This window comes from Cetorhinus maximus, chromosome 15 (assembly GCF_964194155.1).
Source record: "Cetorhinus maximus chromosome 15, sCetMax3.hap1.1, whole genome shotgun sequence".
NCBI lineage: Eukaryota > Metazoa > Chordata > Chondrichthyes > Lamniformes > Cetorhinidae > Cetorhinus > Cetorhinus maximus.
Genome location: NC_135893.1, coordinates 74,058,846 through 74,203,024, shown reverse-complemented (window position 1 = coordinate 74,203,024; position 144,179 = coordinate 74,058,846). Strand labels below are relative to the sequence as shown.

At 42.1% G+C, this 144,179-nt stretch overlaps 3 protein-coding genes and 2 pseudogenes across 3 annotated transcripts; 2 read left to right on the top strand and 3 right to left on the bottom strand.

Annotated features, from left to right (window-relative positions):
- The first annotated feature begins 45,999 nt into the window (after positions 1–45,999).
- On the top strand, positions 46,000–105,531 carry meiob (meiosis specific with OB-fold). Its single transcript, XM_078558655.1, has 13 exons — positions 46,000–46,068; positions 47,948–48,005; positions 54,900–55,031; positions 56,435–56,507; positions 64,531–64,726; positions 69,221–69,321; positions 70,378–70,430; positions 70,540–70,635; positions 73,440–73,532; positions 81,161–81,314; positions 82,295–82,484; positions 93,104–93,190; positions 103,643–105,531. The coding sequence occupies exons 1-13, from the start codon at positions 46,000–46,002 to the stop codon at positions 103,751–103,753; spliced, it is 1,413 nt and encodes a 470-aa protein (XP_078414781.1). The 3' UTR covers positions 103,754–105,531.
- LOC144691122 (heat shock protein HSP 90-beta pseudogene) lies at positions 93,495–95,688 on the bottom strand (annotated as a pseudogene).
- LOC144691121 (heat shock protein HSP 90-alpha A2-like) lies at positions 97,020–98,611 on the bottom strand (annotated as a pseudogene).
- A 3,416-nt stretch (positions 105,532–108,947) lies between the features above and the next one.
- fahd1 (fumarylacetoacetate hydrolase domain containing 1) lies at positions 108,948–110,646 on the bottom strand. Its single transcript, XM_078558659.1, has one exon. The coding sequence runs from the start codon at positions 110,522–110,524 to the stop codon at positions 109,865–109,867; it is 660 nt and encodes a 219-aa protein (XP_078414785.1). The 5' UTR covers positions 110,525–110,646; the 3' UTR covers positions 108,948–109,864.
- Positions 110,647–110,679: 33 nt separating this feature from the next.
- Positions 110,680–139,989, top strand: hagh (hydroxyacylglutathione hydrolase). Its single transcript, XM_078558658.1, has 9 exons — positions 110,680–110,843; positions 112,862–113,028; positions 114,281–114,345; positions 116,164–116,281; positions 117,080–117,188; positions 126,217–126,320; positions 127,683–127,784; positions 135,971–136,050; positions 137,495–139,989. The coding sequence occupies exons 1-9, from the start codon at positions 110,780–110,782 to the stop codon at positions 137,592–137,594; spliced, it is 909 nt and encodes a 302-aa protein (XP_078414784.1). The 5' UTR covers positions 110,680–110,779; the 3' UTR covers positions 137,595–139,989.
- Positions 139,990–144,179: the final 4,190 nt, after the last annotated feature.

The window sequence follows — 144,179 nt, the reverse complement described above, 5'->3', positions numbered from 1 at the left end:
TTAACAATAGCTGATCAGGGTCTGAGGAGTTGGTGAGATCAAGTGTCTTACTGTGCATATTGCATCTGTTTCATCAAATCAGCACCTAAATATTCACCATCGAATGTGAGGTCTTCAGTCAATTCCATTCACTTCACAAATAGATCAGATAACATTCTTGCCTGAAAAAAGTGAATATATTCAATCACTACTGCAATTTTGCAGTCAAAATGTTCAATTAGAGAGAATGATAGACATTAGACAATGGCTGAATCTATCATTAAGGCCTCAATAATTGATAAAGCATGAAATGATCTTACTGGGATGATAGCAGCCATGTATTTAAAAGACAAAGCTCCTGTAATACTGCACTACAGGAAAAGTAATCTTTGTGATATCTTTGTGAAAAATAGCTAAAGCATCAGTCAAAGAGTAATGATAGTTTCTTTTACATTTTTTCAAATGAACAACATTCCTGGAATACACTAGAAAAGGCAACATTTTAAAATACTTAAAAGTTCATTTATTTGTCAATGATGAAAAAGGCACGATTTTCATAAAAAAGATACATTTTCTTGTCAAAGTTGAGACCCTTTTCCTTTGATGAAGGAGTTAACTCCTTGTTGGCGTACAATTCTAATCTTCAAAATTTTATTTAAACGATCACTCACCAAGGCTCCTAAGGCAGCACCTTCAAACCTACAACCGCTACCATCTAGAAGGACAGGGGCAGCAGATACATGGGAATACCACCACCTGGAAGTTTCCCTTCAAGCCACTCAACCACCCGACTTGGAAATATATTGCTATTCCTTCACTGTCACTGGGTCAAAACCCTTGAACTCCCTCCCCACCAGCACTGTGGGTGTACCTGCACCACAAGGACTGCAGCAGTTCAAGAAGGCAGCTCACCACCACCTTCTCAAGGGCAATTAGGGATGGGCAATAAATGCTGGCCTAGACATCGACACCCACACCCGTAAATGAATTTTTAAAAATGCAAGTTTCAGAAGGTGAGTAGCAGTAGGTTATTTGATTGCGAGTCAAATCAAATCCTGTCCTTACACACATTTTTATAGTGGGTTTGCTGAAAAACAGTTAGAAGCAGGAACCCCTCATGATATTCTATTTCCTAACTCAAGCGCACTGAGGCTAATTGTAGAAGCCTAATACCAATCTGGCTGGGATTAACTAACTCAATACAGATTGAAGATCGAAACCAGGACCTTTTTGATCTGTAGGGCTCAATTACTTACTGTGCAGACTTGCTGAGCTATCTGAATTTTAAAAAAAATAAATCCTCAAAACTGGTTCTGTGTCACAAGCTTATTTTGTGTTGTTTGCTATTTTATTCATATTTTTTAGTGCTTTAATAGAAAATATATGTGCACATGTTACTCATTTACTACCAAAGAAATTACTTGGCATAATCTTCACTGAAGTTACTAGTTTTAGAAAGGTTGCACAATTATTCAGTAATGCAGAGTGGCCATGGCTGTGGCAAGTGACATTATTGTGGCAGTGTACAGTAATGGATTGAAGTTCGTTTTAGAGATACATTAACTGCAGACTTAATGATGGTATTGCATGCAGAGAAACAAAGGCAAAGAAGTTCATGGGCTGCAGTGCAATTGCTTGCAACAAACAATGCTATATGCTGATTGCTGGATGCATGTCAGAAGTAGCACCAGGCGTACCTGAAATGAGGCGCTAACCTGGTAAAGCTGGTAAACACAGGATTACATGCATACCAAAAAGCAGAGGCAGCATGTTGTAGACAGAGCTAAGCGATTCCATAATCAATGGATCAGATCACAGCTCTATAGTCCTCCCACATCCAGATGTGAATGGTGGTGGATGGAAGGATGAGGCTCCATGAACATCCCCCACAAAAGACATGGCTAAAGCATTCACAACCATCCTCGCCCAGAAGTGCCTAGTGTGGATGCTGCACCTTGGCCTCCTCCAAGTTCCACACCATTACAGAGGTTAGTCTTCAACTAATTCCATTCACTCCACATGATATCAAGAAATGCTGTACACACTGGATACAGCAAAGACCATGGGCCGTGACAACATCCCAGCAGTAGTAAAGACTTGAGTTCCATAACTAATCATGCCATTGGCAAAGCTATTCCAGTACATGTATAATACAGGCAACTACCCACTTCAAAGTGGAAAATTTCCCAGGAATGGCTTGTCCACAAAAAGTGAATCTAATCTCACCAATTACCACCCCATCAACCTACTCTCAATCATCAGCAAAATAACAAAATGTTATAACTGTGTTAACTCACAAATAGCCTGCTCACCAATGCTCAGTTTGGGCTCCATTCCTCTTTCAGTTCCAGAAGTCATTACAGCTTTAGTCCAAATATGGATATAAGAGCTTAATTCCGGAGATGTGGTGAGAAAGACTGTCTTTCATGTCAAGGCAGCATTATGGTACAATAACATAATGGTTATTTTAATGGACTAGTAATCAGAGGCCTGGCTATAGAGACATGGGGCTGGATTTTACACTCCCACACCAGTGGATTTGAAGGTGAGGAAGCATGTAAAATCCAATGGGTGGCCTTCCCACCACCTACCTGCCAGCCTCAAGTTGTCTGAAATTTTACAGAGGTGTCGGACAGCCAATGATGTGACTACACAGCTGCCAGCCAATCTGATTGTCCGGCATCTCTCTAAGGCAGATCTTCCTCCTGAGTGTTATGAGACAGTAATTTGGTAAAGCTCAATTATTTAAAAATCCCAATCGGTTACTTTAAACAACTGTCATAAGTTATATTTTTAAGTGGTATGTTTGAGATGCAACTCTAAATTCAGGAATCAGACCACCAGGAAACATTTTATTAATTTACACAAGTTAAACATATACACATGGCTACAAATTACTACTATCATAACTTTTACCAAATTCCTAAACGAATCTCCATTAAGGCAACAGCAACTCATAGATTTTTAAGCAGACACCAGGCAAAGCATTTTCACCTTACAAATTCAAAATGAGGTTCCTTTCACTTTGGTTCCTCGCAGACACAGTGGTAGGCTTACAGGCTTTGATGTTACATTGCCTCTGCCCTGCACATACAAAACTGCTATCCTTATACCTAGCACAGCTCATTGAATGTAAATTCTCATTGTATCATCAGCCTCTTCTAACAATAAAACCCCTTTCATATTACCAATTTTACTAGTAATATAAACATATTGCTTGGTCTCTGCTAGCTATGTGCCAGATTTCACCCCACTTCTTCAATGCTCTATTCAAATATGCAAATGCACTCTATCTCTCTTACATCTCAAAACTAGTACACGTCAAAGCACCCAGACTAGCTGACTTTAATCCAATCAAGACACACCCACAGACTAAACCTCTATTTTAAAAGAAAAATATTTTCCAATAATATTACATACATTAATAGCTTCATGATACTGAGATAGAGGCTGAAGTCTCACCTTCAAGCAATTAATGATGTCCCATCATTAGATTGCTGTGGGGCAGCCAACAGAATTGTGGGCAGGCTGCCCACCAATACTTTTTTGCGGGGGTTGCGGGGAATTGCGGCACCCCATAAATTCCAGCCCATTCAAACCCCACCAAGCAACTGGGGGAATTTAAATTCAGATAATTAAATAAAACTAGTATCAGTGATGGCGACCATGCCAGTCTCACTAATGTCCTTCAGGAAAGGAAATCTGCTGTCCTTGCCCAGTGTCATGCTCAGTAAAGGCACGTCCTATTCATAACTTTTAAAATATAAACTTTATTTAGTGTGGAATTTTCTGGAACTGGCTTTCTTTTTAAAAATGGACACCTAACTTGGTCTGTAGATTCAAAGTGCCACACTCTCAAAAGGACAAAAGGGCACGTTCCAGACTGGAGATGTTACTACCCAGCTTCTGAAACCATCAAAAAGCTGTTTACTGTCCATGTAGACCACATCAAATGCATTACCCTCCATAACAGTAGCTTGGTCTCTATGTAACCCCAGACCCACAGGAATGTGGTTAACTCTTAACTGCTCTCTAAAATAGCCTAGCAAGCCACTCAATTGTACCAAAATTGCTATAAAAATGTATAATAAGAATAAAACTAGACAGATCACTTGGCCTTAACCTAGGCAGTCGATTCACAATTCCTGATAATGTCCTGTTTCACCATCAGGACCAACGCACCAAAAGCAGGGACATAGTCGGGAGAGAGTGGTCTTTGGAGTCCTGAATAATGACTCCAGACCCCATGAATCTCATGACTTCAGGTCAAATATGGACAAAGAAGCCTCCTGCTAATTATCACCTACCACCCTATCTCAGCTGATGAATCAGCACTACTCCAGGTTGAAAACCACTTGGAAGAACTGAAGGTAGAAATGTATTCTGGCTGGGGGGACTTCAATGTCTATTACCAAGAGTGGCTGGATGGTACCAGCTGGTCGAATCCTGAAGAACATAGCTGCGAGACTGAGCCTGCAGCAGATGGTGAGAGAACCAAAATGAGGGCAAAATCTGCTTGATCTCATACCTGTCCCAGATGCATCTGCCTATGACAGTGTTGGTAGGGGTGACCATTGCATAGCCCTTGTGGAGATGAAACTCCACCTTCGCACTGAGGACACATTCTATAGTGTGTGGCATTATCACTGTGCTAAATAAGTAGATTTAGAACAATATTAGCATTACCTAGCAGATCAAAACGGGGCATCCATGAAGAGCTGAGGGCCATCAGCAGCAGCAAGATTGTAATCTCCTAGCCTGACATTCCCTCACTTTACCATTATCATGAAACCAAGGGACCAACCCTGACTCAGTGAGGAGTGTCAAACAGCATTCCAGGAACAGTACAAAGCATACCTATAAATGAGGTACCAGTTAGAGTGCAGCTACAGCAAAGGACTACATGCACGCTAAACAGCAAAAGCGGTATATCATACACAGAGCTGAGCCATCCCACAATCAATCAATCAGATTTAAGCTATGTAGTCCTGCCACATCCAGTCATGAATCATGGTGACCAATTAAACAACTAAGAGAAGGAGGAGGGCCCATGAACCTCAGTGATTGCAGAGTCCATTCAGGACAAAGCAGCCCATTTGATTGGCACCCATCTACCAACTTAAACACTCACTCACTCCACCACTGGCGCACAGCAGCAGCAGTGTGCACCATATACAAGATGCACTGCAGTGATTCGCCAAACCTGTGTCCTCTGCCACCAAGGATAGCAGGCATATGTAGACACCACCACCTTCAAGTACCCCTCCAAGTTACACACCATCCTAATTTGGAAATATGTTCCTTCATCATTGCTGGGTTAAAATCCTCTCACACCCTACTTAACAGCACTGGGGAGTACTTTCATCACACAGACTGCAGCATCTCAAGGAGATGACACACCACTGTCTTCTCAAGGGAAATTAGGTAGGGCAATAAATGCTGGCTTTGCCAGTGATATCCCCCAAAAAGTGACACATTTGTTACAGCCTCTCTAGAGAACCAAAGACTTGTTCTGTACTGTTCCTCAGAAAACTGTAGGTAAGTTCTGAGCATTAGGAAATTAAAGCTTCCTTGGAACATGCTCCTTCCATTTTCTGTCCCTCCAGCTCCAGCTCTGTTTGCTCCTTTCTCTTTCCTGCTCGTTATTCTTCAGAGTGTGATTTCTAGAAGGACCCCACCAAGAACCAACTGCAAAGTCAGATGCCCCTTAATAGTTCAGAACCCAAAGCAACAACTAAAAGCACTTTTACATTTAATGTCACAAAAACACACAAGCTAATGAACATCCCCAAATGCCATATACTTCATTACCTGAAAGCAGCTGAGGATCCCTTTAAATAGCATTCAAAACGGTCACTTTTAAACTGGTACCATCCACACGGTTCAAGTTACATCATTATTTAAGTTTATTCATGAGGCTCCCATTTGTTTTAGGCAGGAGTTCCAGCCACTATAATTAGTGCCCCCAAGGAAATATGACCAGTCTGAAAGAGTCACAAAGTGGCAGGTCAAACAGCCATTTTGTCTTCTAGCCATGAACACCCCGTTTTTGATCATAAATGGAGCAGTAAAGAGATGGAAATTGCTCCTCTTGGCTTAGACTTGTCACAAAGTATCACAACTGAAACTCTAATTTATCGGCTATGTTGAACATATGCACTTTGTTGTCAATACCAAATCGGGAATAAGTTTGAATTATGTATATATAATAATCTGATTTAAATAGTTTCAAAATTGATTCATTATGGTCCAACATATTTATAACCTGGAGGAGCTCCAAATTAGTTAAATTACATTTTCAGCTTGAAAACATAGATATTTTCTGTTACATTGAACCTGCACGATTATTATCTTCTATAAATATCATAATCTGATTATAGCAAAGTAAAAGTCATGCAGAAAATGTCTCAGTTCACAGAATCTGGGTAAATAAATTAAAGAATTGTGTATTACATTTTTGCTGCTGTTATTTTCTGGTGTAATCTTCAAATTGATTCAACCTTCTTTCCATGCCTGCAGGGTTCCATAATGCAGACCTGCTTTTGATCATGATTTGATGCAAATCACAGATCTCATATAAACAGGGTTTAAATGACAGCAGTAAAGCTCAGACCAAAGGTACTTATGTTCCTGGTTACCTGACCATCAAACATATGACACTGAAGCTATGGTGACATTGTGCTATGATGCACAAACAGTGCTTTTGTTGTTCTACTTGGTACTAGTACATGACTTGCTGCCCTTGAGGAGAGGTAAAATGAAATGAGATTCAGGTTACAGCAAAGTATTAGCCAAGAGTGAGAAAAGGTGATTAAAAAACCTAAATAGAGGCAATGGCTCCTGGTAACTTTACCTGCAACAGATGTTTAACATTTCAATGGGAATTTTGTAATGTTGAGGATGCAGTGAGAATTTTGGTCATGAATGTTTGATTGACAGAATCAAGTCACCAAATTTACTCATTTCCTTTCAGATGCATAATTATGGAGTGGAACAATACATAGGCCCTATTCACTGTTATTCTTGTTTCCATAAAACTTCAGAACAAATCAGGTAAATAAGTCACAAAGTAGTCAGTTACATGAAGTTGGAAGCAGTAATAAGAGAAGCATTTGAGAGCCTCAGCAGAGATAGCCTGATTATGAAGTAAGGTCAGGGCAAAGCTTAATTCCTTTGGGGCTTTATTCAGCAACACCAGTTTTAATAGGGGATTTTTAAATTCCCAAACCTTCATGATGGCATCCATGGAAGCCTGCTTTTCTCTTTCCAGAATCATTTCATTCCAGCTGTGATCTAGAAGGGATTAGACAAGGTTCGTATTTGACACCATCTTAAGAAGGATTTGCTGAGATAAGATTTGATATTCTTTGATTTTATTCAATTTCTGATTCTAACATTCCCTAAAGAAATGCTGTTTGTCTCCCCTACTATTCAAGGATGCAGACAACGACATGAAGAAGCAAGTTTCTAATTTCAGATTGTAGTTGTTGCAATCAGGTGAGAGACAGAATTCTGTCTTCCCAAATCTAATGCAAGCATGAGATAAGATGCTTAGCAAAATGTAACCATATATCAAAAATACCCAATTAGTTACATTATAAAGTTATACTATTGATAACAAGTCTAACAGCAAAAGTCATTGCAGAGAAACTAACTTTAAGGAACCAGCTTTAAGGATGTGTTCAAAACTCACACCTGATGAAATTGGGCCTCAGGCCTTATCTCCATAATTCTGCAAGGTGCAAATGCCAATTGATCATCTCTCGCAATTCACTGGTCTGGCATTTCCAAATATCTGTCAGCTCAGGCAGCAAGTAACTTCAGCCCCATCAGTTTAATATCTGTTGTGGGGAAGGTACTGGCATCTATCAGGGATGGAGGAGGGCAGTTTTGAACCCTCTCACCCCCACAAAGATTGGGAGATGGTAGGGCATTAAATTGATAAAAATCTAAAACACAAACCTAACCCACCATAAGCACACCTATTTTTCTTTTAACTGTAGTGGATTTGGGTAGCCGTAAGTAACCCCTTTAGGGAGAATGATTACAATATTTAGGTTAGCCTGCTTTAATGAGATTTTCACCACACTTTGAATTTAATGCCTCCTGCACAAGTTCAAAAAACTCTGTATTAAATTGGAGGCGAGGTTGAGCAGCATTTCACCACAGGTAAACCATGGTAGGACTCCTCTGTACCTCCCCAAGACCTTGACATCCTTTCTAAAGTGTGATATCCAAAATTGTACACAGGACTCTAGTTGAGGTCTAACCAGTGATTTGTAAAGGTTTAGCATGATTTCCTAGTTTTTGTATACAATGCTCCTTTTACAAGGCTAAGTATGCCATACACTTTCTTAACCACCCTTTTAACTTGCTCGACAACATTCAAAGATTTATGAATGTTCACCAAAGGTCCTTTTACTCTGGCTTCCTTCTCAAAAGAGTACATACTGTTCTTCACGTGGGCAGCGCATCGGCCAGTAGTGGAGGTGATCCCTATGCTGGAATGGAAAGAGGTAGAGGCTAAAATGTTAAGTAACATTGCCTGCTACTGACAGTATTAACTCAATTGAAGTTGCACCATATTCATAGCAGCATATAATAATACAGCACAGAAGGAGGCCAGTCAGAATATTGTAGCTGTGTCAGTTCTTTGAAAGAGCTATCCAATTAGTCTCACTCCTGTAATTCTTCAAATTTTTCCTTTTCCTATATAAATCAGTTCTTTTTGACAAGTTCATGAACCAGAACCCGTAGACATTGGCAGGTAGATGCACCAAGGTCAGCAAGTATACTTAGTGGTGTCATGATGAGCATGGCTAATCTGACTGCTGCCTGCTGATCTCTCTGGCATCCCTCTATTCATCCTGCACCACTAATGCATGAACTATCATGGGGAGTTTTCATCGCATCCACTGTCATTAAGGTAATAGGGACTTGCCAAATGGCATCCAGCTAGATGCAATGGCACACCTTGAGATGGAAGAAACATTATTGTGGAAATCACTTTACACAGGTAGGATCTTCCTATTCTGCAGAATTCATGGGAAGAATTTCTGTAAAGTCAGTGGGTTGGATTGTCCTCCATGATCCCAGCTAAAATGTAACAGGATGGCAATGAGGTCTACTGTTACCTCACTGCCCTAACCTGTATTTTATCCTGCCTGCCCCAACCTAGACCATCAATAGGTCCTCTTTTTCTGTCTATAACATGCAAATACTTGGGTGGATGCAAGTAGAGAGGTGTAGGTAGATTCTAATAATCTGAATGATTTTCCTAATATCTTGGCCAGTGATTGTCACTTCCTGGGACTGCTGTGTGGAAAATGGCAGTGAACCGCAGGAAATGGCACTACTATCCACGCTGGAGAAAGAGAGCATTGTAAAAGACTCAAGCCTACACCTAACTTTCTGTGTAGGTCTGTGACCCTGCTGAAATTTTAAACTTGAGATAGATTTTTGCTAGCCTGAAATTTCCATAATTTTCCACTACTGTCCTGTCTAATTTCAAGTGGAATTTTGGAGCAATGACATAAACCAAAATATATTGTTTAAAAGGTGGTTAGACGCTGTTCTCTCATCTCTTGCATGTAGGATTGAATCCAGCTCAGTATGAAGAGAGGGAATCCTCCTATCTGCTAGCTATAAGTGCAAATTGACTTGGACAGTTAGCCATTGGTGTATTATCAATTGCCAATCGCAAAGGCCACAGGGATAGCTTCTGGGAAGCAAAACAAATCCAAATTTATGCTGTACAAGGTGCTCTTCAAAAGTTGGGATTAAGGCACATTATTGGGAAAAAGTATGAGTTTTACTCTGCAGCTGGGAGCATTTAATACTGGCACTGGGTGACAAATTTTGAAACAAGAATGTTCCATAATGAACATAACATTGACTCAAAATGCTTTGTACAGCAATCCAATGTTCAAAAGCAAAGTGCTTTTAGCACATAATACAAAACAATGGATGGCTGGGGAATGAAGTGCAGATGTGTGTTGGTGCTTTTGGGCCTTTTGTATGCACGTATGTATATATAATTATGGTAGATAGACACAGACTGGCCCAACACCAACTTGTGAATCCACCCACACTTATAATACTTCACCCTTAATTGAGCTTGTAAAACATTTTCAAATGGGCATTAATATGCATTGCACAACTATAATTGATATGATCTAAAGTTAAAATGTTTTCTAAATATATTTTTGAAAATAAACCAAAAATCTAACAATCACATCTTAAGTTTCCTATATAATGTTATTGCATGTCAAAAACTTCTTACAAAAAAACTGCAACTAAAACAGAGATTTCATTCCTGGTTTCTTAATGTTTAATTTACAAGTGTTTCTCATAAATCCGGTATTATAAATACTTCATCATGCAAGAAATCTCAGAGGCAAATAAAAATAATAATTATTGACCAGAATGAGAATTAAATTGCGTTCGGCGCCCTAATGGCTATAAAAAGATCAAGGTGAAGAATCACACATTGTAACATCAATACTCTCAAATAAATTATTTTTTTATTATTATTCGCTACAAGCTTATATTAATGTTCAGTGGAGGTTTATGCTATTTTTTTTCCTTGCTGTCACTGGTTCTCGATGCAGCTATCCTCACACGCAGAAATAAAGTATCACCCAGGGAAACACACAGTCACTAAATAGGAATCTGAAGGCAGTCAATTTTGAGATTTGTGAAGGGTTTTGGAGTTTATTAGATTTAGTAAGGTTACAGCTGCAAATATTTTATAATGCACAAAGCAGTAAATGTTTCTTTGATGCATGTAGATGGTGAATTTTTAAAAAACCTTTACAAAGAAAACCCAATCAAGTATTTCAAAATATTGATCTAAATTTAATATTATATTCTGCAGCCTAAATTGGTAAGTTTAAGTTTATTGCAACAGGATAATGCTAATTTAGCATATAAATGTACATTGAAAAATCAATATGTGCTCTTACTGCAGTTTGATCATATTCATTTTTATCAACAGCTTACAATTACATAGCACCTTTAACAGAGTAAAATATCCCAAAGCATTTCAAGATATGCATATATTTTAATTTCATATCTATTTTCCTTCTGTTCAACTCCCACGCCCAAAGGCCATGCATTACCCTATATTTACTGTCAACGGAGGACAGAGTACTTATGTTGTAACAGATCTCTTGTGCCATTACTCACAGTAAGTTGGATGATGTGTTTTTTTATGACAGGAACATTAAATTATGTACCACAGATACATTATTCTGTTGCTAAGGGGAAGCTGGGCCTGTCCCATTAAGGCTTCAAAATCTCATTAATGTAAACAGCCAGAGGTCAATTATAGTTAATTCTTGTTCATGAGGCAAGTTTGTAGAAAGGCAGTTACATTGCAGGTCAAAAGACACCAGCATGAAATGGCTGTCCTTCTTTCTCTTTTTAACTGCTTTTACCACTTCAAAGGATGATCCCATACACACGAACACACATATGCATATGGATCTCCCATGGTGTTTCTCATGGTACATTTAAAATGGAGTATGGGGAATGAGCCAGATCCAATCAGTAACGGTTTAAGGTCCGGCCTTGGAGGAGAGGAGAAGGCTGCAATAAGTGCAGAAGCAAGACTTTGAATACATTATAGATGTGATGCAGTGAATAGCCTCAAGTTGTCTGTATAAATAGTGCTTTGTGAGCATCAAGCTACAATGCTGCATAAATATCACCTTTTTATTAATTTTCCACTTTCTTCTTTTTTTCTCCTATAGGCATTTGCTCATGTTGGAAAACAGTGCCACAAGCATCTCAACCAAATAATCATTCTTCAATTATGAGCCTTGATAGGGAATGCCAGTACATTATCCAATTGTGCAGTAGTGCAGCACAACCAAGGCCCAGTTTTGTTCTAACATGACGTCTGCAAATGTACATTTTGCAGTGCAGGTCGCTATTGCAATGATCAAAAGCGAGAATCCTGGCAGATTTTTTTCCCCTTCCTAGTTCAAGGTCACTGCAACCAAGTATGGTGCCACTACTACTGACTGACCTGAGATCAGCTAACTCGGTGCAAAATAGGGAACAAATACAGGACCTTACTGCTCATCCAATAGACCTTTAGGAAAAGCATCAACTCCTCTTTTAAAATTCTTTTTTTAAATTAGGGGAACTAAGTTCCAGGAGCATGCAAGAAAAGTTGCAAGAACTGTCTGGCTGTGAAATTGCATGGGGGCTCTTACTATCTCCACCTGTAACTTCAATGGGAGACAGTTGGAATTCTCAGATAAATAGCTTATAGCTGAGAATGGGGGCTCCGCCGTTGGAGTTATGGCAGGAAACTGGGAGGGCCCCATGGCATTTTGAGTCCCATAACTCTAAACAGGCCCAGGACACTCTCAGATTTTCTTACGTGAATATAATTCCCTTACCATAAGAGCAAGTCATTATACACAATTTCTCTCCCTCCAATGAAATAAGATTTCAGTCTCTGCAAAGCATCCCATGCAGTAACTCAGCTAAAACCTAAGCAAATTCAACTCACTTGGTAGCAAATTTATTTGTGAGCCACAGACACACAAGGAATACCATGCAGCTTTTTTGATCCTCTCAGGAAATTGAGCTTGTGAAGACTAACAAAGGCCAACTGTCTCATGACAAATGAACTGAGAACCTGCATTCAGTGCTGTACCTGATAATCATTATTAATTCTTTTGCAATAGCCATGTTTATGACATAGCTTATCTCTAAGTGTGACCCTTAGCATAGTTGGGAGTTAAAACCAGTTTACTTAAAGTTTAACTTATAAACATCCATTAGTACCTTATTGGATTTAGCCAGCTTAACAGCTCCTTCAACTTGTGTACTGTCAATGAAGCCAAGGTTTGATAACAAGGTGATGACAAGTGTTACAATGCAGATACAATAATCTCACAGTCAACACATTTTCTTAACAAAATTACCAGATCCTTCAAATAACTGTTCAGATTGTTAAATCTTTAGGATCAAATTTTCAATCCTTTGCCAAATACAAATTAAGTATATTAGCAATTAAAATATTTCTGTAATTGACTGAAATTTTGTCCACTAAACATTTTGGTAGGGGGTTATGTCTTCTCTAAATGTTGGGGAGTATAGAGAATTAAAGAAAAAAGGATTGCCCTTTTTTAATATTAATACAAAAGCAAAATAGTGCAGATGCTGGAAATTTGAAATAAAAACAATAAAATGCTGGAAATACTCAGCAGGTCAGGCTGCATCTGTGGAGTGATCCCCCACTATTGATCATCAAGCCACTGTCACTAACCTCATCTCCTCTGGAGACCTTACCTTCACAGCCTCCACCCCAGAACAGCCCACTTCTACCTCCTTCCCAAAATCCACAAAGAGGACTGCTTTGGTCGACCCATTGCTTCAGCCTGTTCCTACCTCACTGAACTTATTTCTTCCTATATCTCCACTCTATTTTTTTCTCTCCTTGTCCAGTCTCTTCCTACCTACATCTCAGACCCTTTCAATGGACACCTTGAAGTCACTTTGCATCTTCCCCACAACACCCATTCCCCCCAGCTTTGTTTTATCCATGAACTTCGAAATTTTACATGTGGTCTCCACTGTCCTGACAGTGGACCATAGCCTGAATTACTTATGGTTATATTGAACTTTTTAAAGGAAGATGTGTTTTTTAAAAAGGACATATAAGCAAATGCTGGCTGAGACTGTAAAGTAAGCACTTGCTGGAAAATTCCTATTGGATTACACATGACCAACTAGTCCAGAGAGAACAGAATGTCACACCTGAAAAAAATGTCAAGGCCTCATTCAGGCAGAGACACTTCAAAGGAAAAGATGCAATGCAAAACAACTGATTACCATCTCAGCAGAAACCATCTCTTGTTGTGTTATATCCCAGACTGTGGACATGAACTGAGTTGAAAGAAAGCAGTTTCTGGGCGAAAGATATGTTTGTTTTTCCCTTCCAGGAATACACAAGAAAAAGACCAACTACAACCCTAGTTCTGTGTGCTAGTTTTTGGTGTTCTGTTCTGGTGCTAGTGTATGCTGCAAAGGTCACACCTGAAGAACATCAACTAGGCATCCCTGCGCTTGCTGGTAAAAAGTCTCTCTCCAATAGCTGGAAGCAAGTCAGAAGTCAGCAAAACCGCAGTCAAAAAGGAAACAGGACAGCTCCTTTCACCTAACCAGCAGAACCAAGAATCTCCAAACCAACTGCTCGCCTGCCAAAGCCAGCTCTATCGGAATCATCCAACTGAATGGCTGCAATATTTCACCATTTACTCCTCATGGACCAGCCAAAGATTGATTAGTATTTTTGGACTCACTTCTCAGTTCTAATCTCTGTATATGTGTGTTGCATTTTTATTGGTTTTTCTCATGTTTTAGTAACTCAAAAACTCACTCTTTCTTTAACTCAAAAAGCCTGGTTAACTTTAACAACATAAATACATCTGGACTGGGAAAAGGTATCCACGAGGGAAGGGGTCCTTTTTAAATTAACCTTGTTGCGACCAACCGAGGGGGTTGAATAGAGAAGGGGAGCCAGCTCATTCCTCCTCACCCAGGAGCATAGCAATTTGGGGTACCTTGTCCGGGATTGTAACAAATTGGGGGGACCTCACCCGGTGATCGGTTGTAGCACAACATCCAAATTATTGATATATATTGTGAACGCCTGGGGCCTAAATACTGATCCTTGTGGTACCCCATTAGTGACAGTTTGCCAACACTTCCATTGTTAGCCATGGTTGACTGACTTCTCTTTTTCGATTTTTGTGCCTCGAAGGAATGCTAAATGCCTGTAAACCATGAAATAATTCTTTAAGTACTATCCATTGCCTGTGCAATGTCATATCTTTTAATGTATTGCACCTCGGCCAATTTGCCCCTCATTTCTTCCTTTGTTCGAAGTTAACATCCTGGCTTCAGGTTGAACTACCTGACTTTCAAACATAATATTAAGTTTTATCATATTATGGTCACTCACCCCTAAATGTTCTTTTACAAGATTATTAATTAGCCCTTTCTCGTTACATAATACTAGATGTAAAATATCCTGTTCTCTTCTCAGTTCCTCAACATACTGCTCTAGAAAACCATTCCTAACGCACTGCAGAAACTCATCTTCCACAGTATTAGCGGTCATTAGATTTACCCAGTCTATATGCAGATTGAAGTTGCCCATGATTACTCTATTACCCATGCTACATGCTTCTCTAATCTCCTGATTAATACCATGCCCCACACTACCACTACTGTTTGGTGGCTTATAAGCAACTCCTACCAATGTTTACTGCCCCTTGCTGTTTCTTAGCTCCACCCAAACAGATTCCACATTTGGTTTTCCCGATCAGAAATCCTCCCTTACTAATGTACTGATCCCATCCCTTATTATCAGCGCAACACCACATCCTTTTCCTTTTTGCCTGTCCTTCCTAATGTCAAATATCCTTGAATATTCATTTTTCAGTCTGAGTCACCCTTTAGCCATGTTTCTGTAAAGGCAATTAGATCATACCTATTTTTGTGCCTTTAAATCATCCAACATGTTGCAAATGCTGCGTGCAATCAGTTGAGTGCCCTTAACTTTGTCTTTTTAACATTATTCCCCACTCTAAGCCTAGTTGATGCTTGCCTTCATTTCATATGCCTTCTAATTTTGCTTGCTACTTTTCTATATGTAAGCCATGTTTATTCCCTAAGAGGCGTTAGTAAATCAGATCGGTTTTTACGGCAATTGACAATGGTTTGATGGTCACTATTACTGAGACTAGCTTTTTAATTCCAGGTTTATTGATTGAATTTAAAATCCACCAGCTGCCATGGTGGGATTCAAACCCATATCCCAAGGGCATTAGTTTGACTCTCTGGATTGCTAGTCCGATGACATTATTACTATGCCACCGCCTCCTCCCAACGTATTACATTTCTATTTTTCCTCAGTTCTGGTGAAAGGTATCAGCCTGAAATATTGGGCTGAATTTTTCTGTCGGCAGGCAGGGGGCGGGCCCCGCTCATCGACGCATAAAATGACGCGGGATGATGTCGGGGGGAACCCCTGACGTCATCCCGCCCCATTTAAATTTTCAGGAAGGCGGGCCCACAGCAAAATCAGCTGCGGGCCTGCCGACCTGTCAATGGCCAATTGAGGACATTGACAGGATCATTGAAACAATTAAAGGACCTGCCCATCCAACCTTAAGGTTGGCGGGCAGGCCAGGAGCCCCGGCAGGCAATAGAAAAAACATGAAACATCATCCACCTGCAGGATAAGGTTTCATGTAGGGATTTAAAAAGTTTAATAAAGTTTTAGTGTAATTTATGAATATGTCCCATGTCCCATGTGACATTGTCACATGAGGGGGACATGTTAAGGACTTTTATTTTCTATTTTTAACATTTTTAAAACTGTCAGCGATCTCCCTGAGGCAGCACTTAGCCTCAGGGAGATGTGCACTCTTACATGCGCATGCGCATAGTGCTTCCCAGCAGACATCATGCTGGGCGGGCCTTAATTAGCCCGCCCACGTAAAATGGCGGCGGGGCCCGTTTCTCTGGCGGGGATCGGCTCCCCGCCCACCGGAGATTGGGTCGGGCCCACCCGCCCGGTAGGCAGAAAATTCTGCCCATTAACTCTGTTTCTCTCTGCAGATCTAACATGGTGAATTTTTCCAATATTTTCTGTTTTTGTTTTACCACCTTTTAAGATCTAATGTTTTTGAAATTAGGCTTGTTGTTTCAGATATCTTTCAAATTCAAGGCCTAGAGACTGGGATGGGTAAAAACAAGCCACAATTCAACAAAGTGATGTCTTGCTGGCCATCACAGAACCCTACCACCCTAAATCCCAACTAGAATTAAACAGGTGAGCTGCCTCCCTATGCAGCTTGGAAATCAGGACCTGTCAAGATCTAGCCAGCTTTGACACTGTGCTGTGTCATAGAGTGGCATGATGGATTCATCCCCACCATCCCTCAGAACTCTAAGTAAATGCATCGTTGATGGTCAGCGAGCAGTCGAGGATAGAGGTAGAGTTAAGGTGGGGAATGGAGGTGGTCAGAAGCTGACAGGCAGGCTTTAGTCTTGACAATATTAAGAAGAAAGGCAATTAGATCATACCCAGAAGAAAGTTCCGGCTCATTCATGATGCATTGTCAGATAAGCATTTAGACAGGACAGCATTGATTGTGGAATCAAAAATGGTAGCAGAGACGTAGAGATGGGTGTTGTCGGCCTATGAATGATGTCAAGAGTGGAAGCATTTTAGGCAAGTGAGCAAGATGACGAAAGCTTTCAGCAGTCTTTCCAAACCACACCTGTTTTGCTTACCTGCTTTCAGTCATCAGAAGGTTATGCACTCAAAGTGAAGCAAGGTCCTGATATGAATGATAATGTCGCGTCCCATTAATGCCACTGGGACATGCACAACATTTTAACTGAGGACCTGTTTATAGCTTACACTATCTTGAGCCCACCAATAAAATCTGGGCAGAACTAAGAACCCAGGCCCAGGTGAACCTATAATGTTTTAGATAAAGATTCCTTATGGTCTACAGAAAGCAAGGGTGCTTCACATAGCCACAGAAGGATACCGAGGGTCCTCTGTGTTCCAGCTTTGCCCCAGCTCTGATTGCAGACTTGCCAATGCCCTTAATCCCTATTACTTTGCCAGGATGGATCTGTGGGTTCCTGGTGATGGCCTGTCGCCTGTACAAGTGTTGACATTGGCTGGCCTTGGACAGGGATTAGAGTCAGGACATGCAGTTGAGGCAGGGAGTTAAAATCTCCTGGGGGACAATACAGTTCACAGCCGTCTTTGGTCCCTAAACCTAATTTCTGCCATGGGTTAAAGTAAGCCCTTAATTACAGGTGTCAGACAAGTTTTCTTGAATAGCTTACCCTATTTAACCTAAATTAATCCAATTATCTTCTGAATTTACACAGAGATGTATAATTGAGATGTTTGAGAACTAGAACAGCAGGCCAAAAAGGGATCAAAAAAGAGGGAGATGAGAAAAAAATGTAGGGTTGACTATAATTATTAACACATACACCTAACAATGACAATGCGCTCCTAAACTTTCCATAAACAGTTTAGTAAAGCACAAAAATAATGAATTAAAATGGCATCACAGCATAACATACACATTGCAAAATGTCTGTTCATTCAACGCATATTTTATTTTACTGAACTAAAATAGTTTAAATTAGTCAATATATAAGAGTTCATATGTGGAGGGATTCAACAGGTCAAATCCCCACATTCCCTTCTAAATGCAAAAATGGAGATCACTGGCTGGAAGGCATGAAAGTTTGGAGAGAGGAATATGCTCCAGGCTTGCATAATTAAGTCTTATATCTTATCTGTAAACTTATGTTACAGCTACGCAAACCAATGTCTGGTCCACTGCAAATGCGTCACTTATTATTTGTGCATCAAAAACATGTCTAAAGGGTGCATTATACACCCTTTTCTTTGTATTGCAGATATGCCCTCATAACACAAAGCAGCACCATAGCATGCAGCAGCATGAGTGAAGGATTTGTTGGCCTAAGGACATGTTATTTGAATGTGCCAAGTGCCTACTTGATAATGTTTCTGCCTCTCAAACTTTGTGGGCCCTTTGGGGAAGTTACTTGGATTTCATATAGTGACAAGAGATATTTTGAAGGTTAAACCCTAACTCTGAGGAGGCAGCCTGTCAACTTGTTGCCACCATAGAATAAATAGGGAATCCAGGACTTGAGTAAATAACCTTAGCTGATGCTTGAGTGCCCAGCTCTGGGATTTGGCTGCATTGTATGTTGGATGAGATGTGAAATCAAGGTCCATTCTGCCTACTTATGTGGAGGTCAAAGGTCGAAATGCCAGAAATTTCTGGCCCCGTTGGAGTCGGGTGTCATGGGAGATACAATATGACGAGAAAGCCAAAAATCAGTTTTACGATGCCGTGAAATCATTTTGCGATCGTCCACTCCACCCATCAATGGGAGGCTGCATTTCCCGCTGCAGCACGTCGGGAACCTCATTTTAATATATTTGCATCTAATTATGAGCCCGGCTCACCGGAATCATTCCACTACGTCAAATATACCACCCACGTCGACACGACTTCAGAACGGCATGCTTCACGACTGCCTTTAAAAGGCGTACGCGTGGTGTCCTGAACTTTGAGGAGAACTCGGAAGTGAGTGCACACAATCTTGCACAGTGCTCGCGGGCATTGCCTGTAGGAATCAAGAAAGAGGTGCCACACATTCACTGGGGGCACAGGCAAATCGCTTTTTCCCAGCTGGCTTTCAGTGCGGTGCCGGGGCAAAGGCTCCGGTGCGGGTTAGGTCAGGGGGGGTGTGGGTAAAGACAGCACAGACTGAAGGGAATGCTCAAGCACCGGCTGAGGGGGGTGGGGGGGCCGGGGGTGGGAGTGAGGGAAGCAGCCACGCACTCGGAAAAGCTTTTCAAAAGTAAGCATTCTTCCGCAGCTGAGACTGTTCAGCTGCAGCTTCATTAACATGCTTGGAGTGGGGCCTCTGAAGCTTTTCTGCCCACTCAAGCAATGCTAAAGCATGAAAGTGCCACCAAATGCTTCAGAACTTTTCACCCCTCGGGTGAAGCCCACAAATTAATGTGCATTTTAGTGGGCAGCAGAACAATTGGCCGACAGGGCAAGTTGTAGGTGCCATTGCACAGTCACTGGTGGAGGCACTCACAGCCCCTTGCTTTAGGGTTTGGACCACTGTCCATTATGGTTCAAGCTAACCTACACTGCAAGGCTGTGCTGTTAGGAGAACACTTGTGCCTGACCTGAGAGCACAGCATGCAGTCCAGTGGCCGAAGCTGCTGCCAATTGGTCAAGTGGAGTGGGGCAGAGGTGGGTGGGGTTTCGGACAGCCAATGAGCGGACTACACACTGGCCATCAAGTGATAGCCAGCACTCTTCTGCATGTATGAAGTGCCTTCAGACCTAACCAAGAGAGGTTCTTAGTACACCTATGTTAACCCAGGCGTCTCTCTCTCTATGATCCCGCAGGAGGAGAACTCAGGATAATGGGGCGTGGTGATTTAATGGTATGCCTCATGCCTTACAGAGACCAGAGAAGTAGAAGAAGAGCGGCGGAGGTACCTGGCTCAGCAAAGGGTGGAGCACCTCCCTCAAGATGAAAGGTTGGCGTGAAGGGCCTGTTGTGCACGCAGCTGAAGATCCACAGCGAGCATTTGCTCATGGGCACCTCACTAGACCCACGGTCTATAGACTGTGCCTGTCATTCCTGCAGATGACTGAGAATCAGTGTCACCAAAGATTGCGCATGTCTAGAGAACTGGTCGGTCACATTTGCCCCTGCTGCAGGATTTGGCGCCACAGTGACATGGAGTGCATCCACTACCAGTGGCCATGAAAGTGACCGTGGCACTCAATTTTTACACCAGTAGCTCCTTCCAGGGCTCCACAGGTGACCTGCCTCCCCGCACAAGTCTATCCAGGAGGTCATGGGCCATCTTCACGGAGGAACAGAACTTTGTGCATTTCGCCTGGGATCAGGAAAGCCAGAAAGCAAGAGCATTGGGATTTGCACAGAGCAGATCTCAGGTTTTCCATAGATTCAGGGTGCCATCGACTGCACTCATGTGGCACTTAGATATCCATGGCAACAAGCAGTCAGCTACGTCAACCGCATGGGCTTCCAGTAGCTGAGTGTTCTGCTGATGTGCGACCAAAGCAAATGCATGCTACAGGTTTGTACACAATTCCCATGTAGTGTCTACGACTCCTACATTCTTAACAGGTCTCAGATCCCTGATATCTTCCAAGGTCCAGAGAGGTTGCAGGGTTGGCTCCTCAGGGACAAAGGCTACCCACAGAGGACATGGCTGATGACGCTCTTGCGGCAGCCTCAGACTGCAGCTGAGTGATGGTATAACAAGGCTCATGCCACAATCCGGACTTTGGTGGGGCAAACGATAGGCATTTTGAAAATGAGGTTCTGGTGCCTCAACAGTTCCAGTGGAGCACTTTAATATAGTCTCCAGAGGGTGTCGCACATCATCGTAGCTTGCTATACATTTCACAAACTGGAGATGCAACAGTGCGGCGGACCTGGTTGAGGAGTGATGGAGGAGCTACACTTACCCTCCGATGAGGAGGACGTCAAAGGGGATGACGATGGTGAGGTCCTCGAAGGCAAGGATGCCAGTGATGAGGCCATTGTATTAGTCAGATGAGGCAGGCACACTCAGGAGGCCCTCATAGCCGCAAGATTCATGGAGGATGGTGACGAAGTGCAGTGAGGGTAGTCCTGACATCCTCACCTTGCATCTATGAACATTTGACTCCTGTGTGGCTGATGGCAGCGCACATACCCTCAGTGCACAGGCTCATGTCATGGAGATGCAGCGGAGGCCCTATTAGTCACTAGATTACAGGAGGATGATGACGACATGCAGTCAGGATACTCCATAAATCTTCACATTGCCTATGTGAATGTCTTTTTCCTGTCGGACTGAGGGCAGCTCACTTGCACTCTGTGATCAGGATCATATCATGGAGATGCAGCCATGAAACTTTAAAATGCACCTGATCCTTTATCAGCCTTCAGCACCACACCCCTTCAGGAGCACAGCATCACTGGTCACAGATGCTGAAAAGATGGTGGGGAGGGGTGGGGGGCAGCCCCACCCCAAAGGTTGAGAGCACAGACGGAATGATGGAATTCTGTGACACCTGCCCACGACATTCCGGCAGCAATGACAAGCACCATCAAGGTGCAGGCATTACTAATGGGTCCGGTGAGTGTGAAGCCTGACCATCATTTTGGTCTGAAGGTTACCCACTGCACAGGGAAGAAGCCCTGGACTGAGACACCAGCCTTTATGCAGAAACCAAGGTTTCACATCTGAGTTACACAAACACTGCTCATCATAACAAGGAGCCATAGGCAAGGAAACATTCTCGGGAGTTTGTTTACAATAGTGAACATTATAAGACCATAAGACGTAAGAGCAGAAGTAGACCACTCTGCGCATCGAGTCTGCTGCACCATTCAATGAGATCATGGCTGATCTGATAATCCTCAACTCCACTTTCCTGCCTTTTCCCCATAACCTTTGATTCCCTTACCAATTAAAAATCTGTCTATCTCAGCCTTGAATTCTCTTAACGACCCAACCTCTACAGCCCTCCGTGGTAAAGAATTCCACAGATTAACCACCCTCTGAGAGAAGAAATTCCTCCTCATCTCTGCCTTAAATGGGCGACTCCTTACTCTGAGATTATGCCCTCTGGTCCTAGACTGTCCCACAAGGGAAAACAACCTCTCAGCATCTACCCTATTGAGACCCCTAAAAGTCTTATATGTTTCAATAAGGTCGCCTCTCATTCTTCTATACTCCAATGAGCACAGGCTCAACCTACTCAACCTCTCCTCATAAGAAAATCCCTCCATAGCCAGAATCAATCTAGTGAACCTGCTCTGGACTGCCTCCAATGCCAGTACATCTTTCCTTAAATAAGGGGACCAAAACTTTTCACAGTATTCTAGGTGTGGTCTAACTAGCGACTTGCATAGTTTTAGCAAGACTTCCCTATTTTTATAGTCCATTCCCTTTGAAATAAAGGCCAACGTTTGCCTTCCCTATTACCTGTTGAACTTGTATGCTAGCTTTTTGGGATTCATGCACGAGGACCCCCAAATCCCTCTGTGCTGCAGTCTTTCTCCATTTAAATAATATTCAGCTCTTCTATTCTTCCTGCCAAAGTGCATTACCTCACATTTTCCCACATTATATCCCATCTGCCAAGTTTTTGCCCACTCACTTAACCTGTCTATATCCCTCTGTAGGCTCTTTGTGTCATCCTCACCACTTGCCTTCCCACCTACTTTTGTGTCATCTGCAAACTTGACGATAGTACATTCATTTCCCTCATCCAAGATATTAATATATATTATAAATAATTGTGGCCCCAGCACTGATCCCTGTGGCACTCCACTAGTTACAAGTTGCCATCCTGAAAATGCCCGTGTACAAGTGCACGTATGTATGTACAAGTGATTAATGCCCATGCCCAGGCTGTGCCACTACATCTTCTAAAGAGGATTCATACGGACTTGAAATGTTAACTCTGTTTCTCTCTCCACAGATGCTGCCAGACCTGCTGAGTTTTTCCAGCACTTTCTGTTTTTATTACATCTTCTTAACCTTCCTAACCGTCTTGGTGCTCCCCAAAATCCACAGTGGAGGTGGAGGCAGCCTGATGACTGCTACACCCTGTCTGTGATGACCTTGGCCGGCATCCTTTGGAGGGGCAAGACCTGGAGGGCCCCGGCTTGCTTTCGAGGTCCTGCAGTGTGGAGGTGGCACTCTCCTCAGTCTGTGGAGCTGGAGCTGCGGGGTGACAGGAAGAGGGGATTCAGATGGGTGGGACACTCCCAAAGTCACCTGGGTGGATGGCCCTGGGGTGTGCACCTGAAGATCCTCCTCCCTAGGGGTGTCTGAGGGCCCCTGGCTGCCTCCCTGAGGAGAAAGGGAAGCTGGAGTGAGATTGAGCTGCCCCACACCCTTCTCACGTTGACACTGTTAGAGGCCAACTATGGTGTGACTGATGGAGTTCAGACCGCACAGCAGTGCATGACCGATATACTGGACAAAGGTCTCCATGAGAGCCGCCATCTTACCAGTGTTGACTTCAGTGCATTGGTATGCTGGCATTATTACATTAGACTGAAGGTGGACAGACTCCTCCATCGTGCCTTGCAATCTGAGGAGTGCAGCAGACATCCCTGCCTAATGTTCCTGAGCTTGCTTTTGCAGCTCCAGCAACTGAGGCATGACCAAGTCCAGAGGCTCCTCATCTGACTCGGACTCAGAAAATTTCTGGCCTCCAGCAGGGCTCCAGGTCTCCCTGGGTGACCCCAGTAGGGTCACTATATTTGGGGGCAGCATGTTTCCTCCCTTTGGCAGCCATGACTTTGTAGCAGCTTCCAATCCCTTAGAGAGTGCTAGCTCTGTGCAGGGGTACCCTTTAAATATGGCACCTGGATTACTGAAGGCATGTGGCGATGGTGGGGTAGGCCAATCAGAGGCCAGTGATCCGGCATGTTTCCCAAGAATGTATTATTAATGAGACAGGGCGCACCGGGAATGTGACGATATGGCGTAAAAACCCACCATTGTGACCAGCTGGTAAAACATCCTTTTTCCCACCCGCTACCGCACTTTGTGCAAATCTGGGATGATTCCACCCAAAATTTCTCCTAGTTTACTGGCCAATATTCCTCCTCAACTAATATCACTAAAACACAGACTAATTTGTCATTTACCTAATTTTTGCTTGATGGGTTTGGCTAGCACAGGATAATTGCCCTATTTTCTCATGTAATAGTAGAAAATGGATTTCGAAAATAATTAAACGCAATCACATTTTTCCATGATAAATGCAGCTATTAATTATTGTATTTTTAATCCTTTAAGATATGGTATCATGGTTACTCTCTGAAAACTATGTACTCAGGCGCATAAGTGTTTTAGCATTGGTTGCATACAATTTGAATATTCATAGTGGTGCGCTTTGCTGTTGATGTCACAGGATGTTGCACTGATGCATGTATGCCACTTCAGTCTGGTTGATCAAGCTGTGCAAATAGAGCGTGCAACATCTTTTTGCATCAATCTCTCCTGTTGCTGTTGAAGCCTGCAACAGAATTCACCGACATGATCAACTAATCATGATCTAGACAATACAATAATGAGCAAACTTGCTGATCTTGCCAAGTATCCAGCCACTATCTGGAATGAGTGTGTGCCAAGTAAAAATTGAGTGCCATCACCATTTTATTTTGCTGTTGTAATAAATGGCACGATTATTCGATGGCTTTTTAAATGAAATGTAGCCTTCTCATTAATTGCTGCTCAGCACAGTCAAACTGGCTCTATCATTTGTGATACATGTTACCATGATTAATAATGGGTCCTTATGGTGGTCCTCCTCTGAAATGAGACCTGGTTGGCATTCTTCTGCTGTTCTTTTTCCTTGTCCAGTTTTGTGCAACTTGGTAATACATCAATATCGCTGTTGAGCCGCTCTTTCAATGTCTCTTTCTGTGCTGCATGTAGAACCTCTACAAGCTTTTCCTCCTGGTTTATAGCAGCCATGATTAACATGATATGAACTTGAATACAAATGTGAGCAAATTTACCAATTATTCTTCAATTGATATTTAAGTCAAAATACATTATGTTGGATCTGTGTTAAAATGCTGTGTTAAAATAAAAACTGTTTAATCTTAGGAGAAATTTTAAAAACATGGCCAAAATTGAGTAATTGCTCTGTTAAATTAGTAAATAAAATTATTATTCAAAGCAAATGGCACAGATATATCTAATACACAGAGAAATTTCAATCCCATGAGTTTTACCCCTACCATGTCCTTTATTTATGCTTGAATGTTAAGAAAACCAGGAATGGAAAGATTTGTTGATTAAAAAGTCTGTTTGAAATGCAGCTGTAGAATTTTTATAGCATTTTCCAGCAGTCATGTTCTAAACCATGGAGGAATGTTTTGGACTGCTAGAATCCTAACTAAAATCATTTTAAAAGGTTTTACCAAACCAAATCAAAAAGATTTCTGTAAGCAGTTAAAAATATGCTACATTGTTTTGAAAATCTTGAAACACAGGTTCTAGTTTTTAATATACTAAAACAATTCTGACAATCCTCAGAATGCTTTATAACAGTTAGTTATTGCAATGTATTCCAGAATGCCTACCTTGGTGAAGGCTTCGAAGTTTTTAGATTCCTGTCAGTTTAACATATTGAAACTAACTCAACTAATTTCTGAATTTGGAGTATCTACTAACAACACCATGAATATATGAAAGTTTTGAAACACCCAAAAGGAGTTAATTTCTGTTATATTTAGGTTTGAACTATATATTCACCTAATGGTATCCATAATTCTAGCTACATCCTTATCTTTGTATTTCTGTTCTTTCAAATATTGAGTGCAGTCACAACAGCAACATGTATTTACACTGCCTTTACTTAATAAAATGTCCCAAGGCACATCATAGGAGTATCATAAACCAAAATTTGACACTGAGACATATTAGAACATACATCTAAAGGCTTAGTCGAAGAAGTAGGTTTTAAGGAGCATTTTAAAGGAGGAATGAGAGGTAGACAGGTTTAGGGAGGACCAGAGGTTAGGATCTTGGCAGTTGAAGACATGGCTACCAATGTTGGAGCATTTAAAATTGATGATGCTCAAAAGGCCAGAATTGGAGGAGGGTGGATATTTCGAACAGTTGTGGGACTGGAGGAGATTAGAGATAGGAGGGCCAAGGCCATGGTGGGTACTTGAAAACAAGGATGAGAATTTTAAAATCAAGGTGTTGCTTAACCAGGAACCAAAGGTCAGTGAGAATAGGGGTCATGGTTGAATGGAACTTGGTGTGAGTTAGGACTGACCGCAGCTTTTTGGATGACCTCGAGTTTACAGAGGATAGAACATAGGAGGTTGGCCAGGAGTATGTTGGAAAAGTCAAATCCAGAGGTAAAAAGCCATAAATCACAGTTTCAGCTGTAGGTGAGCTCAAGCAGAAGCAGAGTTGGGCAATGTTAGGGAAGTGGAAACAGGCAGTCTTAATGATGCAGAGATATATGGTTGGAAGCTCATCCCCAGGTCAAGTACGGCCAAGGTTGTGAACAGTCTGATTTAGCCTCAGACAGTTGTAAATGAGAGGGAATAAGTTGGTAGCTAGGGAACGTAGTTTTCAGTGGGAACCAAAAGTAATGGCTTCAGTCTTCCCAATTATTTTAGGACTAATGTTAAGCCACTTTGAAACCTTCTTCCTAATTTAGATATGCAGGAGGCAATACATTAAGGAGGAACTTGAGATGGATCCAATCGACCAGGACTTTCTGGTCCCACCCATGACGAGAATTATTGTGGGCTGGATGGAAAATTTGATGGGCCAGCAAAAGGCCCATTGACTTTGGGTGGAAATCCCGGCCATACTCTACTATGCATTTTATGAATTCCAATTGAAGTCCAGTCCAGCATTCCTAGTCTGTTGGTCAAATTGCAGCTAGGAGGCTGGAACTGTTCATTGTCCTTTCAGGCCATTATAATAGTTAACATCAATTTATGAATTCATTACAAGCAATTAACTTAGAATTATGTTAGAAATTTCAGTTTCATCATTTTGAAATTTAATTACCAAGGTATCTATAATATTAAACAGTCTAAAATAATATAGCCTTGGCAAAAATTTGATTTCGGCTGGGCTGAGATATGCACTAAATATTCCTGGACAGGAAATTTTCAGGAGAGATACAGAAAGACACAGAGAGAGCTGTCCTTACTATTTAAGAACATAACAGTGCTCAAATAAATGAAAAGGAAAGGATTTACATTTATATAGCACTCTAAAGCAATTAAGTACACTTTAGAATTGCACCTATTATAATGCAAGCAATTTTCATGCATTCTACAAATAGCGATGAGACATACAGCCAGATAATGGCTGCCGGCGTCGGGCGTGTTCGCTGGCGTGACAGGCAATATGGCGCAATCGGTTTCGCGACCACGTGAAACCAGTTTGCGATCGTTCACTCAGCCCGCCCATGGCCTTTTGACTCACAGGTGAGATTGTTCACACCAAGCCATAGCTGACATGATGGCCAAGATAAACTGCCTGGTTTGAACTAAAAAAATAATCTTTTTCATATTGGGAGCATATTGAAGACCACTAAATAGCAGAAGAGAGATTGAGATTTGTGGGTAATTTAGAGAGGCTTGCAGTAGTAATAGAGTTAAGAAGGGAACTTCATTGTAATACATCAGCAAATCATTAAAAAGCCAGCCCGCTGGACTCATTCCCCATCCCCACCACCCCTATTGTCAGTGGGGTGTGTGTGGAGACACATGTTGATCTGTGCAAGTGGCCTTAAGATAGTGAGGGCTGAGGAGGCAGTCTCCAGAGGAGATGGGGCCAGGTGGACACGTGAGGGGATGTGTGTGAGAAAGGATGGTGATGTTCCTTGAGCTGGCAGTGAGATGCCAGTGAATGTGTGATGGGCTTGAGCGTGTGAGTTTAGAGCGATGAGATGATTGCCATACCCTAGCTGCACGGATGAGATCATTCATCCTCTATCTGCAGTGGATAGCCAAATTGGGTAGCTTATTGGCACTGGCCACTGCTGCCACACTGGATTGGTGACGCCGCTGCCTGTCCTGACGCTAGAGCGAAGGTAGAGGACATCACAACAGGCCTCCACGGCATCCAGTGACGCGTCATTAAACCTGGGGCCTGCAGTTTTTTTGCCTTTTGTGGACAGCTTCCCTGCAGTAGTCATGAGCTGGAAGCACTGATATGTGTACACGCAGCTAGACTTTAAATATGGTGCCCGGCATGATGAAGCGGCGAGGTGATGGTGTGGTAGGCAAATGAGAGTCCGTCTGCCATGGAAATGGCATGTTTCCCAGGAATGCATAAGTAATGCGGCAGGTTTGGATGATAAGGCGTGAAAGCCCGCCATCGCAGCCAGCGGGTAAAACATCGTTTTACCCGCCTGCTATCGCACTTAGTGCAAATCTGGGTTGATTCCGCCCAATATGTTTTAATGATGTTAGATAAGAGATAAATATTGGGAAGGGCACTGGGAGAACTCCCCTGCTCTTCTTCAAATAATGCCATGGAATATTTTATGTTCACTTTGAGAGAGCAGATTAGACCTTGGTTGACCATCTCATCTGGAAGATGGCAGTTCCAACCATGAAGCACTCCCTCAGTAATGTGCCGAAGTGTCAGTCCAGATTAAGTTCTCAAATCTCTGGAATAGAATTTGGGCCCATGGCTTTTAACTCACAGGTGAGATTGTTCACACCGAGCCATAGCTGACATGATGGCCAAGATAAACTGCCTGGTTTGAACTAAAAAAATAATCTTTTTCATATTGGGAGCATATTGAAGACCACTAAATAGTGGAAGAGGGATTGAGATTTTTTTAGGCAATTTAGAGAGGTTTGCAATAGTAATAGAGTTAGAATAATTGATGATTTAACATTTCCTTAGGTAGACTTGGATAAGAAAAACTTTTGTGCTCAAAATGAGGATTCTTAGCATGCATTCAGGATGCAGAAGTTGGTACAAGCATAGGGAAAGCAGCTACCACCTTTGGCCAACTCATGAAATGCACATGGAATAATATCAAACTAATTCTTAGGACTAAGCTGACGGTTTATAAGGCCTGTGTTCCCAGCACCTCACTGTATGGCTGCAAAATATGGACAACTTACAGCTTTCAAGGAAAGAAGCTCAACGATTTCCATCTTCGCTGTCTGTGGCATATTATGATTATATCCTGTCAGGACAAAAATTACAAATGCGGCAGTCCTCTCAAAGGCAGATTTCCTAAGTTTATTAGGCCTCTTCAAACAGAGTGGCTTTATTGACTCGGGCATATCTGCATGATGGAACATTGTCGCATACCGTTCTGTATCATGAGGTAGCTGGAGTCAGACAGCCAGTAGGACACTCAAAGCTTCACCTCGAGGATGCCTGCAAGCATGACATGAAGGCCTTAGACATAAATATTTTGTGCCTTGGAGTCACCAACTGATTAGAGGAAAATGGCAACATCTCCTGTGTACTGGCAGGAACCACCACGATGGCCAGTGGCTTGGCAACAGATGCCAATGCTGAAAACAACAACCCACAGCATTACTTGGTAGATTCATGTGCAGCACTTGTGGCAGAACCTACCTTGCAAGGATTGGCCCCCTTCAGCCATCAGCAAAGGCATGCCATGTTAAGACACCCCATCTGAAATGGATTGTTTGCTGTATGTTCATCATCTTTCATAGATGGAAGGATGACAAAATAGCACACATCTAGGACTGTATGTCCAACAAGGAAGGATGCACTGCTAGATTTGGTTCTAGACAATTATTCTGGGGAAGTATGTGAACGGAAGGTTGCAGAACAGTTTAGAAATATCACCATGTGAAATTGAATACAGAAAAAGAGTTGAAGATGAAAATGCTGCACTGGGAGTACCTAATTTCAGTTAGATCAAAGAGGACCTAGCCCAGATTAACTGATTGGAAAAATATTGATGCATCAAAGCAGTGCAGTGGTGGGAGATATTTTAGTATGAGATGAAACAGGTATAGGTTAAAGACGTTTTGGCTAGGAGGAAGGGGTGCAAAGGTTGCGGTTCCAGGTATAAATAACAGATCAGAGAAAACGTTAGGTTTCAAGAAGGGGCATATGATAAAGCCTTTTTTTTAAACCAATTTTTATATTTTTAGAAGAAAAGTATATGGGAAGCAGATAAGTGAAGTATAACCTGGTCTGGCAAAGGCATAGAGCTCGTGCTTTTTTATCACTGAAGACGTAAAGGAACAGTCAAAAAGGGATGGAGCCACAAAGAAAGGGGGACGTATCTTATACTTGGAAGTGAAGGAATGACAGAACTGTTTAATAAGTATTTTGATTCAGTTTTTGACTAAGAATGTAAAGGTAGTATCTAAGGAATAGAAAGTAAAGTTTATTGGTCTTTTTGTATCAGAATACAGTTTGGTGCATTATTAACAAAACATAAGTATAAATATGGCAGACATTTTTACTTTACATTTTTATACTTTAAACTTTATTATTTATGGAGACAATGGTGTTTTAATATCTTCTGATCTCTTCAGTGCCAATCTTAAGTAGTCATCTGCAAATGAAATAAATACTAATCATTTGCCAACCTAGAAACTGAAAATTCTGACACAGATCATTTGATAGGTAAGAGTTACAACAGACTGACATAATAAATATGATAGCAATGGTGATATTAATTTTCATTGGACTAACTACTGCAATGAAAGATGTTGTAATATTAGGTTACTTGACGTAACTATTACTCAACCAGTATGAGCATTTGCAACACTGGTGACATTAAGGCTGTAACCTTCACCTGAGCAGGATCAAAATCTTGTCATTGCTGTTATAGTTTAATTATTATTGATTTACATCGTAGGCATGATAAAGATGGATGGGTAATGGTCCTTTGGTATACTGCAATAAAACGGCTCAATATTCATTTTCTTGAGAAGTTGAATGACACTACAGCAATAAACAAATCAACTGAAGATTATTTCTTACTATTTGAACAATAAACAAAGGATTGACCTACATTAAGTAAAGATACATTGAAGGATCAATAAAGGAAAAACAAAGATAAGATAAGCAAAGTGTGATTGGTAAAGTGTAATCTCGAGCGATATTGCACAAGATCAGTAATAGTCAAACTCTTTGAAACTGTCGAGCAGTACAACTTGCACCAAAATTATAACTTTAACAGAATTACAATTGAAGTAAATGAATACAGAAACTGAGGATTTTGTCCTCTGGATGAAATGTTTAGAGAAAGAGATTTACAGAAAATTATACATCCAGAAATGTGTAGAAATCATATTTATATTAAAAGGAATCCTCAACATGTCACTTGGATTATCTCTTATAATAAATTCTTGGTATTGCACTGAATATTGCATTTTTTTCACAATTACTTTTCAGTAAACAGAATATTTTATTTTATGTACGTACACATTAACCATACATGAACGTGGTGTATAATTAAAATCATTTTAATTGTCCCACTTAACAGTATTTTCTATTCGTCTCTATTTTCTACCTCCTCTCATGAAGATGGTAATTCATGAGATATAGTTCTACAGGCATTGCATTACTTCTCCAAATGCCCATTCTTCCTGCCTGAGCTGAGAAGGAATACCAGCAGGCAATTCAACTGTGGGGACAATCATAGCTGAGCTCTTCCAATTATCCTAGGCCAAGAGTAACTCGGTAGTACCATCACTGATTGAGCCCTGAAGGACATAGCAGCCAGACATGAGGGAAAAATTTACTTGACCTTGTTCTCACTAATGTATCTGCCTCAGATGCATCAGTCCATGACAGTATCAGTAGCATTGACCAATGCACAGTCCTTGTGGAGTCCCAACTTCACACTGATGACACACTCCATCATGTGAGAATCTACTAGCAAGCTAAATATGTTAGATCTACAGCTCAAACTGGGCATCCATGAACCCCTGTGGGCCATCAGCAGCAGCAGAATTTTATTCCACTACAATCTGTAACCTCATAGCTCAGCATATCCTTTACTGTATCATTACCATCAAGCCAGGGGTCCAACCCTGGTTCAAGGAGGTGCGTAGGAGAACATATCTGCAGCAGCACTAGGCATTCTTAAAAATGAGGTGCCAACCTGGTGAAGTTACAACAGAGGGCTACATTCATGCTGAACAGCAGAAGTAACATGCTGTAGACAGAGCTAAGTGATCCCACAACCAACGGATCAGATCAAAGATCTGCAGTCCTGCCACATCCAGTCATGAATGATGGTGGACAATTAAATAACTAATGAGAGCAGGAGGCTCCATGAACATTCCCATCCTCGATGATGGTGGAGTCCAGCATGTCATGTAGATGATCAAGCACAACCTCCTCCTGAGACGCCAGTCAATTCAATTCACTCCACGTGATATCAAGAAATGGTTGCGAGTACTGGAATAGCAAAGGCAATGAGCCTCGACAACATCCTGGCTGTACTGCTAAAGACCTGCATTCCAGAACTAGCTGCACTTCTAGACAAGCTATTGCGTTGTAGCTGTTGCAGCTACAAAACAGGCATCTATCCAACAAAATGGAAAACTGCCCACTATGTTCTATTCATAAAAAGCAAGCCACTCCAAGCAGGTCAGCTATCAGTCTACTCTCAATCATCAAACTGATGGAAGGGGCCATCAATAGAGCCACCAATACCCAGGTTAGCAATGCTCAGTTTGAGTTCCATCAGGACATTTCCTCTTCACACCCTGTTACAGTCTTGACCCAAACATGAAAGGAGCTGAATTCCAGAAGTGAGGTGGGAGTGGCTGCCCTCAACATAAAGGTAGAATTTAAAATCATTCAAAATCACAGAAACTTACACACAGGAGGTAGCCATTCAGCCCATTATGTCTGTGCCAGCCAAAAGAGAGCTATTCAGCCTTCCACCTCTTGGTCCACAGTCCTGTAAGCCACAGGACTTCAGGTGCCTATCCAAGCACTTTAAAGTTCAATGAAGGTTTCTTCCTCCACCACTCGCTGGTGAAAATAAGTTTGTCCTCAACTAATCCTTCTACTAATTTTTTAAAAATCCATGCTACCTTTCTGCTAAGGGAAATAGGTTCTTCCTATCCACTTCAAGCATCTCATAATTTTCTACACCTCAGTTAAATCTCCCCTCAGCCTCCACAGTTCCAAAGAAAACAACCCCAGTCTTTCCACCTTTCCTCATAGCTAAAATTTTCATTCCTGACAACATGCTTATAAATCTCCTCTGTCCCTTCACTACTGTGATTACATCTGTCAACTATATGCTGTATTCTAGCTGGGGCCTAACTAGTGTTATACAGGTCTAACATAACCTCCCTGCTCTTATATTCTGCACCTTGGCTAATAAGTATTCCAAATACCTTATTAACCACCTTATCTACCTATCCTGCTACCTCCAGGTGAACATGCACTCTGTTCCTCTACACCTCTCAACATTCTATTAGTTACAGTATATTCCATTGCCATATTTGTTCTCCCTAAATGTAATTCAAATGTCATTCAATCTTTTCTCTGGATTGAATTTCATTTTTCACATTTCTGCCCACCTGGCCAATTTATTGATACATTCTGGTAGTCTACAGCTTTCTTCCTTTTTGACTTGAGTGTGGCATCAAAAAGTTCTAGTAAGACTGAAGTCATGCAAGATCAGCGGAAAACTCTCCTGGTGGGAGTCATAACTAGAAATAGGATGACAGTTGTGATTGTTTGAGGTCAATCATTTCTGACCTAGGTCATCTCAGCAGGAGTTCTTTAGTGTCGTTGGCCAAACCATGTTCAGGTGCTTCATTAATGACCCTCCCTCCAATATAAGGTCAGAAGTGAGGATGGTCACTGATGATTGCACAGCATTCAGTTCCATTCATAACTCCTCAGATATGAAGTCACCCATGCCCACACAGAGCAAAGCCTAGAAAAATTCTAGGCTTGGACTGATAAGTGGCAAATAGCATTCGTGCTTACAAATGCCAGGCAATGGCCATTTCCATTGCAGTCCCAAATTCTACCCTGAATTTCCACGGATTTTCACGTTAATTAGTAATTTTTTTATGTGGAATTTTGTCAATGCTCTTTTTGAAGTTAAAATAAACAATATTGGAGAGGCTATTATTGTCTATTATAGTCTAACCAGGGCCTTGTCCATTTAAATTTGACATCTTATTACCTGTATTTATTGTTCTGGCTCTTTTGATAAATTTCACAAAAGGGAAAGATTGCATGGCTATGGCGAAAGAGCTCAGAATGGAACTAATTAGACAGATTTTTCAAAGAGCTAGCACAGGCATGATGGGTGGATTGGCCTCTTTCTGTGCTATGTGTGTTCAGCTGACCTGCTGCTGAAACCCTCTTCCCAACATATTACCTCTAGGCTTGATAATTCCTACACCCTCCTGGCCAGCCTCACGCATTCTACCCTCCATAAACCTGAGATAGTCCAAAACTCTTCAGTCCATGTCCCAACTCACACCAAATCCTGATCACCCATTACCCCTGTGCAAACTGACCTACACTAGCTTCTGGTTAAGCAACGCCTTGATTTAAAAACTCTCTTCCTTGTTTCAAATTCCTCCATGGCCTCACTCCTCCCTATCCCTACAACCTCCTACAGCCCTCCAAGGTCTTAGTGCTCCTCCAATTCCTGAACTACCCTAATTTTAATTGCTTGAGTATTGGCAGCCATGCCTTCACTGCTAAGGCCCTAAGCCCTTAAGCTCCCTCCCTAAACCTTTCCATCTAATTTATTTCCTTTAAGATGTTACTTAAAACTTTCCTCTTTAACCAATCTTTTAGACATCTGTTCCAATGTCTCCTTGTGGCTCAGTACGAAATTTTGTTTGGTATCGCTGCTGTGAAGTGCCTTAGAATGTTTAACTGTGTTAACTACAAAGAGGGTTGTTTCAAACATGATGTCTGTAAAATTTGCAGTGTTCCTCAGTTATCATTTTACTCTATCCCTTGTCTCTGCTGAACTGTGCTTGGTTTAAGGAGGGTCTGGAATCTGACATCTCTCAACATTTTCCAGTGGAATAATTACTCTGTTGGACCAGAGTGAATTTAAACATAAATTAATTAGCCTTGGTGAAGTAACTGAAATTGGCAATATCAATATTGATAAGAGACATGGATTCACTCCGCAGCTCTGGTCTATTTCAATGAACTGCTTTCATTCTTCTCATTTAGATTAAGCAGCAGAGACTGTGATTTGGAAATTTCTTCACAGTCTCTATTTACTCTCTTTCAAAACTCAACTGATGGTTTCAACAATGGCCTTGATCTATCATTCTGACAGTTGAAGAGTATAGCATCTCGTTATTTCAACTGTCAGATTTACCTGCAACAATTCCCAAGGGACTCATCCACAGACTTTGAATTGTCTATTTCCATTCACCTGTCTTGGCACCTGGTCTTCAATCCATTGCCGATTTCACTACATCAACTTCATATACCTTCATTTAAATTTACATTTTTTTTATTCACGTTAGGTCCTCTCTACTCCCCATGCATTTCAGTCTTTGCTATTTTGATCTAATTTGTAACCTTACCACCTACATAACCCAATTTTTCCCGTATCCTTCCATGCACCTTTGGCTGCTGTACTGGACTCAAACCCATCACTTCTATTTCACCTCTTCTCTCCCCTCTCCCCTTTTCATTTTAGCCCTCCCCACTATCATTCCTCCTTTTTTTGCCTCTACCCTCTGGTAATCCACTTTCAGTCTCCAATTCTTCAGTATTCATCGTCTCTCCTGCTCTGATGCTGCCATCTTAGGCTTGACTCCTTCTTAAATAACCCTGGAGTCTCCCTTTGTGCTCTCTTGGCATTGTTAAGAAGACCCATTAAGGCACAAGTTGCTGCCTCCTCATGAGCAGCAACACCTATTCTGTTCCTGCCTACTGGGGGCTAATCTTGCAACCTCCTCTCTGTCCCTTTCATCACTTCCAGCTCTGATTCTGTGAATACTTCCCGTAGAATGGCTGGCACTGCTTCCCTCCACATCTCTCTCCAAAATATTCATTTATATTAATTTGCTAATGAAGTCCTTATCATCCATGATCTTATTGCGGATGATCACACTGACATTATGGCCTTGACAGAGACAGTTGAGGGGAGATGATATCTTTCCCCTTGCTGAAGCTTCCCCACCTGGATATCCCTTCCACCACTTATCCTGTTTAAAATTTCATAACAGTGGTGTAGCCCTCATCCTTAAATCACACCTTGGTTTTCCCCCCAACCAGTCTTTTGTTTTGCAAGTTCTCCTCATTCAACCATCCCACCTTTTTCCACTCATCACACCTCATTTAAAATACTTGTTCTGTAGCACCCAACAAATATACCAAACATCTCACTGAGATATCTTCTGTTTTTTCTTCCTACCTCTGCACTGAGCAACTTCATTCTTTGTGATTTCAACTTCTTCTTGCTTTCTGTCCCTCTTTTCCTTCCTAAATTTCTCCCTTCATATAAATTCTCCTACCAACAGCAATCCGCTTTATCTTGTCATCACAAGTGGCTCCCCAACCCCTAGCATTAGTATGATAAAACAATCTCCAATCATTTCCTTCTATTTTTTTCTACCTACATTTCCTTCCCGAGGACAGTTCTTTCTGTAATAAAAAATAAAAATAGAAAACACTAGAAAAACTCAGCAGGTCTGGCAGCATCTTTGGAGAGAGAAACAGAGTTAACATTTCAAATCTATATGACTTCTTCAGAGCTTCTCCAGTTCTTGCTGGCCAGGATTTTATGTGTCTCCCCCACCCACCATCCCCCACCCCCACCTCCATCCCCCCCACCCCCACCTCTGCCTCCATTCCCCCCCCATCCACACCCCCTACCCCCACCCTACCACCCCGCCTACCCCACTCCTGCCTACCTCCACAACCCTCACCTCCAGTAATGAGGAGCTCATGGGCTATTTTGTTCAGTTGTTTCCCTCTCTTCCCCTATCCCACCTAGCCTAATTTCTTACCTTCTTACCCTAACCCTTTACGCATTTTTCTAGCTTCTTTCCCATCTCCACTCATGTCCTCTCCAAGCTCATCTGGCTGATGAAATCCACCTCTTGCTTACTAGGCCTATTCCTCCTAAACTGCTAACCACTTAACTTCCCTTTCTGGCTTCTTTATTAACTGATATTATTAATGGTCTGTCTCCTCAGGTACTGTCCCTCTCTCCTTCAACTCTGCCATCACCATGCCTGTCCTCAAAAAAAAGCCCTAGACCCCTCTGCTATTGCAAGCTGACACCTCATCTCCAACCTCCCTGTCACCTCCCAAATCCCTGTCCATTTTTCTCAGAATTTCTTGTTTGAAATCCTTCAATCGGCTCTCTGCACCCATCATTATAATGAAGCAGCTCTTACTAAAGTCATAAATTACATCTTAGTTTCCTCTTGTGAGTGAGTCCAGAACTAGGGGGCACTGTTTTAAGATTAGGGGTCGCCCTTTTAGGACAGAGGTGAGGTGAGATTTTTTCTCTCAGAGGGTAGTGCGACTTTGGAATTCTCTGCCTCAGAGGGTGGTGGAGGCGTGGTCATTGAATATTTTTAAGGTAGAGGTAGGTAGATTCTTGTTAGGCAAGGGAATCAAGGGTTATTGGGGTTATATGGGAATGTGGAAATCGAAACACAAGATCAGCCATGATCTTATCGAATAGTGGAGCAGGCTTGAGGGGCCTAATGGTCTACTCCTGTTCCTATTTCTTATGTTCTTATGAATGTTACTTGCCACTTGTCATTCAAGCCTGGATATTGTCCAGGTCTTGTTGCATTTGGACATGGACTGCTTCAGTATCTGAGGAGTCGCAAATGGTGCCAAATATTGTGCAATCAGCAGCGAACATCCCAACTTCTGATCTTCTGGTGGAAGGGAGGTCATTCATGAAGCAACTGAAGATAGTTGGGCATAGGACACTACCCTGAGGGACTCTTGCAGGAATGTCCTAGAGCTGAAATGATTGACCTCCAACAACCACATCCTTTGTACTAGGTATGACTCCAACCAGTGGAGGGTTTTCCCCCTGATTCCCATTGACTCCAGTTTTGCTAGGGCTCCTTGATGCCACAATTGGTCAAATGCTGCCCTGATGTCAACAGCAGTCACTCTCACCTCACCTCTGCAGTTCAGCTCTTTTGTCCATGTTTGAACCAAGGCTGTAATAAGTTATTGTGTTGGTAGTAGATCGGTTAATTTTATTCTAATTCATTCATGGGATGTGGGTATCAGTGGCTAGGTTAGCATTTATTTCCCTTTCCTAATTGCCCTGGAGAAGGTGGTGGTGAGCTGAATGGCACGTCTTCTTCAAAATGTTGTTTGATGATAAGGAAAGCTGCTGGGACGGCTATTATGCTGATCAGTGACTCAACATTGAAACTGACCATTGTATCTGATGAGCTGATTGTGGTTTGCTGTATCTACTTAATGATATATTTAGAGTTAATGATATGGATTTCCTGTTAGCGGTGGGAGTATCCTGGATAGGTGCAGAGTTGTCTTGTATGTTGGGGAACCTTTCGTGGACACAATAGGTCTCAGTGGAACATCTGATTCGTGGATCTGCGATTGTCTGAATGAAATCAGATAGGAAGAAGTGGTATGACGTTTATACTACTTGACGAGAATTTTTTTTCTCTCAGTGGGTTGTGAAACTTAAGAATTCTCTTCCTCAAAAGGCGATTGAGGCAGGGTCCTTGGATATCTTTAAGGTAGTTAGATTCTTGATAAGCAAAAGGGTGAAAGGTTATCGGGGATAGGCAGGAAAGTGAAGTTGAGGTTAAAATCAGATCAGTCATGGTCTTATTGAATGGCGGTGCAGGGTCAAGGGGCCGAGTGGTCTACTCCTGCTCCTAATTTGTATGTTTATTATGCAAAGGCTTGGATAGAATATTATCACTGTTTAGTGACAGTAACTTGTTATTGATTTTCCTGTCAATAGCTGGGGTGGGGTCTCTAGGGAGTTTTTTGTAGGTATTCTTTTAACAATTGCTAATAACAACAACATTTCAGGTCAATGATGTTTCAATAGAACTGTTCTGCTGCATCATCATTTCTCTCCACTGACATTACAAGATTTACTAGCCAGGATTTTACAGCCCCTCCCGCCCGGCGGGATTACGGTCCCACCAACCTGAATGGAGATTTATATGTCTTGCCGCATCCAACGAGGGGTGGGGCTGTAAAATCCTGGCCACTAAGTATTTGCAAATTTTGTGCTTTTATTCTTTCATATCTACCCTATGGTAGTCCGAGAATCATCTGCAGCTTCTCTTCCTGTTCTTGCACAGTTGCCCCTGGTGTCCACAAGAATTAATGCTTGGCTTCCTCTTTTTTTCTCATCTACATACTGCCCCCCAAGACATCATCCCAAACCACAGCATTATTTTCCACAATTATGTGGATGATACCCAGCTCTACCTCACCTCCACTACCCTTGATCCCAAACTGTCTCAAAATTGTCTGAATGCTTGCCTGACATCCAGCAGAAATTTTCTCAGATTATACATTGGGAAGACAGAAACCATTGTCTTCATTCCAGTCACAAGCTCCCTTGCCAATCCCATCCCTTTCCCTGGGCAATTGTCTGAAGCTGAGCCAGACTGTTTGCAAACTTCGTGTTATATTTGACTCCAAGATGAGCTACCTACCATACATATACACCATAATTTAGATTGCTCAACTCCACCCTTGCATCAGCTTATCTACTGCTGAAGTCATTATCAGACTTTTGGCTGGCCTCTGCATACACTCCAAATACTTGAGGTAATTCAAAACTCTTTTGCCCATATCCTAACTCACACCAAGACCAGAATTTTTCAAATCTCTCCAAGGCCTGGCTTCTCCCTATCTCTGTAATCTCCTCCAGACTTACAGCACCCCACACCCAACCCCAACCCGACCTCTGCACTCCATCGGCTCTGGCTCTTGAACATTCTTAATTTTAATTGTTCCTACCATTGTTGGCCATGTCTTCAGCTATCTAGGCCCTAAACTCTGGCATTCCTTCACTAAACCCTTTAAAAAGTACCTGGATGAGCACTTGGCACGTCATAACATTCAAGGCTATGGGCCGAGTGCTGGTAAATGGGATTAGATAGGTAGGTCAGGTGTTTCTCACATGTCGGTGCAGACTCGATGGGCTGAAGGGCCTCTTCTGCACTGTGTGATTCTGTGATTCTGTAAACATCTCCACCTTTCTTTTATCCCTTAAGACACACCCTATTTCTTTCCCATGTTACATTGGGTCACCACAATGCAAGTCCAACATCTTTCTTATCAACCATCATTTTGACAAGCTTTCAGTCATCTGGAGTAATATCAAATTATATGGCTCTTGTTATCGTGGCCAGATTTTTAAAAGTCAAACCTGGAACATACTGAAAAGGCCTTGGAAAAGCGGGGCTCTATGATCATTGACATGTTGGATGACCAATGGCAGGAATCTGGGGGAGGAGCAGTTGAAGTTAAGAGGTCATGTGATTACATCTCTTGGAATATGTCCAGCCAGAGTTGATTACTCCTTTGAGACACTTAATTATTGAAGACAGCAGTTACAAATCACAGACTTTTGTTTCAATGTCATTTCTGCCTCATTTTCTTTTAAAAAAAAGAACCAAGGTTGGTCACAAGATCCCAGCCAAGATCCTCTATTCTACCCTAGCTTTACTGTGCAATGCACAATGGTAAGACCAATTTCCATTTAAAAGCCTCATTTATTTTAATTTGCACACTGGGTTCTAACAGTAGACATTTTCAGCCATTAGCAGGATATGGTTCAGAGGGACCAGGGCACGCGTTAAGAAACTGGAAGGAGCGAGTGGCAATGATGAAAAGAAAACTGAGCATGTGGGAGCAACGTTCCCTCTACATTGCAGGTAAGAACCTGGTAATCAGGTGTGAGGCACTCTCGATGTTGCTGTACAGGTCTGGCCCATTCCCCACTCCTGCGCAGTGGCGATCATCCGAGCCATCTTTCGCTTTATCTGGAGGACAAAAGTGGATCGTGTTCACAGGGACACAATGTACAAACTTCTTGGTAAAGGAGGAAAAAATGTGCCCAACATCGCCCTCATCCTGATGGCCACCTTTGTGTATGGCTGCATCAAGCTGTGCATAGACCCTCAGTACGCAAATACCAAGTGTCACTACGTGCTGAGGTTCTACCTGTCCCCAGTGTTACGAAGGATGGGTCTGACCATGCTGCCGTGGAACGCTCCAAGTAGTTGGATCACCTGTCCCTCGTGGAAAAATTTATGTAGAGAAACACCTTTGACCACAAGTACATCAAGCAGTGGTCCGCACGTAACATCCTAGAGGCCCTGCGGGAAAAGGAGATGGTGGATCCTGTGGGATGGTTCCCTGAGCAAACTGTCAGTCATTTGGCAGAATACCTCATCACCAGAACTTTCCAACAAGCACCAAGATGTAGCTTGGCTGGTGGTGAGAAAGGCCCTCTCCGTCAGATCCTTCCTACACGCTAGGAGTCTCGCCTCTGCACATTGCCCTTGAGGTGGCTGTGGTGGGGAAGAGACCGTTGTTCACCTCCTCGTGGAGTGTGCCTTTGCAAAGGAGGTCTGGAGAGAGAAACTTTTGTTGAGGTTCATCCCGAGCAGTTCTGTGACACAGGACTCTGTGCTCTACAGGCTGTTCCCAGGGACACATACCGAGACAAACATCAACTGCAGCTGGAGGACCATTAGCTCAGTGAAAGGTGCTCTTTGGTCTGCCCGAAACTTGTTGGTCTTCCAGTGCAAAGAGTTGTCCCCGACCGAGTGTTGCAGACTGGCACATTCCAAGGTCCAGGACTATGTGCTGAAGGATGCACTAAAGTTTGGGCAGCTGCCACAAAGGCGCAATGGGAAAAAGTCACTGTCTGAGACCTTTCTGCCATAGTGCACCAAGGGCTGGGAATGGTTTAGACCCCTTGGGTTGTATGACTCACATTGAATGTATGCAGTGAATATTACGTGTATCACAATTGTATTGAAGCACCTCAGAATGCAACATGATCTATGCCGATAACTTGAATACTATTGCACTGTCTGACTGACTGTAATGACCATGTTGAAATGTCTGTAATGTTCATTGATTGTATTGAAGCACCTCATGATCTATGTGGAAAACTGGAATACGATTACACTTTTTGTGATGGCCATTTTGAAATGTTTTGTAATGTTCAAATGATCTTATGAATAAAGTATATTTTTCCAAAAGAAATTCAGCCAGTAGCTAAATTTTAAACTAGCGAACGTCTCTCAAGTGTGTGCGATTTTGTTTGCACTCAGAACTGCAAGTAAAAAGCAAACAATCTTTCAATAGGAAGTTTGGTTAAACATGCCACAGCTCAACTGAACTTGCCTGGCCACCTTCCTCAGCGTTGATTGGTGGGTAACCGATGGACACCGTCTGACTACCTCGCAAGTGCAGCTTGTGGTTGGCGGACATTGCTGTCAATCTTCTTTCCTCACCCAGAAGCCAATTCCCTTCCAGCTTCCAGTGCCGGCTAGGAGGATTTCTGTGCGTGGGGTAGCGTCCCAGCACAATCTCTTGAAAGGCACTGCAATTCCCATGGCGTAATGCAGCGAATGAGGATTGGTTTGGGTTTGCCAACAGTAAATGGAACGTGAGGGGAGCTGAAAACTGGGACATTTGAGTAGTTTGGAGAAAACGATTGGGATATCGGGGCTTTTAGTGAAAACCCAGGATTGTCCCAAGATCAAAAACAAAAATCGCGGAAAAACTCAGCAGGTCTGACAGCATCTGTGCAGAGAAAGACAGAGTTAACGTTTCGAGATGGTATGACTTCTTCAGAACAGGATTGTCCCAGGATGTCTGGTCACCCAAGGCTGCGTGTCAAGTTCTGTCCTATCATGCACCTGCAAAGCACCTTGGGGTGTTTTATTAAGTTAAAGTTGCTGTATAAATACAATTTGTTGTTGTATTAGCCAACGATTTAATTTGCATATTATACCTTCCAGAGGAAATGTTTTCGGTCAGTCCTCAGCCACCCCATGTCCAGGTGAGGCACTCATCTGTCCACGTGCTCAACAGCCACTGCTCGAACTTCCGGTGACGTCACCCCGGGCGAGTCTGCCAGTCAACTTGTTGCATGAAAGACTAAACGGGTGCGATTCAGGTATATTTATTTTTCTTTACGGCCATAAGAAGGAAAACGAAACTGCCAAACATCAATGTTAAGCGATAATAGGTGACCTGAAACCATGAACCGTCCGATATTCAGAATGTGGGAAACGAGGCAAGACCATCTCGAGCGTCGTGTGGTGCGGCTGCAGAGCATGCTCCAGGGCGCGCGGCTCCTTCAAACCGCCACCACGCGCCCCGACAGTCAAAGACTAGAGCCCAAACTGCCCCTTCACCCGGCCCCCCAAACCCCCCTCCCACCTTTTCACACCTCCCTCCCGTCAGCCCTTCACACCTCCCTCCCGTCAGTCTTTCATAACCCCCGCTCCCGTCAGCCCTTCGTCGTCCCCGCCTCCTGTCAGACCTTCGTCCCCCCCACTCCCGTCACCCCTTCCTGCCCACCCCCCCCCCCCCCCCCCCCCCCGCCTTCCCAAGCTGTCCCAGTACAGCTGCAACACTGGCATCTAGCCGGCAATGTACAAAATTACTGAGGTATGTCCTGTACACTAAAATCAGGACAAATCCAACCCAGCCAATTACCACCCCTTCAGTCTACCCTTGACCATCAAGAAAGTGATGGAAGGGGTCATCAATGGTGCTATCAAGCTCAGTTTGGGTTCCACCATGGTCACTCAGCTGCTGACCTCATTACAGCCTTGGTTCAAACATGGACAAAAGAGCTGAACTCAAGAGGTCGGGTGAGAATGACTGACTTTGAGATCAAGGCAGCATTTGACTGAGTATGGCACCAAGGAGCCCTAGCAAAACTGGAGCCAATGTGAATCAGGGGGAAAACTTTTTGCTGGTTGGGGTCATACCTAGCACAAAAGGAGATGGTTATGGTTGTTGGAGGTCAGTCATCTCAGCTCCAGGACTTCACTGCAGGAGTTCCTCAGGGTAGTGTCCTCGGCCCAACCATCTTCAGCTGCTTCATCAATTTGCGATTCCTCAGATACAGTCCATGTCCAAATGCAGCAAGACCTGGACAATATCCAGGCTTGGGCTGACAAGTGGCAAGTAACATTCGTGCAACACCAGTGTCAGGCAATGACCATCTCCAACAAGAGAGAATCTAACCATCGCCCCATGACATTCGATGGCATTACCATCACTAAATCCCCATATCAACATCCTGGGGAGTTACCATTGACCAGAAACTGAACTGGACTGCCTACATAAATATTATGACTGCAAGAACAGGTCAGAAGCTAGGAATCCTGCAACGAGTAACTCGCCTCTTGACTCCCCAAAGCCTGTCCATCATCTACAAGGCACAAGTCAGGAGTGCAATGGAATACTCTCCTGGATGAGTGCAGCTCCAACAACACTCAAGAAGCTTAACACCATCTAGGACAAAGCAGCCTGCTTGATTGGCACCCCTTCCACAAACATTCATTCCCTCCACCACTGACGTACAGTGGTGCCACACTGTGTGGCGGTACACCGTGTGTATTGTCTACAAGATGCACTGCAGGAACTGACCAAGGCTCCTTAAGAGAGCACCTTCCACATCCATGAACACTACCATCTAGAAGGACAAGGGTAGCAGATACATGGGAACCTCACCACTTGGAGGTTCCCCTCCAAGCAACTCACCATCCTGACTTGGAAATATATTGCCGCTCCTTCACTGTTACTGAGTCAAAATCCTGGAACTCCCTTCCTAACTCCCTTCCTAACACCACTTTGGTTGTACCTACACCACATGGACTGCAGCGGTTCATGAAAGCAGCTCATCGTCACCTTCTCAAGTGCAATTAAGGATGGGCAATAAATGCTGACCTAGCCAGCAAAGCCCACATCTCATGAATTAATTTTTAAAAAACTTACACACCCACTCATTCCCTCACCCCCTCTCACCCCTACCACTCCTCTCCCTCGACCCCTTCCTCCCCATATGCCACCACCCCTTTCCTCCCCCCATCCCCCCACACCCCCTTCTCCCCTGGATCTGTTTGGATTTTTAATAAACAACTGTGTGGTTTTGAATTTATATTATCTCACGTAGTTTTTTGTTATTTCTAGCTCATGAACTTGACCCCCTCTTTCTTTTGGGTAAGGGTACATTACTGAGGAATTATTCCCAGACCCTAATAATATCCAGGATGGCATAATCTGGTGGAAAAAGGATATCCGGTGGATGGTTCTTCCCTCTTGGGGGTGCAGGGTGAACGCTTTCCTTTGAGGAGAGATAGATCAGTCCTTCCCACCCATTTAGTGGCTTTATTATCTGTCTTTCTCAAAATAAACTTGAGGGGAATCATCTCAGATTGTCCCAATAAGGGCTTTAGGATTAAACTTCACCACAATGTCGTTGCCGTACCTTAAACACAAGATAAATTGTGGCATCCCAAGGAACATCTTTTGGGAGTGGATTTTATTTGCCATTTCCATTTTGACACATGAAATGGAAAACATTGTTTCTGTGGCAGTTGTAGGACGGTGAGCTTTCTTTTTGTATGAATAGGATATTACAGACAGAAGAAACATTAGCAACAAGCTCCCAATGAAGAAGTAATTAAATTGAATTTGATTTCTGGAGAAAAAAGATGAATTGGCTAGACACTGATGGCATTCGCAAATGCACAGTTGAGCTTCCATATTTGAAATTGTTTCATAAGTGAAAACTTATGGGGAAAGTCTTAATTAACTGAATTAAATTTGTTGAAAATGTTTGGAATCTGAACTTTTTTTTTAAATTACAGGATATGATGATGATGGCTTTCAGTTCCTCTGGCCAGAACTTGGTTCCAATTTCTGATCTTCATCCAAACTCAGCACGTCCTGTAGGTGCTAATTGCATTCAAAGAGGATCTTAAACAAAGTTAGATCTTAAATATTTGCTTGATATGATTTGTTTATCAGTTTTGCAAAGATTTGTCAGAGGTTTTTTTTTTAAGCTTGATCCAAATCTGTCCCCATTTCCTGCTTCTGGTACCAAGAGGGAGCTGTAGAATTTCATAACTTTAGATCACTTTTATTGTGGAACGCTCATCACAAACTGGGAACAATAATGAAAGAGAAGAAACAAACTGCAATTTTTCTCCACTATTGGATGCTCTCTGCTACTTACAATCTCCAACTCTCCCATATTCTAGCCAGAATGTGTACACATATGTTTGCAAGTTAGAATTTCATCTTGTAGAAAAGGACGAGTTGTCTCTTTGCCTTATATTAAAACATAAGTCACTTTCCTGTGGCATTGTTCATGGAGTCAAGTCTTCAGATGAAGCAGGAATAAAGGCAAGGATGATTGGACCAGGGCATGCTTTTATAATGTAGCCCTCATTTTCATCACACATTCTCTCATTTTTACATTTGCAGTTTTTATTCTTATGTTTACATTTTTGTGGAAACTGGTTTTGAATTCTTGCTTCTATTGAAAGGATGTTGTAATTACAGCTTGGATAAGTTTATGTAAGCAGTTTCCATCCTAAATGTAGCTACAGGAATTTCTAGTGGGAAAAGTTGACAGGAAGTATATTGACCTCAAAGGAATGGAAAATTGGACAGAATGTATACCATGTGGCTGATCCACAAGCATCTTTTTTCCACCTGCAACCAAAGTGAAAATTACCCCAAGATTTTTAACATTATGCAAATAATGTGCTTCTATGACAGTATTTAGATGTTCAGTTATACACCATCAATCTGAGACTGGTATCTACAGAGTGATATACACCTAACAAAGCTAGAATCATGCTGTTGGTTAAGACTCTTTGCCAGGAGAAACCTTGCTGCATCTGTCCCTTGAACTGGTGACCTGAGCTCTGCTTCCTCAGAGATTATTTTAAATATTTGAAGAATGGGTAGTAATGGGTCTGCTTGCTCATAATATTAAAAAGACTTTGGTACTAAATTTTAAAGAATCCCAGGAGACCCAAGGGACCAGGGTTCATATTGATTTGAACATATACTCCATCCAGGTGTCAAAGCCAAATAATACAAGATGGCCTTCTGAAGGTGGGTTTAGCACTGTTTAACTTTAATGCATTTGAGTGCCAGATCAGGATCTGAAACAAGTTATATTGTCAGTTGGGCACTCAGACTGCTTATCCCTGGCACACAAGTGACTGCAATAATGGAACCTGCTAGCAATATATTGGTGTCAGGAGATCCAGAATGGAAACAGGACAGTTTTCCTTAGAGAAAAGAAGGCTGAGAGGAGATTTGATAGAAGTGTTCAAAATCACGAGTGGTCTGGTCAGAATAGATAGGGAGAAACTTTTCCCACTCGTGAAAGGATCAAGTTCGAATGAGAGGGCACAGATTTAAATTAATTGGTCAAAGAAGCAAAGGCAACATGAGGAAAACTTTTTCACACAGCAAGTGGTTAAGATCTGGAATGCAGTGCCTGAGAGTGTGGTGGAGGCAGGTTCAATCAAAGCATTCAAAAGGGAATTAGACTGTTATCTGAAAAGGAAGAATGTGCAGGGTTATGGGAGAAGGCGGGAGAATGGCACTAAGTGAATTGCTCATTCGGAGAGCCGGTTCAGACTCAATAGCTGAATAGCCCCCTGCGCTGCAACAGTTCTGTAATTCTGTGAAACCCACCATTCTTCGAACATACTGCACCGCTAGTCCATATAATGGTTTAACTAACATTCATAGCAAACATTGGATACTTCTATCATTATTCTCATTATGTTATTTTATCCATTTCAGAGTGTAGCTGGAGTAGTGATTGGAAAAATTGATGCTAAAGGATTTCCTGACCGAAAAAGTTAAGTATGCTTATGTTCTTAAAAAAAATTGTATAGAATCACTTCTTGGTTAATTGACAATTTTCCAGTATTTATTTGTAGAATTGCAAAATTCTGGATGTTAAGATTAACCTTGATTCAATATTATATGCACAAGTACTGTCTATGATACTGAAACTGAGAGTTCATTCAGGAGACTGATACTGGATTCAGTGAATGAAAGTGCAAACTACTCCTGTAATGGCAATTTAATAAATACATGCCTTTCTTTGTATGGAGCATATAATGTCCTTGTAAAATATAATAACAAAAAATAAACATTAGCCCTGACCTTTGTGTTCATTAAATTGACAGACAGACTAATTTAATCAGCTTTTACCTTTATGCAGCATTTAATTGGGGTGTCTGTTTATGCATGACATATTACTAAATCTAACATTGGTAGCCTCATTGTGTCTGTGTTTGAATTGTTTATTTTTAAATCACACTTCTTAATGACCCTCTTGTAACTTTAGTTTCAAATTACTGCTGGATGCAGCAATTATGGAAGGTAACTCAATTGAAGAGAAATAAGAATATATTTATATATTTCAAGTAATTCATTCATATCCAGTCTCTGAATTATTGTTCAAGGGGCAGGATATGTGTTATGCTGCCCCCAGTTTTTTCAGTTGACCTTTGGCCTGTTTTGGGGCTAGCTTTAGTGATGTGGCTCTTGTATTTGGGAAGTTGGGGTCTGGTCTAGTGCTGACCTATCTACATTTCCATTGGCCAGGATTTCCCCTCGGCAATTTGGGGGCGGGGCCCGCTCGCCGAGGGGAAAATGACGTCAGGAGGAACCCCCGACGTCATCCCGGTCCCTTTAAATATTCACGAAGGCGGGTGGACAGCGAAATCGGCTGTCCACCTGCCCACCTGTCAATGGCCAATTAAGGCCATTGACAGGCTAATTAACCTTATTAAACACCCTGCCCGGCCAACCTTAAGGCTGGCGGACAGGCCAGGAGCCCCAGCGGCTGCAGATTATTAATGAAACTTCATCCACTGGAGGGATGAAGTTTCATGTCCGTTTTTCAAAAATTTAATAAATTTTATGTGTTTATTATTAACTTGTCCCATCTCATGTGACATTTTCACATGAGGGGGACATGTTAACAAGTTTAATATTTGTCTATTTTTAGAGTTTACTTACCTCTCACGAATCTCCCTGAGACAGGACTTTGCCTCAGGGAGCAGTGCGCGAAAGAGTACACTTTGACAGATGGGGATTCCCTCCACCACCCGCACAGGAAGCGCATAGCGCTTCCTATCGGGCAGGCCGCTGGGCAGGTCTTAATTGGTCTGCCCACTCAAAATGGCGGCAGGCCCCGTTTTGGCGGCAGGGTTCGGCTGCCCGCCCGCCGCCGAGCCGGTGGGGCCGGCCTGCCTAGCGAGGTAAGAATTCTGCCCATTGTTGCATTTTGCCTGTTTTCTTTTGATTTTATTCTCGGTGTAAGTGATGTCACCTTGTTTACTCCAAATATTTATTCCTCCTTGCAGCCCTTGATAATAATGGACAATTTCCCTAATGCTGTTTCCATGACTTTCTATCCTGGTCTAAACAATCCTGCCAATACAGCTGTTAACTTGGTCATTCTTAGGGCTCATGCAATAACAGCTCTTGTTTTGTTAGCTTGGTTCTGTGCCCTCTGATTCAGAGTGTTGTGAGTTCATCTAGCACACTGTAATGTGTTCAAGGTCTCTTCTTGCTATTTCTTTGATGGGGGCTACATTATATGACTAGTGGCAGCCTCAATCTATTTCCTTAGTGAGGACCCACGATGCAACACCGGCAAATTGTCAGTACTCATGATGGATGAGGAAAATGGAACAGCTCACATTGGTAGAGTAGGGAGTAATCTCGAAAGGTTGGGGTTAAGGCATCTTGTTAGAGCAGAGTAGAGGGAGCTTTGCTCATTATGGTTATCTGTTTGTGCTACACCTGACGTAGCAGTGTACAGTAAATGCTTTTATGTTGAAAAACTGCAGCCAACACTAAATGCGTGGTCTTTCATTGTGCACTGGTTCAGCAATATAAATTTGCTGACTTAGCTTGTTGTGCCAGAAGCAGAGACCCATTTTGAAAATACTTCAATAATTAACATGTAGAACTATATTCAAAAGTTTCTTCAGAATTAGCCCGTATAAAAATGGACAGCTTCTCTGTCTTAATTGAAACAATTCTACCACTAGTACAATATGTTTAGGTAAATGTAAGTATAACATTCAAATTATAAAATGCTGCTCATTATTTTCCTATATGTGCAATTGGCTCCAAAAATCTCTATTAAAGCTCTTGAAATAAATATATTTTGTTTAAAGCTGGATTGGTTGGTTGCCATTTAAAGACTCACTGGTTTATTCTTTGGAGTAATATGACATGTTTACTAATTTTCTCTGCTGAAGCTCCCCCTTAGTGCCTATTGACACTGTGTTAAGTTCCTCTAATTGCTCATCACTTGTTATATTTTAGTTTGAACAGCACACAAACCAATCTGATAAACAGAACTTGTGCTGCACTGCAGCACCGATGTTACAAACTCCCATGGCACTGAGTTATATTAACTGAAAAGAGAAAAGAAATTAAGGGAGAACCTTCCAATTCAAAACACTTCCCTCTCCTGTCTAAGTAAAACGTGTTTGAAATTATATTCTCTTAGAGACAATCTTATATTTATTTCTCTTTTAAACCATATGGATTATCATCATTTTCAGTCTTCTGTCTGTGCAAGCAGCTTTTCTACCTTTGTCAGCAATATGTGCATCTACAATGGCCATCACAGGGCAGGATCTGGGTCAATTCAGAATGCAAATAGACAGGCAATTAAAGTAATAAATGTTGCTGAACGTTAAGGGAATGTCATTCTCAGCAGTCTTGTGCATCCCCTAGTGGATATTTCAGAGAAGCATTGCCAGAGGTCTGGGAGCAGATCAGCCTGGGGCAACCAAAGGATTTTAAAACAAATCAACGAAACTCAATTTCAAATAATATTTTTAAAAGTAATCAGCTACTGTAAATATTAGAAATTAATACTTTATTTCAATTAACATAATTTGAGGATTTTTATGGGAGTATTCCTATTGCAGCGTTGAGCATTAAATGTGTTTCTACAACAGAAAATATAAACGTACTTAGGGAGCAAAATTACTAAACAATGACCCTATGACACATTCATTATTGTGTCACAGCTTTATAATACACAATGCTAAAAATTTACAGAAACTGTAGGGCTTACACAAAATGGAAAGCTAACATATTTTGAGAAATTATAGCAAATGTGAGAAAATGGTTACACTGCAGATTAATAGCTATTAATCTGCAGTGTAACCATTTCCTTCACATTTGCTATAATTTCTCAAAATATGTTAGCTTTCCATTTTCTGTAAGCCCTACAGTTTCTGTAAATTTTTAGCATTGCGTATTCTGGTTTCTATTGATTCCAGTATTACAACAAAATAATCTGTTGACATCAGTTTAAGAAATTCAAAATACTATTTATTTTAGTTTATTAACATTTAGGTCATTTAGTTTTATTTGTTTTCAAAAATAAAAACTACGAACAGAATTTAGTTAAAATACATTTTCTGTCATCATAACTGAGGCTCTATTACGATAATAGACCTGTTGATTGTGAACCTCGCCCTGACTTTTCCTTACTGTGGTTAGCTCATAGTCAATAAAGGAGTGCTTACCTGGGTAATTTAAAACCCTCTTTATAAATTTGCAAAAACAAGGTTTGACTGTATGGAACAAATATATCATTGTGCTGATGTCATTGCTCATGTTAAGTCTGAGGGTCTGCTATTTTGTAGTGACAGAAGCATTATACCATGTAAACCATCTAAACTCAGCCATAGAGCTTTAGTATGCAAGTGATGCTTGTCTGTGCACTCACTCAGAAACTGGGCTCCAGATCATTGTCGACTCCTCCGAAGTATATGAGAAAATAGGCTTTCACTAAAACACCTGGAAGCTAAAGTCCTCTTCCAAACAGCTCCCACAGCAAAGTACCTCCCCCCATCATTTAAGATCAACAGCAAGTTCCTGGAAAATGTGGACCATTTTCTGTATCTTGGGAGCCTCCTCTTGACGAAGGCAGACATGGATGACAAAATTTATCATCGCCTCTAATGTGTCAACTCAGTCTTCGGCGAACTGAGGAAAAGAACCCGAGGCTAAGATCATGGTTTACCAGGCAGCAATGATCCCTAAACGTTTCAGAGACTTAGATGACCTACAGCAGGTACCTCAAAGCACTGGAGAAGTACTACCAGCTGTGCCTTCACAAGACCCTACAAATCTGATGGCAAGAAATGTGGTCCAACAGCAGCAACCTCTCCCAAGCCAACTTTCCCAGCATTAATGTGCCAATCCCTCAAAAGCAGTTCCTCTGGGCAGTATATATCGTTCGTATGGCTAATACCAGACTCCTGAAGCAACTGCTTTACTTGGAACTCAGTCACAGGAGCTAACTCCCAGGAAGACAGCAAAAACAATTTAGAGATCAAACATACCCAGCGACTCATGGCAAACCCTGGTTTGTGATCAGCCTGGAGAAGGCTCATTCAGGAAGGCATTGAATACATTGAGAGACTTCATCGGGAAAATGCAGAGGTGAAGTTGAGACATCAGAGGGAGCGCACAAACCTCTGAACAACTCAGCCACCCAACCCTTCAAGCACCACCTGCCCCATACGTGACAGAGTCTACAAATCGTGCATTGCACTTATCAGCCATTCCAGAACCCATCGAACCAGCGTGGAAGCATGTCATCCCCGATCCCGAAGGACTGCCTAAGAAGAAGAAGACCATATAATGCAAAATGTATTATTCTGCAAACATTAGCCTGATGTCCATTATAGGCCACAAGGTTAACTTGCTGTAAATAGGCACATTCTGATAATATTTGTTAAGGTGTTTAAAATCATGAATGGATAAGATAGAGAAAATAGAAATATCCAGGGCCAGATTTTCAGTGCAGGGTCAGGAACCCAGCGCTCAAATGAATTCCGGGTCCCGACTGTGTGGCTGAGCTGCTTCCCACTCACAATACAATCTTCAAAATCAAATTGCTTAATTGGTCAGGAAGCAAACTTGGCACCCAATTAGAGGCGCCAAAACTGGCACCAGCAGTTGCAGGTGGCAGCCATGTTGGGGGCTGCTGCTGCCTTGCTAGTTTGAGCAGGGAGCTCCTCGACAGGCCAGGATGCCGAATGAAGTGAACAGTGGCCTTGCGCAAGAAGGTAAGACCAGTGCTCATGGTGACTCTAGTTGGCTCCATAGGTTCCCCTCAAATCCATTTCCAAAGAAATTTATGTGCCCTGCAGCAGACCCAACAACTGTGCACTAACTAATGTGCACAAAACTGTTTGGGCTCGCTGGAAAAAAATTTGAAAATTTCATTCCGTTCCCCTTAAGTTGTTATGGAGCTTAAGGGATCATTAACTGGAGGTGAGCACCTTCTTGTTCTCTTCCCATTACCAGTCCATTGAAAATTTGGAACTGTCCCAGAGGTATCGGGATGCCAACACAAGTCCTGGGATCACGATTTTCAAAGCTGCGCTGCATCAGGTCCCGACCCTTTGTAAATCCCATCCCTAATGTTCGAGGATCTAGCTATAAGATTATGGGCACAATTTTGCTCTTGGTGGGCGGGCGGGCCCCACCGGCTCGGTGGCAGGCGGGCAGCCAAACTCCTCCGCCAAAATGGGGTCCGCCGCCATTTTGAGTGGGTGGGCCAATTAAGGCCCACCCAGCGGCCTGCCCGACAGGAAACACTATGTGCTTCCTGCGCGGGGGGTGGGGAGGGGGAGGGATTCCCCATCTGTCAAAGTGCCCTCTTTCGCGCATGCGCGGGAAAGAGCGCACTGCTCCCTGAGACCAAGTGCAGTCTCAGGGAGATTACTGACAGGTTAAAAAAAAACTCCAAAAATAGAAAAATATTAAAATTATTAGCATGTCCCCCTCGTGACAATGTCACACGAGATGGGACACGTTAATAAGAAACACATAAACTTTATGAAACTTTTTAAAAACGGACATGAAATCTCATCCCACCAGTGGATGAAGTTTCATGTATTATCAGGAGCCCACTGGGGCTCCTGGCTTGCCCGCCAGCCTTGAGGTTGGATGGGCAGGGTCTTTAACAATCTTAATTAGCCTGTCAATGGCCGTAATTGGCCATTGACAGGTCGGCGGGCGGACAGCTGATTTCGCTGTCCGCCCGCCTTCCTGAAAATTTAAAGGGACCGGGATGACGTCAGGGGTTCCTCCCAACGTCATCCCACGTCATTTTCCCGTTGGCGAGTGGGCCCCGCCCTCAAATCGCTGACGGGGAAATCCTGGCCTATGTGTATAAATTTCGGACAGAATGAAGAAACCTTTTTTTACACAGAATATTGAGACTGTAGAATACACTCCAAGTTAGTGATAGAAGCAGAGATCATTTCAACATTTCAGAACAGTCAAGGTAGATGGTTGAACCAAAGGTGGGGAAAGGGAATATCATAACAGGGTGGGCATATGGGATTAGGATTACTGCTCCTGTGAAGAATAAACACCAACGTGGACTGGTTGCATTGAATGTGTTGTATATGTGTTGTAATTATTATTTAATCAGGATAATTAACAGTTAATGGGGAAGCTTTTCTCTAGAAGAACTGGTGCTTGTAAATCCCAGGGTCCTTCCGAAGGTCAGGAGAAACCCAGCAGCAGATAGTTACTTTCTCTTTATTCTTTTTAATAAATTGTAAGACCAAAGTTTTAAATTTATAATTCAGATGTACATTAGATTTTTACTGATAGCAATATTAAAAAATATTATTTTAGAAGTACAAATACATACAATTTGTTAACTTTTTGTTTACTTCCTTAGACATTGGAACAGAAAGATACACTTTTACTTTCACAATTCGAGATTGTCCAATTTACTTCATCAATGTAGTTTCCTGGGGGAGAGAAGAATACGTAAGGGGACTTTCTAACAGTTTCAGAATTGGGGATTGTGGTACGTTTTAAGAAACTGATCTTTTATTTAAAAAGACTTCAAAAACAGAAATATTTCCTAAGAAATGTACTTTTCGTGTGTATTCAATGTCACGTAATATTTTGGAGAAAATGTGCGTCATTGAAAAAATTTGTTAACTGCATGCATATTCATTTTTGATAAATTGGCTCATTCCAAGCAAATATTTTGCTTAAAAATCTGTCTTACTCAACTCTGTGAACTTTTTGTTAATTAGGTGATTATAAATGCTGATGATTTTTTAGGTTTATATTATCTGACCCTTCTCTCCCCCCACCACTGCGCCCCCACCTTAAACCAGCATATATTTCACCCCTCTCCTAACTTTACTCAGTTCTGCTGAAGGGTCATGAGGACTCGAAACGTCAACTCTTTTCTTCTCCGCCGATGCTGCCAGACCTGCTGAGTTTTTCCAGGTAATTCTGTTTTTGTTTTGGATTTCCAGCATCCACAGTAGTTTTTTATTTTTATCACTGATGTAAAGTCTCCTGGTCAGAAAAGATGGGCTTGGATGACTTAGCCTGTGGGTTTGTCTGAAGCCCGTTATCTCCTGTTGAGCAGGGATTAGCAACATTTAAACTCTTGGATGCTAATCTCAGGAAATAGAATCGTGCAAAATAATTTAATTGATGCAGTGCACTGTTTGCAGGATGCAAACCAGATAGACTTGTTTGAATTCTATCATATTTACAAAGCTTTTATCCTCTTCTATATCCTTATGTTCATGTAACAAGTTTCTTTTGCTGAGCTTAAGTAAAGAAAATTTAATTCCCAGACACCATATTAAGTGATGATTATTAGAGCATTTCTTAAATTTTTTGTCAAGCTGGTTGCTTATGTAGTCTGAAACATTTCTGCTTCATTTATTAAGAAAATCTATCTTTGGAATAGAAAACATAGTCTCCTATAAAAGGAATCTAATATGGCAGCTCTTTCTGAGACTTGATTTAAAATTATGGAATGAATAGATTGAAATATCAACTTTCTGTTATCTTAAATGTGTGGACAGGATATTAGACTTAATTTAGAAGAGGGGTACTGCAAAAAATGTCTTGAATTGTTTTCACAATATTCCTATTCTGGGAAGTTAAATGTGTATCATGTTTTAACTGCTCTCTTTATTGCTAATTTACGTTTATTTTACTCCTCTTTAATTCTTAGAGATTTTTCAGTTGTATTAACACAACTTTGTTCTTGTATCTGCTATTAGTAAACTTGAGTTTACTACTTGGATGTCTTCAAACAATCCGGATTGACCTACAGCAGGATTTATTTTTCCTCCTCATTTGTTTGATTGCATTTCCCTAGCTTATTATAGTGGTACAGATTCTCAAAAATTTTGCTTCTATGTACTTACCGATAACTTGAAAAATATTTTTTGCTAGTTGTAATTGAAAATCCACTAGTACAGGCCAAAGATACAGAAAAGGAAGAAAGATTCAGTCCATCTACTTCAAGGTATATTCAAAGTCATATCTTCACTATGTAGTTATCATATTAATGCTTGAAGCCTTCTGGTATAATTGAAATTGCTAAATTATTAGTGTCTTAATAGATACAGTTTCTGTTTAAATATAGCTAAACTACATCTGTTACCTTGTCCTCAGCGTACATGGCCGGGTAAGAGATAGGTGCAGGCAGTGATTGAAGGTGGTGGGAGGGACCCAAAAGCCTATAAGAAGACCACAGTTTTGATTGTACATTGGGATGCCCCTTCTTGAATTCACTCTGGCGTGTCAACTCCACAGTGCTGCCTGAAGTGCAAATTCTACATATAATATGCCAGACCTACATTCATTCTTCATGACACATAGCCTTATAAATTATGAAAATTTGAAGACCGGAGCTTGTAAAATGAATTGGCCACCACTGAAAAGTGCAGGTCAAAAAAATTGGTTTTCTTGAAAACTGAATTCTTTTAAAGAGGTGCCTAAGGTAGTCAACAGAGTGTCGATGGATGTTCTTACAGAAGGCATTTAATTAAGCTCCTCATAAGCCACTGTTAGCTAAAGTTGAGGTATGAAATTGAATGCAAATTATTGACCTGGTTAGGAAATTGACTGAGCAGCAGGAGACAGAGAATAAGGACAATGGGCAGGTGCTTTAATTGGCAAGATGTGACTAATGGTGTCCCACAAGGATTTGTGTTGGGACCTCAGTTATTCATCATATTTATTAGTGATGTCAATGATGGGATAGAAAGCCACATATCCAAATTTTCAGATGACATAAACTTAGGACAGTGCATTGTAAGCAGTGTAGATTGTCTACACTGCATAGGAGTATAAAATTACAAAGAGATTGATAGCTTAAGCAAATGGGCAAAATTGTGGCAAATTGATTTCAGTGTAGGCAAAGGTGAGGTCATTCTCTTTGGACCTCAGAACGATAGAACACGGTACCTTCCAAATGGTGAAAAGCTAGAAGTAGTGAAGCCCAAAGAAACTTGACTTGAGGGTCCATGTGCATGAGTCATTAAAATGTAATGGAAAAGTACAGAAAATAATCAAAAAGACTATTGAAATGCTAGCCTTTATATCTAGAAGACTAAAATAGAAAGGAGTAGAAGTTATGCTTCAGCTATACAAAGTCTTGATTAGACCACTCTTGGAGTACTATGAGCAGTTCTAAGCACCATTCCTTAGGAAGGATATATTGGCCTTGGAAGAAGTGCGGAATAGATTTATCAGAATGATACTTGGACTTTAAGGGTTAAATTATACACAAGAAATAGGAGCAGGAGTGGACCATACAGCTCGTTTGAGCCTGCTCCATCATTCAGTACGATCATGGCTGATCTTAGGTTTCAACTCCACTTTCCCGCCCACTCCCCATACCCCCTTTATTCCCTCTGAGAGGCCAAATATCTGTCTATCGCAGCCTTAAATGTAGTCAACAGTGGAGCATCCATAACCCTCTGGGGTAGGAATTCCAAAGATTCACAACCCTTTGAGTGAAGTAATTTCTCCTCATCTCAGTCCTAAATAATAGGCCCCTTATCCTGAGACTGCATTGCTGTGTTTTACATTCCCTTATCAGCGGAAGCAATATCTCAGCATCTACCCTATCAAGACCCTTCAGAATCTCGTATGTTTCAATGAGATCACCTCTCATTCTCAAACTCCAGACAATATAAGCCCAATTTACTCAACATCTCATCATAGGCCAACCCCCTTGTCCCAGGGACCAATTTAGTGAACCTTAATTTGTGTACAGTCTCCAACTGAAGTATACCCTTCCTTAAATATGGACCAAAACTACACACAGTATTTGAGGTGTGGTCTCACCAAAGCCCTGTACAATTGTAGCAAGATGTCCTGTACTCCAATCCCCTTGCAATAAAAGCCAACATGTGATTTGCTTTCCTAATTGCTTGTTGTACCAGAATGCTAACTTCTCGCATTCCTCATACAAGCCCTCCCAAGTATCTCTGAATATCAACATTTACAAATTTCATACCTTTCAAAAAATTCGGCTTTTCTATTTGTATGATCAAAGTGAATAACTTCATATTTCCCCACATTATATGCCATCTTGTTGCCCACTCTCTTAACTTGTCACTTCGTCTCTTACCTTTCCACTTAGCTTTGTACCTAGCTCTTTATGACGAGAAATTACACAAACTAGGGTTGTATTCTCTGAAATTTAGAAAGTTTAAGAGGTGATTTGATTGAAATTTTCAAGATATTAAGGGGAATAATGGGGTAGATAGAGAGAAACTGTTTCCACTGATTGAGAGTCTGGGACCAGGGAGCATAGTCTAAAACTTAGAGCCATGCTTATCAGGAGAGAAATTAGGAAATATTTCTACACGCAAAGGGTAGTGGAAGTTTGGAACTCTGCCACAAATAGAACTTTCTGAATAAGTGTGAAAGTATTGGAAAGGGTATATGTTTCTGGAGATATATATATATATATATATATATATGGATATATGTCTTATATGGACTACCAAAAGGCATTTGCTAAAGCTGTGCTAAAGAGACTGTTGGTTAAAGTTGAAGGCCCTAGAATTGGAAGCAAGTCATTGACCTGGCCAGAAAATTGACTAAACAGCAGGAGACTGAAAGTAGGGGTAATGGGCAGGTACTCTAATTGAAAGGATGTAACTAGGGATGTCACAAATTAAGAGTTGTCAACTTTAAATCTGAGACTGATAGATTTTTGTTAACCAAAGATATTAAGGGATATGGGGCACAGGTGGTCACAGATCAGCCATTATCTCATTGACTGGTGGAACAAGCTCGAAAGGCTAAATGGCCTACTGTCATCCCTATAGGTGAAAGTACTGTCCTCAGGGTTGAGACATTATTGAACTGGGTATAGCATCAAGTAACACTTGCAAAGCTGAGGTCATGGGGTCAACCTTAAGTAGCTGGAATCATACTTAATAAACAAGACGATGGCCATGCTTAAGAGGTCAATCATCTCTGCAGTCCCCAGCCCATCCATCTGCAGCTGTTTCATCAATGACCTTCCATCCATCACAAGGTTCGATTTGCTGACAATGTTGTACTTGTCCACCAAAAACTTCAATAATGAAGGAACCCATGGCAACATACTGCAAGACTTGAATAACACCCAGACTTGTGCTACAAGTGGTAACTTGTCAGCTGTACCTCAATTCAAGTATAATATCTGCACAGGATTGCAAGTTTTTCCCATTAGTCTTCATGTGACTGAACAGGCCAATTCTTGACCTGAATATCTTTGGGTATATGGGGCAGGACATCTCATGAGGCAGTAGGATCCAGAGCACAGGATTTGCTTCATTTTCTTTCCTTCTTTGCTGCCAGTCTGCCTCATCATTAATACATTGGAACTCAAAGTGTGATGCAGCTTGAAGGACATGGCTAATGTGAACAATTGGTAGCAAGCCACCCCTAGTCATGAACGTCAATGCTGCCATACTTCAAAGAGAGGAAGTCTTTGAAACACTTTCTTTGTCCTCTCCTGGAACATTGGCCGTTTGAGAGTTGAAAAAACCAGACCTGATGGGGGAGACAGTTTTCGGCAATCCAGACACAATGTCCAATCCATTGAAGTTAATTTTGCTGGAGTTCTGCCTGAATGTTTGTGGAACTGGCTTCAAGAAGATACTAGCACTTGCTCGACATCTTCCCAATGAATCCAATTGTGGCAGAGCTTTTGCTGATGGAATTTCTCAAGCACTTTTATATGTCACTGCTACACAGTCCAGGAGTCCAGATCTCACTGCTGTACAGGAGTGTTGTGATGACAACTGCTCTGTACACTAGGACTTTTGTTGATTTGTGGAGGTCTTTGTTGTCAAACATTCGCTGCAGTAGTTTGTAGAAGTCTGAGCTGACCCAGTGTTGGATCTCCATCAATGGTGGTTTTTTGAGAAAGGTGGCTGCCAAGGTGCGGGAAGTGCTTAACATATTCCAGAAACTCTCCATCAACATATGTGGGAGGTGGAATATTTGGCTCACCAAGTTTTGTTCCGGCAGCATTCAAGGACAAGCCAAGTTTCATGTGTGCAGAATTGAAAAGATTGAGAGTGGCCTGCAAATCTGGTGCAGAGTGGGCAATGACACTGCAGTCATCCGCAAACTAGATCATGAATATCGATGGTGGTCAGTTTAGTTTTGGCACAGAGGTTGGAGTTTTCCATCCAGACAGTATTTAATACTGATGCCAAAAGGTAATTGATCTTTGATGAGATGAATAGCCACTGTCAGGTACATTGTAAGTAGTATGCCGGCTATCATACAATCTTGCTTGACCCTGGTCTGGATTTTGAAGGTGTGTGTTTCAGATCTCCCTCGCAAGACGGTTGCACTCATATCATCATGAAGCAATCGCAAGATTGTGATGAAGTTTCTTGGACATCCAAAACTTTGGAAGACATTCCACAGAGCTTTGTGATTTTATGAGTCAAATGCTTTGGTTCTTTGTGAATTGCCACCTTGATATGGTGGAGAGGCTTGGAACCCCTTTATTTAACACTGATCAGGCGGAAAACTATCCACTTGCCTGCATATAGTTTTTCTGTCTAAACCTCTAATGGAGGATCCTGCATAACTCCCTCAGCGCAGGAATCCTCACAGAGCGCAGCAAAGAGAATCTGCACAGAAGCCACACACAACTTTTACAGCAGTAGCTGCTGTATTCTGCTGCTGTAAGCGTTTAAAGATCCCCAAGCTTTTTGGTGTGTTAGTGAATGGGTGAGTAAGTAATGTGTAAGTGGGTAGGTGGGCGAGGTAAGTGGGTAATTGGGTAGGATGGCAGGTGGGTTGGAGAGTCAGAGGGGTAGTCAAGAGGTCAAGAGAGTAGTTGGGGATGGTGGGAATAAGTGTGAGTGATGGGGGCGGGGGTTTGGGGTAGTCAGGTATATAGTTACCCAGGAGATAGGCTAGGATTTTTCTGTCTAATATTTCTTAGGTAAGTAAGCCGAAACTGACCAAAGTCTCCAACTCTAACGCAAAGTCGGAGACTTTTTCGGGGGGTCCTGGGGAGCAGGGAAATTGCTCATCAGAAGTTTAAAATTCCTTGACAATTCCCATGGAGTCAGCATGTCAGGTCTTCGTGGGGTCCCGACGTGCATCTTGGGCCATACATCCCTGTCTCCAATGATCCGGAGATTGGAAGATCTGGGCCTACATGTCTGGAGTGCCTCCCAATCTCCTGAGGGAAGAGGAGCTCTCTCTTGTCCAACTCCTGCACCAAGGCCCCCATCATGACACCAGAGAACCTTGGGGCACGTGCTCTTGGCTGTGGAGCCATTTCAGAAGCTTCCTCCTGGAGGCTTCCACTCTTAAAGCAGTTGCAAGCCCTGCAGCAGTCAGAATGCATCTCGGCTTCAAGAGTTAAAAGTCTGGCTTTAAGTGGTGCTACTCGCATGAACTTGGGCCCCCTGCTGAGGCATAGAGCTACTCAGCAGCACATTCAGCACTCAGCTGCACACTGCAAACATAATTAGCAGACAGCATGAAGTTTGAAAGCTGCCTGCATTACTTTTTACAGCTACTGGGACTTCACACATCATGATCCCCATGCCTATTTTCAGGGAGCTATCCAATTTTAAAAAAAATTCTTTCACAGAGTGTGGGCATTACTGGCAAGGCCAACATTTGTTGCCCTTCCCTAATTGCCTTTAAGAAGGTGATGAGCCGCCTTCTTGAAATACTGCAGTCCATCTGGTACAGGTACACCCACAGTGCTGTTAAGAAGGAAGGTCCAGGATTTTGATCCAACAATAGTGAAGGAGCAGCAATATAGTTTCAAGTCAGGAAGGTGTGACTTGGAGGGAAACTTGCAGGTGATGATGTTCCCAAGCATTTGTTGCCCTTGTTCTTCTAGGTGGCAGAGGTCGCGAGTTTGGAGGGTGCTGTCGAAGGAGCCTTGGTGAGTTGCTGCAGTGCATCTTGTAGATGGTACACACTGCTGCCACTATGCATCGGTGGTAGAGGGAGTGAATGTTTAAAGTGGTGAATGGTGTGCCAATCAAGTGGGCTGCTTTGTCCTAGATGGAGCCAAGCTTCTTGAGTGATGTTGGAGCTGCAATCATCCAGGCAAGTGGAGAATCATACTTCTGACTTGAGTCTTATAGATGGTGAACAAGCTTTGGTGAGACAGGAAATGAGTTACTTGCCACAGAATTCCCAGCCTCTGACCTGATTTTGTGGCAACAACATATGTAGTCTAGTCCAGTTAAGTTTCTGGTCAATGGCAACCCCCTAGGACATTTCAAGTGCAGGATTCGGCAATGGTAATGTCAAGAGGGAATGGTTAGATTCTTTCTTTTTAGGGATGGCCTTTGCCTGGCACTTGTGGTGTTAATGTTACTTACCACTTAATTAGCCCAAGCCTGAATGTTGTCCCAGGTCTTGCTACATATGGACACTGACTGCTTCAGTATCTGAGGAGTTGCGAACGGTACGGAACATTCTGCAATCATCAGTGAACATCCCCACTTCTGTCCTTATGATGAAGGGAGGTCATTGATGAAGCAGCTGAAGATGGCTAGGGCTAGGACATTACCTTGATGAATTCCTGCAGTGATGTCTAGGAGCTGAGGTAATTGGCCTACATCAATCACAATCATCTTCCATTTGCTTAGTATAACTATAACCAGTTGGCGACTTTTCCCCTCATTCCCATTGAATTCAATTTTGCTAGGGTTCCTTCATGCTACACTCAGTCAAATGCTGCGTTGATGTCAAGGGCAGTCATTCTTGCCTCTCCCTCATTTATGAGACACCTCTGGACCTACAGAAAGAGGGAGTAAAATACAAGACAGGTATCAAGACAATGGGTAAAATTTTCCCATTCCCACTTTTTCCCAGTGGCAGGAATCATGGAGGGCAGGGGCACTAAATTTGGCATGATGGAAAAGGTCAGTTTCCCACCGGTGGGATATTAGTTTGGAATTTTGTTCTCCCGATTTTGGCAGGTTAAAGGTGGGTTGAGTTCCCCACTGATCCATGTCAGGAACCATATTTGCATTCATTTACATCTCATGAATGCTCATTAAAAGGCCAACTCCCTAGAATTATGTTACCCCTCCAAATTAAGTGCCATGCCAGTAGCTAATTAGAATAATCTGTTTCCCGACTGTAGCTAAGTGGCACGCACCTGGCGAGCTTTAGTTCAGCGACTTCGAGGTCAGTAGACGCTGCTTTCTCCTACCTTAAAGAGTGTTGCTGTGAGATTCCGGGTGGCTGTATCACAAGCTGCGTTAAAGCAGGGCACAGGAAGCAATATCAGCGGGGAGGAGGGGGGACAGAGGCAGGACTCTCTGGGGGGTGGGGTGGAGTGGAATGTAGGAGGTGTGGAACACAGGAGGACGAGGAGACCGAGGCAGGACTCGGGGGAGTAGGGTGGGACACAGGAAGGGAGGGGGAAGACTGAGGCATGAATGGGGGCGATGGGTAGTTTGGAAGACTGGAGTGGCGCAGGGCGACAGAGGCAAGACTAGGGGATGGTCAAGGAATAGAGTGGAGTACCAAGAACCAGTGGGACCCCAGGACGACCCAGATGCCGACAAGGAGGGGCCAAATCCACTAAGATGTTTGGCGGGACCAAGGGCCTACAAAAGATACAGCTCAGACACGGAGATGAGTGAAAGACAGTGCTGCAGGTCCCTTTGCTTGTCTAGGGATGTGGTAGCTTATATTTGCCACATTCTCAAGTGAGGAACTCATGCCACATGGACTTGGAGGGCATCCAATGCCAGTTGCTTTGAAGGTTACTGCCACACTGAACATTTTTTTGCTTGTGGATCCTTCTAGGGCTCCACTGGGGACCTTCTCAGAATCTCTCAATTAGCGACACACAAATGCATAAGGCAGGAGACAGATTGATGATGTACATTTTTTTTAAAACAAATTGATCTAATTTCCAAATGTTTTAACAGAACAGTTGAGAGAATAAAGTACTTAATTACTCAAGATTTTTCTTCTGTTTCAGCTTGATGATGAAATCTTTGATACTAACATTGTTTTTGTTTCATATTTAGTTGCTATAAACTTTTGGTCAGTGAGAACTTTTCAACAGTCAGGATGTGCCATGACCTGGAGCTTGAAACTAGGCTTCTCTCCTTGTTGCATGTACCTGTGAAAGACCCTCAGGATTATTATTCACTTGGAGATATTGTTCATAACGGCCAAAGCCTGAATGGAAACATTATCAATATACTGGCATCAGTTAGATCGGTGAGCTATTTGTAATTAAAATATAATAGATATTTTCTTCTTCCAAGCAGTGTACATTCACCAACGCACAAATCCTATATGAGTTTGTTAGAAGAAAAATTACTTTTCTTTCTAAAACATTCCTCAATTAATGCTAAATGTTAGATTCTGACAATTCTTTTGTACGTTTTTTTAGGAAGTACTCACCTGCATTTTTAATTCATTTTCTTAAATTAGTGGTATAAAAGAAGATTATTTTCATCAACCCTTTTTATTATGGATCTCTGTTCTTATTTTAATTGGTGATTGCCGATGACATCTTCGGAATTGACTTGGAGGCATTAATGAATCTGTGACACAAATTAATATGTACACCTAAAAAAGGAGACTACAGAAAGATCCTGAGTTAGTGACGTTTTCTGTTGACATTATTTCAGCTATTTCACATGCCAGACACAATTCAAGGAGGTCTAATTTATGGAACGATCCTCCAGTGCCTAAAGAATGCCAGAAACACATCCACTGCCATATTGGTTTTGGGTGTTTTTTTTAATTGAATGTTTATTTATTCTCAAATATAAATTAGAATCAGAGCTTCTGGAAAAATCATTTATTCTTTCCTGTCTTGTACCTTTCCTCAAACTTTACTTTGGTTTCCTGCCTGGCTTTGCGTTTCAAACCAGGATCCCTAAAAACATCCTTGTTCACAATGGTCTTATCCAGGGGAATGTTAACTGGTTGGCATCAGGCAGTTGTAGTTATATACTTTCACAAAGGACTTGATCTTGGACCTCTTGGCCACCTTCTTCTTGCCCATTTTGGCAGTGACTTAGTGAACCGTCCCTCATAGCCAGCTTAGATAAATATTATGCCCTTCCATATGTTAATAAGGAGCCTGTTTTAGGACTCAAGCCGGAATGTAACAGGCATTGAGCTTACTGCGTTGAGGGTTACCCAGGTTTGCCCATGGCCTAACCAATGGTTATTAAATGAATCACTGGAGGCTGCGATCAAAAAAGAAAACTTATCTTCATGAGCAGCCAGAAGGGGTTACCAATACCGACCACCATTCACCTATTTCTCAATTGCCTGCCACTGCAATAAGTTTAGAGCTTTGGCTGACAACCTAACCAACCAATCTTGCTGTCCCTGCCGCTGCCCTTGCCCTGCAAGCACCACTGCCCGATTCTCACCCCCAACCTCCACCACCATCCCATTCAACATTCTTCACGAACTATGGATCAAACCAGCAGTCAATTAAATTTTCACCAGAAATGATCACTTCTAAATATCCTCATAGCCCCTCCGCGCTTCATAGGGATTTACCCTCAAAACACAGATTTCTTGCTGTTTCTACTGACACTGGTAGTTGTTGCATAGCATTATGCTGACACCCAGGAAAGTTAAATTAAAAGTTTAAAATGATGTGTATTTGTTTTCAATTTGAAAAAGCTGTAAGATTTTCCGTTTATTTTCAAGGAATACAAATTCGGCAATTTTATTTTTAAACTACAGGTTACTAACACTCTGGATTCCCCTAAAATATGACCATCATTGATATTTGCATTGCCAAGATCTAATTGCCTGGATTTTCCTTGGATTGGCAGTTTAACGATGGTGTGGGTTTTCTGTGTGTCCGCTTGCCTCTGCCGCAAGCCTACAGGATTTCTTCTGATCTCTAATTGATCCAGCTGCATCACATAAGCATTATCAGGTCCTCATAAAACTATCCACTATTCAAAGATCACCCAGCAAGTTAAAGATAACACCTGGCCTCTCTTCTCGTACCTTCTTCTTAAACTACCCTCCCTGCCCTGTCAACCCTCACCTTCAACAATAAATGCAAGGATCACAAGGACTTTCTTGTTACAAAGATTGAGACCTTCCATTCAGCTGCCTCTGCTGCCTCTTCACCTTCCCCTATCCCATTGGGCCTAACATCCTCTAAGGTTTCCCCTTGCCCTAACCTTAAATATATATCATTTCTCTAGTTTAACTCCTATCTTCCTCATTCTCTCTCCAAGATCATCTTATACCAAAAGGCACTTGATATAATGCCACACAACAGACTTATGAGCAAAATTCTAGCTCATGGAATGAAAGGGAAACTTGGATAATAAATTGGCTGAGTGACATGAAATAAAGTAGTGATAAATGGTTGTTTTTCAGACAGGAGGAAGGTCTGTGGTGGAGTTCCCCAGAGGTCAGTGTTGGGAACCTTGCTCTTCCTGATATATATTAATGGCCTAAACTGTGGTGTTCAGGGCATGATTTCAAAATTTGCAGATGATATGAAGATTGGATATGTTGTCAACTGTGATGAGGATAGTCTTGAACTTCAAAAGGATGTAGACGTGTCGGTGGATTGGGCAGACAAGTGGCAGATGAAGTTCAATGCAGAGAAGTGTGAAGTAATTCATTTTGGCAGGAAGAATATGGCGAGACAACATAAAATAAAGGGACAAACTCTAAAGGAGGTATAGGAAGAGGGACCTCGGTGTATATGTACATAAGTAATTGAAGATGGCAGGGCATGTTGAGAGAGCAGGTAATAAAGCATATAGTATCTTAAGATTTATTAATAGGGGCATTGAGTATAAGAGTAAGGAGGTCATGTTGAACTTGTATAAGGCACTAGTTAGGCCTCATCTGGAGTACTGTGTCCAGTTCTGGGCACCATACTTGAGGAAGGATGTGAAGGTATTGGAGAGAGTACAGAGGAGATCCACAAGAATGATTTCAAGGATAAAGAGCTTTAGCTATGAGGATATATTGTAGCGGGTGGGACTGTTTTCCCTGGCGAAAAGAAGGCTGAGAGGAGACTTAATAGAGATATTCAAGATCCTAAGGGGAATGGACAGGGTAAATAGTGACAAACTGTTCCCATTCAAGAGAGCATCAAGAACTAGGGGGCAAAGATTCAAAATAATTGGCAAAAGGAGTAAAAGTGACGTGAGAAAAAGTATTTTCACCCAGAGGGTGGTTGGAATCTGGAACGAACTTCCTGAGAAAATGGTGGAGGCAGGTTCGATCGAGGTATTCAGAAGGGAATTGGATTGCTCTTTGAAAAGAGAGAATGTGCAGGGTTACGGCAATAAGACAGGGGAATGAGACTGAGTGGACTGCTCTTTCAGGTAGCCAGTGCAGACTCGATTGTCCAAATAGCCTCCTTCTGCACTGTAAATATTCTGTTGATGAGACCCACCCAAATTCCCTTCCTGGCTCCAATGTTAGCTGATATTAACAATTCTTTCTCCTCAGATGCTGCCACTCTAGCCTTCAAATCTGCTGTCATCACCCCACTACTCAAAAAAAAACCCTTGACCACTGTATCCTTACAAGCTACCATCTCACCTACAACCAGCCTTTCCTCTCAAGTTCTTGAATGTGTTGTCACCTCCCAAATCCACCCCCATCTTTCTTGAAACTTCATGTTTGAATCTGCCCAATCATGCAGCTGCCCCACCACAGTACCTAAATGGTCTTACCAAAGTCACAAGTGGCTCCCTGTATGACAGTGACAAAGATAAGCCATCCATCCTCTTCCTTCTCAACCTATCTGCAGCTTTTGACATGGTTGAGTACAAAATTCTGTTCCCTGTCTTTCCTCTGTCATCCAGCAGGTTGAGACTGCTGTCATCTGATTCTATTCTTATCTATCTAGTCACAGTTGGAGAATTATTTGCAATGGCTTCTCTTCCCACACCCATAACGTGATGAATGATGTCACCCTCCTATTTCTCATATACTTGTTGCTCCCTCGGAAACATCAGTCAAAACCTTGGCACCAGTTTCCACATGTACAAAACCCAGATTTATCTAATCTCCACCTCTCTTGACTGTTACTAATGGTTAGACTGCCTGTCCAACATCCAAAGTGGATGAGCAGAAATTTCCTCCAATTAAACAATGGGAAGGAAGAAGCCATTGACTTCGGTCCTCATCAGAAACTCTGTTTCCTTGCCACTGACTCCATCCCTCTCACTGGCAACTGCCTGAGGTTGAACCAGCCTGTTGTAATCTTGGTGTTATATTTGAGCCCAAATTCCTACTGTATATCCCCACCATCATTAACACTGCCTATTTCAACCTCCCTGGCATTGTCCTACTCCATTTTTGCCTTAGCTCATCTGCTGCCGAAACCCTCACCATGTCTTTGTTGCCTCTAGACTTGACTATTTCAATACTGTCCTGGGCAATCTCCCTAGTTCTACCCTCTGCAAATTTGAGATCATTCAAAACTCTGCTGCCCATAGGTAGCTAGGCTTGCGCAGACTTATACTTCAAAAATTGCTGTAGTGATATTTTATGGCTTATTTTTATTCATTATTCTAATTGAAGCTCAGGGAAATATGTTGAAGTAGAGTTTAATTTAAGATTGAGATCTTCAATTCAAAAACTATTGAATCTTCAAAGAACTCCAATGTGACATTAATCCCTTGATGTTTATGTTGAAAATGTAAGTATTTCATTACTGTATTAGTTTAAAGATTAGAAAAAAAACATTGTCTTAAGGTAGGAGAGCAGAAGCATTTTACGACCGCAGACAGAAGAAAAGGACAGCGATGCGAAGTAAGACTGTTTGATGAAACTGTACCTTCATTCCTAATGAACTGGTTAGTATATTTTTGAACTCAACAAATGCAGTTAAATAATTTTGGAAGTTGCCGAGATAGATTTGGATGGGCTGCTCAGGATATTTGTTGTCATTTTTTTTAGAATACCAGCCCTATCACCTTTATGGTAATGCATCCAACTGAGTCTGGTTCCCTGAACTGCTCTTTCTGGCAACCACTTCCAGCTGTTGTCAATCTCTGTGTAAACAAATACCTTCTGATCTCTGTCCCAACTTTCATAACCCTGAACCTGTGTCCTTTGGCTTGCTGCCCCACCATAGCTGAAAGCATTACTTGGAACTTAATTGACCTGTCCTATTAACTATCTTATATACCTCTGTAAATTCCCTTTTATTACATCATTTTTAGGGCTGAGAAGCCTGCACCTGTCAAGTTAATATAATTATTTCCTCTGAAACCAGTGATCAGCCTCTATGTACCTCTCTGCACATTTCTGGGCTCTAAATTATTCCTTTATGTCACTGCAAGCAAAACTAGTATACATGGTATCTGGGCACCACCTGACCAAGGCGCTGCACAACTTTAGTATAATCTTGGGGAGTTCAACCCAATTGATTTCTAGCATTTTTTCTTTTATCTTAGAGCTATAGTATTTGTAATTGTTACCAGTCTCTGCTTAGCTTTTGCACTCAATTTAAAAATGTTGAAATTGTTAGCCAGGTCTCAGTGGTAGAAATATTTTTAGAACTTTCAAAATACAATTTAATATTGAATATTATACAGTAATGCTATGCAACATTGATAGATTCATATAAGAATTCAGATTGCGACATAATATTTTACAGTGCTTTTGATATTTCCCTGCTATACAAATTCAAGAAATAAACCATTTGCACTGAATCTGAATGTAATTACTGGAATAATTTGGGACATTATTATTCCCACTCATAATATTTTAAAAATCATAGTAGATAACTCTTTTCCTGCATAATAGTGATTAATTCTCTAATGAGAAGATAACTGAATTTTTATATGTTAGGGGGGGAAAGCAACCTTTTTACTAGCTGACTAATTATATATATATAATTTCCATAGCTGGGATAATGAATCTATACAGCTTGCACAGACATGGATACCCAGGGAAACAGGTATTGTATATGTCAGTTTGTGTGAGGTATATCTTCCTTATTCTGAAATGAATAATTCTACAACGAGCCTTAATACTTTTTATAGATTGGGTTTTTGTAACTCTTACAGTACTATTTATAGCTGATGTACGAGTAAATTATGATGGTTTTCGCAATAGCATGGCTGCCGCAGTGACCGCTAAAACCATAATTACCACAAATCCTGGTAAGGCTTTTCAGTTCTGTTACATTTTTAATTATCTTATAATGTCAAAACAACAGATTAGTGAACATTCAGATTGATTTTTTTACACTTTAAGAAATAGCAATTAATTTATTGCAAGGAAAATGGAATATAAGAGTAGGAAGGTTTTGCTACAATTGTATAGGGAGTTGGTGAGATCATGGGCCAAATTGTCCCAGATTTGCACTCCCACTACCGCAGAGAATATGAATAGCCATTCCCTGGTGTGAAATCACTGGTGTGTCCGTAAGTGGGATGAATGAATAAATTCCCCCCCCGCACAGAGCAGGTGAATGGTCTCTCCCCAGTGTAGGTAGTGGGTGACATTTCAACGGCTGCAGGGCTAGGGCTTGTTTGGTGAAGGGGGAGAAGTGGCCCCAGGCAAGGGAAGAGGCTACAGGACGAGGGCTGTACTGGGGAAGGAGGGTATCCTAGGGTGTGTGTGTGTGTGGGGGGGGCACATGTTGATCTGTGCAAGTGGCCTCAAAATGGTGATGCCTGAGGAGGCAGTCTCCAGAGGTGGTCTCTCCCCAGTGTAGGTATTCTCTCCCCACTGCAGTAGTGGGCGGGTAAAACAACGTTTTATCCGCCGGCCGCGCTGGCGGGTTTTCACGCCATATCATCCCAAGCCCACAACATTATTTATGCATTCCCGGGAAACACGCCCTTTCCATGGCAGTTGGGCTCCGATTCGCCTGCCATGCCATCGCCTCGCTTCAGCACACCAGGCACCATGTTTAAAGTACAGCCGCGCTCAGTGCTTCCTGCCCAGGACTGCAGCAAAGAAGACATGGCCCCGAAAGCCAAGAAGACTGCAGCCCTTGAGCGCCCTTTGGATGCCGTGGAGGCCCGCTGTGATGTCCTCTATCCCTGCTCTGGCTGCAGGAGGGGCAGCAACATTACCACTATGGCTTGGTGGGCGATGGCAGTGGTGATCAGTGCCAATGCTGCACAGAAGAGGTTGGCCATCCAATGCAGATAGAGGATGAATGATCTTATCCATGCAGTCAGGGTATGACAACCATCTCAGCACTCTAAACTCTCACACTCAAGGCCATCACACATTCACTGGCATCTCACTGCCAGCTCAAGAGACATCACCACCTATTCTCATACACATACCCTCCCATGTCCATCTGGCCTCATCTCCTCTGGAGACTGCCTCCTCAGGCATCACCATTTTGAAGCCACTTGCACAGATCAACATGTGCCCCCCCCACACACACACACCCTAGGATACCCTCCTTCCCCAGTACAGCCCTCGTCCTGTAGCCTCTTCCCTTGCCTGGGGCCACTTCTCCCCCTTCACCAAACAAGCCCTAGCCCTGCAGCCGTTGAAATGTCACCCACATATGGCTGACCTGATAGGTAGAGACCTGCAGTGAGCCCGCCTAAAAGTGATTTGGCGCTGTCTGTGAAGCCTAGCGCTGATGACTACAAGTGCTGACTGAAGTCCCAAGTGAAGTGCAGCCCGCCAGGTGTATGTTGCTTATGTGCTGTTGTGACACACATCGGCGTGTTTTCCCGCCAACGTGAACAGGCAATCCGAGGGGGCGATTCCGGCAGGCAGGCCTAATAATGATATGCTGATGAACTGAATGGCCTTCTCTGCTGTAACAATTCTGTGATTTTGAAGTCAGTCAATACCTTTGAAGAGAACGGATAGCATGATAATGATTACACGTCCTAACTCGCACCAAGTCCAGTTCACACATCACCCCTGTGCTCGTTGGCCTGCATTAGCTCCTGATTAAGCAAAACCTTGATTCCACCATTCCCATCCTTGTTTACAAGTCCAAAAAGAGCCTTGTCCCTCCCTATCTCTGTAATCCTTCATGATATCTTGAGCATCCCCTATTTGAAGCTCTCCACTATTGGTGACAATGCCATCAACAACCAAGACCCTAAGCACTGGAATTCCTTTCCTAAATTTCCCTGCCTCTTGACCTCTTTCTCGTTCGAGGCACTCCATGAAACCTCTTGGACAAAACTTTTGGTCACCTGCCTAAACAATACTGTTTTCCTGAATATCTCTTAGAGATTTAATTCGTTACAGCAATGAAGGGACCCAGTAAAATACTACAATATGGTAATTCTTCAAGTTTTTCTTTGATATCTCATGAACTTAACTTTTTGTGAAATTAAATACTTTAAAAAAAAAACTCTGGACCTCTTGGCAGCATGAAACACTCCTAGATCAGGTAATGCATGGCCCAGATATAAATTAAAATCTCACGACTCTTAACCCAGGCCTCAAAAGAATACATTTTGCATTGCCAACGTGACATTTCAATTTTGCTTTGGTGGTCAAAATTATGGGAATGAGATAACCAGTCTATTTCCAGTTTCTGTCATATTGTGAGTGGATGCCATAAACAACAATTAAACGAAGGACCAGTTAATCTGCTTTTGTTGGTATTAGTTGAGGGGGGAATGTTGGCCGAGATTCAGGAGATCTCCCTCCACTTCAAAGAGTGCCATGTAATCTATAGTTAATTTTAATCTGCGATGATATTGTACAGACATAATCTATTTTTGTAAGGTGATAGATCAGTGACTTGTATTTAGTATATTCTTTATTGTATTATCACTGAAAAAGCAAGTCATATTTTTCTTTTTCTTTGTTGTGACTGGATTTTGATTCACTGACTGAAGTAGAATTTAATTAGATTCTTTCTGGATTGAACAGAAAAGAACATTATTAACCTTAGATATCTAAAATACTGCGATACAGTAAAAGAAATGTATAATTGCTAAGTTTTGTCTTTCTACCTGGAAATATCAAGACACTAAAGAAGCCAATCTGCTATTTAACTTTGCCAAAGAATATGCAGAAAATGATGGTGAAGATCCAGAACAAACACATGAATTAATAAACTGTAAGTCATTGAGTTTTATATTTGAAAATACAATTTAATATATGTTGGCTTTTTATACTCATCAGTGATGTAAAAATTATATTAGACATACTACGTAAATTGCTTTACTTAATTGTGATAAACAGGGCTAGGTTTTGCAGTCAACAGCAATGTGACAGTGTTCCCATTGACTTCAAAGTTGCCCACAAAGATCTACCGATCTCTATGGCATAGATTTCCCTTTTCACAACATCCATTTGAAACTTGTGCCAAGTCAAGGGGATCTCCAGTCATCCAGCAACAGTGAAGTCATCAAGTAGGGTAAACAGCTAATTGCTTTGAAGCATTCTGCAGGAAGTTTGAAGCACTGATTATCCTTCACTTTTTAATATCACTTAACAGGGAATAAAATAAGATTGGAACATGCACATGGGGCTGAATTTTCTGTTTGGCAGTGGGGGGGTAGACTCGATCGCCGCCCGTAATTGGGTCCGCGCCGCCATTTTATGCAGGTGGGCCAATTAAGGCCCCCCCAGCGTAATGCCCGACTCCCGAGGATAGCAGGAGTGGGCGGGCAACGGCAGGAGTGCATTGTCTGCTGGGTCCAGTGGCGAGCAGCCTTTGCAAGGCTGTTCACAATGTCAAGTGGAAGGGCTCACCAGAGGGCTTCTGGTGAGCAGGCCAGTCCGGAGGGTAGGCCAGCGGAGCAGGCGAGGCTGGAGGTTAGGGCAGCAGGACAGGCCAGGCCGGAGGGTAGGGTGGGAGGCCAGTGTGCCCCTCGTTTTTCGGATGACTGCCTTGCTGCCCTCCTCGAGGAGGTGGTAGCACGGCTGGAGGTGCTGGTTCTCCAGGATGGGAGGAGGAGGCTCCCCCACATGACGAAACGTGCCTGAGAGGAGGTGGCGGAGGTGGTGAGCTCCTGCGACATGGTGTGGCGCACCTGTATCCAGTGTCGCAAGTGCTTCAACAACTTGTTGCGCTCTGGCAGGGTGAGTACCATGTCGGCATTGGTCACGTAACCCAGCAGGTCGGCTTACCCCCCCTGCTGCTCCTCTCCCTCCCGAAATCAGATTGTCGGGACTGCGTTGAATCATTGACGGCGTTTGTCCTTTGCTGGGTGGGCAAACAAATACTGCCCATGCTGAGGTCAGCCTGAGAGGGTGATGAAGAGTTGTGTATTGCCCCCGCAGCATGTGTTACACTGAGTCCCACGTGACTGGTTTGGGGGCAACCTGGAGGAGCTGCACCTAGGCGCTGTGTTTGAACTCCAGGACATGTCCAAGTCAGGGTGATGACATGCTGGGAGGGGATCTTCAAGGTGACGTGGCAACGAACCATCTGCTGCTCTCTGCGCTTCACGTGCTTGCGCCTCCTTGTTATGGAAGTATGTACAGTGTGGTGCCTAATGTGATGTAGGTAACATTTGTCCAAGGAGGGGTTGGGGGGGCGTGGAGCAGGCCTAGCATCTTTGTGTGAGTGTTCGGCAGCAGCGAGGTGAGGAGGCTCTGGAGCCCTGCTATGTCCCACTCTGGTTGGGGTGGGCCGTGCTTGAAGAGAGTCCATGTGCAATTTTCACTAATCGTCTCGTCTCTCATTTTCAGGAGAAGAATGCTCATAACATGGCAGAGCGTGCGAGGACTGGAGGCGGCCAGACACAGATCACCATTCTTAGCCGCTTCGAGCAGGAGGCCCGGGATCTGGAGAGGCGCCATGCGCCAAGGTCCATTGGTGTCGGTGAGGCCGGGGTGCTACCGACAGGTATTTATGTCCAACAGTGAGGTCAGCATTGTTCTCCCAACAGCCATAGCACTGCTGAATGTTAATTGATTTAATTTTGCAACGTTGCTTGACCATAGGTTGTGGAAGGATGAGTGCATAATGATTTGGGGGACAGGGATACACTTTGACATTGTCTCCACATTTACTGATCCACTGTCCTTGTTCTTCCTTTCAGCATCATTGGAGCAGGGCCGGGAGGAGGAGCAGCAGAGGCCCCCTCTCACACCTGAGGGGCCTGAAGTCTCACCAGCGTCACACCATCTCTGCCAGGCAGGCACCAGCGCAGATACTAGCACCTCGGTGGGAATTCGAACATCAGGCTAGTGTCCCAGGGCACAGTGGTGAGGGCACTTCACAGTCACTGGAGGAGCTGGCAGAGACAGACGGTGCCCATGGCGCCAGCAATCGTAGGGCTGCAGGGACCAGGCACATGCTCAGTTGGTGCCTGATGATGTGCCTCTGGAGTCGTCCACGACGCAGCAGGAAATGCAGCCGGATGTGCGGAAGCATCTGGGCGAGATACCTGAGGCAATGCATGACTTGGTCTCTGTGGTGGAGGAGTCTACGCAGGCAATCGCCAAAGCAATGAGCCACATGTCCGAGCACCATGCGTCCTCCATGGAGAGAGTGGCAACTCTCATGGAGAGCCTCCTCCAGGAGACCCGTCAGGGATTCCTGGGGATGCGCTCTGACCAGCAAGCCCTCACATCGGCATTGACCTCAGCTGGTCAGTGCCAGTGTGGGAGATGGTTTAGGCATCAACTTTCCCAGCTTGGTGCCCATCCATCCAAGCGGTGAGCAGGGAGGTCCGAAGCGGCCTCACATCGGCGCAGCAGCTGCCTGTTGTCTCTGCGGGCACCTCTCAGGGCGTTCCGGATGAGGGCAGCAGCTCCTCCGCCCCTATCCCAGTGACTGTAGCATCCGGTGAGGCTGCGACGACTGGGGAGATGCCAGCTGTGGAACTGGCTGCTCCCTCCCAGGTAGGGCCAGCACTGGCTCCACAGGCCAGAGGATGACCACCAAGGTCATCAAGGCCAACAGGACAGCAGAGTCAGCAGGCTGTCTCAGATGCCACTCCCAGAAATGGGGCAGCACCAAGACATAGCACCTAGAAACATAAACATAAGGCGCCTTAGGCACACCACGGATTTTTCACTGGTGCTTTTGTCTCGACCCGAGATGAGGTCCTTATGATTTGTTATGTTTGGTAACACTATTCTCTTTTTTTTTTGGAATAAGTTGGTTTGCTTGGCAGAATAAATTCAGATATGTCACCATGGCTGAGGGTACCTCTTTTCTTCTGCATGTGTATGGTTTCCAAAATTGTAATGAGTGCTTGGTTGGACATTCAGCTTTATTAACAAGGCCCTTAGTGACTGTTCCTAACCTGGCAGATTTTAAACTTAGGTGTCGAGTATGGAGCCTACAGCCCAGGCTTGTCCTGGTGGTCCATCTGTGATGTGCTAGCTGAAGGTTCGTTGGATTAAAGCCTCCCGAGTGTCCCTGCCTCCCTGGAGCATGCCCGGGTCAGTGTCTACCCCCTCAGTATTTCCCTGTGCATGCTCATCCTTGGACTCACTGCTGGACACATCGTGTGCAGCAGCAGCCACTGCGTCAACATCTTCATCATCCACTCGTCCCCCCTTTCCAGCGCAAGATTGTGGAGAGTGCAGCATGCAACCACTATCACCGAGAAACGATCTGGGGGGTACTGGAGTGCGCCCCCTGAGCGGTCCAGACATCAGAAGCGCATCTTGAGAAGACCAATGGTTCTCTCCACCACAGCCCTTGTGGAGGCGTGGCACCTATTCTACCGCTGCTCAGCTTCTGTTGTTGGATGGCGGAGAGGCGTCATGAGCCACCTTCTGAGGGGATAGCCCTTGTCACCCAGCAGCCATCCGTCAAGCCGGGCTGGAGCACTGAAGAGCCACCTGGGAGTGTCTGAAGATGTAGGTGTTGCGGGATCTGCCTGGGTACTTTGCACAGACTTGTAAAATCAGCATCCTGTGATCACACACTATCTGCACATTCATGGAGTAGAAGCCCTTCCTGTAGATGAAGGCACCAGGCTCACCTGCTGGCCCCTTGATGGCCACATTTGTGCAGTCTATTGCACCCTGGACGCGGGGGAAGCCAGCAATTGCCGTGAAACCTCTGACTCGCTGTGTCTGGCTCGCCTGGTCCCAACGGTAGTGGATGAAGGTTAATGCATGCCTGAACAGAGCATCTGTAACCTGCTTGACACAAGTGTGGACAGCTGATTGGGAGACATGGCAAAGATCACCCACCGACCCCTAGAAGGAGCCAGAGGCATAGAAGTTGAGGGTAGCTGTGACATTCAGAGCCACTGGCATGGGGTGTCCACCCACGCAGTTAGCGGAGATCTTAGGCCCTATCATCTGACAGATGTAGTTGACTTGAGAGACGGAGCCTCCTTCGGCACTGCGCCTCAGACATATTGAGGTAGCTGCTTCACCACCTGTATACCTTGGCAGCAGGATAGTGGTGTCTTCTGCGGCCCCTTCTGCCTTGGACTACCTCTTGGCCCTGTGCCCCTTGTGCCTACGCTTGTACTCCCAAAAGTGGCTCCACTGGAGGCTGAATGTGCACTCCTGGCCTCCTCCCCCTTCTAGCTCTCCCTTCCTCCTCAGAGGAGCTGCTTCCAGTGGACAGTTCAGCTCCCATCCCCAGGCTAAGGTAAGGCTTCCTGAAACCTGCAGGCCTAGAAAAGATTACTCACTGCAGAGTGCTGACCTGAAGGTTAAGAGTCCAGAAAAAACAGCTGGTATGCGTTTTGAAGTACTGCAGATTACACAGGCAAGTTTGAAAAACTTTCAGAAATAAATGCTTGACTGTGCACGCTCGCGACCCCAGTGAACCTTCTTATCCCGCCCATGGATGATGTTAATACAAATGTGTCCTACCTGCCTGCCCGTGTGCTGAACCGAAGATCGCACAGGCGCCAAAAAATCGGCGTCGACTGGCGCCTCAAGGGCCTTAACTGGTCTGTTAATTAATAGTGGGCGCACGTCGGACAGCATCGCGCGCCCGCCCAGCGAAATATCGTGATGGCGTGCGGTGACGTCGGGACGTTCGCCTGACGTCACCGCACGTCATGTTACGCGTGGCCCCGCACACCAAAGGGAAAATTTAGCCCACAGGATGAAGGTCGACACTTGAATAACATAAAAAAGCCTTTTAAAAAGATTTGAAAAACGTGGAACTTTTTATCATAATGGAGAAAATTGTCATACTGCAAAGCTGAAAATAGGTTTTCAAGCCAGCGAAGATATTGGGCAGAAATTATTAAGTTAGTACACTGTTACATACCCAAATATGCCTCATTCGTCAAGGTGTAACTTTTTCAAAGGTTTTTACAGCACGACTGTAAAATAGCATAAACAGGCCAAGTTCTTGTCAGTTCGGTTATTTCTATTTGATTGCAATCTGGGGACTTCAATAACACATGTGTTGGTGAAAAGTAGAATCATTGACAGCGACTTCTGGATTTCCACATTAAACTGTGCCTGTGCAGATTCCGGAAGTTAATTTAAGTTTCAGAGAAGTAAGAGAAGTGAACACTGACAATTTCACATCGTTACTACTACAAAATCCAGACCATAGATTAACAATTCTACCACTGTGTATAAAAATGAAATTTTGATTTTAAAGGACCACTCATTGATTTTAATACAGAAACAGTAGGTATATTTGAAGTCGTACTACCCATTTTTATCAAATACGTAAGTCTAAACAGTTTTGGCTGTTCGCCATGTACGTTTAACTTTGATTCTGTAACATTGTGACATTTATTGACATGGCAGCTAGCCTTTGAACAGCATCAAGGTTATATGGCATTGGTTAAGATATTATTTCACTAATATTATACAATAAAATTGAATCGATTATGCAGGGGAATCTAGCAAAGAAAAGTCTCTAAGGGCCAAGGTACATGCATCAACACCTAACAAATGCCACAAATTGCAAGATGTTTGTGATCTTATTGATGTGATGGCAGCAATACTATGATTATGAAAGAATATTTGTATGAGGTTCATTGAATTCAAACAGAATACAAAATTAATTGCTGCCAACTGGCAAGAGCAGCCTGACATCAGGGGTCCCATGAATGAAAGCACAAAAACACCAAGAAAAATAGCTAATTTCTATTCCTGGAGATTTCTGAAGCCATGGAGAGAACCAGGCCTTCTCACTCTTGAAGGATTCTGGTAAATAATGAGTCGTAACTTCCAACTAGCAATGGAAAGAGATGGCCTGCAGGAATTAGAAGAAATAAATACATACTTACCTGCCCTTGAAAATTAAGCTGACATTGCCAATCACTGGAACTGCTTGGGGCCTGCATTGAAAGACTCCACACAGGCCCCAGTGAAGCGCACCTCCGTCAGATTCAAGGAGGCCATGTCCCCTTTTTTTACAGCACTAGCTGCTGCAAAGCAAGTAAGTTTAAAGGGACCAGTGAAATTGACAAGCCAGGGAGAAGGTAAGTGTCTAAGGTACATGGATAGGATTTGGGGGGGGTGGGCAGGATCGTAGAGCGGGGAGGGCCAGGGCTCGGGGGAGGGGGGGTGGTGGAGGTCAGGGAAGTGGGGTAGGAAGTTAGGGGGTGGGGGAGAATCCTTGTAGGGAGTGGTCGGGGGTGTGGGGGAGTCCCATATTGTGGGGGGTCGGGGTTGCTGTGGGGGTCGGTTTGGGTATTTTCAATTTTTATCCAGAAGTTAGAAGAGGTTTTAATTCTCATAACTTTTTCTGGGTAACTATTGGTGTAACCCTGGTGGATCCAAAGTTTGCGATTTAAATCATATTTTTGGATGGTTCCCAGAGCAGGGCAATTGTCCAGAGGAAGTTAGCATTTCTGGGCAATTGCTGTGAAAACCCTTGCCAGGGAATTTCCGAGAGGGATTCCCCAGCGCATCTTTGGGGTACCCAGATCTGATGCGGGGGAGCTCGGAAGCTATGGCCCAATTTTATCCATTTTCAGCACATGCTTGAGTAATCAATGAAGAGTTGAGATGAAGCAGCTGTATGCTTGGAGGCACTAGTTTTCATTGTGAGACAGGTTCCATTAGAAAAGGTAGCTAATTTCTATGTAACAGAAGAACTGCCGCAAAATTGATTTCTTTATTTTATTTGTTGGGTCCCTCAAAATATTTTTTTACAGTTTAACATCCTTTCTCTTTTGGGGCAGAATTACTCAGTAAACTTTTCAATGTCGTAGTTTTTTATTTTACAAACTGCATACAATGAAAGCACATAAAATAAACGATTTACAATAAATTTTCAGTTTCATTCCAAGAAATTGATATTGATGACAACTAAAGTAAAAACGTTTACACTTTGCTCATTATAAAAACACAGGGATCCATTATTCCAAGGGATATTAACAGCCTTTTCAAGGCTGTCTTAGCTCCGTATGTTAACTACTGCTAAAGATATGGCATGCCCCACATCCAAATTTCTGCTTTCATTGTGGTTCTAGCATATTAACAAAGCCCTAAGTTATGTACTAATAAAGAAAATAATTATTTGGCTCCAGTCAGTGATTAAACGTGAGACACTCAAGTTGCTACCACTATTTATTTGTGCTGTAATTGTATATCAATAGCACAAAACATTTATTTGCACACCTCTTTGAAGAGTTCTATGGTGCACACAATATAGATGTTTCACTTGGTAAGTGGACAGCCAACATTTTCTCTTTTCTATAGAACTCACTGAATGACTTAGCTGTAATGATTTGAGTACTGGATTTCTGTATTGTGTACTCCTTTTACTTATGTAGGAGGGGAACAACTTATTATAATGTTTAGGAATTGTCATACTTACATATTTTCATTTTAACTTTGCAGTGCATTCAATTGTGGATGTATTCACTGTGCAGCAGTTAAAAAATCAATTAATGGACAAAGTCAGCAAGTCAAAGCCCACCTATGGAATCATATATGCTTACATTACTATGTTTAATATTGATTCTGACAGTTCAAAAATAATAAAATCCAAATGGTAAGAATGACATTTATACCTAATTTTAAATTTGTATAGTTAAAAAGCAAACAATTTTGCTTGGTGCTGTATCGAATGTAAAGGTTATCTGTTCAATATATAAAGGAATGTTAGGACCAAGGACAATATTATTTTCTTCTATAGTCTTCTTAACAAAAATATAATAAAATTTTGCCAGACCATCGATTCTGCAATTCCCCTGTTCTGTGTTCTGAGTGGCCACGGTTAGGTAGCTTAAATATTTACCAAATATAGGATTTATCCTATTGCAGAATCAATATTGTTAAACTTGAAGATTTCTTCCCATTAGAAATGACAATGTAAGCAAAAGCTGTAAAACGATGCTGGAATGAAAAAAACATTTCATGAATCTTCCGATATCAGGAGCAGCAAATGATTCAACTTAAGCTGCTGTTGCACCTCGGGACCCTGAGGAAGTCCCGACATGTGCACAGCGGGGGTACTTATGTGGGAAGTTTAAACTTCTGATTGTTGGTTTTACTGCCCTGACTGCTGCACAATTCCCTTCAACAATGGGATGAGATGGACATATTCACGGAGACTTGGGCAGTTTGTCCTATACATACCCTGTTTTTTTAACACAGATTTACTTAGAGCTCTTCCCAGCAGGTGTAAAGCCTGCTCAGGAGCACAGCTCCAAGTAAATCAGCTAGAATGTCAGAGCCCTTTGAAGGAGCTGAAAATGACAAAAACAGAATCATTATAAGTAACTGCTGTCCAAAGAAAAATGAGAGCTGTGGTTATGATATGAAATTGTGGAACTTGATGTTTAGCCCAGAAAGTTGTCAAGTGGCTAATTGAAAGATTAAATGCTATTCCTTAAGATTTCATTGAGCTTCATTAGGACAGAGGTCAGGATGGAGTAGGGTGCAGAATTAAAATGGCAATTGTAAAATTATGTTGTGTTCAAATGGTATTTAACAAAAATCTTAAAACGCATACTTCTGTGTTTATCAAAGTGGCAGGTGCAGATTTTTGATCGATGTTGGATCAAATGTATGCACAAATCCTTCCTGTTCGTCTTGCTCAATTAACGCCTCAAGCATCATCACCAGCTTTGATTTCTGGGTGGATGTGTCTGACCATACAGGCACTCTTCAGTCATGTAACTTAACAGGAAGCACAGCTGAAAAAACACTTGGCTACACAGTAAGTATCTGGTATTTGGAAGTTTTAGATTAAAGTTGCAGTATAGAAACTGATAGTGTTTTCTTCAATGTCCTTTACTCCAGTAAACTGGTGTCTGAAGAGACTTCTTAGGGAGTCTGTGAAATAATGTGAAATATGAGAAGCAGGCACATCCATCTCATCGACACCTGTAGGTAAATATCTGTTTACTCAAAGGCATTATTAAAATATTCTCCACATGCTACGCTTCCATGTTATGAGGATTATATAGTATTATAATTTAGAAGGAGGCAGGAGGAAATCCGTGATTAATCTATTTGATAAGGGAACCTTCAACATAAGTATTAGAAAATCACTGCTTTGCTGCATTGTATGTGTGATGAAATTCATATACATTGGCCAGGCTATCCAGGATAATTACACCTTAGGGAGGGGCAGAAGAAGGTTGTTTGGAGATATTGGTTGAACAGAAAACAATAGCATTAAAACTGAAAAGAAATAGGGAACATTGCTTTTTCATCACCTTTTTTAGATTGTTAAATGAATAAATTGGTGTGTCCTCTGATTCCTTACAAAAAAATCTCATAATGTCACATTAACAATTTTTCCATTAAAAAACAACTGTATAGCAAGAATCAGAATGACTATTTCATTTTACCACAGTTAGCGAATTCATTTTTTCAATTTTGCCATCCCATCTGAAAATAAGATAGTACTTAAAAATCAAATATTAAGCAACACGTTTCTATTCAATGGATCACTAAAAGCTGCATTGAAATCTATTTTAAAATGAGTAAATATATTTAATAAAAAAATATTCTTATGTTTTGTATTGGCTCACATCAATGTCTTAAATTTTATCTAAATAAGGAAAATCAAGTGATCTGTTGGCTAAGGCTAGTTTTCAATTTTTATTTATTCTTACAACATTCATCAAAAATGTAATTTTTAATATAAAACAAACCTTTAAGATAATTTTGATTTAATATGGTATTCCTGGCTTTCCTGGGTAAGGATTAGTTATCAACAAATAAACGTTGACATCAAACTCCAATAAACACAATACAAAAATCAAATACAATAAATTTCATACATAGGTTTACATGTTAAGAAAATTCTCACCAGGACAAGATAATTTTATATTGGAAGCAGGGCCGTCACTGACACCCCATGTAGAAAGGCATTAGATACAGTCTGATAACACAGTGCTGCAGTGTTGGACATAACTGAACCTGAGATGATGATCCTAGCTGCACTGCCAGTCACAGTTCTTGATCAGATAATTTCATAGTGTTAGTTAAGTTACCTTATAGATGGAAAGAAAACTGCAGCTGTTAAGTATATGTCCTGCTGGTTCAACCATCCAGTTGTAGATGTATTTACAAGTTATACCACTCATGTATGAGAAAGTAAACAAAGAGCATACAGATGTCTATTATGATTGTTTCTGTTTGTAATTGGGTTTCTTTACAGAATTCCATGAATAAGATTTAGATGATTGATAATGTAAATTTATAATTAAAATAATGTTTGCACTGTTAGCTATGTGTATATCAGATAGGGTTCAAAAGTAAGTCTAGCTGGCAGTCATAATATATACATAGAAAGTATATTACTAATGGCTTGGACTATTTTTCAAATTCCAGTACTTTGTTTGGATGTTCCCAAATCTATTACTGCCCACTAGTGGTCAATACACTTTGTTGCACAATTTTGAATAGTGACCTTCCATTTTTTTTTAACATTTTGTATTTCAATAAATTGTTTTATACACGTGATAGGCATTTTACAGAGCTCTTAACATTCAATGAAAATAAAAGCAACACTGTAGATAGGGACATTTCTTTTTTTGAAACTTTTAAAGTTTCTTTAATTGTTAAAAGTAAACAGAAACACGTATTAACGAAGCATTTTTAAAAAAATATCCTGCAGTTCTGAATTTATGTACTTGTGAAAATTTTACACAGCAAAATAATTATTGCACAAATGTAAAAGATCTAATATTAACCAGGCTGCATTGTGGAATGATTTTAAATCCCAGCCAATCCACACACACACAGAATATTACATCTCTTGTATAGAAATATATTTTAAAATATATCTTGAAATATTGCTTATGTAGATATATGAAAACTGGTGTTGTTGAGGTAATGCTTTGGGGAGAGCAAACAAAGCAAAGGAATACTCAATAAACAGGCGGATATTGAGAGGGGTAGAGGAAGTATGACACCTTGAAGTGCATGTCCACAGGTCCCTGAAGGCGGCAGGACAGTTGGATAAGGTGATAAAGAAAGCATATGAAATGCTTTCCCATTTTGGACAAGGAATTGAATACAAAAGTAGGGTGTAATACTCGAACTGTATAAAACGCTGGTTAGGTCACAGCTGGAATTTTGTGTACCATTGTGGTCACCGCATTACAGGAAGGACATAATTGCTCTGGAGAGAATACTGAGGAGATTTACAAGAATGGTGCCAAGGCTTGAAAATTGCATCTATGAGGAAAGATTGGATAAGCTGTTTTCCTTAGAACAGAGGAGGCTGAGGAATGACCTAATTGAGGCAAAATTATGAGGGGCCTAGATAGGGTAGACAGAAAAGATCTGTTTCCCCTAGCTTGAGGGGTCAATTACCAGGGGGCATAGATTTAAGGTGATCGGTAGTAGGATTAGAGGGGCTATGAGGAAAAGCCTTTTCACCCAGAGGGTAGTGGGCATCTGGAATTCACTGCCCAAATTGGTGGTTGAGGCTGGAACGCTCAACTCATTTAAAAGGTACCTGGATCTGCACCTGAGGTGCTGTAACCTGCAAGGCTATGGACCAGGTTCTAGAAAGTGAGATTAAAATGAGCGGCTAGTTTATTTTTTTTCTCTTTTTTTGGCTGGCGCAGACATGAAGGACTGAATAGCCTCTTTCTGAACTGTGACTTTTCTATGGTTCTATGGTTGTGTTTTTAAAATAGCTGTTACATCTTGTTGTATATTTTCCAATTTTCTGATTTATATTTCAATGACTCTAAAAATGATGGGAATCTAATTTATATCTAAGCCATGTTTTATTACTTAGCGCACTGGCTTCATTTTCATATAAATCCCAGTGTTACCCAGCCATAGCTCTCCCATTTTCCCTGCTTCTGTCCTAGCTTAAAAACTGTTTCATCTCTGACTTTCCTTGATCCTGATGAAAGGTCATCAACCTGAAACATTGGCCAGGATTTTATAGTCCCATCCATGGCAGGAATTGTCGCAGGCAGGGCCGGAAAATCCCACCCATTAATTTTGTTTCTCTCTCCAAGGATATACCTGCTTGTTGAGTGTTTCCAAATTTTCTGTTTTTATTTCAGAGCAAATACTCAGCTGACACCTAAAGTAAATATCAAATCATGCATTTAATTTGCACTTCATCAACACCACTGATAAGTAGGAGACATACTGCAATGAAATCTACTTGCAGTTGCACAATTGCGTGCAGAGCAACTACAATGCTGTTAGTTAGACAGTCCACAGTGCTGCAGTATCAAATTACTGAGCCTCACATGGAAACTACTTTGTTCAAATATTTAACTTCTGTGTATGCCTCTAGGAGCCATCACAACCACACTTATTCCTAATTTGCTGCTACTTGAGAAAAGTAACAGCAGAGGTCAATGCCAGTAGTGTAGCTCCAAGAACATGGATCTAGTGCAGGGAGAAATTCAATGATCTGACATGAGTTGTCAACCCAAATCTAAATATTATAATGAAGGTGCATGAGTTCAGTCTTCAAATACCATATCCAACCAGCTGCACCATTAGCCTGATCCATTGCTCGATTCACTATACCCCCATCACACAGCAACCAAAAATCAGTAATCAACCCTTGAACTCATATGTTTTACCTCACTCTCACACAATTAGTACTGTTGCAAGTCCTGCACTCACAGCTTGCACACATTGACTGTTGTTCAACCATGACCGCCACATCACCCAAACATATTACAGGACACTCACTGACATACTTCCCCTTTATTGCAGGAGAAGGTGGCACAAAACAACAGGCAGTAGGAAAGAACTGGAAAAGGACAAGCAGACATACATGTATTAACTACATGGAGAAGACAGTGCTGGCATTGATGGGAAACATCATTGCTAAGGCTGTAGTTACCGGTGGGGTGGAATGGATTGATGATGAGGGTATCTGCACACATAATCCTCCTTTCATCCTAGTTCTTCATCCCAGAATCACTTATGACTCACAAGCTACAGATGTTGTAAGCATGCACTTCTTACTTTCTCCTCTCCCCTCACCACAACCCAGTATTTGTCACTTTGTCATTTTAGATATCCAAGAATTGGAACCTTCCCAGTCAAAGGAAGAAGAAGATAATGAAACTGAAAAGTCACCGTTACTCAATCATGTCAGAGACTGACATTTCTTTTAAGACCCTAGGATGCAGGGGATCCTGGGGACTTGTCAGCTTTTAGTTCTAACAGTTTTCCCAGTACCTTTTCCCTCGTGCTTGTGATTGTTTTTAGTCCCTTTTGATTTTCAAGTACTCGTGGGATGTTTTTATGTCTTCTGTGGTGAAGACTGACTCAAAATATCTGTTCCAACGCTTCCGTCATTTCCTTTTTTCCTATTATTAATTCCCCAGTCTCGCCCTCAAAGGGACCAATGCCCACTTTAGTTACTCTTTCCCTTTATAAATACTCGTAGAAATGATTACTATCTGTTTTTATATTTCTAGCTCATTTCCCCTTGTACTCTAAAATTTCTCCCTCTTTTTTTCTTAGTCATTCTTTGCTGGTTTCTAAAATTTGTCCAACCTTCTGACCTACCACTAATCTTTGAAGTATTGTATGCTTTTTCTTTCAATTTGGATAACAATCTTTAACTTCCTTAGCACCCTTCTCATAGAGTCTTTCTTTCTTAATGGAATATACCTTTGCTGAGAGTTATGAAATATTTCCTTAAAAATTTGCCACTAGCTCCTCTAGTGTCCCACCTTTTAACCCATTTTCCCAGTTCACTTTAGCCAACTCTCTCTTCATACCCTTGTAATTGCCTTTATTTAAGTTTAACAGATTAGTCTTAGACCCACACTTCTCACACTCAAACTGAACGTGAAACAGTTATGATCACTGTTGCCTAGATGCTCCTTTACTATGAGGTAATTAACTAATCCTGTTTCTTTGCACATTACCAGGTCTAAAGTAACCAGTTTCCTGGTTGACACCTGGCATAAGTGCACAGAATCCAGGGTGGAGAAGGATAGTGCAGGTGCTAGCTCGCCTGGAGGCGAGGTTGCATACTAGTTCTGTCGCAGAGGAATCACAGATGAGGACTTCAGTGGGCCAGGACATGGAAGATGGCTGACAGATGTGCACTAGAAAGGCTGATAGAAAGCATGTGCATAATGTTAAGGAGCATGGAATAGTTCAGCACAAACTTGGCACAGGACTTTGCACGAAGCTTGGAACCATCTTTTCCAGCATGGAATAAGTGGTCACCTCCATCAGCACATCAGGATACAACGTCCGATGGCTAATGTCACAGCTTCCATTGCAGCACAAGAAACTTCCACCAAAAGGCTGTGTGCTGGAATCTCAGACTACTGCCACGGAAGCTCAGATTGTTCCATCTGGATATCACTGTTCAAAGGGACTTCCAGGGCAACACATACGGTGCGCACAGAAAAGATTACTACACAAGACAAGACCTCATGGTGTTGCAGGTGATATATTGACAAACAGGAAACAGAGCCGGGATAAATGGATCATTTTCAGGTTGGCAAACTGTAGCTAATGGAGTGCCACAGGGATCAGTGCTGGGGCTTCAACTATTTATAATCTGTCGTTTAATAGGACAGAACTTGAGTATTGTTGAAAAAGACATGTTGTCGAAGCTTTTCATCTTGCACTCACCAGGACAATTCACAAGAATACCAAATGTAAAGGGAACAACAATTTATACTTCATGAGAAGAGAGTGCAGATTAGTTGGCAAGTGGACTCTGATTGGCAGAGGCATTGCCATGGAGAATGCATCAGTTAACTGGTGACTGACTGACAGTTAACAGCTAAGCTTTGTTTAAATTCAGACCTGGCAGGTTGATTCTGGTCAAGAATTGCCCTGGGGAATGAACCAGAGAATGGCTGTTGCCTATTTTGTTTAGTTGAAAGAAGCGCAATGTGTGTACATGTTATTTCTGCCTGCATAGAACAGGGCCGTATGTATTAATATATGTAGCTTCTAGCATGCATAAGTGCGAGCCCGACTGATCATCCTAAATTGGTTGTCAGCGTAATTCTTAGCACACTCAGGATTGTTTAGCAAATGTTGTCCAATCGTGGAATCACATCTAAAGTTGGACAATGTTTTGAGTTTTGCAAGCACAGGCTGGTTGGGTATGGTTAGTGCCTTGCCTGTTCTAAATAGCTGAAGGACATGCTGTTTGATACAATCTGCCAGTCTTTGGGATGTATGACCTACATACCTAACATCGTACTGGCACTGAAATTCACATACCACATTACTTGTTTGTGTGATGGGCAGAATGCCTTTTTGGCTTGATGGCAGTATCCTGTTAGTGGCAACCAGCTCTCATGTTGCTACTGCATAGCAGCAGTGTGAAATAGTTAGCTTCACCTGTTAATCAAATTTTCAAGATATCTTGCCTTTCCAGGGCAATCTGAGGTAGACTGGGCACTTTTCAGGCCTGAAAGTGGTGGCCTTAGGCCCATTCATGAGTTTGCACATACAGCAAGCAATGATCTGATCAGAGTACCTATTATCTCGCAGAATGGCTTTGATGTGCCCTATTTCAGCATTAAGCTTCCATGCTGGCTCAGGCCCTATTTACGCGGTTGCCAATAAGGCCAATCTTATAGCGCGTGAAACTGTAGGAATCCCAACACGTATATTGACCAGTGAAGGTACGCTTGTGCTAGATGGTAGTAAAGGGTCCCCTGTAAGATTTCTCAACTAGCATGTCAAGGAAAGGGAGCTCATTTGACTGCTCCATTTCAAAGATGAATTTGAATGCAGGATGGAGCCCATTCAGGTGTGTGAGGAAACTCTTGCATGCAGCTGCAGATTCAAATATAGAAAACATATCAGATAAATGCAAGGGGTAGGAGGGTGGGTGTTATTCCATCAAAGATGGATTTCTCATAGAACCCAATAAAGATGTTTGTGAGAGTTGGGCCTAGAGGTGACCCATGGCAACACCATCTATTTGGGCATACATGATGTAGTTAAAACTGAACTCAACCGCGCGAGTTGCTGAGTTCATAGTTCAATGAATACTGATTAAATAAGGTCTAGATCACATGATATAGTGCTGCAGTGCAAATGTCTATGGCTTCCTTGAGCAATACATTGGTGAATAGGCTAGACAATGTCAAATGAGCACATGGACACAGCATCGCTATTGATATGCGAGTCCTGTATGGTCTTTGCAAATGTGAAGGAATCCTTCACCGTGTATGTGGAAAACTTGCTCAAAACTCTTTGTTGCAACTCGCCTAACCATTGGCCATTTCATGTTGTGCAGAACTTGTCATAGACAAGAGAATGCACAAAAGGACATCACTTCTGTGTGTCTTGGGCAGCCCATACGTACACAGATGCAAGAAGAAACGTTTCGACAACATGTGTCTTTTTTCAACAATATTTACAATCTATATTAATTACTTGGATGAAGGGACCAACTGTATTCTAGCCAAATTTGCTAAAGATACAAAAATATGCAGGAAAGCAAGTTGTCAGGATGATATAAACAGCCTACAAAGAGATGTTGATAGGTTAAGTGAGTGGGCAAAAATTTGGCAGATGGAATATAACGTAGGAAAATGTGAGGTTGTCCACTTTGGCTGGAAGAACAGAAAAGCAGAATATTATTTAAATGGAGAGGGACTGCAACATGCAATACAGAGGGATCTGGGTGTCCTTGTATATGAATCACAAAAAGTTAGTATGCAGGTACAGCAAGGGGGATGGAGTAAATAAGTAGGGAATCTTGCCACAACTGTACATGGTATTGGTGAAACTGTACCAAGGAGTACTGTGTAAGTTTTGGTCTCTTAAGGAAGGATATAATTGCATTAGAAGCAGTTCAGAGAAGATTACAACTCTGATTCCTGGGATGGAGGGATTACCTTACGCAGAAAGGTTGAGCAGTTGGGCCTATACACATTGGAGTTTAGAAGGATCAGAGGTGATCGTAAAGAAGCATTTAAGATTCGGAGGGGGCTTCAGAGGGTAGATTCTGAGAGGATGTTTTGTCTCATGGGGGAATCCAGAACTTGGCACAGTTTAAAAATAAGGGGTCTCCCATTTAAGACTGAGATGAGGAGGAGTTTCTTCTCTCAGAGGGTCATTAGCCTTTGGAATTCCCTTCTCCTGAGAATAATGGAGACCAGGTCATTGAAAAATTCTACACTGAGTTAGGCAGATTTTTGATCTATAAGGGAGTAAAGGGTTATGGAGGGCAGGCAGGAAAGTGGAGTTAAGGCCACAATCAGATTAGCCATTATCTTATTGAATGGCAGAATAGGCTTGATGGGCCGAATGGCCTACTGCTCCTTTTCCTTTTAAATAATCAAACCATTCTCCAACAAGTCAATGGAATTGTTGACGGGGTGCCCCAGGAAAATTGTTGTGGCTCCATGGAACACAAACCTGCTGTATTCTCTCAGAATGACAGCATTCCTACTCCCACCTCGCCAATCCGAAACTGTCTATGCTGTTGTCCCTAAGCCAGCCAACCCAGACGGATGTAGCCCAGGCGAAGATGGTGTAGCTGAAGCCGAGTTTGCTAGGCCCAGAGCTGCTCAAGATTGGCCTCAAGGCCATCAGCCATCTCCTCTGTTGAGGATTAGTATCCTTCCTTCACCTATGCTACAGGCACAGGGGAAGCACTTTGTAGGAGCACTAGGAAGATAGGCATTAAGGAACGCACAATGGTAATTAGTTTAATTTTGTATGCATTGTTTAATGAGCAATTTTTTAGAATTGGATTGGTAAGTGCATTTTCTGGTGTGTTTTTTGTGTTGTTGGAAAGAGGATGATGTAATGGTCAGTGATGGAAGTTAAAGAGTGTGATCTGTTGATTGGTCTACTGCATAACTGTAATGGTAAGAACAGAAGAGCTGGATATATAATTCAACATTCAGTAAATTGAGAAAATATGTACCGGAAGCCAAAGCACATTTCACACACTGCTTATCAAGTTCATGGAACTCTTCTCCAAGCTCTCTCCTGGCAGCACCATAGCTTTGTGAATGTATCCTTTTTACAGTTGCCTCCAGCTTCAACTTGCTTTTGCCACCTTTCATGCAACAAAAGGAAAGGCTGGAGTCTGCCAAGCAAAAGCTGTAATTTGGAGGAACACTAAAGATGAGTAATGCTAATTTAGGATGAATTCTGGTCAAGCTTTATAAGTAAGTACCTGGGGAATGTGTGAATAGAAAGGGCATCTTTCAGATATTACATTTTGGATCATCTGTTCTGTTTTTAACTGATACTTTTTCATTGCATCGGACTGTCTTCAAGTGTGATGTTTAATTAACATAAATTTGCGTGTATTAAAAATATTTTCAGAGTTTGGAGCAGTTGTAAAGAAACACAAAAATCAGAAAAATGGAAGGGGGCAGAATTGAAGCAACAATTGCGACACAGGCAGCCCACCAACTTCATGCTGCCTTCTCATTTCAATATGCTCACCCTGGAGCCAGTGTTAACCATGGTGTTGATTATAAGCTGAATGCATCAGCAGGGGCAATATCATGAGTGACTAGTACCACTTAAGGTTAGCCTGCACTGCGTAAAGCTAGTCTTAAAGGCAAGGTGTGTCATGGCTGCATGCTGCCAGTCATGCAGGAAGCGAATCTGACCTGGGAAACTGAGGATTAACACAACATGGGAGAGAGCGGAAGCCAAGGTTTTTGCATGCTGCAGCAGAACCCTTGCTGGAGGGGGTGGAAGAAGAAGAGACATCTTGTATCCCACAGAAGGCTTTCCAGACACATGCTTAGAAGGCAATGGATGTAGATATTATTGAGATCAAAGCACTGAGGACCTGGATGTAGCACAGCAAGAAGTTCACTGACCTCACATGAGTTGTCAAGATCAATGAATGTATCTTCAGTTGCCATATAGTACTAACTACACCACTAGCCTCAAACACTGCTTCACATGATTCACTGTACCTCACATCTCCCAAACAGATTGCTTGACAGTCTGACACACTTCCCATTCTCTTGCAGGACAAGATGGTGCTCAACCAGAGGCAGCCGGAGCTAATCAGAAACGTGTCTGCATGTTCTAACTCCAATGGAGGAGACAGTGCTGACCATTAATGGGACGGTCATTGCTGAGGCCTTGGGCATCGGTGGGGCTGAAACCGTCAAAGATGACAGTATTCTTGTACCTAATACCACTTTTCATATCCCTTCCCCATATTTTATGCTGTCTGGAGCTTCAAAGACTCTTGTAGCACCTATAAAGGCGAGCACTAATAAGCCCAATTTCTTGGCTGGGACATCTTGAGATACATATTGTATTAAGTGATGGTATAGCAACATGAAATTTACCTTATTAATTATCCGATGAATTAATATTACAAAACTGATACTGTTTATCTTATGCTATAATTCCTAGACTGATGAGTTTTGCAGTTTAACAGAAGAGCAGAAAACATCATTAAAATGGAACTTCCTTTTGGAGAGGTGCAAAATATATCTAAAGGTTTGGATTTTATTCTTCCTTAGCAATGTATTTTTTTACCAGTGGTTTCTGATTTTATTTTACAGCATATAGCAACAAAAATAAAAATGACATGCTTTTTAAAATAAAAAAGAGCAAAAACATCTGATAATGGCTGCTGTGCAAGGCTTTCACACCTAAAGGGAGCAGTCCCTGTAAATGTTGACCTGAGCGCACTGGTCAGATGATCATTACACATACTGCACAACAAATCCTTTAGAAAGTTAAAATTCAATGCAGTAATCCAATTTGAATACATTAAGGAAGAATGCGAGAAAGGAAGTCTTTAGTCCTTTTCCTCCATGTAAGATGTATCCTTATCTCATTCCAGGAGTGAGATCTCTTCTACAGTTTGTAGAGTGGGCTCTTCCACAGTTACCTCATCATTGGTGCCCAAAACCAGCTTGATCATTCAGTAAATACGGTTAGAGTGTGTTTGATGATCGTCCAACGAAAGCCCTGAGGATAAGAGTGTAGTCACAAAGAGTAGGATGACATGGTCCTTCACATCTTTGTCATCCTTGGCTGCCTCAGCCTTCTGCCTCAGGGCATCCACGATTGCATGGACAAGATTCAGATGTTTCTTGACTATCATGGTCAAGTTGTCCTTCAGGGCCTGAACCTTCACGGTCGTCTCCATATTTGCAGTCCAGCCTTTGGTGCTGATCACAATGCAGTATGGTGAGGATACAAGTTGATTGGAAACTCACATTTTCCACTTTCTTGTCCAGGATCTCTTTCATGAGCTTGTACAGATACTTGACTCAGTCTTCTTCACACTTTTCTCATCATCCTCAGACAGCTCAAGGCCCTCACTTGTGGCAGAGACAAGTTGCTTTCTGTCAAACTCCTTCAGCTGCTGCATACAATATTGGGCTTAGTCATGTACGCCAACTCAGGGTCCTGCTCACACACTGCACAAAGGCAGAATTAGCAACTTGGTTCTTTGCTTTTACCAGTTATGTAGTTGATGCAGTTCTAGTTTTCCTTCATACAGGAGACATGCAATGAGTTCATTCCAGACTGTGAGGTACAATAATGCAGCAGTTCAGACAGTTTCTTGCGATTCTGAGAGTCCTTGTGAATACTGAGCTTGAGGTTTTTGGAGAACTACAAGAAATTCTACAAGCAGTTCTCATGTCCTCTGCCAGCTCAGAATAGCTGCATGCATTTCTTGATGTTCTTGCAGATGACCTTCAGATCTTGCTCTGTTGCAGCATTTCCCGGGAAATGTTCAAGAGCAGGTCATCAGGTCCACCACACAACAAAGAAAGTTGGGGCACTCTAGGATCAACTCCTCATAGCTGTCAATGATGAAGACTCTGTGAACATACAGCTTCTCAAAAAAGAGAGCATGGAATTCGAGGTTGACCCTGGACTGAGAAGTATTTCACTGCAAGATGGTCCTCCCAATTATTAGTAAGACTCTTGTAGAACTCGTCATACTCCTGCGTGATGTAATTGGGATTGTGGGTACCATGACTGACTGTACTAGTAAAGTCATCCCCGTCGCTCTTTCCAGTATAGGTTTCCACATGGCAGAAAGCCACTAGCTGATGAATCCCAGGCAAATGCCTTGTGTTACAACCCTGCAGAGACCGATAACTTTAAACAAGAGATTTGAATTCCCAGTGACCGACTGAAACGATTACATGACAAGATTTCAAGTTTTAAGATTTTTACTGGAACAAATTAAAAGCAACTCCAACTAAACACTAGTTGGCAACTAACACTCTAAACTATAGAAAAGATAGCTGCTCTTTAACTTCTTAGCATAACTAAACTTCCCACCAACATTGTAGGTGTACCTACACCACATGGACTGAAGCAGTTCAACATGGTGGCTCACCACCACCTTCTGAAGGGAAGTTAGGAACGGGCAACAAATGCTGGCCTAGACAGCAACGCCCACATCCTGTGAAAGAATAATTTAAAAAGAAAACTCCATGCCACAGTTATACTTTTATGTCTGCTTTCCATAGAATAACAATTTTCACCAGAACCAGTTCAACATCACTCCCAGATTCCAGTGGGTTCACTTCTGCCTGTTTCGCTGAGTCGTAATGTCAAGTGATTGTCAAAAGGTGCTTCTCAATTTCCAGAAAAATGCTGAACCAAATACCAGCAGTAAGGACCACTCAGTAATTCTTTTCCCCCTGACCATACTAGGACAAACCTTCCAGATTCCTTAGATTGCCATGGGATGCATCCCTTTGACCATAGACGACCTTTCCTCTTATATTTCTGCCTGGTAGCTCGCAGAACAGATGTTCTCCTATCTGCTAACCACACTAGCTGCAGTCTTTTGTCTCTTTGAGACCTCCTCTGTCTCTCTTTCTGTCTGAAATCTTGGAGACTGAAAACCTATCCACAGTCAGCACAGCTGTTCTTGCCTTTGTTTTCATATGTGAACATTTTATACTTTGCTCCCAGTAAGCCTGAGCCTGGGCCTCCCTATCTCCATAGCAACCAAGCCACATGGTCTGTTGGCTGGCAAAATTCAGAAAAGATCACATATGAACAAAGAGCAGGAATAGGCCATTCAGCCCCTCGAGCCTGCTTCACCATTTAATAAGATCATAGCTGATCTGATAGTATCCTGAAATCTGCATCCCACCTACTGCCCATAACCTATCACCCCCTTGCTTACCAAGAATCTATTCACCTCTGCCTTAAAAATATTCAAAAACTCTGTTTCCACCATCCTTTCAGGAAGAGTTCCAAAGACTCACGACATTCAGTGAAAAAATTTCGCCTCATCTCTTTTAAATGGGCAATCCTTTATTTTTAAACAGTGACCCCTAGTTCTAGATTCTCCCACAAGAGGAAACACCTACTCCACATCCAGCCTTTCAAGACCCCTCAGGATCTTGTGTTTCAATCGTCACCTCTTACTCCTCTAAACTCAAGCGGATACAAGCCTAGCCTGTCCAACCTTTCCTCATAAGACAACCCACGCATTCCAGGTATTAGTCTGGTAAACCTTCTCTGAACTGCTTCCAACGCATTTGCATCCTTCCTTAAATAAGGTGACCAATACTATACACAATACTCCAAATGTGGTCTCACTAGTGTCCTGTACAACTGAAGCATAACCTTCCTACTTTTGTATTCAATTCCCCTCACAATAAATGATAACATTCTATTAGCTTTCCTAATTACTTGCTGTACCTGCATACTAGCCTTTTGTGATTCATGCACTAGGACACCCAGATCCCACTGCACCTCAGAACTCTGCAATTTCTCACCATTTAGATAATATGCTTCTCTTTTATTCTTCCTGCCAAAATGGACAATTTCACATTTTCCTACATTATATTCCATTTGCCAGATTCTTGCCCACTCACTTAACCTTTCGATATGTGTTTGTAGCCTCCTTATGTCCTCTTCACAACTTTCCTATCTATCTTTGTGCCATCAGCAAATTTGGCAACCATCCCTTCAATCCCTCTTAGAAGTAAAATATAAATTGTAAACAGTTGAGGTCCCAGCACTGATCCCTGTGGCACACTACTCGTTACATCTTGGCAACCTGAAAAAGACCAATTTATGTCTACTCTCTGCTTCCTGTTAGCCAGCATGACAATACGTTACCCCCTATACCATGAGCTTTTATTTTCCACAATAACCTTTGATGTGGCACTTTCTCAAATGCCTTCTGGAAATCTAAGTACAGCACATCCGCCAGTTCCCCTTTATCCACAGCACGTTACTTCCTCAAAGAACTCCAATAAGTTGGTTAAACACGATTTCCCTCTTCACTACTCCGTTTTACCTGAAATTAAAGAGGCAGTCACAAAACCTAATCATCTTATAAAACCTCACATTCATAAGATTTGTCATTGTTGTGTTGGTGAGCGCAGTAATCTTCTCATCCACCAGGTAGGCAGAATAGAACTAACAGCAAACTGCCCAGTCATTGAAATATCTACACCAGTCTGCAGAGCTTTCATCAAGCTTATTTGGTGCCAGACCCAGAAATGGTATCCAAGTTGTTTTCAGGTCTGCCTTGGTCATCCCAATCTCAGTGTCTATGATGGTATTACGACTGGTCCCCGGGCAAGGTCCCCCCCAATTTGTTAGGATCCCGAATGAGATGCCCCAAATTCTAAACTTCCCAAACGGGACCCCAATTTTGTTATGCTCCAAGGTGAGGAAGAATGAGCTGGCTCCCCTTCTTTATTCAACCCCCTCAGTTGGTTGCAACAAGGTTAATTTAAAAAGGATCCCTTCCTTTGAGGATATCTTTTCCCAGTCTAAACGTATTTATGTTTTAGAAAAAGCTAATTTAACCTTGAGCCAAAGAAAGAGTAAGTTTATTAGTTGCTAAAAATCTGAGGAAAAAATAATGAAAATGCAACACATACACACAGATTAGAAATGAGAAATTGAGTCCAACAATAAAAGTTAAAAAAGATATACTAATCAGTCTTTGGCTTGTCCACGAGGAGTCGATGGCAAAACGTTGTGGCTGTTAAGTTGGGTGATTCCAGTAGAGCTGACTTTGGCAGTTGAGCAGTTGGTTTGGAGACTCTTGGTTCTGCAGGTAAGCTGAAGAAGCTGCCCTGTTTCCTTCTTGACTGTGACTTTGTTGACTTGCCTCCAGCCACACAGAGAGAGAGATAGACTTTTACCTGCAAGCTGCAGGGATGTCTAATTTATGTTCCTTTGCTGTGACCTTCACAGCATACACTAACATACCTGAACTGGAACACACCAATCAGGTTGCAACTAACTTCTTAACCCCTTTTCTTATGTAGTCCTGAAAGGGAAAAAACAAACATGTCTTTCACCCAGAATCTGCTTTCTTTCCATCAGACCATTTCCACATTCTGAGATATAACTCAACAGGACTGCTGAGATGCGGTAATCAGTCTCCATTGTCTCCACAACCACCGGAGATTAAAGTTCAGTCTTTTGCATTGCACCTCTCCCTTTCAAGTGTCTCTGTCTGAAGTAGACCTTGACGCCTTTTTTAGGTGCAACATTCCATGTTCCCTCTGGACTAGTTGGTCAAGTATAATCCATATAGGAATTTTTCAGAATTCTCAGCCAGCTTTTGCTCATATGCCCTTTTTAAAAAAAACACATATCTTCCTTTAAAAAGTTCAATATGCCCGTAAGTAATTTGGGACTATAATCCACTGTCATGACAATAGTGAGAGTACCCTTACATTTGTTGGAGATGATTTCAATCTTCAGATCCCTGCCACCCCCCAATTTTGAAGGATCAGTCAGGCTTTCATTTTGGATCCTGTTCAGAGCGTTGGAGATAAGTTCTCAGCAGAAGATTTCTTTGTTGGAATAGAAGATCCTGAGGATGAAGAACATATGCTGAGCAATCTCAGCCTAGAAAGTAAAGGTCTCCACCACATCATCAACTGTACAAATCTCTTCAGGCATCTTGCTCGTGTTGTGTGGTGTCTGGGTGGCAAAGTGGTTTTGTTGCTCTGCCCTCCCACTCCTTGCTGCTTTGCTTCTTCTGCCAAAAGTGTTATCAGATTTGAAACAGCCTTTTCAGTTTTTTGTTAGTTCTTTAATTGCCCTCTCTCCTCCCACCATGTAGTCTGCCATACCATCTAACTTCTCCCAAGATGATTGCTGTAGACCGACTACACTTCTTGACACTTTGTTATGGCATCACAATTAATATTGAGAGTCCACCACATGAGGAGTTTCAGAAAGACACTTGAGTAACTTTTTGATGGATTTTAAAAGCTTGTAATTCAGAATTATAACTAATGAACTATAGCCTAACTTCAATAAAGCATAATTTTTAATAGTATAAAAACCCCATTAAAAGTGTTTGTTGCTAACAAATTTACTAACAGCTACTGTGTCATAAAGTAGTTGCTACTGTTTGAATAATGCATTACTAGATTAGCAGATCTCCTCTGTTGCTAAAGTTGCTTCCAAGAAGCTTGGACTCCTTTTCTGAAGGAAACTCTATTTCTGCTCTACAACTCCTAAATGTCAAAAAAGCAAACGGTTGACCAAACTCCAATACTACTCCCATACTTGAGGAAGCTCTTCTGACTCTTCTTACTTCTTTCAGAATGGAAAAAATGCATATTCTGTAAGAAATTATCTTTCTCTTATACCTCCAGCCTTCAACTTCTCTTTCTCTGTTACAACCTGTCTTGTCTTTCCCAGACATCGCCAGGCGTTGGTCCTAAGTTTTTGACTATTTCTACACTACATCATTCCTATCTCAGTGTTGTACCTTCAGCTATGCATATATGGTATCTCATTCTGTGGAGGTTATTTTGGCCAAAGGATGAACACAGGTGCTAAATGGGTATAGTGCTAGTAAGGCTAGCCTGTTTGAAACTTTGGATTTAGCACACAATTTTGGTCCTAATTGCTGATTACTATTTAAACTAGGCTGGAGATGTTAAACCATAAACCTGCAGGTTTAGATTCAAATGCCGATTAATACAATTTTCGAGGAGCAGTATATGTGAGCTCCTTGCATCCACTTCTTCTGACGGTGTGGAGAGCTCTGACAGCACAGTGACACTTTACAGGATGGCTCAGGGTCTGAGAGAGATGGCACACAGGTTCTCGGACAAGGCATTCAAGGTCATGGTGGAAGAGGTTGAAGAAGAAGGTCCTGTACCTGCAGGGGTAAGGTCGTCACACTTCGCCCTCCAGTCCCTCTCTCCTGTAGCAGTTGGTTCTGCTCTGCCTAGCCTTATGTCCTTCTCGCATTCCTTCTCCTGACCAAAGGGGACTCCGAGGAAGATTCTCATGACCAATCATTCCCTTCCACCTGGTGTCTCCTATATGTTTTTTCGGTGAATTCCTGGATAAAATGTTACTCAAATTACAATGAAGTTTTGACAAAATGTCCCAGAAAATCTCTCAATATGCTTTAGAGCAATGACCATTAAATGGTGAGCATCCCTTTAAGTAGCACTTGAAATCAATATCAATGTCTTGCACACTCCCAAACAGCCGGTCGCTGTTAGGAAAGGATGTTAAGACAAGTGTTGGTCATCAAAATGCTGTATCGCCTCTTTATGGGCACAGGCAAGCATTTTAAGTGGCAATCATTGTTTAACAAGCCTCCAAACGGCCGTTCCTAGCGTGTGTTTCAACACCTCTAACAAGATGACAACTTGTGCTAAACACATCAAGGCTTAAGACCCATCTTGGCCACCTTGGGGGCTTTTTAGTGCCTAAAGTATTCTGTGAAAATTGACCTCTATTTCTTTTTGTTTCTGTATGTACTCTATTTCCATTGCCTGTAATTTGCCTTTTCACTACGTTTTGGCCCAATATGATCCTCATGATAATAGTCCCCTGTTGTGTCCACAGTTCCTGATTATTCTCTTTATTCTGTCACAAACAGAATATATCTATCTGCTCTCTTACCTCCCGTAATCAGTATGTTTTGTATGGGAAGTTTTTTATTATTCTTGGAGTGTGTATTCCAACTAAATAGATCGGCAACAAGCTTTGGTGATTTTACAAATAAAGAAGGTTATTTCTTCTCACACACTTGCCCGAATTAAATTCAATGTCACACACACTCATTCTCATTCACACACACTCACACACAAAGATTGGATACAGATAAAGAGCATGCACTTTTACATATTACAGTTATCTCAGTTTTTGACTTATGATCTTCGGTCTCCCATGTGGCAAACCTGTGGTCTTTTGAATGGATTTGATGATTTAACATTGGAGTGAGGGTCTTTAAAGTGAAGGGTCCACAGCAGATTGTGAGGTTTCTTGTAGTTGAATAGCTAAGGGGTTGGTTCTCAGGCAAACTCTGCATTGGAACAGATTACATATTCAGGCTGCCTGATGCCACACAGCTTGTTTCCAAGTCTGGTTCACAGACTGGCTGAACTTATGTTTCTAATAGTTTTGATGGAACCGCCTGCACACAGCTCCTAGCTGATCTTCTAAACAGACAAAGAAAACATAGCTATCTCTGTGTGGCTTTTCACAAGTTCAAGGTCTTTTCCAAGTAAGATGTGTTCTCCATGTTGATTCCACATCCTGTGTTGTGGATTAACAACTCTGAGAGCCACCCAGTCTAGTTTGGATGGGGAAAACCATTGTGATTTAGTGGGAAGTTGATAGTGGCCATTCACTTCCATCTGCCACAAATTGAGTTTCTATCTTTACTTTTGTCCAGAATGAGATATTTAGAGAGGCAGTCTGTTAACTCCATAGTCTTTTGTATTGGCCCATCCTTAAACAAAGAGATGTGTGAATTCCGTGGATGTCTGTATATAATTAGATATTCAACTGAGACTTACATATAAATTAAGAACATAAGTAGGCCATTTGGCTCCTAGAGCCTACCGTCATTCAGTTAGATCAGGGCTGATCTGACTGTTGCCACAATTCCACATTCCGCCTACCCGCAATAACCTTTGACTCCGTTAGTCAAGAATCTATTTACTGTCTGTCACATGATCTGCGGCAGCCATCTCAACATTGGTTTGTGCCCAATTTTTAAAAGTATTGCAGGTACTGGGCATGACAATATCTACCCTTTTATGTTGTCCTAAAATCCACCACAACCATGTGGTGATATTTGTTGTTCCATTTCGTTTCTGATCCCACAGCTCTAGGTGGGTTGGAGGCAGGGGTAAAGGCCCTAAGAGACAACAATGGGGTGCAGAGCAACAGAAATTAAAAACCTTTATAGCCAGAGGCCGAAGAGTAAGGTAGCAATGCAGGAAAGCAAGGCCAGAATTTTTAAATAGACAAAAGATGAAAGAGGATGGTAATGGGGTTGCATAGCAAGGCAGGAAGTGAAGCAAAAAAATTGGAAAGCAACGTACCAGAGCTAGAAGCACTCAATAATAAAAATGAAAGGATTGAAAAGGACAACAGCAGATGGCAGAACAAGGCAAAGATCTGGAGCTGGGTGAGCAAATTAGTTTAAAAGCAGCATTTATTTATTGGGAGGAGGTATTTTGGTGCAATGGGTAGTCTCCCTGCCTCTGAACCAAAGCCCCACGACTTGATGGCAAGGAAGGTGCATTTATAACACAACCAACCAGTTTGAGTATCAGCTTGTAAATACTTCCAATATTCACCAATGTCAGGCAGCAAAAATGGGAGATTCCTGGTCAGGCATGTGATGGAAAGAAAAGTGAGCCTCTAACATCGCTATTCATAGCTCTGCACTACAATATGCATGTAAAAGTGCATGTTGCTACAGCAACTCATACGCCTTGGTGGGATCAGTTGGCTGGACAGCTGGTGTGGATCAGATTGGTGCCAACAGCATGGGGTTCGATCCACGTTCTGTCTGGGGTGGATTCAAGACCTGTCTCCTTGTCCCCACCCATGGTGGAGGTAACAGTGCTGTGGATCAGAACTGCCTGAAGGCAGAGAACCAAAGAAGATTTATTGGGAGCGGCAGCAACTTAATTAATTAACAGAGCCGGGGAAAAGAACCAAGTAGGCTGGTAGAAAAGGGATAGGCAGGTGAGGCTGCAGAGGATGGGTCAGAATAATGGAGGCAGAAGCGCTTTGGTTAGGCTGACACTGCTTTCAATGTTCTGCTCTGGAAGGGAGTAGGGAAGCAGAAAAAGTTATGGGAGAGCTAAATATATCCAATTTAAATGTTTTTTTAAATTACGTGAAAAAAGACACATATCACCCAATAATTGGATGAAAAACAAGATGTCAGCAGAGCTGGTAAAGTGATATCAGAAGTTACTTCAAAGCACAAGCAACCTGTAATCACAATATAAGAGGTTAGGGAATTCATCTGATTAATTTTAAATTTTGTTTAAACATTTCTTTTGGACATAGGAATTTTAGTTGCTGAAAAAATTGGTGGTGAAAAGAATTCTGAATGCATTTTGAGCAATTAGTGGGAAGCATGTGGCCAAACTGTGCAATCAGTTCCACCAAAAATGGCATTGCTGTGGCTGTGAAGGTGACCACAGCAATAGATTTCCATGTAACTAGATACTTCCATGCCACCATTTGGACTATTTACTAAATTAATCAGTCAACCATGTATATGCTATAGTGAAAGGAAAATATGGCAAGATACTGGAGAGAGGAATTCTTCACCGATGCTGCAGATCTGCTGAGTATTTTCAGCATTTTATGTTATTATTTCAGATTTCCAGCATTTGCAGTGTTTTGCTTTTGTATGTATATTGCGTACTGTGTGAATTAAATATATTCTTTAAATTTCTCACGTGTCGGTGTGGTTCGATGGGCCGAAGGGCCTCTTCTGCACTGTGATATTCTGTGATTCTATGAAATTGTGGTTTTGTTTTTTGAAATTATGTCTCTCAATAAAAGTTGAAAAGCCACTAGGCTAAATATTTTGCTGAAAATAAGTTAATTTATGCATCTTAACTTTTATTAATCAGTACAAATTTTCACCAGTCCATGTTTTTGCTTTAGTATAAAAATCCAATCTTTTTTTGTCATTGTATACAGTTACTTGCATCAGGCAGTGCAAGAAATGGAATAAGAACAAGTCTGCTTTTCTGCAAAGTAGCTGATCCGGAGGAGGCCAGTCAGACTTTGTCTACCATAGCAATTTTCTGAAACAGCTGGTAATTATATTGATGATCCCCCAAGAGTTCAAATAATTTACCTCCAAGGAAAACTAGCCTGCAAAATATTAGCCAGAAGTTCTGTTGTCAGTGTATATGGACTAATTAGTCTCTAAGTAATTGCTTTCCATTATTTTGTTTTTGAAGAAGCTTATCAAACATCATAATATCAAACGATGTTTCTGGAATAAAAGCTCATCAAATCAATTTACAGTAAATGGATAACAAGAAAACTGCAGCCAAGTAGAAAATATTTTATTTACAGAAGCTGAAACTTACTGTCTTTTTCCCCAGGACACTGTAGTTTTCATGAGCTACCCAGGATCTGGTTCAAAATGTTATCTTTCTTAAATGCCTTAAATGTGGAATTTAGAGCAATTCCTCAGATCTTTCAGCTGATCCTCATCGATGTATCCTATTTCTCTGCGCTCGCTATAATTGACAAAGCTATCACTTATTAATAGAGGTAATACATAGGGGAGAATTACAATGTGTTTCACTCTTGTGTGTCACCTATAGCACAACATTTCACATACACTCATCAGATATAGCACAAGGTTTCAAATTTCCAAACTTTTTTATACTTCTTTAAACACAAGACCGTTATTGTAAACATTCATGATGTCAGTTAAGCTGATTTATGATGTCATAATAGCTGTTGTCATCTTGAAGAACTATGGAATTTGTCAGTTTATATTTTAACTGATAAAACAGTCAGCGAATGTGACCAGGTTTTTACCAGGTAGGTAAAAAAATTCTGTTGTAAAATTTGCCAGTCCCTTTCAATTTGCACCAGATAGTGGCATTCATGTGGTTTGAAAGCTTCTTTTTCTCTGATCCTACAGCTTTGTATCTGAAAAACTGTTTTAATAATATTGAAATCTAGACTTTACTATTTGCTTAAAACATTAGGACATTCTCAACACTTAATACCACGTAATATTACCACTTTTGCTTTGACGTGGTCTTGAATGTGTCTTAATATGACAATGTAAATGCAACTCCAAAGTTAACTTGGACATTTGATATCTAAGACTCTAAACACAAGAGGTGTGCAGCTGCCTGTAGAAAATAGTACTTTTTGGATTTCACACTGCAAACCCAAGTCCCATCTGCTCTTGTCACTAAAATGTAACCCTCTAGGGAATGGTGCAGACCTCTTTTGTCTTTGAGCACAGTGCAAACTTCTGCTGACATCCTAACAGTTCTCACCGCATCTGTGCTTACTGTACAGTCACTGCTATGAGCCAGACATCTCTAAATTATAATAAAACTAATAAACCGCAACTCACTTGGAAATTTTATTTGTTCATTGTCATTGACTGTTTGTCAACAATGATGACTAAGGCAAACACTATTTTCAATGTGGAAATATATATTAAAAGCATGTTCAAAAGTTATTAGATTGGATTATTTGATCTCTGTTACTTTAAATTCCAGCGGTAACCTATTGCAGGCTGCTGTTATTTAAAATGCAGGACCTCAAGTCCAAAAAAAATGAAATTATTCTGGGAACACAAATTCTTCCATCTCTCTGTGTATTATATTAAAAATGCAATGTCTGCACATAATTGGTGCCAGCTTTTTCAGTTATATATTACTATGTTTATATTTGTGAAAGAAACAGCCTACGTGAACTTATCACATGAACCCTAAACCCTACTGGTTGAAACCAGCATTGGCCAGAGAGTAAAGTTACATTGTAACACATTCACATAGATAGTTTCTATTGTAAATGTGGACATAAGAAGTTATGGTGGAAAAAATAAAGGCAGATATGAAGATTGTAAAATGAAGACAGTTACATCTGTGTGCACTGGTGAAATTACTGTATCTCCATAGCCCCAGCCACACTTCACCTGAAGACTACACTTGGTGTTGACACCCTGCATGGAATGTTAGGGGTATTGACTAGAATCATACAGCACAGGAGCCCTTTCATCTCCATTGTGTGTGCCAGCTCTTTAAAAGAGCTATCCAATTAGTTCCATTCCCCTTCTCTTTCCTATAATCCTCCAAGTTTTTACTTTTCAAGTACATATCAAATTTTCATTTCAAATTTATTATTGATTCTGCTTCAACCACTGTGTCAGGCACTGCATTCCAGATCATAATAGCTCTCTGCATAGAATAATTTCTCCTGATCTCCCTCCTGGCTTTTTTGCTAATTGTCAAAGTATCAAAATTAAAAACAGTTGAAAGTACACTTTTTTTTGCTTAGGCACAATACTAACTTATGAGCACAGTTGTTTTAAGTGTTAATTGTGGCCAGTTTCAGTTTCTAATATGTAAACTATGGCCAGTGAATTACGATGTTGATTCAAGTATTCAAACTTTCATTTCAAGATATGTTGATGTTTCCGCTTTTCCCAAAGTGCTGTCAAAGTTGCAAATTTTGATCTAAAGCCACATGTATTTAATAAAAAAGATGCCTGTTTAAGTTACTACATACTACCTCTGCAAATATATAATTCCTGAACACTTTGAAGAAACAGTTTTTTGTAACTGCCTATTGTTTATCTAAGTGATTTGTGCAATTTTGAAAAACAGATACATCTTCTATTGCCAACATAATCTCTATTTTGGGAAAGAAAAATATAAATAAAAATGAAGGGTTCATTAGTTTCATTTCTTGTGAGTAATCCATAGACTTATATTTCTTTGCAGTCAACATTACTATGGTGGATATTCTTCCCAATATTCAGCTCCCAATTTAATGTTAGAAAAATTGATGTTTTTCACACCATTTCATGTATTTTGTTCTGTCAATTTCAATAATGAAGGTAGTTTGAAATGTTTATTATACAGAATTGTAAAACTTTTAACAGTGCAGAGCTTTGTTTTTTGCAAGACTTGCCGTTTTCTTTCAGTCCAATAAGTTTTGTAAAATTTCAATTGATATAAAATTCTAAAATGCCACTTTAGCCTTATTTTTGATTAAGAACATCTAATTTGGTAATAGTATTCTATTGATTCTACTCCACACAGCCAATACACTCAGCAGATTGAGAAACTAGATGATGCTGGGTTCCTGTATTCCATCTGATATTGACCAAATGGTTCACAGAATAAGTCTCAGCGGTCTATCTGGCAATTGTAATTTGTAATTCAGATGAGTGAGAATGTGGTTACTCTTGCAGATATTTCCATTCTGATGTCAATGGGGATGACAGAAACGATATGGTTAAGCAAAGTCTCTCAGGTGTTGGATCAATATGTCCAGAGTGCATAATGACCAATTCCCAGCATCAGTCCATTGACAATGACAGAAATACTGCGTTATTGCCAGTTCAAATGAAGTAGACCCTTTTGGCATTGCATGTCAGAGACTGATGCTTACTTGTAGCAGGTCACCAACCAGACTCAGTGGGGCTGATTTTAAACCTCCTCCCAGCCCCACCTGAATTCAGGTTGGGAAGTGGGCATGGAGAAGCAACTATAATAGAGCAGGCATTTTAGTTGTTTCTTTCCCACCTCATTCTGGCCAATTGCAGGATACCCAGCAAACCATTGGAGTTTCTTTAAATATGCAGATTAGGCTCTGACATCATTGGGGCTGCATCTGCTTTTATAACCTGAGGCCTGAACTGGCAAACAGTAATAGCTTCCCCCCTGCCATACCTGCCAGGAACCGCACCTGAAGAGATCCAGTAAGTTTAAGGTGTTCTGGTTTTCTAGACCATCTCTGCCCCAGGATTCCCACCCCATCATCATCATTCACCTCCCTAACTTTCACCTGAGTCCCTGTCGCTCTTTTAATGGCTGGGTAAACATCTCTGGCTTCCCGTTTTGTTTGACAAGCAACATGTTAATGAGTTCTCGCCATTCACACACAATTGGAGTTTTGTGTGTTTAGGAGTATACCAGTAGTACCCAGAATCTAACTATTCAGTAGCAACTTAAACTTGTTTTTCATATGCTTCTCCAATTCTTTTAAAAGCAGACAGAAGTACTTGACTTGTTCTTGGCATTGCCTTTTTCTCAACTTCTAGAGCTGTGACTAGTGAAGTTCCGCAGGGATCAGTGCTGGGACCTTTGCTGTTTGTGGTATACATAAATGATTTGGAGGAAAATGTAACTGGGCTAATTAGTAAGTTTGCAGACGACACCAAGGTTGGAGGAGTTGCAGATAGTGAAGAGGATTGTCAAAGGATACAACGGGATATAGGTCGGTTGGAGACTTGGGCAGAGAAATGGCAGATGGAGTTTAATCCGGACAAATGCGAGGTAATGCATTTTGGAAGGTCTAATACAAGCAGGAATTACACAGTAAATGGCAGAACCCTTAAGTGCATCAACAGGCAGAGGGATCTAGGTGTACAGGTCCACAGGTCACTGAAAGTGGCAACGCAGGTGGATAAGGTAGTCAGGAAGGCATATGGCATGCTTGCCTTCATTGGCAGAGGTATTGAGTATAAAAGCTGGGAAGTCATGCTGCAGCTGTATAGAACCTTGGTTGGGCCACACTTTGGAATATTGCGTGCAATTCTGGTCACCACATTACCAGAAGGATATGGAGACGTTGGAGAGGGTACAGAGGAGGTTTACCAGGATGCTGCCTGGTCTGGAGGTTATTAGCTACGAGGAGAGGTTGGAGAAACTCGGATTGTTCCCACTAGAGAGACGGAGATTGAGGGGCGATTTGATAGAAGTTTACAAAATTATGAGTGGCAAGGACAGAGTAGATAGAAGCTTTTTCCCAGGGTGGAAGAGTCAATTACTAGGGGACATAGATTTAAGGTGAGAGGAGAAAACTATAAAGGTGATGTGCGGGGCAAGTTTTTTATGCAGAGGGTAGTGAGTGTCTAGAATTCGCTGCCAGAGGAGGTGGTGGAAGCAGATACGATAGTGGTGTTTAAGAGGCAGCTTGACAAATACATGAATAGGATGGGAATCGAGGGATATGGACCCCGGAAGTGCAAAATGTTTTAGTTGACAGGCAATATGATCGGCGCAGGCTTGGAGGGCCGAAGGGCCTGTTCCTGTGCTGTACTTTTCTTTGTTCTTTGGTCTCACCACAGATGGAACCCGAGGTTAACTGGGATATTTGACAGATGGAACCCGAGGTTAACTGGGATATTTGACTACTGTTCTCATGTTGCATGGTGGCTATCCCTGGTGAATGCGCCTGGAATGAGACAACTGTCTTTCATTTTACCAGTTATGAATCCCACAAATTCTATCAATTTCAATTATGAAGGTAGTTTGAAATGTTTATTATACAGACTATTCTGGCTCCAATGCACATTCAATGACTGCAGCCTTTTTCAACCTATATGAAGTAATTTTGGCTTAAAATGCACCCTTAAAAAATAGTGCTGAACCCAATTCCAAAATCATTTCCATGAAGAAACAAAATGATAAACTCCTAAAACATGACACCAATTATTCAAACAATTTGATGAGCCCCCCCCAAATATTAAATGTGTTTAAAAATTAGAACTTCTGAGTTGGCTCACATCCATTTCTCTAAGATAATGTTGTCACTAAGATTTTGGTACTAGTGGACATATACCACTGTATATACATTTGAATTCTGAAAAACACAGCATGTACAATTTTTTTTCCACGAGTTAGGGCTAGAAAGATTATTTTGAGCTATCTAACACTGGAATGAAGTCCTGTTGCAAATGGTGGTAATATTGTGACCAATTTGAGATGAAGGAACTTGCATTTAAATTGCATGTAACAGCTCTCAGAATATCCCAAAGCACTGAATTACTTTGAAATGTTGTTACTATGCAAATGATGCAGCAGCCATTTTGCACACAATCTGCAATGAGAATATCAGTTTATATTTGTAATGACATTATAGTCACTGTTGTAATGTAGGAAATAATTCATTGTACTAAGTCACCATTTAAATTGTTTATAGTCCACAGAAAACCTATAGAAATTTACTTGTGCCAAGAGAGGTTGAAAAACTACAATTGCAGTTTTTAAAAATCTTCAATAGCCAGTCTGATGCAGCATTAACATTGTCATTACTGGGACCACTAGTAGCTCTCCCCGGTTGAATGCATGTTGTTGAATGATTGGCAGACACTTCCATGCTACAGTTGTGGAGAAAACTGCAATGCAAGCAATTACATTTTAAACAAAATTAATCGCTTTTCACTTTGAACTTCATGGTAATTAGGTCGTCAATGCCAGCTTGCAGCTCATCGTGTTCCTGTACATCAGACACTCCTGCAGGAGTTCCGGTGAGGATCAGGTCCCCTTCTTCCAGTCTTATTATCCCACTGATGTAGCTGATGAGATAGGGGATGGGAAATATCATCTGCGAGGTGTGCCCTTGCTGTCTGAGTTGCCCATTGACCTTCAGCCAGAGAGTCAGGCCGTGCGGCTCGGGGAGCCTGTCCTTGGGGATGAAGTCGCTGACCGGACATGAGCAGTCGAAGGCTTTGGCCAGAGTCCAGGGGTGTCCTTTCCTCTTACATTCCTCCTGGGTGTCCCGGGCCGTCATGTCCAGGCATAGTGCGTAGCCCCCCAGGTAGCCCATAGCCTCCTCCTGCGGGATGGAGCTGCCGCCCTTTGCCAACACCAAGCCCAGCTCCACCTCGGGCTGCAGCCGGCGGCTGTAGCGGGGTGGTCGGATCGCTGAGCCCGGCCGCAGATAGGCGCTGGGCGGCTTGAGGAACAGCAGCGGCTCGGCGCCGGGCAGCGGGTTCCCCAACTCCCGAGCGTGTTCAGCATAATTCCTGCCCACGCAAACAATCTTCCTGCCCCACTCCCAGAATGAGTGCAAATCCTTGGCAGACATCACACTAGCCCCAAACACACCGGGTTCAATCTCTGACAACCCCTTCGGCAAAATCCCAGCTGCACCCCGACCCTTTTTGATTATTTTACCCTTCACAAATGGCAACCTTTGCGCCGCCCAAGGGTTATAGGGAAATGTTGCAATTGGCTGAGATTGCCCAATGAAGGAGCAGTTCAGGGTTGGAGGTGAAAGGCTGATGTGTGGCTGTGGATCCTCCCAGTGGCGATCTCCGGCTCCCGGTTTCCAGCTCTGACTATGCTGGTGAAGCTGCACCGACTCGGCAGTGTGATTGTGCTGACAGCTGCTGCTCACAGGCTCGGTAGGTGCTCGCTTCCTTTCCCTTGCTCTCAGGGTGACTGTCACACAACCTTCCCCAATCAGCTAAATTACAGATGCGTTTGTCAGTCCAGCTGGTGTCGTGTCAAATGCAACAACAGTTTGTTTTCAATAATACATTCAGGTGTTCTCCTAGTTGCAAACATTTGTATCATTATGTCTTTGTAGTATTTTTCAAAAGGTTTATATTCTGTTAAAAACAAAGATTGTCGTTCGTATTTGTCGAGTTTAACTTTTCATGTACCTAAATGTTTTATGATACTTTACATGATGTTCTTTTAAAATACTCCTGTAATCCAGAAGCTATTCTAGCTAATTAAATTAAAGTGGCAAAATGCCTCTTCCTCGGTTTTGAGAGTTTTTTTCGTGGGCCTGCCAGTTAGCACAGAGGCCGTGCTGAACATTTACAAGTGTTGACTAGGGATTAATACAGTGTATCAGGCCCTGGTAAATTTTTTGCATTGGGGAGGTGCTCAAACAAGATTATGGATTTTGATTATATAGAGCTGTGTTTAAAATACGAGCTCCTATTCTCTGTTCAGATACTTTCAAGGAAATAAAGACATGTATGTTTTGGAAACGTCATGGCTGGCCTGTCACTGACATAGTATAGAATAGAAAAACGGAGGGAGGCAATCTGGTCCACTCGTGAATATCCTAGTGGACGACTATAGAGCAGCATTAATGGAAACTTGGACAAAAAGGCCACTCGTTATCTTGGTTAAAAAAATAATGTGCAAAGGATGAGGAGCGGAAAAAACTGAAGTAGTGTGATAAAAACGAACGACTCTTTTAACAAACTGACTAATTGCATATTAAACCAAGTTGATGTACGTACATGGGTGTAGGCCAATATTCTGGTGTTTGATGGTGTGTGGTTTCTGGAGTTTACCAACATCCAGGAGATTCTATGCTTAAATCTTTATCTCCTACACATCATAAAACAGCACCCCACAGTTTACGTGAATAATACTGCAGGTGCTCCCCTATTAATAGGAAGTGCGGCTTCTAAATAAATAAGCTTTGTGTTACAACATGCAACATTTTCCATATTAAATAAACATCTTGTACAGGTATAACTATTCCGAAACTTATTCAGACATTTGTAATCATATTCAAATAGATTCAGTGCAAATTGACGTTGCTTTATAAAGATGCAGGCCTCTTTCAGTGCCAGCTTTCCTTTAATCCAATTGATTATGACTGATATCAATCAGGGGTAATGGAGCCTTTTCCTGATTTGACATGAAATGCAAAGGATAAAGGGAACTCAGAGAGATGACAATATAAAATGGGGCTCTTTGGCCATAACTGTGTTAGCTCAAATGAAACTGTTTAATCAAATCCAACCAGTTTAAAAATGCATCACTATACACTTGGAAATGGAGACAGTGTTTCCTGGCCTAAGTTAAAGATGAGATTAAAGAACACGGCTTGCTTTATTGCAGAATATCTACTTCCAAAACAAGTTAAATCTGTACCAATCTGATTTTAGCCAGGTCTGTGGTTGGATGTTACAACTGGCCTCAGCATCCTGGTCTAGGAAAAGTTAAAATAGGCCATGATGCTTACAGAATGATCTGTGCTGGAAGTGCATTTTGGTGCTGTTGAATAAGACAGAAATGAAATATAAATGAGCACAGAGAGAATATTTGTTTGGGTGAGGTAGGGGAGGGCTAATAGCATCCATAAAAATTACCATAGCAAACCTAAGCACTCAGAATAGGAGAACAGAAAGTTGGGCTTGCAGGGAGGGGGGGAGGGGGGGGGTGTGGAATGGTGGGGGAGAAGGGGAATAATGACTTAAACAAATAATCATGGTTTAGGATGTTGTGTAGCATCCTTTGATTCTAAAACTAGAGACCCCTTTACAAAACAAAAAACAATTTTATACTCTTGTCAATTAACAGTTCGTGATTTTCAATGTTGATACAAATGTTCAGGAATCATTGAATCATTTATATAATTTCATATGTGTTTATTTACCATATCTGTTTGCAGGTTCATTTTACTTACACTCTGGAAGTGCCATTAGAAAGTCTGAAACCATTATTCAGGCAAACATGAAGGTTGAATTGTTGCCAGCACTCGCTGATAACTATATGTATCTCCTCATTGATAATGAGACCAGAGAAGCAGCAATAGTGGATCCAGTGGAGCCACAGAAGGCAAGCAGAAAAAAAAAATCTTTTTGAAATATTTTAGCTAGTTAGATGTTGGTAAACTTTCTTATTTGATTAAAATGCTATTGAAGCAGATCAGAAGTTCTCTCTTGTATGTGCTTTGTGGCTGTAACACAAATGGGCCGGGTTTATGATTCTTTTCAGGTGTTTATATGTATTCCCTAAATCAGCTCTTGGGTGATCTTACAAAAGCCAATTCAATTAATGCAGCATAACCACAGTTTGGCCTTTAACGTGAATGAAGTACAGCACTGGTTGAGTATCAATTAATTCAAAACTCACAGAAGTATCTACTTATAACGGTTTTATTCTGCTACATCTGTAACACTTATTATAGGGTTTAAAATCAGCTCTTACAGAAGTATATTTCAAAAAGAACTTGACTATTAACTTGATTCAATTTAACATAATATACAATTTTGGAAATACGGCATTTAAAGTTCAAATTAACAGAGCACAACAGTACAATTTTCAAATTTAAAATAACTGCTTGGTAAAGTTACTTTTTGCAGTAGATAAATCACTGATCTATTTCCAACATTAAATTATAATTTAGACAATGTTGTTATGCAGGCATATAACATTGGATAGAAGGTTAATCGATTAACCAAGAACAGATGATCTAATCATTTATCACATTGCTGTTTGCGGGAGTGTGCAAATTGACTGTCAAGTCTGCTATATAGCAACACTTCAAAGTATTTCATTATGAAGCTGTAAAGTGCTTTGGGACTTTTTGAAGTCATGAAAAGTATTATAAAAATGTAATATATTGACGATTGACCAGTTAAACTGCTGAAACTCCTGTAGTGTGCCTATACACAATAAGAGAGGGCCCTAAGCTTTGGCAATTGCCAACCTGTGCCTAATAGCTTTCTGAACTGCATTCTTATGGGGAAATGGTGCACAATCCATATCATGCAATCAGAGCTTATCCGAACCCACTGACCAACAAAAATGAATGTTATGTGTGTAATGATAATACCACCTAGATGAAGAAAATGGAAAATTCTGATGGATTTTACAAATAGGATATGAAATCCACTGTTTCACTTGGTTTCTACATCATATCACCAGCGATATACTTTTCCAATTTCTTTGTAAATTAGTAATTATAGTTCATAACATTCAATTACCAAATTACTGAAGTTCATTTTCGAAGACCTGAGCTTTGAAAGTTGCAAATAAAGTTCAGTTCCAAGTGAGTTATCTCTGTTTTGTCTGTGTTTTCTTTTAGGTAGTTGAAGCAGTCAAAAAGCACGGAGTAAAACTGACTACAGTTCTTACCACACATCACCACTGGTAAGCATGTGCTGTTTTTTTAAAAGCGAACTTTAAAAAGGGAGTGAATAACATATCCAACAGAGAAAACACCAATGGTAGCCAGTATAAACCTGCAATAAAATTCAGGATTCAAGTTGATTTTGGGTTCTTGGCTCAGTCTATTCCTTACAGGTGTGTGTCAGTTGCTTCTGTATTCAGGTCTGGACTTAACAAAAAAGCAAGATTTAGAGAACAGCAGTCTACATTTATATAGTGCTTTTAACATAGAAAACACGCAAGGGCAGTCTGTAGAATAGATGCAGCAGTAGTGGAAGAGTTAAATGAGATAACCAAATGTATGAGCAAAAATAAATGTTTTGAGGAGATGCTTAAAGGCTGAAAGGGTGTGGTGAACTTTAGGGAGGGAACTCCAGAGTGTAAGTTTGAGACAGCTTGAAGGATCTATCACTGATGATGGTGCAATAAGGAAGGGAGAGATGCACAGGCAATCAAAGTCTGAGAACCAAAGGGCATTGGTTGGGAGGTAAGATTGTAGAGGTATGGCGAGATAAGACCATGAGTAGCAAACATTTTAAGTTGGTGGTTACAGAGAGCCAATAAAGATAAGCAACTTAATGCAGCACAGGATGGTGGGGACAACAATTGGAGTTTGTGAAGGGTGGGATTTGGAAGGTCAACAAGGAGGACATTGGAAGTGTTCAGTCTAGAAGTGGCAAAGGTGTGGATAAGGATTTCAGCAACAGTTGGGTGTGGAAGGCAATGTTGCCAAGGTGGAAGTTAGAGGACTTAGTGAGGGGTATGCTGTTGATGAGGTGGAAGTTAGAGGATTTAGTGAGGGGTATGCTGTTGATGAGGTGGAAGTTAGAGGATTTAGTGAGAGGTATGCTGTTGATGAGGTGGAAGTTAGAGGATTTAGTGAGAGCTATGCTGTTGATGAGGTGGAAGTTGAAGGATTTAGAGGTATGCTGTTGATGAGGTGAAAGTTGGAAGACTTAGTGAGAGGTATGCTGTTGATGAGGTGGAAGTTGAAGGATTTAGAGGTATGCTGTTGATGAGGTGAAAGTTGAAGGATTTAGAGGTATGCTGTTGATGAGGTGAAAGTTGGAAGACTTAGTGAGAGGTATGCTGTTGCTGAAGTGGAAGTTGAAGGATTTAGAGGTATGCTGTTGATGAGGTGAAAGTTGAAGGATTTAGAGGTATGCTGTTGATGAGGTGGAAGTTGAAGGATTTAGTGAGAGGTATGCTGTTGATGAGGTGGAAGTTGGAGGATTTAGTGAGAGGAATACTGCTGATGCTATATGGGGCTGAATAGGATGCTGAGATTGTGCACGGTACTGATTTGGCCCTAGCAAGAGGCAAGGGGATAGCATTGGTGGTAAGGTCATGAATATGTTCTTTAACTTAATTTGTATCAACATGCTGATAGGAATAGCTAGGGAATTATAGAGAAGGATATGGTGATGACATGGCAGTTGGTGAATAATATAGAGGGTGCAGGGCCTTGGGATAATGGTGCATCGCAAAATAAGACAACAGCACAAAGTGCAAGCAATGGCACTGAGATGGTGTTCCCATGCAAAATTGACTGGAACAGTGGCAATGGGTAAGGAAAGCAATGCCACTAAGGGGATTATCAATAAAAACTGAGAGAGATTGCAGTGCCAGATCAAGGGGACAACTGATACACAGTCTGGTTATAGAGAGAGTGTTTCTGTCAGTGGGTATCTATCATCTCCCTCACCACCCACCCCACAACTGTGTGCACATGCAATAGCTACTTTCCTGTATTATTTGATACCTAGTTTTGATGATATTGTCCTGCCATCTTGTTTCCAGGGACCACGCTGGAGGTAACAAGGAGCTGGTGAAGAAAGTACCAGGTCTTCAGGTCTATGGTGGTGATGACCGGATTGGAGCTCTCACTTGTAGAGTGACACACAAGAAAACATTCCAGGTACATCACCAGAATCTGAGCATGTACTAACTAGAAGGATCACCTGTATCATAATCATTGTAAATAAGCTCCTGTTGCTTTCAGTTTGTCAGCCATAGCTGTATTATGTAAATTAATTTCAATCGCGTTTGTGAATTTATAAATGAGCTGATGAATAAGATTCAAATTATTTTGATGCTGCAGTATCCATTTTCCAAGACAAATAATTGCCTTCTCATTAAGAAAGGTTAAGTTTGCTGTCTTTCATTTCCCTGGAGGCTAATTCGGTACACTGCCCAGCTTGAAGTGGTTTGGGCTATGGACTTCTTGATGATTAACTGGTTTCCCAGGAGATATAGTTACAGTAGAATGAATGAGTCAGCTTTGTATGTCTGCTTGTCCTCTCTCTCCCCTCCCCCAAAGCAATATTTTGCCATAATTGCAGCCTTGCTAGAAGTTCTTTCAATTTTCTACCACTGAGGGCAAGTGTTAGGTGACCTTCCACCTCTGAGTGTACCCATCTCATCTACTGGCTGTGCCCTGTGCAGTCCCAAGTTTTGCAGCTTATCCCCTGCAGTGCTATTTTTAAATGAGGATTTTTTTTTGCACGAGGAAAATGAATTATACATTGTCCTCTGCCTGTTTTACTTGTTTTATATAAAGCTTGTTCATAGTTTAATTTATGAAATCAAAATGGTTTGGGGGAAAAGAGATACTATAGAATGTTAACAAAATGGCTAGGTCAATGATACTTAGAGTGAATAAAACGGTGTTTAAAAATTAAACTAACTACAAGACGTTATGTGCTTAACCATTCAGGTTGGCTCTTTGAATGTGAAATGCCTGTTTACACCCTGTCATACATCAGGACATATCTGCTACTTTGTGACAAAAGAGAATAGCAGTGAAGCACCAGCTGTATTCACTGGTGAGTGTAGCTGAAACCTCCCTCTACAGTGTAACAAAATAATCATTCAACATGTAGATAGTTCTAGCCTGTACTAAATACTCAATAGATATTTGTTATTTTCAAATAAAAGTAAGCCACATTTGCCTCTGCTGAGAGTGTGGCTTGTTGAGTACTAAGCAATCTTAATGTAATAAGGCCTAATGACTTTCTTTTAAGTTTTTATAGATTAGATTAGATCTGAAACATTCTTGACTGCCTACTGTATTGACTCTGTTTACATTTGTCTGGAGAGAAATCTCAAGTTGCTAGTTTTGATTAACCAAGTTTATGAATTTTCAAATTAAGACATTTGGGCACACCCATTTTTGAGTATTCGGGTTGGGCGTGCGCAGTGCAGAGAACCAACCCTGTGCCTGAATTGTGAGTTTTGAGGCACTCTCCATTCAGGTCTTGAGCCTTGTTTACATTGAGCTAGTGGAGCCCCCTGCAATGCATGGTCAGGTAAGTGAGGAAGGGAGGTAACCAGGAAGTGGAGGAGGTTGAGAATGAGGGTAACTGGGGTGGGCGGTTGGGGTAGCTGGAAGGAAGGAGTACTTAGCAGGAATAATTAGGGAGGTAGTTAGTGGAAGTGTTTGGGGTGTGAGAAGAAGGAAGAGTAAGCGGTAAACAGGGAGGTTACCAGTGTCATATCTTAGCCCAGCTGCTGAAGAATAAAACTGGAACCTAGTCTTTATACACTTTACAGACACACACATTACATGCAACCCCAATTCTCCAATTGAACAATCACGGTTTCAGCCTGCTCCTGTATTTATGAGCACGGTTGAATCCCCAGTTAATTCTCCACCACCTGTATACAATTAAACCCCAAATATACAATTAATAAGCGGCAGTGTAGGTAGCGGGTTGGGGTGGGGAGGGAGAGGGGCAGATAGTGGTGGCATTCGGGATGAGAGGGGGGAGTTAGGGGGTAGAGGGAGGGAGTGAGTGTGGTGGATTGAACATCAATGATTGGGGGTGGGGGGGTGGTGGGATAGACCCCGATGACCAGCAGCAGCCCACTTCATCCTGGCTCTTCGATCAGATGAGTATGTTTTGAAAACATCTTGTTGGTGGCTGCCTGCAGTGCTTCTTTTAAGGAGCTCTAGCTATCGGCCCCATTTAGACCTGCTTTTCCTGAATGCAGCTAACAAAAGCTACCTCGGGCCAAACCATGCATTCTTAGGTGATGGGGCCTCAAACAGGAATTAGGTTCCTTCTCTGGACTTGAATGGAAAATATAGGAAATATTTTCTACTAGTATGACTTATTATTGAATGATCACTTGCTGCCTGCTATATTGGAAGCTCAGGACCGCTGTTCAACACCTTTGTTGTTGCTCTGCTGAATTTCCAGGCCATGTTGTTTTAAGAAACACGTTATCAGTATTTTATAAGAAGTTATTTGACACAAATATGGAGAGTTTCAAGGGTTGTTGGCACTTTTAGTTCACAATGCCTCTTAAAAAGGGTGCGGAGAGTGGGAGAGACCAGTTTGAAAAGGGCGAGGAGAGCGGCGGGGACTTCAGTTTAACTTTGGGAGTGAGAGGTTAAAACAGCGAGACTTTGGGACAGAGAGGTTAAAACAGAGATTCTGGGACAGAGGTTAAAACAGAGAGGCTCAAGTAGGAGTAAGAGTAAAGTAAAAGTAAGGGTTCATGTTCTACTTAGTTAAGATATGTCTAGGGAACTCAGTCCCATGATTTGCTCATCCTGCGCTATGTGGGAAATCCTAGATGCTCCTGGTGGTCTGGATGGCCATATGTGCAGGAGGTGCTTCTGACTGGGACAACCTGAGCTCCGGGTTTTGGAGCTTGAGCAGCAGCTGGGGGCACTACGGTGCATTCACGAGGCTGAGAGGTTTGTGGATAGCAAGTTTCAGGACGTGGTCACCCCACAGCTTAAGGAAGTGGAAAAAGAGAGGGAATGGGTGACTGCCAGACAGAAGAAGGGGAGCAGGCAGGTAGTGAGGGAATCCCCCGCGTGCATCTCGCTCGCAAACCATTTTTCAGCCTTGGAAAACGGTGAGAGTGACTGTTCCTCTGGAGGCCAACCAGAGCCAAGGCTATGGCACTGCAGGTGGTCCAGCTGCTCAGTGGGGGAGGAAGAAGTGTGGAAGGGCAATGGTGGTAGGGGATTCGTTAGTGAGGGGAGTGGACAGGCGCTTCTGTGGCCATAGACGTGACTCCAGGATGGTATGTTGCCTCCCGGGTGCCAGGGTCAAGGATGTCACGGAACGACTACAGGGCATTCTGAAGGGGGAGGGTGAACAGCCAGAGGTCGTGGTCCATGTTGGGACCAATGACATAGGAAGAAAGAGAAATGAGGCCCCTCAAGCAGACTTTAGGGAGTTAGGTAGGAAATTGAAAAGCAGGACTTCAAAGGTAGTAATCTCCAGATTACTCCCAGCGCCACGCAGTAGTGGGTATAGGAACAGTAGGATAGAGCAGATGAATGCGTGGCTGGAGAGATGGTGCAGGAGGGAGGGCTTTAGATTCCAGGGGCATTGGGACCATTTCTGGGGGAGGTGGGACCTGTACAAGTTGGATGGGTTACATCTGAACAGGAATGGGACTAACATCCTCGCGGGAAGGTTTGCTAATGCTGTTGGGGTGGATTTAAACTAAATTGGCAGGGGGATGGGATCCTGAAAAGTAGCTCAGAGGGGAGAGAAACTGAGATGGAATTAGAAGTTAAAATGCTAGTGAGTGAGCCTGGAAGGCAGAGGAAACATAGGCTAGATAAGAAAGGAGTGAGTTTAGCAAGGCTAAATGGAATATATTTTAATGTAAGGAGCCTGAGGAATAAGACAGACAAGCTGAGGGCACAGATAGGCACGTGGGAGTATGATATCATAGCTATGACCGAGACTTGGCTAAAAGAAGGGCAGGATTGGCAGCCTGGTTATAGGGTATTCAGATGAAATGGAGAAGGGGATTGAAAAGAGGTGGGGGGTCACAATATTGATCAATAAATCAATTATAGCAGTGAGGAGGGATGATATCTTGGAAGGATCATCAAATAATGCCATATGGGTAGAAGTAAAAAACACAAAAAGGGCAAACATGCTGTTGGGTGTGTACTATAGGCCCCCAAACGGGGAGAGATAGAGGATCAAATAATTGATCAAATTTCAGAGAAGTGTAAGAATAATAAAGCAGTAATATTTGGGGATTTTAATTACCCAAATATTGGGCTGAATCTTTCCGTCGGCGAGCAGGGGGCGGAGCCCGCTCGCTGACGCGGGCCCCCCGACATTATTGCGCCCCATTTAAATCTTCAGGAAGGCGGGGGCACAGCGAGATCAGCTGTCCGCCCGCCGACCTGTCAATGGCCAATTGAGGCCATTGACAGGATAACTAAAACAATTAAAGGCCCTGCCCGTCCAACCTTAAGGCTGGCGGGCAGGCCAGGAGCCCCGGCAGGCTTCTGAAAAAACATGAAACCTCATCCGCCAGCGGGATGAGGTTTCATGTAGGGTTTAAAAAAATTTATTAAAGTTTCAGTGAAATTTATTAACACGTCCCATCTTGTGTGACATTGTCACATGAGGGGCACATGTTAAGGATTTTTTTTTTCTATTTTTAAAGTTTATAAAGCTGTCAGCGATCTCCCTAAGGCTGCACTTAGCCTCAGGGAGGTGTGCGCTCTTTCGTGCGCATGCGTGAATGCACTCTCGCATTTGGGGAATCCCCCCCCCCCCCCGGCCCGCACAGGAAGCGAATAGCGCTTCCCGCCGGGCGACACACTGGGCGGGCCTTAATTGGCCCACCCACTTAAAATGGCAGCGGGGCCCGCTTCTCCGGCAGGGATCGGCTCCCCACCCACTGGAGATTGGGTCAGGCCCACCCGCCCGACAGGCAGAAAATTCTGCCCATTAACTGGGATAGTTTTAGTGTGCAAGGTAGGGAGGGAGCAAAATTCTTAAGTTGCACCCAGGAGAACTCTTTTTAGCCAGTGCGTAGAATGCCCAACAAGGGAGGCGGCAGTTCTGGAGCTAATATTCAGAAATGAGCCCGAACAGGTGGAAGGCGTATCAGTAGGGGAGCGTTTTGGAGATAGTGACCATAACTCAGTTAGTTTAGGATAATTATGGAAAAGGATAAGGTTAGGCCAGGAATAAAAGTTCCAAGCTAGGGAAAGTCTAATTTTACTAAGATGAGATACGATTTGGCCCAAGTGGACTGAGAGCAGCTACTTGCGGATAAAATTGTGTTAGAGCAGTGGGAGGCATTCAAGGAGGAAATAGCGAGAGTACAGGGTAAATATGTTCCTATAAAGACAAGGGGGGACCAAGTCTGGAGAACCCTGGATGTCAAGGGACATAAAGTTTTAGGACTAAGGAAAGAAGGGAACCTTATGGCAGATACCGAGGGCTCAATACAGCAGAGTCCCTACAGGAGTATAAAAAGTGCAGGGGGGAATCTTAAAAAAAAATTAGGAAAGCTAAGAGAGTGCATGAGAAAGCTTTGGTGAGTAGAATAAAGGAAAAATCCAAAGGGAATTCTTAAAATATAAAGAGCAACAGAATAACTAGAGAAAGAGTAGGGCTAATTAGGGACCATAGAGATAATCTGTGTGTGGATCTGGAAGATATGGGTACAGTCCTCAATGAATAATTTGCATCAGTCTTCACAATGGAAAAGGTTATAGGCATCAGGGTGGAGGACTGTGAAATATTAGAGGAAATTAACATGAGAGAGACAGAGGAGGTACTAGCGGGTTTAGCGGCCTTAAAAGTGAATAAATCCACAGGCCCGGATGAAGTGTATCCCAGGCTGTTGAGAGAGGCAAGGGAAGAGATATCAGGGGCCCTGGTAATAATTTTCAAATCCTCTCTGGCCACAGGTGAGGTGCCAGAGGACTGCTAATGTTGTCCCATTATTAAACGAGGGAGGAAGGGATAGACCAGGAAATTACAGGCCAGTCAGTCGAACCTCGGTGGTGGGGAAGTTCCTAGGAAGAATTTTGCGGGACAGAATATATCTGCACTTGATGAAACACAGATTAATCAGGGATAGTCAGCATAGATTTGTTAAGTCATGTTTGACAAACTTGATTGAATTTTTTGAGGAGGTAACCAGGAGTGTTGATGAGGGTAAAGCATTTGATGTAGTCTACATGGATTTTAGCAACGCTTTTGATAAGGTCCCTCATGGGAGACTGGAACTTACTGCCTGAGAGGGTGGTTGAGTCATAAACTCTCGAACAGTTAAGAAATATGTAGATATTCACTTGCATTGCCATAGCCTCCGGGGTTATAGGCCAGGCGCTGGAAAACAGAGTTAGTGTTGTTAGATCTTTGTTGACTGGCGTGGACATGATGGACTGAATGGCCTCCTGTGCTATAAACGTCTATGATTCTGAGTCTAAAACCTTATTTGAAGTTAGTTTTAGAAAAGATCAAACATGCAAGAGGTCAAGATGCCCTCCATCAGTAACTGTGGCCTTCCTTCTCTTTATTACCACCTTCTTCTGCAGAGATACCTACTGTGACACCAACAACATCAGCCTTTTCCTAAGCAGCCAGAAGTAATTGCAGTAAAAGAAAAGAAAAACTGGCACTTATATAGTGCCATTCACATCCCTAGGCAAAGTGCTTTACAGCCAATTGGGTGCTTTTTGAAATTCTAACCCTGGGAATCCAGCAGCCCATTTGCACACAGCAAGCTCCCACAAAAACAAATCTGATAATGACCAAATTTTTCTTAATGATGTTGGATATTTTTGTGCAAGTCGTATGCTTCAAATGGTAACTGAGTAGCGTAGTGCTGCTTTACTGATATTTATGCACTAGGACATTACAGATATTTGTTTAAAGTGAATCTGACTTGTGGCAGTCTTTATTCTGCATGAGACTGTCCCATCCTTGCATTCTGACTGTTACTAAGAATAAATGCTTGTCATGGAAGAAAGAGTCCAAAGCTAGTCTTTTACCTCAAGCTGGTTTATTCTCAAGCCAGCTCTTCCGTACAACAAACTTTTCCAGTCCCTTCCACGCCAGAATGTTACAGCTGCACCCATTTATAATATTTTGATGGGTAAACCAATTCCTATCACCTGTTTTAACAAGCAGTTGTCTTTAACAATGTAATTGCTGTACAATGTAATTGCAGTCAACCAGCAGATTGTCAAGGTCCAAGGAGAAATGTTTATTGTAGCTGTTTCAGAGAACCAATATCTTTACACATTTTTGGGTTGAAAAAACTGAAATATTTACTGAGTTAAAATGTAGTTCAGTGTTTAAAATATAATTTTGAAAGATTAACAGTGTAATTACTGGGGTGGGGAGGGGCTGTGGGCTTTGCAATGCTAATCTGTATATAATTTATAGTCTGTTTTAAGTTTGAATCACTGCTCAGCATATGGTCCAGTAATGTGTCCAAATGAATCTGTCTTGTAGAACCGAGTCTCCATCTGACGATGGCATAGAGTGTATCGAACATGAAGCTTCATTAAAGCATGGTCAGAAAAAATAATGTAATTACTGATACATTGACACTGACCTGGGTTTTGCTTTAGTAATAATGACAAAACTGTCAGCATTCATCATCATAACTCCTCTGAAACTGACAGCAACATCTCAAGTCTGCAAATGTGTAGTCAAACATAGAAATAAGAAGTTTCTTCCAGTGGCGTTATATTTCTGAAGAAGCTGCAGTGTAGCGGGAACCACAGACTGCAATCAATTAGAAATCATTTGACTGATGACAACTTCCATTCTTACGATCTCAGTTAAAACCCTTGAAAAGGTTACACCTTGTTGAGATGTAACAGTTTTTAATAGCTCAATACTGCTGAACAGCCTCACTGGCCCTGAAAGTGTAATTTTATTAGTTGAATATTAAATTTCTCTTATGATATGAAATTCCACATTTAAAAAAAAAATAAAAGTTTATTACAGTTTAGTTCCTCCCTTAACCCCATGTGTATGTCCAAATCATACATTTTGCTATCTGTAAAATTTAAAAATCAAAGTAAAAGGATTCAGTTGTTTTACTTTCTAATTTGCTATCTGTGAGATTACTTCAATGTGATTGGTTGTTTATCTTGCTTGATGACATCACTGCTGCTGGATGCCTGGAGATCTCCTTGACTTGGCGCCAGATTAAAATTAACGTGCGAAAAGGAAAAACCTGCACCACGGAGATCACAAGATCTTTATGGGCACCTTCCTTCAAGATTATCAGCGAGTGATGTTGCTTTATTACTGCCCACAAAATCCAGCCCAAAATGCCAATTAAACTATCTTAGTTCTTTTGCCAATTGCCTTAAATCTGTGCCCCTTCTTACTGACCCTCCTGTCACTGGAAACAATTGCTCCCCGTGTACTCAATCAAAACCCCTTATAGTTTTATTTTTACGAACTAACTTTAAATTTTAAAGCTTTTTTTTTAATCCTTTTGTGGGATATGCGTATCACTGGCAAGGCTGGCATTTGTTGTCCATCCCTAATTATACTTGAACTGAGTGGCTTGGCTTGCTAGGCCATTTCAGAGGGCAGTTAAGAGTCAACCACCTTGCTGTGGATCTGGAGTCACATGTAGGCCAGACTAGGTAAAGATGGCAGATTTATTTACTTAAAGGGGATTAGTGAACCAGATGGATTTTTACAACAAGCAATGATTGCTTATAATGATCACCATCACTGAGACTAGCTTTATATTCCAGATTTTATTAATTTACTTTAAATTCCACCAGCTGCCATGGTGGGATTTGAACCCATGTCCCCTGAGAGCATTAGCCTGAGCCTCTGGATTATTGGACCAATGACAGTGCCACTACACCGCCATCTCCACTGTCTACTTTTTGCCTTGTGGTGAGGTCATTAAACCTCTCTCTGCTTTCCTTGTCCTTACCATGGTACAACTGGTATTCACGGTCTTAAATATCTATTGCAATGCATGCAATGGCCAAAACAGCCAGGGTGTCTTACCTAACCCATGGTTTTACTGGTTTGCTTTTTTATAAACCATGAAACCTTGTGTATCTGCACTGCCAGTTTAACAGATTTAACAAGCAAAAATTGATTTCTCAGAAATACCCTGTGACATTTGGCTGCAAATTATTAGCTTTCACACTGACCATTCACACCCTGGCTTCCCTGTTCTGTTCACATGCTCTCCCAAGGGTCTCGGATACTCTGGCCCCAGCCTTTAATGCCTGCAAGGGCACTTCATTTTCCTGTGGCCTCATGACTAGAACCCAATAGGAGACTTTAGCATCCGCCTGTGCAGTGACCACAATCTAAATTAGCTGAACTGCCGCACACATCAAAGTGATTATGGACAGCAGAGGGGAAATCTAGAAGGAAGTAGTATTAGATCGTGATTTGCACTTTCTGTTTGTAAAATCATCGTTCATCAATATAAATGAAAATAGGAACACAGTTAGAAAAAGAATTTGACAAAAATGCCAAGTAAAAACCCAAATCAAAGGGGGATTTTAACATAAAGTCAAGTGAAAGATATGGTATATACTGACTATTATTTAAATCCTTTGACGTTTTTTAATGTCCTTGTATTAGGTGCACTTAGAATATTAAAGGCGATGGATTCACACTGTTTAAAAGCCAGTCATACTCTGTTTTTTTCTCAAACAAAAACAAAAAATGCTGGAAAAACTCAGCACGTCTAACAGTACCTGTGGAGAGAAAGACAGAGTTAACATTTCGCGGCTGTATAACTCTTCTTCAGAGCTAAAGAGAAGTAAAAATGTGGTGAAATTTATACTGTTTAGGGGGGTGGGGCAGGTGAAGCTGGATAGAAGGTTAGCGATAGGTGGGGACAAAGGAGAGATTGCCAAAGATGTCATGAACTAAAGGCCAAAGGGGTGTTAATGGTGGTGGTACTGGCTAAAGGAGGTGCTGATGGTGACATTTTGCCTTTATCTGTTTCTTTCTCTTTCCCTGTCAAATATTTATTTTTACTTATGCATGTTTACAAAATCTGTTTCAAGGCCCAGTTGTCCCTATTATGATTTCTAAGTTGGTTTTGGATTCCCCACAGGTGATACACTATTTGTTGCTGGCTGTGGCAAATTCTTTGAAGGATCTGGTGAGGAGATGTACCGTGCTCTGATTGACATTCTCGGCAAACTGCCATCTGATACGGTAAACGTTTTACCTTTTGAGTAAGGATTCTAACTGTTAACTTGTCATTTTAGACGTTCAGCACTTTGATGTCAACATTTTGATATGTACTTTCAAATTTTATTTAGAAGAAATCTATCATCTGTTTTCTGTCACTTTTATATTTCTGCAGCAATTATTTTAAAATAAATGTCCCTGACATCCTCTTATCCTGGTATTTTTTTCCTTGCTCCTTTTCCTGCCCTTGTATTTGTTCCCATTGCTTCCTCTACTCCTGAAGGTCTTAGACGCTTACTGGGTTACAGTTCAGGCACTCTCCAAGACCTCACCCAAGGGGCCATATTGTAAGGATCCTGTGAGAAATGAGTCTTGCCATAGTTTTACCTTAAAAAGTCTGTAACTTGGAACTGAATTAGTAATTTCATTCCATATGGATGGGTAATGCAAGGAATAGAGTGTTACTGAAATGAAATATAGTAGATGGTGCTTTTCAGAAGTGAAAAGGAATAAACTGCATTTATAAAGCACCTTATCACCTCCTCAGGATAGACAAGTAATTAACTAATGAATTAATTAACCAATTAATCACTTTTCAGGTGCTGTCATTATTGTTATCTAGGCAACCACCTCATCCAGTTAGTGTATAGTAAAGCCCTGTAAAAAGGAAATGAGGCGAGTGGCCAGTTAATTTGTTTTTGATAGGGTTGGTTGCAGAAGGAATATTGGCCAGTACACCAGAAGAACTCCCTGCTCTTTAAATGGTATCATGCAATCTTCTATATTCATCTGAGCCACCAAGACAGGTAGACAGGCTCTCAGTTTAATATCTCTCTTGAAGATGGAATCTCTGTCTTGACTCCCTCAGTCAGGCAGCAAAATGTCAGCCAAGTATATACGCTAAAATCCTGGCCCAGTGCTTGGACCTACTATCTCTGGTTCAAAGACGAGAGCCCTACCAAATCAGCCAAGTTGACACATAACGTCAAAATTGCACGCCCGTTGTTGATGGAACTTTGGTACCCTTACATTGATCAGCACAAATATTAATCAAAATATGTGAATTTTTAAAAAGGAAATTAATGAAAAGGATACTATAACATGTGAAAAACCAGTTCAAAATTTTCAAATCCCAGTAAAAATCAGTAATAGTGGAGTTCTATTTTAAAGTGTACAAGACCAGTTCAGACAATATTGGTATCTTTCATTTCCAAGTTTTACTAGTTTTTCCTTTACAACTACTCCAGTAAAATCTGGAGTGGAAAGAACAAGATGAGAAACTTCTGGTACCACTGCAAGTATTATTAGGAATTATAATTAAATTTGTATTGTTGCATTCCAAATTTTTATATATGTGATATTAAAGTTAGTATATTTTGTTTTTAGAGGGTGTACTGTGGGCATGAGTATACCATCAACAATCTCAAATTTGCCCAACATGTTGAACCAAACAATGAAGCAATTAAACAGAAATTAGCTTGGGCAAAGGTAAGCTTACTGATCATGAAGGTTACAAGTCATTAGAATGAAGCACACATGGAATTTGATACACTAGTGTGTGAACCATCTTATGATTAATTCCTGATCTACTAACCATTTTAATTAGCTGTAATGAAACATAGGTGGATCTGTGGCATCGATTGAGTTCAATGCCGCACACACAGGTGGCCCTGGAACAGGTTTTCTGCTCCAGCCATTGGATGAAACAGGACTTGAGAAGGATGTGAAGCTTAAAGTTTCACAGTAACAGACCCAATTTAACCACCTCACTAATGTTGTGACTTTATTCTTTGCGTGGTTTAAGAAGCTGGTTGGATTTGTTATATTGTATAGCCTATTACCATATGCATCTTACATACGACAACAATTGTTATCTTCAGCCATTGCTGGAGCGAACACTACTGAACCGCTATCTACAGGGAATAAATATTTCCCTTTAGTGATGGTCCAGAAGCAAGTTAGAAACTGACCTCATCTAGCTGCCAGTAACAAACGAAAATAAGAAGCAAAATGACCACCGGTCAGTGATTGTGCTACCCCTGTTTCCTGTGTCTGAGTCAGAACTAGCAGTTATGGGTTCTATATAAGACTGCAGAGCAGATCACCAAATAGGGAAAAGATTTGCTTCATGACCTAGACACACAAATTGCAATGATCACTGGCAGGAAAAGAAAAAGAAAGACTTGCATTTATATAACGCCTTTCATAACCTCAGGACATCTCAAAATAGTTTACAGCCAATTTGTGCACAGCAAGCTCCCACAATCAGCAATATGATAATGGCCTGATCCCTTGTTTTAGTGATGTTGGGCTAAATAAAATGGCTGGAGCGTTGAGAGCGGGTTTCACACCCTGAAGTCAGCGGTCTTTCGATTCTTGGACCCATCTTGGGAACACGCCCAAAAAGATGTCAATTGGGGATAATTAAACTGAACATACGAACAAGGAGCAGGAGTAGGCCATTCGGCCCCTCGAGCCTGCTCCGCCATTTAATAAGATCATGGTTGGTCTGATAGTAACCTCAAATTTGCATCCTACCTACCCCCAATAAGCTATCAGCCCCTTGCTTACCAAGAATCTATCCACCTCTGCCTTAAAAATGTTCAAAGACTCTGCTTCCACCGCCTTTCAGGAAAAGAGCTCCAAAGTCATTCAACCCTCTGAGAGAAACAATTCATCCCTGTTTTAAATAGGCAACCCCTTATTATTAAACAGTGACCCCCTAGTTCTACAATCTAGCAACATCTGTGGAGAGAAAGACAGAGTTAATGTTTCGAGTCCGTATGACTCTTCTCCAGAGCTAAAGAGAAGTAAAAATGTGATGAAATTTATACTGTTTAAGGGGGGTGGAGCACGTGAAGCTGGATAGAAGGCCAGTGGTAGGTGGAGGCAAAGGAGAGATTACCAGAGATGTCATGAACAAAAGGACAAAGGGGTGCTAATGGTAGTGGTACTGGCTAAAGGAGGTGCTGATGGTGGCATTAAGGTCAGAAAGCAGAATGTGATAATAGGAGGACAAGGGTAAGCACTCTGGAAAGAGCAACATGAACCAGTGACAGATGGCCCTATTGGGGGTGGGGTTGGGGAGAGGATGGTGGTGGGAAAAAAGATCGAAATAGGATAAAAGGTGGTGATAAAACAATGAATAAAAAAGAAAATAAATAAAAATAAGTGGATAAAAAATAAAAATGAATATTGAAAAAAAGAGGATAAAAAGGGGTGAGGATGGAGGAGAGAGTTCATGGTCTGAAGTTGTTGAACTCAATGTTAAGTCCAGAAGGCTGTAAAGTGCCTAATCGGAAAATGAGGTGCTGTTCCTCTAGTTTGCGTTGGGCTTCACTGGAACATTGCAGCAAGCCAAGGACGGACATGTAGGCATGAGAGCAGGGTGGTGTGTTGAAATGGCAAGCGACAGGAGGTCTGGGTCATGCTTGCTGACAGACCAAAGGTGCTCTGCAAAGCAGCCACCCAGTCTACATTTGGTCTCTCCATTGTAGAGGAGACTGTGTTGGGAGCAGCGAATGCAGTAGACCAAATTGAGGGACGTGCAAGTGAAGTGCTGCTTCACTTGAAAGGAGTGTTTGGGCCCTTGGACAGTGAGGAGGGAGGAGGTAAAGGGGCTCTGAAGAAGAATCATACGGATTCGAAACATGAATTCTGCCTTTCTCTCCACAGATGCTGTTAGACCTGCTGAGTTTTTCCAGCATTTTCAATTTTTGTTTCAGATTTCCAGCATCCGCAGTGTTTTGCTTTTACCCCCTAGTTCTAGATTCTCCCACAAGAGGAAACACCCTCTCCACATCCACCCTGTCAAGACCCCTCAGGAACTTATATGTTTCAATCAAGTCGCCTCTTACTCTTCTAAACTCCAGTGGATACAAGCCTAGCCTGTCCAACCTTTCCTCATAAGACATATTAGTCTGGTAAACCTTCTCTGAACTGCTTCCAGTGCATTTACATCCTTCTTTAAATAAGGTGACCAATACTGTACACAGTATTCCAAATGTGGTCTCACTAGTGCTCTGTATAACTGAAGCATAACCTCCCTACTTTTGTATTCATCTTCCATCCCGCGCAATGACTGCTGTAGGGTGGGATGTCCAGCCTCTTATGTCGTTGGCTGTGGCCCGGAATGAGGTCACGGCCAGTAGTTTAATGGGCCCCCGGCACGGGACACTGTCAGGGACACAGCAAATGCAGGATCGCTTCAAACTCTGCAGAATAATTTGTCATTGAGCAGTTTGCAGGCTTCTAAGGTGAGTGCATTTTATTTGGAGTTCTGCTGTCTCCAAACCTTGGTAATGTTCAGAGGTGGCTTTCTTTTTAAGCTGAACAAGTTCCCCACCTTTTTGCATGGAGCAGTTGTACAGTTGTTACATGTTACAGAGATGTCAGTGCCTTTGGAGTAAGGGGAGAAATGGGGGAGAAAGGCCAAACCAGCCCCTAGATTCAACAAGGACTCCCTCAGAGCCCTCCTACATGTGGTCTCCGCCAGAAGTGAAAAGTTGATTCCAGCCCCAGGCAAAAGGAGGAAGCCGAGCCAGACAGGTGCAGCGTGGGAGGAGGTGACCGAGAAGGTCAGCAGTGTTGGGCTGGTCAGAAGGACTTAGTTCCAATGCCAGAAAAGGCTAAATAACCTAATGATGTCGGCCAGGGTGATTATGGCCCCAGTATGTACAGTCTTGGCCCAACATGCTACAGGGTGTGCTCACGAATGTAGGAGGGCAGTGAGTTTGGCTGCTCTTCAAAGGCAGCATGATTCAACAAGGACACAGCTGTCCTCGATGATGTCATTATGCATTTCAAGCAATGGTCCAGTTGTTGGGTGGGTGGTTTGCAGAATCGGCAAATAACGCATGAGCATAGCATCCAGGCTGGCCAGTACTGAGGTGATAATGGGTTTTTGGCATGCTATAAGATTATTTAAATTGTTAATGACTCATACAAATATTTTCAGGAGAAGTGAGCCCACAACAGCCGCGAGAGAGCCCGTACAGGCAGAGGAGCGCCAAACCTGGAAGTTCTGAGTCCTTTCAAAGAGGAGGTTCTGACACTCACGGACCCAGAGTCCTCCAGGAGTTTAGGCAAAGGCGAGATTGGATGAAGGCCTGGGTCTGGTGAGATGGCAAATCGTCAATCAGCTAGAAAAGGGGTCAGGGCTAGTGGAAGTTTAGTGGAGGGTAGGCATTATTCAATGAAGCTGGTTAATATAGCTCAGACATTGGAACCCCGACAAGCTTCCTCATCCGAACCTTCAGATGATCATTCAAATGTACATAGTGTTTGCAGAGTCTCATCACTCATGTGGACAATAGAAAGGTGGATGAGCGTCTTGTAATAGTGCTAATTTGGCCAAGTCTTTGATGCCTGCTGACCCCCTTACTTATGTCTCTTCGTCACAGTAGAAGCCTCTTCTGTTCACCCTCTGCCTCAGGCGTGCTGCCACTTCCCTCCAAGGAGGAGGAAGAACCCTCAGAGGATGCAGCATTACATTCTCTCTCAGCACCAGGCACCATCACAGATACAGGCACCTCGGTAGGGACCAGCATGTCGGAGAGAGATTACACACGCTGATGAGGGCACTTCACATTCACACATGCAGCTACCGGAGAGTAGGGTGGAGCAGGCCTCGGGCAGTCAGAGGAGCGTCCGGGCTGATCCAGAGACTGATTACGAGTCAGATGATGAGACTCTGGAGTCACCCATAAGGCGGCAGATGCTGGATGTCCAGCACAAGGTCCATGAAGATGTGGCGGATATAGCAAAGGGGTTTCGTGCTTTGGCCCAGACTATGGAGGTGTCCATCCAGGCCATGTGGGCTGTGCTCACCCACTCTTTGGAGTGCCAAGCTTCCTCCATAGACAGACTGGCAGGGGCAAACCGTGTGCATTGTAGATGCAATCACTGATATGCGCTCCGACCTGCACACCATCGGCCTGGCTCTGAGCTCAGGGGCCCAGAGCCAGGGCGACAGGGGAACTGGGAGCTTGGGCACCCACCCAGCTCCTGGGTCCTCACAGGTTGGTAGGAAGGACCAGCAGGTCCCAGTGGCAGAGGATGAGTACCAGCTGCTGCCATCTGGAAGCACCTCTTGGGGCACTTCTGATGGGCTGGCATCTCCTCTGCCCACCCGCCATTGACACAGCCCTCGTGCAGTGTCGTGGTGACTGAAGATTCTCAAGCATCTCAGCAGGAGTCTTCTAAAGTGGTGGGCAGCTCAAGGCCACAGCTGCACAGAGGATGCCCGCCGAGGTCATCCGGGACAAGGGAGGTGGCAGATCAGCTACAAGCAAGGGGGGAACCACTGCACCGGAGCACCTGTCAACGCTTTAGAAAAGATCCACATTAGTCACCAAGAGGGACACATGGGTGTGTTGCTTATTGTTTGCTATTAATAATCCTTTCATGGTTGCAAATAAACATACATCTAACATACCCTCATGCTGATGTTTTCATCATGTGCTGTGGCTGTGGCACTTGTATCTGAAGTTTGAGGAGAACTTGATAATGTTGAAGGAGGGCAGGAGGAATCTTGAGTTCATGCAGGGAAATGAATAGTGTGTGGATGTTACGGTGACAGGACTCAATCATGACACATGGGGAAGGGATCGCCTAGATGGCGCCCAAGCATGTCTGATGCAGTGGCATTGCAGACTATTGAAGCCTCTGACATATTAAGGCATCCCTGGTATCACGGCCATCCACGCAATCAAGGCTAGAGCCTTCAATCTGAACATCGCCATGTTCCCTCACCCCATCCTTGCCCTCTCCCTCCAAGGATTGGCCTGTACCTGGTGAGTCCTCATCCACCAGAGCATCTCCTCTTTGGATAGTGAGGTTATGGAGGGCACAACAAACCACGACCATCAGGGGCACAGCTGAGGGGGAATAAGCAGTGCTGCTCCAGATTCGTCCAGAGATCTGAATCTCATCTTCAGGAGACCTGCTGCACTGTGGGCCTGGTGCTTCTGTGACTCTCATTGTACCTCCTTTCCACCTCAGTTCTGGGCACCTTCACAGACGATATTAGCCATCTCTTCAACGGATACCCCTTGTCATCTGTGAGCCATCCATCCCGGGGATCAGGGCCACTGAACAGGTCTGGCACCTGTGAGTTTCGAAGAATGAAGGAGTCGAGGCTGCTGCCCGGGTACCTGGCATATACCTGCATGATCTGCCGATGGCGATCACAGAGCAGCTGGATGTTCAGCGAGTGGAATCCCTTCCCGTTACTGAAGGTGCAGGGCTGGCCAGCAGGAGCCCTTATGGCGACATAAGTACAATCAATAGATCCCTGCACCCTAGAGAATGCTGCAGTCACCATGAATCTTTGTGCTCTTTCCAGTTGACTCTGGACATCCTGTGTGAGGGGGATGTAATTCCCTGCCCTTTGAAACATTGCATCAGTGAAGACATTTATGCAGTGGTGTGCAGCAGTTGTGATGCCACTGAGATCTCCGCAGACTGCTTGGAAGGATCCTGTCATGAAGAATTTGAGCATGACAGTAATCTTCAAAGCCACTGGCATCAGGTGCCCCCTTACGCAGTTGGAAGAGATCTCCCCCAGATGCGAGCATGTCACAGGGATGCGACTATGGCTCTTGATAGCCTGATTCTTCTCTTGCATTTACTCTCTGACAATTACAGATACAACTCAATCTCTGCCTGTAGACTCCAGGGGCTGCATAAGACCTTCTACGCCTCCGCTGAGGGTCTCTGAGTGGCTCTGGACCCTCAGGCTCTGGTGCAGCTGTGCCCCCTCCATGCACCAGTACATCCTGGACCCCCTGCTTTTCCCTTCTTCCACTCACTCTCCTCCTCCTCATCCTCCTGTTCTCACTGGAGGTCATGTCTCCCACCAAGACCACAATGCCCATCTGCCACAGATACGTTATAGCCCTGTGAGATGGGCAGGAACAAACTCTAGCACTCAGCAGAGTGCTCCGCAGCCGAGAAAAGGCCTTTACCTCAAATGATATCAGAATGCTTAGTCTGCTCATTCAAATGAGCACTCCCTGCAGTTACTGATGTACTAACTGCTAAACTGAGACTCTGAGCTCAGCTGCAGCTTTTAAACCCATCCTAACAAGCTTATCCATGAAAAAATGGATTCCCCACATGGCGTGACTCTGACTCTAAAGGTGTATTATTTTTTAGATGTAAACTTCATTTTTAATATTTTATACTTCTGTAAGAATACAGTGGCACACAGCCTGGAGTGTTACATGTTGAGTCCCGAACCACAAACACTAAGCGAGATCCATCAAATGAAGATGAGTGAATGGAGTGTATCCAGTATTGTCCACACACACTGTGGGATACGAGCTGGTAATGAGCCCCACAGGAGGGGCAGCGCTGTGCATCTCCCTCATGAAGCCAGAACCAGATGACTGCAGTATTGTCCTCTTCACAAATGCAGCCCTCAAGTCTCTTGTTGGTGACAGATGGTACAATGCGAGGATCATCTTTGGTCCCAGCATACCCCTTAGGCTTCAGCATATTGAAGGGATCCTTCTCAGTTTTCATAGCCTGCATGATCATCTTTTCCATCCCAGTTGCTTGCTCTTCATCAGTCGGAGTACCGCCAGATGCCAGCGCCCTGCAGGGGACACGGCCTAACCAGAAACCTGGGCTAGGATCTCGAGTAGCCGTCAACCGCCAGGCCGGTTGCATTGCGCGAGCTCCGGCTGCTATTGCTGTTCATGCCGCCATCTTGAGCTCTCCAACCAGGCCCCGCCCCTTGGATTGCGTCACCCGCTCCGGCATATTATTGCCTTCAAAGCGTATTATGACAGTCAATTGGGTCGTTAATGACCTTAATTACACCTTTAATTAAGATTACCATAGCACAAGCCCACCCATATATTATTTGAAATCGGCATGATGACATCAGAGACATCGCCCGACGTCGTCATGCCCAATAATATGTCTGCTGATGCGGAAATCGCTCCCATTTCTGGAGTGTATTATTCAGCTTGTTGGTTGAGGGATAAATATTGACCATGATATCGGCATTCCCTCTTCTTCAAAATAGGGTTGTGGGATCTTTTACATCCACCTGAAATAGCAGAAGGGGCCTCCATTTAATGCCTCACGCAAAAGAGGGCATCTCTGACAGTGTAGCACTTCCTCAGTACTGCTCTGGAGTGTCAGCCTAGATTTTGTACTCAAATCTTTGGAATTGAACTCAAACCCACAACCTTCTGACTCAGAGGGTTACGTCTCCACCCCATTTCTGAATTTCAGCAGGAAGGAGTCATCTTTAGGAAAAGTCATAAAGGACAGTGAGGCTTGGTAAATATCATGTTAAAAACATCTGGCCATAAACATAGGATAGGCAAACAGGAAGTAGACTGGCTTAAAAACAGAAATTCCTGGAAAACCTCAGCAGGTCTGGCAGCATCTGTTGGGAGAGAAACAATGTTTTGAGTCCATTATGACTATTCTTTGGAACTGGCTTAAGTATTTTGGAGGAAATTTGTTTCCTTAAGTTTTGTGGATCTTCAGACCAAAATAACATTTAAAGCAAGATTTATTAGTTTCTTTTAGAGTTGGATCCTCAAATTAAGAATCTAATGTATTCTCTGTGGTTAACGGTTATAATATAACTCATTATTAATTTTTGGTAAATTTAAATCTTAGACTATTAGCAGCATTTTTGTAATTGTTTTTAGGAACACTACGATCTTGGAAAACCTACCATCCCATCCACTATTGGAGAGGAGTTCAGTTATAACCCTTTCATGAGAGTGAGGTACAGTGAAATCCATGTTTATCTTCTTGAAGACCTTTGTATCGCTTTCTTCAGAATTCAGACTTGTTGCCGCGGAAGGAAGAGAAAAAGACTCAGTCACAAAAAATTGAATTAACTTCCTTTTATTAATGTTATGCATTGTTTTAATGATTGACCACAACATAAATGAACATAATTTCCATTTTGTGGAATCTCAGAATTAAAGTTTAAAAACTGCCTATGATATAGCAGGAAGCTAAAGTGAGAAGTACATCTAAAGTGACTCATTCCCTATAATAGTCCAGGCTTCGTTGAATGCTAATTCAACTCCAAAGTGCTCAGCAACTTTCTACCACTTTCTGCTCTCTTAGGAATGGGATGTCCTTGCAAACACTTGGCGCTGCACCCAACAAACCCAAATGAAAAGAACAATAGTCAGCCAGCCATGCCATGACACATGCATATCTTCATTTCAGCACTTGAGTCAATTATATTCAAGTCAATTGAAGTAGGTCAAAACAGCACCTTACAATTGCTTTTTAGTAAGGGCCCTGTTTAGACTATCTTTTTTTTAACTATAGGAACACCGGCCACTGAGACATATCAATTTAAGCACCAGATTTGCTTCTTTAATTCGACAAACCCCATTACCATGCCTTTTTTTCTATTTGGTAAAATGACACCAGGCCCTGATCATTTCCAGATAATTTACCAGTTAAAGTTGCAGCTTATGGCTCCATTGCCAATGAGCTGATCTGTGTGGGCCTTCATGTTTTCTCTAGGCAGCATCAGTCTATATTTTGTTTCAGTTTATACTGCTTGCTGGTTAGAGCACAGTTACAGGCCTTCATTCCCCAGCTAGTCAGGGATGAGTTACATTCTGGGCATGGAGGAATGAGAAATTGAGTATAGTATAAGGGTGTGGCCCATACAGGGTCAATGTGGGACTGAGTACAGTACCGCCCATACAGTATGTAAGAAGGCACAAGACCCAGACCTCATGTCAGTGTGGTGTTGAGCAGAGGCGTGTGAAGACCTAAACATTGAGAGAGCTCCTTGCCGTAACCTTTATATTCTATATGTATATAGTCATAAGTAGTTTATAAAGGCTTGCTGTTAACCTACTGAAGACTATGAAGACTTCTTTAAGGGACACTATTCTGTAACCAACACTGAGAAACTTGCAAACCAGTCTATTTAGGGTCAAAATAATCCATAGGATTCTATCATGTTTCACTGCTTCATTCATTCTGATCCCTTCATGCATCCAATCCTCTGGAATTTGTGTGCAGCTTTAGGCTATTCCAATAAAGAGCTCCTCTGCTATACTAAGCAGCATCTTTCAAGATTTATTTCCTCTTGCCCAAGTAATTATTTTTGTGGTTGAGATTTGAGCACAGGATTCATCTTCATGATTGGGATTGAAGGACAGATAAGTGCTAAACAGCAACTTTATTTTTTACAGGGAGAAGGATGTACAAGACCATGTTGGACAGAAAGATGCAATTTCTACAATGGATGCAATCAGAAAAGAAAAAGATCAATTTCAAGTACCAAAGGATTAACAATGGAAAGCATTAACACTTACCTCCAGCACAGCATCATCTAGTGTGCCTGGAGTGGCAGTGTGCTGCAAAATATGTGTTCAGTAGTGAATGTTCTATTAAATAAATTGAATTTGCTTTGCTGGTGGAATGTGTAAAATGTAAATAGATTTTCATGTGTTGCAAATCATTTATGATTGTCAAAAAGTCTTCCCGTGGATGGGGGTTTAGTCTTAACGTGACCTACTTTCCTCCATTTCTCTCTTTCATTCCCCCTTCACTTAAATGCACTTCCATTTTCCAAGCGCCAAGCAAATAATTGCATTGATATTCAACCAGAAAGCTGCAATTTGAAATCCCAGCATTAACTTGTCACTTAAACTTGGTAATCATGTACTATTGAGTGATGAACACCAAGCATTAGCAAAGAATTTCCATTCCCACGGATGGGGAAAAAAAATGTAACTGCAGCTTGCCCCACTCAAATCCATTATAAATCCATCATTACGGAAACGTTTTGAATGTGACTGCAGCCAAATGTACCCATATCCTGCTGGGGAAAGATTTATAGAGAAGGCTCACCACCAAAAAAGGTCAGTGGGGAACACAGCCCTGCTCCAAGGAGTGCTAATTGGCTGGAGGTGGACCGTCTGCCCCCATCTGGGAGGAAGTCCCACCTCCGAGAGCTACAGGTCATCTGATTGGTTGGCAGCTCTCTGGTCCCAGCAGTGCCAACAGGAATGGTGTCGCTGCTGGGACTGCGTCCAATTTCAGCGAAGAGGAGCCAAGAACAGATAGAAGGTGATTCCAGAAGCGTTTTGGAAGGGCTAGAACCGAAGACCCCGGGGAGGGGGTTGGGGGGGTTAGTATCAGGGTGCATAGGCCAGATGGGGAAGGGGCATCTAGCTGAGGAGGCTTCTGATCCAAAAGGGGTCCGTGGAGGAGGTACCCCCACCCTCACACCTTTTCTGCCCGGGGCCTGAGATCCCTGCATGTTACCCTGCCAGGCTTCCTCCCTTCCCCCCCCCCACCCTCCCCCCCCCAGCCCTCATCCCCAACCTCTATCCTGTGGCCAAATAATTGCAGTGTGGATGGGAAATGGTCCTTAAGTGGCCGATTGGTCGAGCGCAGATGTGGCACCCTAGGCCTTGCCCGCTGCCCATCAAATTACAGCGAGGTTGCGGGTGGGCAGGTATGCAGCGGGAAAGTCACCCGCAGAATTTTACTGGCCTCCCACCTGCAAACTCGCCGTGGGGGTCGTAAAATTCTGTCTGTGATGTTTAAAAAAACTCTGTTAACAACAATTGAATTTAGATTCAGGCTCATGCTGAATTTGGTCACTCTATTTTTGGATATATATCATTTCTGCCTTGAAGTGTCTACTCCATCAGACTTTCATTTTGACTTTCCACCACAATCCAATTTATTATTTTCTGAATTTTGAAAATTGTGAAATCCTCTTTAAGATTAGATCATTCTCCTTTCATGTAGTTATGAGTGATGGTGGTATTAAATAGGAAATGTTACATTGTAGTTTAATGAGTATAACATTTTGATTTAGTTTATGGGTAGGATTAACTGTCAATTAAGAATCTGTTCATTAGCAGAATCAAAACTGAAAACATTAAACAGCCTGCACCCTGTCAATTGTGAAAAGCCCTCATGAAGTTGGGAACATGAACACCAGATTTGTTTCCCCCTCGTTGTTGCACCACTAGGATCAGCCTAATATACTTGTGTCTTTCTTAACGATATAACAATTTCTGTTATGTTACACATCACATTTAATCTTCGCCTCCTTCCTTGAAGGTCTTCAATTGTGTAGAGGATGTATATTTGGGAATTTCTTTTTGTAAAGTAAAGGGCCACGAGAGATGAGTAAAGAATGTGAGAACCCATTGTGATTGCCACAATAAAAATATTAGTGATCCCTCTCAAAGATATGATCTAAAAGCTGAGGCTAAACTAGAGAATGATGCATTGATTTAAGATTTAAACCAAAATTAACTGCTGTGTTGCAGATTGGTTCCCTGCAGACTTGTAGCTAACATGATTGAATTTGTTCATGTTATACCTTGCTTATTAATCCAGAACCTTACATCTCAACATAGAAGCCTGTGTAGGCAGTCAATAATGAGACATTGATCAAAACAAAAAGTGATTGTAAAATGTGGTGTTGACTGTGTAACATCATGTTTTCAAAATTATTCCAACTCTTCTGTTCAACATTAGAATTGGGAGAATGACTTTTGTGTCCTGATCCCTGTTCCTTGGCCTCCTCTAGTAGAATCTCTTTACCAGTAAGCTTGACAAGTGCACTGTATACCTGCTGATTGCGCTTTTGTTTTTAGCAGCATTCTTGGAATTGTAGTGTTAATTTTGCACTTACTCAGTAAAATATATCGAGAAAATAAAATGCTTTTCCATGGTATTCATTTTTTCACATTGAAATCAAAATCACTGTTTCAAAGATGAACTGGATTTTATAAGAAGAAGAAGAATGTCAATTTTACATTTACAGAAACATGAAACAATTTTACAGAGTTACAATAACTTATATTGTACCAGTGCATTTTGCACACTAGTTTATTTTTTAAAGAAAGACTTACATTTATATGGCGCCTTTCACGAATATCAGACACATCAAAAAGCTTTACAAACAATGAAGTATTTTTGAAGTGTCATCACATCAATAAATCCATCATTCTGGAAACATTTTGAATGTGACTGCAGCCAAATGTATCCATATCCTGCTGGGGAAAGATTTATGGAGAAGGCTCGCCACCAAAAAGGTCAGCGGGGAACGCACCCCTGCTCCAAGGAGTGCTAATCAGCTGGAGGCGGGCCTTCTGTCCCCACTGGGGGGGAAGTCCCATCTCTGAGAGCTACCGGTCATCCGATTGGTTGGCAGCTCTCTGGTCCCAGCAGCGCCATCAGGAACGGTGGTCGATGCTGGAGCTGCGTCCAATTTCAGCAAAGAAGCACCAAGAACCAGATGGAAGGTGATTCCAGGGTTTTTTTGGCAGGACCAGAACTGAAGATCTGGGGGAGGGGGTGGTGGGGTAGGGAGGAGGAGCAGGGTGCATAGGCCAGATAGGGAAGGGGCATCTAGTTGAGGCGGCCTTTGTTCTCCTGCCCGAGGCCTGAGATTCCAGCATATTAACCTGCCAGGTTTCCTCCCTTCTGCACCCACCCCCAACCCTCATCCCCAACCTTGGTGCATTTGGGTACCACTGTTACAGGCAATAGGGTCAATGAGATTTTAAGGTTGTAAAGTAGTAAATAAAAAGTCATAACTAAATTTGTTTCCTTATTCTACAATGGCTTTTGGCATGCTCCATAATTATCCTAGAATCTCTAGAAATGAAAACTTCATCACCTGGGCATTGCTGTGAGCACCACGTCATTCAAAAACATTTTAGATTTTATAATTTTCTTTGAACACTTTTGTTTATTAGTTGTTTAATGACTTTTTTCTCCCTTTAGGAGATTGCATGGCTGTGAGGATGGGGGAGAAAAATAAAAAAGTATATCTAAATGGTGAGAGATTGCAGAGCTCTGAGATGCAGAGGGATCTGGGTGTCCTAGTGCATGAATCAAAAAAGGTTAATATGCAGGTACAGCAAATAATTAGGAAAGCTAATAGAATGTTACTGTTTATTGTGAGGGGAATTGAATACAAAAGGAGGGAGGTTATGCTTCAGTTATACAGGGCATTGGTGAGACCACATCTGGAATACTGTGTACTATATTGGTCTCCTTATTTAAGGAAGGATGTAAATGCATTGGAAGCCGTTCAGAGAAGGTTTATTAGACTAATACCAGAAATGGACGGGTTGTCTTATGAGGAAAGGTTAGACAGTCTAGACTTGTATCCGCTGGAGTTTAAAAGAGTGAGAGGCGACTTGAGTGAAACATTTAAGATCCTGAGGGGTCTTGACAGGGTGGGTGTGGAGAGGATGTTTCCTCTTGTGGAAGAATCTAGAACTAGACGTCGCTGTTTAAAAATAAGGGGTCGCCCATTTAAGGCAGAGATATGGAGGATTTTTTTCTCAGAAGGTTGTGAGTCTATGGAACTCTTCCTCAATAGGAAATGGAAGCAGAGTCTTTGAATGTTTTTATGGTCGAGGTAGACAGATTCTTGATAAGTAAGGGGGTGAAAGGTTATAGGGGGTAGGCGAAATGCGGAGTTGAGCTTACAATCAGGTCAGCCATGATCTTATTAAATGGGGGAGCATGCTCTGAGGGGCCGAGTGGTGGTCTACTGCTCCTAATTCGTATGTCTGGTCATGATGCTCTGGTTATCAAGGCATGGGGCAGGATTGATGAATTAGATCATCTTATCCTACCTGTCAATTTCATACCTTCACCAATTGAATGGGTCGATAAGGTAGACATAGGGAAATGTTTTGCTTACAGAGAAATCCAAAACTCTGGGTCATCAGAAAAGGATTGTCACTATGACACCCAGTATGGAATTCAGGAGAAATATTCTCAGAGAGTGAATAGAATGTGTAACTTGCTACCACATGGAGCCATAGCGGTGAATAGCACGCATACGTTTAAGGGGGAGTTATAGTAAGAATAAATAGAAAGACTTGCTGATAATGTGAAGTGAAGAGGGTTGGGAGGGGATTCATGTGGAGCACATACAATGACAGAGACCAGTTGGATCAAATGACCTGTTTCTGTAAATTCTATGTAAAATATTGGAGGTTTTTTTTTTACATATCTCTTTTTAAGGTTGGGTAGTTGAAGGCAGGGGGTCAGGTGGTGAAACCTCCAAGAATATGTCCAGCTAGCGATGGATGAATGGCAGGTGCTGTTGTTTTTACACAGACAGCTAGCTCTCGCTTACTTTCTTTACATATGCAGCCCTTGTCTGTTTTTTGTTCCAAAAAAAGATAGGTTAAGTGAGTGGGCAAAGATCTGGCAAATGGAGTATAATGTGGGAAAATGTGAAGTTGTCCATTTTGGCAGGAAGAATGAAACAGAACCACATTCTCTAAATGGTGAGAGATTGCAGAGCTCTGAGATGCAGAGGGATCTGGGTGTCCGAGTGCATTAATCGCACTAGCAAAAGGTTAGTATGCAGGTACAACAGGTACAGCAATTAGGAAAGCTAATAAAATGTTATCCTTTATTGCGAGGGGAATTGAATACAAAAATAGGGAGGTTATGCTTCAGTTGTACAGGGCACTAGTGAGACCACATTTGGAGCAATGTGTACAGTATTGGTCATCTTATTTAAGGAAGGTTGTAAATGCATTGGAAGCAGTTCAGAGAAGGTTTACCAGGCTAATGTCTGGAATGGGCAGGTTGTCTTATGATGAAAGGTTAGACAGACTAGTCTTGTATCCGCAGGAGTTTAAAAGAGTGAGAGGCGACTTGATTGAAACATATAAGATCCTGAGGGGTCTTGACAGGGTGGATGTGGAGAGGATGTTTCCTCTTGTGGATAAACTAGGGGCCATTGTTTAAAAATAAGGGGTCGCCCATTTAAAATGGAGATGAGGTGAAATTTTTTCACTCAGAGTGTTGTGAGTCTCTGGAACTCTCTTCCTGAAAAGATGGTGGAAACAGAGTCCATAGCCTCAATCTGGGCTGTGATTATATATCCCTGATGTTGCAAATAAGATACAGCAATTGACAATAATGTAAGTTATATGTTTTGGGTTGAGACTGGCATCAAAGGAGTAGTTGATCGCTCTGAACGTTGTTGTGCTTTCCTTTAAAGGCTGTTGTCTGGATGAAAAGTGGAAAGAAAGGGCTTGGTAGATTGAGTCATTATATGCATTAATGACTTAGGAGTAATGTTGCCATTAAGCTGCAACACACTGCAAGATACCACACAGGCCTTATTAAATATGGCAAGAGGATAGTAGCCATGCACAAAAAATATGAAAGATTCCACACACTGGAAAAATTAACTGTGCGCAATAATGACATTTTAAAGGGAACCTTACTCAGAAGTACAGGGCGCAATTTCAAGAGTTACAGATGACACAAAACCTGGATGTGTAGTAAACAGTGAGGAAGATAGTAATACACTTCAAGTGGATAGTGGGATGCCTGGACACATGGCAGATGAGATTCGACATAGAAAAGTGTGAGGTGATACATTTTGGTAGGAAAAATGAGAGACAATGCAAGCTAAATGGTACAATCTTAAAGAAGTACAAGAAGAAAGAAATGGGGGGTGGTATCTGTCTACAAATCTTTGAAGGTGGCAGGGCAAGTTAAAATAAAGCATAACAGATCCTGGGTTTTATAAATACTTTATAAATACAGGTGTAAATTACAAAAACTAGGATATATGCTAAACCTATATTAAAAAATAGCTCAGTCCTAGTTGGAGTACTGTGTCTAATTCTAGGCACTACACTTTAGGAAGAAGGTGAAGGCATTGGAGAAGGTACAGAAGAGTTTTACTAGAATGGTTCCAGGGATGAGGGATGGCAGTTGAGTGAATAGATTGAAGAAGCTAGCTTGTTCTCCTTAAGAGCAGAGAAGGCTAAGAGGGGTTTTGATAGAGGTGTTTAAAACCATAAGATAGACTAAATAAAGATAAACTGTTTCCAATGACTGAATGGCTGAATCCAGAGG

Excerpts from the sequence above, each read along its gene's own strand:
- hagh (XM_078558658.1), top strand. The coding sequence starts at position 110,780 with ATGCTGGTGAAGCTGCACCGACTCGGCAGTGTGATTGTGCTGACAGCT. Across the intron at positions 127,785-135,970 it reads AGAAATTAGCTTGGGCAAAG|GAACACTACGATCTTGGAAA; the intron begins GTAAGCTTACTG and ends AATTGTTTTTAG. Across the intron at positions 136,051-137,494 it reads AACCCTTTCATGAGAGTGAG|GGAGAAGGATGTACAAGACC; the intron begins GTACAGTGAAAT and ends TATTTTTTACAG.
- fahd1 (XM_078558659.1), bottom strand. The coding sequence starts at position 110,524 with ATGTCTGCCAAGGATTTGCACTCATTCTGGGAGTGGGGCAGGAAGATT.
- meiob (XM_078558655.1), top strand. The coding sequence starts at position 46,000 with ATGGCTTTCAGTTCCTCTGGCCAGAACTTGGTTCCAATTTCTGATCTT. Across the intron at positions 46,069-47,947 it reads ATCCAAACTCAGCACGTCCT|AGTGTAGCTGGAGTAGTGAT; the intron begins GTAGGTGCTAAT and ends TATCCATTTCAG. Across the intron at positions 69,322-70,377 it reads CCTTCATTCCTAATGAACTG|CTGGGATAATGAATCTATAC; the intron begins GTTAGTATATTT and ends TAATTTCCATAG.